This window comes from Squalius cephalus (genome assembly GCF_949319135.1).
Source record: "Squalius cephalus genome assembly, chromosome: 25".
NCBI classification, from domain to species: Eukaryota; Metazoa; Chordata; class Actinopteri; order Cypriniformes; family Leuciscidae; genus Squalius; species Squalius cephalus.
This window is the reverse complement of record NC_137146.1, coordinates 10,324,517-10,446,412: the sequence shown is the minus strand read 5'-3', so window position 1 is coordinate 10,446,412 and position 121,896 is coordinate 10,324,517. Positions and strand designations below refer to the sequence as shown.

Genomic DNA, 121,896 nt, shown 5'->3' with positions numbered 1-121,896 from the left:
AACTGTGACAACACGCCCCACTAGTGGTAAAAGTGTTTAATAAACGGTGTACATTTTTCCTGAGCAATTTGGAAATATATATTTTTTGTGCCAAATTTCTTCATATATTACCAAATATTCTCTGACATAACATGTGTGACAACAAGCCATGTCTGTTCTACTGTACATGCAGGAATAATGCAAGCACATAGATACTTTAAACCAGCAAATCTATATAAATTGTGAACAAGGACAGCTCATGGTGTGATACATGTTTTATTGTTATGTCAGTATCTCAGGGTTCGGCAACTTCAAAGCAGCGGATTCATGCACCTTTTCTCAAATTTCATTATGAAGTGCTGAATTTCAGTAGTAACCCATCACTCTCAGTATAAACGAAAATGTAATCATTCCAAATCCCAAGTCTTGTAATGATAGATAGATAGATAGACAGATAGATAGATAGATAGACAGACAGATAGATAGAAACTTACATCTTTCAAGAAATTGGTTCCTTATTGATCCCGAAGCAATCCAGTGCCTCAGAAGTTCTACACAACAGCATCATGATGCCATTGAGATGACCACCAAACATCAAAAATGAGCTCACATGCAAAGCTCACTAGCACCCTGAGTATACAAGATGGTAAACAGTGTGTTTTAAGCAACATATTCAGCAAGTACAGATATTTTTAGCCACTACTGTACAGTTGTGGGATGCTGAATTACGTTGGTTTGTGTTGCTGTTTTGTGGTTGCTTGGTTTTCTTGATCTGAATAGAGCTGTGTGCAATAATGTCACGTAATAAAACAATACAGAAAAAGTCCATGAAGAATTAAAAGCACTATGCTATTTAACACAATGGAATTGTGCACTTTTAATTCCCTTTTTAAGCTTTTACACAATAAATGACATTTATTTTTTCTGCATACGTCCCCATAACTTCTAACTGCCGACTAATAATACATTAATGCCAGTATAACAGTGTTATGATAGAATAATTTCACACTTTACATCTATTCAGATCCACTTTCAGACTACAAAGCTTGAATTGCAGAGAAGTCATGGATTTACACAATTTACTGCTTGCAAACCCCAGCCATTTAATACAGCACAATTATCAGACTCAGCACACAACTGCTCGGTTTGCCGGTCATTTATGCAACCCAAAATAAAACAAATTACACAATGGAGCTGCTACAGTTGTCACGGTGTATCACTCATCAATGCTACAGGTGTATAACAGGACTAAGACGACCACTAGGACTGCGCTAATACAGTTGCTTTGTCTGGTGATACTACGGTGAAATGGTGTGAAATATAATATCTACGAGGAGCAGGCAAAACTTTATTTTATGTGTGGGGAATCAACCGTCAGGGTGTCTTTTCATTGCTATTAACACATGGTTTGACATTCAGTCCTTATTCTCCTGTTCAAGAGGATATTCAGGCTCTCATGAAGATGCTGAGGCACAAAGGGCCGGTCTCATTTTTCAGCTCCGCTCCAGTACAACAGTTCAGTCCAGCCCCGTGCCTCAATAGTGTCTAAAACAGAAAAGACAACAATATGAGATGGTTAAAGGGATAGTTTACGAAACAATGAATATTCTGTTCCTCATTTGATCACCTTCATGCTCTTTAAACTCGCTTGACTTTTTTGAAGAATGAAAATGGCCAATTGAATGAGAATCTTTTTAATGAATCCATTGCTCAGGTTCACAAAACTAGTCTGAATGATTCAACTCATGAACGGATTATTTTGTGCTCCACAGAAGGAAGACATGACATGAGGTGAGTAAAGGATGGTAGAACTTCCATTTTTGGGTGAACTATTTCTTTAAGACACTACAGGCATAAACATACACTGGTCAATTTTGATCTATTTGGCTTATCATAACATTTTGTTTGAGACTAGTGCACAAAATCATCTAAAATACACATTTTAAGTGTTTATTTTATTACACTTTATCTATTTGTAGATTTCACTTACAATACATATCTTTATCGTTAAAAGCAGTTTTCTCAAAATGATTTTTTAGCACTTACATACACCAACTTTTATCTATATTCTGAATAGATAAAATTATGGTCATATGCCTGATTTTATACAACAATTTATTCCTAAAAAATTGGCTGTTGACGGTATTTTCAAACAATATCCAAAATTCCCTCTGTCAAATAGGTCAACAAAATGAAACAAGAATTTTAAACCTGGCTTTATACACTGTTCAGAATTATGCTCTGGAAATTAATACAAATTAGAGCATGTTTAATTAGATAATTCCTCATTTGCATATTTACATACATTTCTGAAAACTAGTAATGCAAAAAATGTTGGCAATCCTTAATGGAACCAATCAACTGGGAAATCATGCTGATATCTATTAGTTCATTTTTTTTATTAAAAACAAATTTATTTTTTTTAAAAAAGAAGAAAAATCTGTAGTTTTCAGCAATCACCTTTATATTAGATGTTGAGCTTGTCTGAGCTCGGTCTAAGACTCTGGAAAAGTGATGAGTCAATAGCAGCGCTACTGCAATCCTGGATCAGGTTCTTGTTGCAGTCACCAAAATCTGGAGCAGCAGACATTTTGGGATGCGAGACCTGCCCGGTCAGAACGAGGATGTCGCCCAAAGCCACAGAACTCATGCTGTTCTGTGAGATCTCGCTGACGGGGGAATCTCTGGACACAGGGCTGCAAGGAAACGTATTTTGGTTCGTTACAGGGACTGCCAATATTTTATCAATGTGGTAAGCAGGCTATAATCAGACCTATTTTCTCTGAAATAACACTTTGTTGAAGGCTAACCTGACATCCATGGACTGGACCCCATCAGAGAGATCATCCACCCCGCTGCTCTTTGCCTCCAGTGGCTGAAGGCATATGATTGGAGATTCAGATGTTGCCTTTGGTGGATTGTTAATCACTGTTGTGCAAGATTAAAGTAGTTTAATATACAATAAAAATGAAATAATAATAAATGCGTTATTTTACCAGAATACCGACATTATGTTTTTGTGGAAGAGGGTAAACACTAATTTCAGTTCTTAATTACACCACTTGATGGCACTCTTTCATTTTTGATATAAACAATATAGATTTTCCACATGCTGAGTCACTCAGCAACAAGAAACAGATTAATGAGTGTGTATGTTGCAGTGAATTACAAGGACTGATGCTTTTACACAGTGGAAAGGAAAGTTAAGTGTTGCTACGTGCCCACTGTAGATCTGTATAGTGATACGGGTCATATGATGAGTCAATACCTCTAGTTTCCAAGGGAGATGGTGAGATAGACTGGGGAACAGAAATGGGGGATGGGACTTCCATCTGCGCCTCTTCTTTCTGTCCATAACATGACATGCAGTTTTATTTGCTACAGTCAGTAAATCGATGTTATTTGATAATGCAATTGTTTGGCCTGCAGAGAATTAATTTACCTTTTCTCCATCTGGTTTTCTTGTCCTTTTCATAATCTCCTCAATACGCTGTCAAAAATCACAGATGCAAACTGAATTGGCTTGTCATATAGTAAATCAAAAATAACTTAAATAACATAAATAAATAAACAATTGTTATGTGAATTATTTTCACTGACCCAAAATAAGTAGTGGAAAAGATTATAAAGCACTATCCAGTATGAGCTGGTCAACATGAAATCAAAAGTGACTAATTTCTATACACTTTGAATATGCCTTTTGACATAGACATTTGTCAGATTACGAAACTCCAATGGGTTGCAAACACTTTCATTTTGACTACACATGCAGACCCGGATTCAACACTCTCTAAAGTTTGAATTAAGCTTTAATTAAGAAATAAATCTGTGCATAGAAAAGTAGCCCTTAGAGATTACCACTTCATAATTACTTACCACTAAACTTTTCTTCTCATAATGTACTTCACATTGCATAATCATTGTAATAGTGTTGTTATATTTTCCATTGATTTCTTGATTCTTAATGTAAATGGACAGAAAAGAGAAGAACCTTCTTCCTTTGCAGTCTTTCCTGCTCCTCCTGAATTTTCAGAAGCTCTCGCTCCTGCCTCTTCCGTTCGGCCTCTCTATGAACGCGCTGCACGGCTTCCTCCCTCTGCCAGACATTATGACACATCACCAACTATATCACATTCATCCCTACAGATATCCACAGCTACAGAAGACAGATTGGTGCTGCACGTGTTTGAGTAAGTGACTGGATGGGTGAGTATGCTAAATGTGTCTTGATGAGTCAGTTTTATTTCTGTGTACATTTTTTATAGAGTTTTTTTTATTTTTTATTAATATAATAATTTATAATAAAAATGCATGAAATAAAAATCTATTAAATTTATGTTATATCATATTATAAATATTATATTATAATTTGTTTTGTTTGTTCAAACAGTGAGGTTCAAAAGTCTGAGACCAGTGCAGAATATAAAATAGATTATTTTATTTTTCAATACATTTTAAATATATAATATCATATAATATAATATAATAAATTATTTCATTTAAAATATGAAAACTAAAAAATATATTATATGTATATATTTTATTATATATTATAAAAAAATATATAAAACATTATTATATTAAAGATGTATCTAATCAATTTTCATCAGCGGTCTCAGACTTTTGGACCCCACTGTTTGAAACAAACAAATAGTGAGTCATTGTTTTTTTTTAAATAATATAATATAATCCCTCTGACCTGTTTCTCCAGCTCATCCTGGAGATCCTTCCAACGTTGTTCCTTTTGGTGTCTGTCCTCCTGCTCTCTCTGGCAGCGCTCCTCCTCCTGTCTCTGTCTTTTCTCCTCCGCCTGTCGAGCTGCCTGCACCTGCCGCTGTCTCTCCTCTTCCTGCTGCCTCTGGAGCTCCTCAGCCCTGAGCCTGAGATTCATGGAGAAGATAAAATATAATACAGCCGCAAACACATTAATGTGACACACAGACCCTAGAGACACACAATATCTCTACCTCTCCTCTTCCAGTCGTTGCTTTTCTTCCTGCTCCTTCTGTACTCTGGCCAGGCGTCGTCTCTCTGCCAGCAGCCTGGAGGCCTCCTCTGCATCAGTGGTTCCTGCTTTCCCAGTGGGAGTCACTGGAGACTCTGAAACACAAGACAGGAGGCACTTAGTCCACGTCACGTGATTGAGATCCCATTAGAACAGCTTTTAAAGCAGAAGAAAGAAATACATATGGATTTGTAACTAGATGTGGGTGAGTAAATGATGACAGAGTGTGTGTTGTTTTGGCCAAATTAAAATATAAATATTAGAGGAAAAACATACACTTAAAAGACAAAAGTTATAAATGTTGTCTTGGAATCCCTGAACAAGATATTACCTGCATTGTGTCCAAATTCCTTGCTTGTAGATTTTGGGATTCTCTCTGCTTTGGAGGTCTTTCTCTCTAGAGTGCTGCTGCCTTTACTCTCCAGCATCCCTTTCTCTTCTCCTTCCCACCTCTTGCTCTCTAAACTTGGTGTGGTGGCTCTGTGCCTCATCGGGGAAGGGGGGTATTGACCCGGGGAGGCCGGGGACTGGATGCGGCTCTTACAGGACCTTGATCTGTATTACAAATGTAAAGGCAAAATATACACTCTGCCTACAGTCCTTAAATAAACAATGACAACAAGTAAATGATTTGATACAAAAAAACAAACCTTTTCGGTGTACTGGGATTCTTTTGGGTAGAAGAACTTCGGGTGGGTGTTGTTGGAGACTCAAGTTTTTTCATAGATGAGTCGGCTAAGGTTTGGGCGATGCTCTTTTCTGTTTTCTCAGTCTAAACACCCAAAACAGACACCAGAATTATATATTTGTCCAATTTACTGTTCTAACAAAGCCACAAAGATAATCTTAGTCTCTCAGCCAACCCAGAAAACCCTTAATATAAAAAAATGTAGATTTCAGTTTCATAATATTTGGTATCCTGCACTGAAAATCAACAACAATTTGTAGCATTTATTTTACTAGGAAGTTCATTTATAACTGTACTATTGTTCATGGTTAAATCATATACCTGTACATTAGCTAATTTATACTTGAAATAACATAAAATGCATTTTTATATGTACAGTATAAACTAGCATTAACATTAATAAATGCAGCAAAGGGATCGTTCACCCAAAAATGAAAATTCTACCCTTATGTTGATATAAAATGTTTGTGACTTTCTCTCTTCTCCAGAACATAAAAGGAGATATTTTGAGAAATGTTTCTCAAATATCTATGAGAAAGAAAGAAAGTCATAAAGGTTTGGAACAGGATGAAGGTTAGTAAATGATGACAGAATCTTCATTTTTGAGTAAACCATCCCTTTAACGAATTGTAAAGCGGAATAAATTTTACTAATAATAGTGACAATAGTATTCACCATTATCAATGACTTTTACCTTCTAGACATAATTAATGTATGATTTAAAAAATACATATTTCTGCCATGACAACTCTCTTAGTTAGAATGGTAATGAGTATAACAATGTTAATGCGTTTGGTCTTGGCAGAATAAACCAGTGTGATGCTAACTGCCGGTTGACCTAAAAAAGTGATGTCATACCCGCACCAGTATACAGGCAAGAATCTGAATGTTGATCAGTAAGCTCATTGGCTACTAATACAGTGGGAAACAATCAATTGTGCCTTATAGAGAATGATATAATTGCAAGCAGATTGGGTTAAGGACCTATGAGCCTGCGCCATCTAGAGTTTCATGACATAACTTTGTATTTATTTGATGTTTCATATATCTGCCAACATACCCCTTGCTGGACATTCACAGACCCCTAGTTGAAAAATCTATGGCTATAAATCCACGACCGGACCTGGACATGCACATATCTGAGTAGTGTAGTTGCTAGGAGACCAGCTCCTCTGTGGGCTGTGTCCCACTGTGCTTTGCACCAAATACATTTCTGAGCTATCTGACAAAATGTTGTTCACATCCATGCAGATCGGACCTGAGGGGTTTTCGGGGTTGTGGCTGCCCCTCTGGAGTCATTCAATGGTCCACAAAACGATGCGCTACCCTTCTTCCGCTCGGCTCTACTGGGTGAAGCCCTGTAAGGAGACCTGTGAGGGCTGGAGGAGGCTATTCGGGAACAAAGACAAGACACTGAGGGGCCAGAGGTCATAGGAAGACAAAGGATCAAATAGGGGCAGGGCAGAAATTGAAAACAATTAAAGAGTGAAGCTTAATGCAAAAAAACTTGCCTTTCTCTGTCATATTGGGCAAAGTACTAGATGAGGACGAGAGATGTCTGCTCAGGAGAGAGTCTGGGGACTCGGGCGGAATAATAAAATCTTGAACTGCAGTGAAACATATTATGAATAGTTCCAGGGAGAAAGAAAACAGGCACAAGCGATCAGACACAATGATAATTAATGATATTCAATCACAGTTAATTTTGAAGATAAATGCCAGAGGCTTTCTTTCTGATTAATAATTAGAGGCCATTTGGGTATGAATATTTACACTGATCAAAGACTTTCATGGAGAGCAGCAGGCTCATATTCGTATTAGGTACATTTCTGTACAGATTGGCAAAACTAGGATGTTTGCTAAGCTCGGATGCTGCATTTAAAATGAGCCAACAGATTAGACCCCCTACGCATTCTTTAGGGGGTGCAATGCAGCTCAAGGCGGATCCAGACTACACATCCTCTCCGGTGAATCCGGACCCCTTACTGGGCGGGGAAGAATATGATGGTCTCCATAGCTGATGCATGTAATCTCCATGGGACCTATGATTGGTTCTAAATCCAAACATGTTAATTTCCTCATTAATATAACATTTACATTCACCTTTAAAAAAAAGACACAGACAGAAAAAAAAAACTACTCCAAAATACAAAGGAGGTGCCTGACCATGCAAAACCTGATGATAGGGTGTTTCCAAGGCGCTGCAGCATAAATATAGCGTACAAATGCACGTTCACCGCAAAGAATATTATAATGGTTACAAGTAGACTTTTACATTTTATGAAGTCAACATCAGGGTGCTGTTATGTGGCTAAACCTCACTCGGACATGCCAGTTTGAATCCCGCTCGGAGCAGTGCGAGTAGAACCAGAAAGGTTACACTAAGATTTTTTTTTTTTTTCTGTGGATAACACTACTATATTTGAAATAAAACGAAAATGTTTCAACATGAAATCTTTTTACATGACATTATTATTTTCCAGATATTTATTTCATTTAATTTGGCTTTAGGACGATATAAATACTATATACAGTAGTATATAATATAAAACAGTGTGAAAGCCAATTGTTTATATGCTAATATAAAGTAGCATATTGCTATTTGGTTGATTTTTAGCATATTGCTATGCGGAAGTTGAGGGTTTTGAGTAGTTTTCAGCATACTGCTCTAGGGTGTTTTGAGTGGTTTCTTACTGGCGTGAATCCAAAGTGCCGACACACACTGTTATTCTCGTCCCTAGATACGCTCATATTCCTCATTCAAAGTCAAAGGGTTTTTTTTCACCCGTTTTATCATCTGCCAGGCAACAATTTTAAGTCGGATTATGTAGAAATTATGATTTAACACAAATATAATACAGAACAATAGCAATAGTTATGTTTGCCTTAGCAAGCACCAATAATAAAACTCACCACAGAAATAAACAAGAAAACAGAGCATCAAATACACCTATGGGGCAAGGCCAATACACACTACCGTTCAAAAGCTTGGTGTCAGTAACATCAGGAATGAAATTGATCAAAAATTACATTAAAGACAAATAAATGCTGTTCTTTAAATCATTCTATTCATCAAAGAACAAAAATGTATCATGGTTTCCACAAAGATGTTAAGCTTTTTTAAACATTGATTATAATAATAAATGCATTTCTGAAAGATCATGTGGCACTGGAGTAATGCTGCTGAAAATTCAGCCTTGCCAACACAGGAATAAATTATATTTTAAAATAGAAAAAAAGTGATTTTAAATAGTAATAATATTTTGCAATAATACTGTTTTTACTGTATTTTTGATCAAATAAATGCAGCCTTGGTGAGCATAAGAGACTTCTTACAAAAACATCAAATAATCTCACTGACCCCAAACTTTTAAACAGTAGTGTGGATCTTAGATCGCAAATAACTTACACCTATATAAAATCTCATGCACATGCAAACCTTCACAAATACAACATCTGAATCACTGTGACTCAAACTTCATGGAAGTGAACGGGCATGACACATAAAGCAGCATGAAGTCAGTACCGTTCCTGGATTTGCTGGCAGGAGGAGGAGCGGGGTCATTGGCTAAGGAGGCTGAAGCAGGAGGAGAGGGTGGGGCGATCTTAGGATCACCTGTGCGGCAGGTGATGCAAAGCAGAGAAAGCACAGGTGCATGAGCACGACAGAGTATTTCACAAGCTCACAGTGAATATTATGAGAAGTCATAACAGTGTGTCCCTGTGAAATACTGATATACCCAGTCAGCAGTTTCTCTCTGACGGGAAGCTGCATAATTTCCAGCGGCGCATTTTTTTATTTATTTTTTTATTTTTTTTAAAGTGATTTTGCTAATAAAGCAGGATGGTAATATGAACCACTGCCAGATGAAATAACCCAGAGCATGCATATAATGCAATGATATCAGGTTATCAAAGAGCCTAATGTTCTCCAAGGGCAACCAAACTCATTCTCAAACGTTTGCCCTTACCCACAAAGCAAATAAGGCGTTACATGCATGTTATGCAGATATATTATCAATCTGACTCAGGATCAGGTTAGAGCTCTGCTCTTGGACAGTATAAATAAATGATGTAGTTATGAATGCACCACAGATTCAGGGTGGTGCTTTCGTGTCTGTCTGTCTTAAAAGCAGCATTTTTTCCCTAGAGTTGATTTGATTTAGCCGAGCCTCAGGTCTACTGCTTAGGAGAGTTATAGGTTTGTGTAATTGAAACATTGGGGGGGGGAGGGAAGCATTGTTTGAAGTCAGAACGTGGCAGTGACAGAGCAAAACGCCCTTCAGCTGCGCAGTCTAATATGCCCCGTGCAGGCACAGTGACAGCACAGTTTATGGTATTTGTTCTCCAGCCAAAACAGCCCAAATTGACCCTTGCCCCCAGGCAGAGCTTTTGCACGGATGATTTATAATGCCTATGAGTCTCTGATCAGTCGCTGACAGCGCTAACCTTGAGGCAGAGTGTTTTTCTGCGACTGGGGCGACTCCTTGAGATCAGCAACAGCTCGATGCCTGTGTGACACTGCAGCTCCCTCATAAAACAGCTGCATCTGTCTGATTTCCGTCCCACAGCTCCCGTATCAGTCAATATCGCAGTCGGTTTTAAAACAAAAGGGCTGCAGTGCAGTTCCCACACCCTGTTTTCCTATCTCTCCATCTGAGAGGTCCCTCCACACCCTCGCAAATGCACACTCACCCTCGCAGGCTCCGGGAGGTCCGCCCCAGGTCCATCGTTTCGGCCTCTGATCCACCTGCAGGTTTCGCTCCAAGGAACGTCGCATCAGGGCCTCTAGTCGCTCCTGTTCGTTGCGTTCCAAAACAGGGAAGAAAAGAGACTCTCTGACCGAGCTGTCGCTACGGCGGCGTGAGGACGGGGATAAGGCTGGTTGCTCCATGGCGACCACCTCTCCTATCCGTCTCCGACTCTCTGTCCCTGTTTTTCCTTCCTGTATGTGTGCGAGCAAAACGACGAGGGCCTTGCCTTCTGTTTCTGCCTCTCTCTCCCTCACCCTCCCTTGCACTCAGCGACTCTCTCTTTGTATCTCTCTCCTCCCAGGTGACTGTGTGTCTAAGAGAGCGTATAGCCAGACGGAGGAGAGAACTGCCATGCATAACTCCACCCACACCCTCCCCCCTCAGCAGCTGACACACACAGACCGAGTATTATAATGACACAGGTTGCATCAGTGAAAATAAGGAAGCCTATTTGTATTTTCCTGAAATTCTCTCTCTGTCTACCCCATCTCTCTGCATTTCCTCTAACCTGAATAACCTTGTTTCTCCATCTGTTTTTCACATTATGATCGATTTTGCAAAAAATGGGCATAACCCTTCCCAAAACACTGAAATTTACATGTACAAAATTACACAATTAGCCTAAATAGCCTTCCAGATTCAGGGGAGTACAACACATTGTCAATATAATCATAACAGTGAAATAGCGTGGAGTAATTCATTCCGATTGATCAAATGAAATTCAAATACTTTTGTATAATCGTTAAACGATAGCCTCTTTGTTTATAATAAAGATGTAGCAGACTTTACAAAGGGATCCCTTGTGAAAAAGAAGTGTGCTTAATTGTATTGAATGTACACTTGTAGTGTAATTCAAGTACTGTACTTGCAAATAATATTTTAATATCTTTCTCAAAACAATTAAGAACACTTTTTAAATTTTTTTAATTTAAAGTACATGACATGTACATATACATGACATAGACTACAGGTTTCGATAGAAATTACATTAGTTTGGCAGTACACTTTAACAATATTTCTAATACATCAAAAATAATTATTAACAATGTTATACGCAAGTCAAAAAAGCACTATAAAGTTAAACTAACTGCATTTAATATAGTATTAAACTCCAATACATTTTCATTTAATTGTGATTAACAAGCAGAAAGTGCCTGAAAACATTACATTCAGTTTGCACTTAAGTATATTCTCTTAAAGTATACTATTTTTATAATAGGTACTCCTTTTAAAAGTATGCTAAAGTATACTTCTTTTTCACAATGGATGGTTCACTCAAAATTTAAATTCTGTCATCATTTACTCACACTCATGTCATCCCAATCCCCCATGTTGTTCTTTCTTTTGTGAACGTAAAAAAGTGAATTTTCTCAGAACATCCTGGTCGTTCTTTTCCATATAATGAAAGTGAATGGAGACTGGGACTCTGGGACAGGGTCATGCAGTCTGCATGACTTGTACACTTTATTCCAAGTTGTGTGAAGCCATATGATATAGCTTTGTGTGATGAACAGACCTAAATTATTCAGGTCATATTGCCTATACAAAAATGAAATGCCAACACTATTTGTCAGCAGACACCATTTTTCCTCAGACAAAGTTATCGTATGACTTCAGAAGAAATATAGTGCATGTATTGTATGGACCACGTTTATTGTAATTTTATAGTGCTTCTTTGTCATTTTGTAGCTTTACAGATCCTGTCCCTATTCACTTTCATTATAAGGAAAAGTGCAAGCAGGGTATTTGTCAAAGATCCACCTTTTGTGCTCCATAAAAGTACAGTAAGTCGCACAGAAAAGACATGAGGGTGAGTAAATAATGACCAAAAAGATTGTTCATTTTTTGGGGCGGTGAATTCGCAAATGGTAAAATAACCTAAAACCAAATGCAATCAACAAACTATAAAAACACACAAACAAGAAAAAGAAGCCATTACAACATATAACTTGATTTCATCATAAAGAGCCTCATAATCAGCAAGTGTAATAATGTACAATCATTAACGAAAAATAAATCCCTTTAGGGTGATGCAAACCCCTCTTACATTCTCCTCTAACATCTCATTTTTTATCATTTGATTAATCTGATGAAAAAGACTGCAAAAAAAAAAAAAAAATGATGAATGACTTTGAGTGTAAACAAAACTAGGTGGCGCCTCATGCTGCATATTGTGTGGACATAAAGAGGCCAAGCTACTGCTACAGATTTGATACCACTGCAGATACCGAGGAGTCAAAATTAATTTAAATCCAAAAGCTGGCCCAGTTCAGAGTCATCTGAGGTAAAACTAGATATTATAGTGCAGAATGCTAATATAGTGCTAGCATGCCAGAACACAGAAACAGCACCACACCCTGCATACAATGATGCACTGCCTAACTGCAGTCTCTGATAGTAGGCATCATAATGACACCATACAGTATTTTGCATCTGAGTTTCCTTTTAGCTTCTTCAAACACGTCCTTACTATGTCACACCACGTTTTTCTAGGGTAATTTGATTTGTACATGTCGGGAACAGTGAGGTAATTTGAGCACTCCAGCGAGAGTCACCAATCATTGCAGCATCTGACTGGGGGTGGCTAGTTTTCAATCAATATAAACAAAGACTTCACTCTCCTGCTAAGACAAAGCTCAATGTCACAAAAGGTGGGAACTCTAGGAGGTTAAATTCGACAAGAATAAAGACACAATTATGCACAGATAACAAAAACTATTCCCTTCATAAAATCTAATCAAAGCCCACTCAGCCCAGTAAAAATGTCAACCTTTATGGTATCACCATCACAAATATCAAATATCTTGAATCAAATGACTTGCTACACCTAAGAAAATGATATTTTGGCTCAGGCTAAAAGATGATGTGTGTAATTTTTGTGCCACCAGCTGATTTACTAAGATAATAATTGTATCCAAACAGATTTCCAAAATGCTTTCTAGATCTTCCATTAACCAAAATGGCAGTCCCACCCCCAAACTCACGCCATTGGTTGAGCGTGTGTTGTTGTCTTGTGATCAATGGTTTTTTTATGTTTATGAAAGAAGTCACTTATCCTCACCAAGACAATAAAATCAGTAACACTGTGCAATATTATTACAATTTAAAATAACTGTTTTGTATTTTAATACATTTTAAAATGAAATTTATTCCAGTGATGGCAAAGCTGAATTTTCAGCATCACTACTCCAGTCTTCAGTGTCACACGATCCCTCAGAAATCATTTTAATATGCTGATTTTGTGATCATATTAATTTTGAAAAACATTGAGCTGCTTAATATATTTGTGGAAATCGTGATTAAGAATTCTTTGATGAATAGAAAGTTCAAAAGGGCAGCATTTATTTGAAAAAGAAAACTTTCATTAATGTCACTACTGTCACGTTTGATCAATATAATGCATCCTTACTGAATACATGTATTAATTTCTTTTTAAAAATATCTTTACTGACTTCTTAATTTTGAACAGTAGTGAATATATTACTTATGTCATTCCCTTTCTGCTGCCTTTGATCCCACATACTGTGTGTTAAATATTATGTTTTAATAGCTACAAAATTACACACTCCACCTTTAAGATTAAACCAACTGAAAAAAAAATAAACGCATGCGTAATCATTTTTTTTATTTAAAAATCAAAACAAAAATAAAAGGATGCAGAGATAATATGCATGAAAAGCCTGTGCTAATGAGCAGATACCCCAAAGAGTGTAACCCCTGACCTTTTCCTCCTCTATGCGCTGCCTCCTTTTCTCTTCCACGGCCGAACGACGGTGCATCTCCTTTTGCCGCTGCTCTTCCAGTCGCCTCCCTCGCTCCACCACTGAGCGCTCATACTGCTGCTGCGCACGCTGTTCCTTCTCCCAGAGAGCTCGCTCCCGCACAGCTAAAGAAACGGTGGGGGTGGACACGGATAAGTCTATAGATTGCCCTGATACAGGAAAGGCCAAGCCTTTCCCAACTTGCTGACAATACTGATTCATTTTGCTAAGCACTTAGTGGCATTACAGAAGTCTTCCGCTACTCAAGAGCCATCAGATTCAGTGATGAATGGAGTAGTAGTCTATTGCCCTGAAATAACCCCCTCCTTTAATTTATCCACCAGATTGTCACAAAATCCATGTAGGAATTAAAAGTAGTTCTAAAGCAGGCAAGATGTTCTAGGCAATTCGGAAAGGAACATATACGTTCATGTTTCTTTGTTCATATCTGAATCTTAGTAGGACAGACTGTTTAATAAAAGACTTGCAGCTAACCTTGGCTTCTGTCTTTCTCCTCTCTTCTTTCTTTGGCCAGTCGAATTCTGTCCTTTTTCGAGCCTCCATCTTTGAGTGCGAAAAGACGTTAAATGTTAAAATTCACAAAAACAGTGAACACACCTTGTATAGAGTCTATTGAATCATGACCCAAGCCAAGGATGTAACCAAATATTCAAGCCCCCCTCAATATCTATGGTGGTTATGGCCCAGTTACAAGCACTAAAACAGTGGGCTGGCTTTAATTGTGTAATGGTATGCAGATATATGCAAAGACAAAATGCTCAAGGCGAACACAAACGTGATTTTTAGCTTAAAATCTTAAGCCCATTTCGTACAGCTGAGAAATTCTTGAAAAGACTATTATAATATCATTACAAGAATCCGAATTTAAACGTAGGAAGTACATAAACCCAACATCAAACACATTTATTCTGACCTGTCTATTAGACAAATAGATATAAATAGCTTATAGTGGAGACCACAGCTGGTTATCACAAGGGCTGTCGAGCAATTACACATACCGGTATGTGTTTTCTACAGCGGTGATATTGTATGTTGGTTTCAAATCACTTCTGGGCAGTTTTAAACCCATGCAATTAATATATTAATTAAAATTTTTATTGGCTAAAACAATGGTTGGATATTTTTGCTGTTTCATGATTGTTTTACTGTTTAAATTTAGCTGTAAAGCCTACCTGCCTATGGGGAGGGACCAACTTACCCCATGTAATGTGACAGCATGTCCTTCTATTGGGGCATGTTGTCACAAAAGATCAATGTGTTTTTAATGAACTGCATATTTTCTTCACTGGGTAAATCTTCAATTGATTTTTGCAGCCAAGACTTTAAGGTATGTGTAGAAACTGAAATTTAACCGATGCTGAAAAGTAGGCTATTTACTGGCGTAAACAGTGACAACTAGCCCTGGTTTTCCCTATGATATATAGACACTCACACACACACCCATATATTATATGTATGTATACATGTATGAATGCATGTATATATATATATTATATATACATATGCATACATTCATACATGTATACATACATGATTCACACACACACACACACACACACACACATACATACATGTGTGAGCTATGATTTCTCTCTCTCGGTGTATATATATATGGTTCGCAAAAACGTCTATTTGCTTTTCATAAGGGTGTCACTCTTCACCTGGACAGGTCAGTCTTTGGTTCCCCATCCTGCTCTCACCTCAGCAGTTTCCATGACAACAGCTCAAAATGCTCGCTTTCCCAGTAAACCGTTCCTCAATACTGTCATATCTGGGTGAGGCATATCATTTAAAGCATGACAATATAACATAACGTACCTGTCAGGTTTTCCAAAAGTGTGGCCATTACCGGTTTATCTTTTGGTGTATTCGACGATTAATATCCAGATGACATTCCGACCCCACACAATCAATTATCACTATTTAGTGGAAAAATCAAAACGCGACGGAAAACACAGTTCACCTCAAGTTTTATTCATCCGAACCTCATCACGGTCTTCGACCAGATATCACCAGTGAAGGCTGACAGAGCCACAAGAGCGCGAGGTTCTAATAAATTACAACACGCTCGACCAATCGCCGCGTGCCGAGCGCACGCGCGCGTAAGCAATGCGCCCAGGGACAACGCATTACGTCATAGTTTACATTGCGCTATATATGGAAAGCTCGGCAGCTGCGCACAAGGCAGACATTTCCCATTTATTTCCCCTAGAGACGTTTAATTTAATCTGCCTAGAAATATATACCTATTGCATACTTCATAGAACATCAAAAGCAAATTCAAGATGCCATTTAACCAACTAACAAAATGGCCATTGTCTTATAATTGACCAGTTACATTGTAAAGACTGCTCAAAATACGCAAATATATGCCTAGATTATGTCTGGAGTCTGGACTATGTATATATGCATCCAAAATGTGCACAATCAGATAAGTGTGGGGAAATAGGCTGGTTTGTAGAATTTTAGCAATGGACAATTTCAACCACAAGCCAAATACATTATTAAGAATATATATGCATGTGCATTAGGCTACCTTTTTTTTCCACACTGCAACACACGTGACAGGGCGAAAAACAAACAGTGACTAATATCACTGAAGCCTGTGGCTAGACATACACTTACTATAATTATACTGCCTATTTTATATCCACATCAAACACAAAATATACGCAACAATAAAGACAATATCGTGTATGGTCATTTTGTACATTTTACAAACACTGGAGGTAAAAAGGCTTAAAATACACATTTCTAGGATACTGAATGTTGTTGAATTTTATTTCAAAATCACAGGTTTTCTGATCAAAATCAACAGAGGACAAAAAGCAACCATTGTTAGCTCATCAAAACAATACACATAAAATAACAAATTATAACCAACAAGCTCAGTCAAAAAGGCCAGTTCTTGCAAGAACACAATCACTAAACTTTCATTATTCTTGTATTGATTAGCCTATTTGCATACAAAAATATTCGCTCATTCTGGTTACTTGCTTTGTGAGCTATCATTTTAGAAAGTAAAAAATGTTTCCATTTTCATCTTACAAATATTTCAGTTGCTGATGTTTATTGTAGTTTAGTATTATGCTGTAACTGAGTATCAACTGAAGTAATACAGAGCTTCAAAATAAGTTCCTTTCATAAATTCAGTTTCAGCAGCCCTGTAAAATTAGTATTATCATCATTTGAAGTAGACAAAAACACAAAAGAAAACTAGGATGGACTGAAACAATGCTAATCAGAGACAAGCTTTTTTTGAATAAATGCATTGTCCATCGCATCAATTTTGTGACCAGTAAATCTTAAGAGACTTCAAAAACATTCAAAAAAGGCAAGAGGCATTTTAGAGGTATCAGCTTTGCTCATAGGAGTTTCAATCACCTTTACAGAACATGTGAACATGTCTATTAGGATACAGACCGCAAGACCAAACATAAAATTGGTTATCTTTTTTATTGCGAATCCATAGATTCTGTACTTGTAACTAAATTCCACTTGATGTGAAATCAATATAAATACATTAAAAGATAACAAAATGGATTGAAAGTGAAAATGCAGTCATGTGTTTAGTAAGAGAAACCCAAAACTTGAGCCTCAGCGTACATAATGATGGAGGGGCAACTTCATGTGGGGGGGGGGGGGGGGGGGGGGACGGGGATGAGAATATCGTCGCTTCAGGCTGAAAAACATTCACTTCCCTGCTTCTTCCTCTTAGATCTGCAGAATAGATATATAGTATTGTCAGAACAAACACTAATGAACACAGATAAAAACTGATGTACTGACTACTTGCATAATTTCAATGAATCACTCAAAACATTCAGTTTTTAATTAATCTTCTTATGAATTCAAGACTGCTTCAGTACTTACATCATCAATGTCTTCATCATCATCACCAATATCATCAAACTGAATCTCATCATCATCACCAGGCCCGAAGGTATCAGTCTCGTTGATTTTGGCTGCAAGGCACCAAAAGTGAGAATTTAATGACATGACATTTAATACAGCACAGCAAAAAGATCAGCATATTGCAAGCCAAGAACCTCTTTTCATCAAGAACTGTCTAGTAGAGGTTACGTTTCTCCGAATGTACTCACCGTGTTCTGGAAGCTCTCCATAGGCTTTCAGACTCCGAGCTTCATCAGCATTATACTTCAAAATGACATCTGCTTTGTTATCCTGATAAGAGATTTCAGAATTGAAAGTGTCAGATATTCACTCCATAAAAAAACCTTGTATTAAAGAAATCTGTAGTTTCAAAAGCAGAATTAGTTTTATTTTTTAATTTAAAAGAGTAAAGCTTTTAAGTGATATTGGGAATTCATATCTTTCCTGGCAACAGTTATATATTTTATTTGCATTATATAGCTTACGTGTTATATTATTATAATATATAATTGTTAAATTAAGAAATATTTAACAAACCTGCTCCTGCCAGTCGCATAAACATAGCCTTTATGTTAAGACTGTGTCTTAAGTACAAGAAAAAAAAAATGAATGACTAACTTGTAAAACTAGTCTTAGCAATTTATGCAAACAGCCCCTGATAGCCCATTAATACAATGACTATAAACAATTATATCTATAGCTATATTTATTATATTAGTATAATCATATTAAATTAAAAAAAGAATATTTAAACAAACCTGGTAGTCTCTTAATCCAATGAGTATAATGTCTGACGTGTTAATCCACACCTAAATTTAAGAAACAAAAAGAATTAGACAATAAATGACAAGACAAATGTGTCTTTGGATTTCTTGTTAAAGAACAATATAAACATTTTAAGCAGATACATTTTCATTTCAGAACATTATTTTGTCCCATGCTTAAGTTTTCCAGCATGTATAAAAAAATCCATACACAACATTAGTTACATCAATTATTTAGTTTAATCAAACAATACTGACTGATTGGCCTAAACTTGATAATCAGTCGAGTCAAGCTCATTCACAAAGTGATGAAAACGCTGAATCTACATTTAGCCTGAAAAGTAAAGCGCACCTTTTTCCGGAGCTTTCCTCGGATGTGACAAAGCCGTTTGACTCCATCAAAACACATGGCCTCCAATCTCCCATTTCCCAACATCTTGATGACCTGAGCATATTCTAGAAGACAACAAATGATCAAACTAAAAGCATTTCAAGGAAAGGCAGAATGTTTATTAAATGAAAGAGTATTACAATACCTTGTCCATCCTCTTTAAACACCAGCTCCCTTTTCTCAGATTCATTCTCATTCTTACCACGCCGCCGATTTTTTCCTCCTTTACCTGGATACAGAGATATAAGATGAGATCAGATGACATTATACACATGGGACAAAGTCTTCTCATTAACACTACACTGCAAATGTTGCCTAATGACAGAGCAAAGTACATCCAGCATGGATGATTTTGATCTATTTTTCATTTCATGTTTATTTGTTGTGCAACTTAAGCATGTAGGAGCCCTCCTAGAAATATTAGTTTGATAATTATAAGTAACAATATTATGAGTCTTAACTGTAACACTAAATTTATCTGTGTTTACTGCGTAACGTTACAGCGGCCGAGAGCATCCCTCTCATTACCTGACAGAATATTTTATTTCGTTTTATGAGCTTAAAGGACCAAAAAATTATTTAAAAAAAATTTTTTTGGGGGGCAAAATGGAAAATCAAACTGACAATGAGCTGCTACATTGAATATCTCGCGCAACAGCTCACGTTAACGTTAAGTTACCTCGTTTGCTAAATTCAAGGCTAACATCTCTTACAATTGTCTTAAGAAACCACCTTACCTTTGTTTTTCGGCATATTCTTTCAATCACGTCGACGACTCTCGTATAATGTTTCGAAACGTCAGGAAATTATAACCATATGTCAAATAGTTTACTTCTCAAACATGCTATAGTGAGCTGTTCAGCGCCGCTAGTAGCGAGAAAAGCTGAGAATGACGCATGCGCAGATTGCTTGCTTCATTCAAGATTCAACAGCGCAAAACTTTATTCACATCACAACCGCAAACCCGATCAGGAGCTGAGCCCATTTGTTTTTATAGCAGTGGATTCAGTCTAATTTATTATGATCTTATCTGATCTGATATTGTAATATATGATAAATAATAATTATTATTTTTTATTAGGTCATTGGAACTCAAAGAGAAAAAGAAAAAATATATTTCGGGAAGGTTCCATCCTCCTATCCGATAGGGGGCGACAATTTCATCGTTAACGTCTGTAACATCTGAAGAAACCGCATTGAGGTTTGTTTTGAACATTTTTGCCTGTACTTCTTAAAGTAGGGTTATCTACTATGATCAAGAGATAGCAAGCAATCTAAATGCAAATATCATATTGTTTACATAGTCTAAACATTCCATATTAAAGCCTAAATCCAGTTAGATCGTAAACATTATGGTACATAAATGTGTGGTAGGTGGTTGTCCGAACCGATCGGAAACCATTATTCATTACATGTTACCCAAGGATCCGAAAAGACGCAGACTTTGGTTAAAGTTTATTAAAGACAGTAAAGCTGATGAGGAAAACGCGAGCCCTTCATGCCGGGTGTGTGGGGATCATTTCTCCGAGGAGAACTACTTCAAAATGGATCTGGGTTACACCACATGTATGATACTAAGCGTGGATGCTGTTCCTACAGTATATGCTGTTCATCGATCATCTGAGACGGAAAAGGAGATACGGGTAAGATGGCTAATTATTATTATTATTTTTTCAATTAGTTTTCATTCATAGGACATTTATATTTTAAGGTTGCACTTTATTTTAAGGTGTCATTGTTAGTGTAATTATATATATTATATATATATATATATATATATATATATATATAATTTAACAACATGTTCTTACTATAGGGATAAAGTAGGATTAGGATTTGGTTGTAGGGTTAGTTGCATGTAATTATGCATAATGTACTGTTATTACTATGGTAAGTACATGTAACATGTAACACGGACACTGTAAATTAAAGTGTTACCTATTTTAATGATATAGTTATTTAATGTACAATTTCATTTTAGATATAATATAGATATTAAATGTTTATATATATATATATATATATATATATATATATATATATATATATATACATACATACACGCATATATTATTATCGGTCAAAAGTTTGGAAACATTAGCCTACTGTCTTTAATGTTTTTGAAAAAAGTCTCTTATGCTCATCAAAGCCTGCATTTATTTGATAAAATACATAAAAAACAGCGATATTGTGAAATATTATTACAGTTTAAAATAATGGTTTTCTATTTTAATATAATACTAATTTATTTCTGTGAAGTGGAATTTTCAGCATTATTACTCCAGTCTTCAGTGTCACATGATCCTTCAGAAATTATTGTAATATGCTGATATATATATATATATATATACACACATTTATTTTTTATGTAATATACACATTAAATGTAATTACATATAATTCAACATCCATGTTTTATATAAAATTCTCTCTCTCTCTCTCTCTCTCTCTCTCTCTCTCTCTATATATATAGCCTATATATACTGTATATAAACAATTCTGTTTTGTAATCATGTACTGGATTCTGTTTTGGATCTGACAGGAAGCAGAAGATGAGAGTGTGGAAGATGAAACATGCAAAATCACAATTTCTGAGCCCATTTCACTTGCTTGTGTCAAAGAGGAGCCTCTCGAATATGAGCTGAGTGCCAACATGACGTCTGGACAAGAGCAGGATGAGTGTGTTAAATATGAGGAGAGTGAGCTGGCCGTCACAGAAGACTGTATTTCGCCCGTCATCTTTGAGAATAAAGAAGATCATGTCAAAAGAAAGTATATCAGCTGTTTAACTTGTGGCCAGAGGTTTCGTAGTAGACGCAACCTAATGAAGCATCAACGTGCTAATCACGGTAAGAAGAAAACCAAATCCGAAGTTAAAGAAAAGTTGTATGTGTGTTCAACTTGTGGGGAGAAGTTTAATGAAATGCGTCTCCTTTTGCGGCATCGAGTCATACACACTAGGGAGAATCCCGATGGGAGGTTTGGGTGTCAACAGTGTGGAAAAGGCTTTGCCCATCAGGCTTTTTTGAAAGCTCACCAGAAAGTTCACGAGGATGCCGAGTCGACCATGCCGTTCACCTGCCACTTATGTCCCAGACGGTTCGGCTACAAAGTTGCTCTCGTTGCTCACATGAAGCATCACTCATCCAAACTTACGTGCACCTGCCCCATCTGTGAAAAGACCTTTCAGTTCAGAGGTTCCCTCGTTCAGCACCTCAAATCCTCTCATGCTGGAGAAAAACTCTTGTGCAAGACCTGCGACAAGGGTTTTCTAAGAGTCAATGGCTACATCAAACACATGGACAAACACAATGTGATGACCCCGTACTACTGTGACATCTGCAAAATATATCTCTCACAGCGAGGCTACGCGGCACACATGCTCACACATGAGCAGAAGCCCGAAGAGTCTGCTGAGAACCAACCAAACAATTCAGAAGGAGGAATCGAGGAAGAGGTCATGATGGAGCCACTCAGCGAAGATGAGATGGAAGTTCTTGCTGAGAGTTCAATGGATCTGTCAACAGTGGAGGATGTGGAGTCTGGAATGGTTCTGGAGAAGGAACTTCCTCAAGATAACCATGAAGAGGAGAAGAAGAGCGAGGACAGCGCTGGCACACAATGAGATCTCAGTTTAAACAAGTTTTAAACTAGTACTGTATACATTTTGTTAAATTAAGTATAAACCCTTTAGTTTACCCGAGGCAAACTATTTTTTTTATTTCAATAGTCAGGATTATGATTAAATCTAAGAGCCTAATCCAATTAAAATGTTTCAATTTTAGTTACACTGTTAACTAAATATTGTAGGCAGATTTCTGTATTATGTCTCTGTGGTATTAGTTAATAATGTTTTGCTGCTATTAATGTTTAGACATTCTAAAAACATTTTATGTGCATATTCACATGTACTTTGTAAGATGCATTTTTATGAAATACTTTTGTCTTTCATTAAAGAAATTGATATGAAGAGATGCATTGGACAGATTTTCTAAATTTAAGTGATATAGTTATAGAAATTAATACTTTTATTCAATAAGGACATATTAAATGAATCAAAAGTGACAGTAAAGACATTTATAATGTTACAAAAGATTTCTATTTCACATATATGCTGCTCTTTTATGTATTTATCAAATAATTCTGAAAAACTGTATCATGGTTTTCACAAAAATATCAACATTGATAATAATATGAAATGTTTTTTAAGGAAACAGCATATTAGAATGATTTCTGAAAGAGCTTTGCCATTGCATGAATAAATTACATTTTTAAAATTCTAATTAATATTAATATTTTATTATTTTTGATCAAATAAATGGAGGCTTGGTGAGCAAGAATGACTTTTTTTTTCTTTAAATCAAAAGCAATCTTACAGACCCCAACATTTTGAATGGTATTGTATATATTTAACAATTTTAGTCACACACTCAAGCATGCAAAATTAATAATTAACAGATTTTTCTACATTATAAATTAGAAATGGTATTAAAAAAAATACTGTTTCCAGCAACACTGTCAGCCATGTAACTTTGAAGTTTGTATTCTTTGCATAAGGTCAATATGTGACTCTGATCCTCAAATGTGCTATGCAAAATTAGAGGTCAGAGTTCACCAAATCTGAATATTTTACACGCAGCACAAGACAAAAATCTTTTTCTTTGCTTGCACTTTGGCTCACCCACGTTCGCAAGTATTGTGTGACGAACCCTTTAATGTGGTTTCTAAAAAAAAAAATGAAAACAGTGCAAGAAACATTCACAGTCATATTAAAAAATGGCAAAATTTATTTTCTACATGTACAAAAGAAAGAACAGGATAGCAGCTTTTATGGACAGCAACATTTCTAGCTCTCTTCCAATACAGGAAAAATACAACTGAGATGAAAAGAAAATGTACATCTTATTTAAAATTGCTAAAAAAAAAAAAAAAAAAAAACACAAACCTGCAAGGAATTAGAAGTGGTTAAAAAAAAAAGTGGGGGTGGGGGACATAATCAGTCATGCTCATAAACATGACCACTTCCACAGAGCTACTAGCTAATATAGCATCTTGCCCATGCACATTTATAAAAATATGTCAAGGCTGTAAGTAGTCACTTAAAAAAAGTCACTACATATATCTCTGTACATCCCTACATACAAACAAATACACAGGTCAGCAGGTTTTAGGTGAGGTGATACAGCCGTATACATTTCCGTCCCAGCTTATTTAAATTTTTTTATAATGTATTGCGTTTCACCTGAGTTCTCTATTTGACATTCTGTGCCGTTTACATGTAGGCCTCCCACCGCATGTTTTGTGCTTTGGACCTCGTTCACATTAACACCAGCAGCCGTCACACAAACATTCAGACTCGACTTCCAGTCTTGTATGGGTCTGCCGAGAGGGTTTTGTCCTAGTGTGTTGTTAAAAGATGACAGGAGTACAAGGTTTGCTGGGATACACCATAGCAGTTATGGTTTGGTGAGGTTTAAATATGCTATATGGCGTTCCTGATGTAAAATAGTAGAGCAGAACAGGATACAATTTTAATAATCAGTGTCGAACTGAGAGGAACATTTCCCATACAACTGGAGCTTTTCGCAACTGTGTTCACGGTTTGGTGCAGGAATTTGTTGTCATCCTCCAAAATCCCAATCCTCCCTGAATACATTAACATCTTAGCCTTTTTTTTTTTTTTTTTTTTACAGTATGCTTATATTCATACATAATTAGCTCCTCAGAAATAGTCCACAGATTCTTCAACGGTTTGCGTTTGGAAGCAGAGGCATGATTGTACAGGACGAACTGTTTCTATTGGCCCTCGAAGTAACCAGTGAAGGAAGATTTTGAGTGTCCACCAGGGGTCCTCAGAATCTACACTTGATTCTAAAGGCCTCGACACAAGGTGGGCAGCAAGCAAGCCGAGTTCAGGCTGTGCTCAAACCAAGCTAGAGGTCACGGGGGTTGGAGGTGGAAGGTATTAGCTCATAAAGCAGTGGAGGTCAGTTTTTTCACTCCTCTGCGCTGAGCAAGAATAGAACAGCCCACGGGCTCCAGCACGGGAGGAACGCTCCTATTCAAGGCAGAGTATGTAGCAGCCATCGCCCCCTACAGGAGAAAAGATTTCACACAAAACTTGCTTAATTAAACTGTCCTGTCAAAGTGTCAGGTTGAAAATAATTTCCATAACATAACTAATATTTATGGTTTATATATATATTTAAAATATAATTTCTTTCTGTGATGAAAAGCTGAATTCTCAGCATCATTACTCCAGTCTTCAGTGTCACATGATCCTTCAGAAATCATTCTAATATGCTTATTTGATACTCAGTTATTATCAATGTTGAAAACCGTTGTGCTGCTTAATATTTTTTTGGAACCTGTGATACTTTTTTTTTTAAGTTAAAAAGAACAGCATTTATTCAAAATAGAAATATTTTCTAACAATATAAATCCTTATTTTTTTTATCATTTTTATCAATTTAACACATCCTTGCTGAATTCTTCAGCGGTTTGCGTTTGGAAGCAGAGGGGAATTTTTTTCCATTTCTTTCTTTAAAAAAAACAAAACTGTAGTGTATATTGTTACAAAAGATTTTATTTTAAATAAACGCTGCTCTTTTTTAAAAACTTTTTATTCATAAAAGAATCCTGAAAAAAGTATCACAGGTTATAAAAATATTAAGCAGCACAACATTGATAATAAATCAACATATTAGAATGATTTCTGAAGGATAGTGTGACACTGAAGACTGGAGTAATGGCTAATGAAAATTCAGCTTTACATCACAGAAATTAAATTTTAAAGCATATTAAAATTGAAAACCATTATTTTAAATTTGTGATAATATTTCACAATATTACAGTTTTTTCTGTATTTTTGATCAAATAAATGCAGGCTTGTTGAGCATAAGAGACTTCTTTCAAAAACATAAAAAATAGTAATGTTTTCAAACTTTTGACCGGTAGTGTATATTTTATAAACAGAATATCTAGCCGATTCAACAGCTAAAAAAAACCTTGGGAACCTTGTGAAGCATTTCAGGGGCAGAGTAAAATATTTATGTGAACACTTTTAGATATTTAGGTTTTATTCTAAAGCACAGCATGCAGACAGGACCAAACCTTAACCAGATGGGGGGCGTCGTGTCTGTTCAGCTGGTATTTGGGGAGCTGGTCTTTGTGAACGATCCAGGGATGTCTCGACACCTGTGCAGCTGTTAGTCTCTGATGAGGGTCTACATGCAACATCTTAGACACCAAGTCCTGTAGAGAACAACAACGAATGATTATTTTTGTCCTGTTTTGAAGAGTATATTCAGATGCTCTTCTCAGGTGGGCACCTTTGCCTCGAGTGAAACAGAGTTCCAGTATCCGCCAGTGAGAGAAAACTTCCCACTGCCGATCCGAGCCAGAATCTCCTCCGGCGTGTCCTCGGGGCCATTAGCAAATGGCGTAAATCTGAGAAAAAGCTTGGTGTCAATTGAATAGAAACACATTTTGAAAACTATAGTGCTAAGTTTAAATACTTACCCAGTTAACATTGTGTACAGAAGGACACCTAAACTCCAGATATCACAGGCAGCGTCATAACCCTGTTTCTTCAGCACCTGGGGACCAAAGTGATGTTCTCCGATCAAGAAACTCACATTTATTTGATCAAATATTGTGCCACCTGAAAAACGTACCTCTGGGGCCACGAAGTTGGCAGTATAACATGGCGTCATCAGCAGTCCGTTTTCCGCTCTGAGCTGCTTGGCAAAGCCGAAGTCGCAGATCCTGATGGACTCGGGATTCCCAGATTCATCAACATAAAGGATGTTACTGGGCTTTAGATCCCTGTGAACCACCTGAATAGGAAGTTTAAATTAGAACCAAGGAGCTCAAAATGTGCATATGATTTAGGCCCATTATTTTACAGAACAACAGTAAGATTACAATAATAACATGTATGGTTGTCTTAATTTCTTTGCGTTCATTTAAGAGGCTTTTATAAACGTGCCTTATAAAATAAAAACAATACTGGTTTGCATCTTGAGAAAACAATTGCACTGTAATTTTAAAATACATGAGTGCAAGTTGCTTTCAGTTAAATATCTTAAACATGCATTTTAGTTTGGGACTAGGCTTAAGCCTTGTCTGTAAAACCGGGCATATATTTATATAATTACAACACAAGCGTCACAGTTTGATGATCGCACTAAGCCGTATCACATTCTCACAATCATGCATTGTCAAAATTAATAAAAAAAGTTATCGGGCAATTGGCGAGTAACACCGTTTTAATGCCAGCCTTTACTCGCCATTGACCTGGCTAACATGCTCAGGGTGTCTGGCAGATGGCGGCGCGAGATCGTGCAGGGCTGTCAGAAGCAATCCGTGCATGACATTAATATATTAAAAAACGTAATATTTGAGTTGATTTAGTAATCGTTTAGTAATTGATTTCAATCATAAAATACAGTAATCACCTTCCCACCCCATGGAAATCCGTATAAATACAGAAAAATCACATCCCTGAATTAAATAATTTTTTTATAACTTTTGTAAAAATGAATATTATCATTTTATTTATTTATAATAATAATGATATACATATACAAAGTACACACACACACGTTGTGTTTTCATGTTTTACTTTCCATAGACAAAATTATTTTTGTACTGTAAAAACTGTTCCTTTACACTAACCCTACACCTAAACCTACCCATCACAGAAAACTTTCTGCATTTTTACATTTTCAAAAAACATCACTTAGAATGATTTATAAGCTGTTTTCCTCATGGGGACCAAAAAAAGTCCCCACAAGAATATCAGATATTGCCATCTTTGTGGGGAAATTTTTTAGTCCCCATGAGGAAAACAGCTCATTTTGTCTCCATAATGAAGTGCTTAATAGGTCACACACACACACACACACACGCACGCACGCACGCAATATGTTTAAAAAAATTTGGGTCAGAATGATCGTTTCAAAAATGTTGGGGTCAGAATGATTTTTTTTAAAGAAATTAATACTTTTATTCAACAAGGACACATTCAATTGATCAAAAGTGACTCTAAAAACATTTATAATGTTAAAAACTATTTCTATTTCAAATAAAGGTTGTTTATTTGAACTTTCTATTCAACAAAGAGTCCTTAAAAATGTATCCTGGTTTCCACAAAATTATTAAACAGCACAACTGTTTTCAACACTGATAATAATAAGAAATGTTCTTGAGCAGCCAATCAGCACATTAGCATGATTTCTGAAGGATCATGTGACACTGAAGACTGGAGTAATGATGCTGAAAATTCATTATATATATTTTTTCAAATATTATAATAGAAAACAATTACATTAAATTGTAATAATATTTCAGAATATTACTGCTTTTACTGTATTTTTGATCAAATAAATGCAGTATTGGTAAGCGTTCAGAGATATCTTTTTTTTTTAAATCGTACAGACCCTAAACCTTCTAACAGTAGTGTATATTACAGGCTTTTGCCTCTATTGCGGTCTGAATGTGCCCCTCTTGAGTATCTCTGCATTAAAGCCATTATAAACCAGTATGTGGTAAGACACCAAAGGCACGGTCTCACAAAGCTTCATTTGTTTCCCAAGATCACAATCTTAACGTACTTGAGCTGGGCTTTAAGTTTCAACATATTGAATTGCGGCACACATTTTACAGTTTGTTCTTTCCTATAGTTTGAGTGGTTTCATACCCCTTGAGTGTGCAGGTACTCCACAGTCTTTGTGATGGTGTACAACACAGCGCTGGCCTCCCGTTCTGAGAAGAACTTCTGTCTGAGGATCTTATCCAGCAATTCCCCTCCCTTTAGCAGTTCTGTCACCAGATACACTGAGCGGCCATCATCGTACACCTGCAAACAGACTCATATATTAGTTTATCTTGGATAATCTCTTCTATTTTATTACTACCTTCACTTTTTATTAAATGCTATTGCAATGTGTTCTGCATTACATAATATGATTAAGGATGAATTACAAAATTCATTTTGTGTTTGAAACAAATCAAGGAACACTCGAATCAGATGCATTTCTAATGTATGGAAACATACTGGAGACAATAATGGATAACCTGCTCTGAGTAATTTTCAGGAGAGACGGTAAGAGCAGGAACTCATTACACTTTTCCCTCATTCCGGAAATGTCAGAGCAGAATCAGGTAAACACATCAATGCTCTTTGAAAAGAACAAGACATTATCTTAATATAATTGCATTCGGCCAATAAGACAAAGCTCGGAGTCTGCCCCCGCAGACTATTGTTTTCCATCCTGATAGATGAAAATAAAAAGACTACATCCTTGTTTTTAAACACTCACGTCTTTCAAGGTGATTATATTTGGATGTTGTCCATAGCGTAACAGAATTTCCACCTCATCCGTTGGATCCCGTTTAGCTTTATTGATTATCTAAACATAAAATATATAGAGACATTAATCACAATGTCCAAAAAACACAGCATAAAAAGGGCCAGGCAGTATAAAATTGTCTTGGAAAAGGCCAGAAATGCTTTTAAAGAACAGTTTTAGTAGGGATGGGCTGAAATTAAAATTCTGTCCAATAAGCTCATAATTATTTAATTTATTATTAATTAATTAACAGAGAAATTCTACTAAATAATTCAATAATGTTTAAATGTCTAAATAATTAAAAAATAAAACAATAATAGCAACAAATGAATTTTGGCATTATAATCTACAGAATGAAAAATGGATATTCATTTTGAATTGTGATGAATATTACAAATCAAAACAGTGTTATTAAATTAGTAGTGTTTTTAAATATTAAAAATAACTTCTTAAATGCTTATTTAAAGTATAATTAAAAAAAAAAAAGTCTATATTTAAAAACGTTACTAATTTAATAACACTGTTAAATTGTCATATTTAGCAAATCTCAAAACCAAATATGAAATATCCCTTTTTCACTCTTCACATATTTAGTTTTTAGTATTTTATTTTTAATCTAAATGTAAGCATACGTATGGGAAATCAACATGCACAATTAAATATCCAATATTGACCAGTACCGGTTTATGTTGCTATCAATTTGCCAAGGTGTTCTGGGCGGTCTATTTGAGATTTACTGCCTTAATGAAAGTGTGTTGGTTTAATATATCTCTCTCCTCACCTTCACGGCATACTCCATGCCTGTGCTTTTCTGTATGCAGCGTCTGCAGATAGAATACGAGCCAACTCCGATATCCTCCTTCACCTCATATGCGTCATTAAACTGTGACACGTTTCGGTGAAGCTGCTACAGACAGAAAACAACCAGATGTAATGCTGACATAAAATATGACTCATAACTAGACATTAAACACAGTCATTACAGCATATACTATAAGGAAAGCAGCTTAATTTGGAGTAAAATGTGATCTCCATGAGGGTGTATACCTGAACTATAGAGCTCATACTGTTCTGCAGGGGTTGAGACTCTTCTTCTGAGCTGATGGCCACAAAACTAAAACCTCTGAAGAGTTGATTGGCATTGGCACTAGGGGGTACACCTGGTGAGTCTGAACAAAAACACAGCGGTTTTGATCTACTCATTAAATACACCATCAAATAATCCGACAGATTTCAAAAGGCCTAGAAGCATTTAATTAAATAGGTTTTTATGTATTTGTCTGAAAGGGGATTAAAGACGGACGGCAAACACAGTCTACCTGATCTAGGGTCAGACACAGTCGGTTATAAGCTGATGTACCTTTGGGAGTTTTTGCTGTAAATTCTGGGTCAAAGTAGAAAGTGTCGTCTGGTCTCCCAGAGGCTGGTTTGAAGGGCGGGTGAAGCTCTCTTCTAAATAGTTTCTTAGACAAACAAGTCATGAAAAAACCTTTAAAACCACCACGCATTGATAGAGTGTCACTTCTTCATTGTAAATGCATGTTCCTGTAAATACTTACATTCCAGTCAATGGTAGAATAAAACTGGTGTCTCTTTATCTCTTCAACTCCATCTGCACCAGCACCTGCACACAAGCATAGTCAAGTTCAAATCAAATATGCAGAACTCAATATACAGAAATGAACGTCTAGTCAGTCTAATACACTACTGTTCATAGTTTGGGGTCGGTAAGATTTTGAAAGACTTTTAAGGCAACTAAGTCTGGATATATTTGATCAAAAATACAGTAAAACAGTAATATTGTGAAATATTATTATAATTTGAAATAACTGTTTTCTATTTTAATATATTTTAAAATGTAATTTATTCCTGTGATGGCAAAGCTGTATTTTCAGCATCATTACTCCAGTTTTCAGTGTCACGTTTCTTCAAAAATCATTCTAATATGCTGATTTGCCGCTCAAGAAACATTTATTATTATCATCAATGTTGAAATCAGTTGTGCTTCTTAAAATTTATTGAGGAAACCGTGATACATTTTTTCATGATTCTTTGATGAATAGAAAGTCCAAAAGAACAGCACTGATTTGAAATATAAATTTTACTCTCACATTTGATCAAGTTAATGCATTATTGCTGAAGAATAGTATTAATTTCTTCAAAAAAAACCCCAAAAACTTTTGCACCATAGTGTAAAGGAGTGGTCTTACCTAATCTATTGGAAGGGTTTCGTTTGAAAAGACTCCTGAGGAGACTCTGAGCTTCTGAGCTCAGAAACTGAGGCATTCCCAGCTTCGCCCTACAAAAGGAGAGGTCAAAAGTCAAGATAGAGGTCAGAGAGTCAGCACATGCATGGAAGGTTCACATACAGTTTGATGCATAAAGAAAGGTCATCCTGATGGACGTTGATCATCCCTTTATGGTAAGTGCTGGTCATTGACCAATCAGATTGACATACTCTCATTTTAATGTTCTGTCAAAAAAAAAAAACCGAAAGTGTTTTTCTATATAGCTTTTACTTTGCAAGTCATGCAGTTAATTTAATTTACATGTTGGCCAGTTCTAAGTGGGCAATTTTTCTGACCACAATGTGCTGCAATGTGTATTAGACCTTGTGGTGATAAAGTCAAATTATGGTAAAATATCTGTCTACACAAGCCTAGAGGTCAACTTACAAAAAAGAGGACAAAGACAAAGTCAGACACTGTCGTATGCACTGATGTCACTTCCATAGCTAACACTTTGTGCATTCATATCAGTGGCAATTGTCTGTTCTTATCAGTCCTCAGCAGAAGCCTCAAATGAACACTGTAATTGACAAACCCTCATCTCGCCTTCACTCTGAAGGTCTGCAGTCATTCCACTAAAACCACATTACTAGTTTATCAAAGCCATCAAACTTTGATTATAATCATCCAGCGCACAGCAGTGCTAATGTGGCGCGCCTGAGCGTTATTCACCCCTCAGCGTGTGTTATGTGCGGTTCCATGTTTACTGATGGTTAAGTGGTTAGTCTTTAGGCTAAACAGCACTGTCAGCTAAACCAAGGGCTTATCCTCATCACTTCAGCACTTAGCATCCAGATGTTATTCAGACCAATTCCACTGGCTTTCCCACTCAGACTGGATGACTGTGTTTAGATTATAGTGTTCCACCGAGAAGGCGGAAGGATGAGGCCGTCACACACTCACTTTAGAATCATAGTCATGGTTTCCTTGCGGTCCTTGCCTTGGAAAGGCAGCGTTCCAGTCAGCATTTCAAACTGAGGATGGAGAGCAAAACAAGTTACTGATGGTTGAAGGTGCTGGAACACTATTCCAGATTGTTCCGGCCCAGTTTAAGAAGCGTTCAAGATTTAATTGATCATAATCGTAATTTAATAATTATATTTTAAAATAACTTATAACTTATGCATTTATAAAAAATAAAAATAAAAACTTTTAATGAGGAAACAAATGACTGAGATCAGCTTTAATGGGTATGTAGAGTATATAAAATGTACAATAGACAAAAATAAAAACAGGAAGTGACACTCCCTCACCATGAGTACACCGTAAGACCACCAGTCAGCACTATAAGTGTGTCCTCTTCGGTTCACCACCTCGGGAGCCATGTACTCTACCGTCCCGCAGAAAGAATATGCTTTATTTTCATGATCGATCGACTCCTTACTGAGTCCAAAATCTGAAGACACACACAAACACACTTATCAGTACAGGAACATCAGTGTTGTTATTGTTAACTAAAACTATTAAAATCGTAATAAAGCTGAAATAAAATAAAATATAAATATTATATGAAAAATTTTAAAATAGAAATGTTACTTTAACAAATACCTTAAATAAAAGAAGTTGGAGTATTAAAATGACTAAAACTCAAAGCTAAATAAAAAATTTTAAGACAAAATTAAAAAAGCACAAACTAACTGAATATATATATATATACATATATATATATATATATATATATATACATACATACATATATATATATATATATATATACATACATATATATATATATATATATACATACATATATATATATATATATATATACACATACATACATACATACATACATACATACATACATACATACATACATACATACATACATACATACATACATACATACATACATACATACATACATACATACATACATACATACATACATACACATACATATATATATACATACATATATATATATATATACATACATATATATATATATACATACATATATATATATATATATACATACATATATATATATATATATACATACATATATATATATATATATATATATATATATATATATATATATATATATATGTATGTATATATATATATATATATGTATATATATATATATATATGTATGTATGTATATATATATATATATATATATACATACATACATACATACATACATACATACATACATACATACATATATATATATATATATATATACATACATACATATATATATATATATATATATATACACACACATACATATACATATATATACACACACACACACACACACACACACATATACATATATATATATATATATATATATATATATATATATATATATGTGTGTGTGTGTGTGTATATATATATAAAAAACAGCTAAATATAAATATTTATAAATGCTATTTTAGTATATAAATCATACTAAATAGCACTGGGCCCAATCTCAGTTTCCAACAATCATTCCTCAAAATCGAATTTTCCCCATATTAGTTCTGTGCAGTTCACTTTCTCATTTAGTGTGGTTTAGATGGTCATAAACCTCTACAGAGTGAAGGTTAATGCGTATGTCTGTCCTCCCATGAGGCTGCAGTTTAACGGTATCAACACAAAGCCCTAAATGCTCAAGGTGGCGCCATGCTGATGCAGCCATTCCAGCAATCTGAAATTACCTACCTGTCAGCTTTATGTGGCCTTCCTCATCCAAGAGAATGCTGAAATTACACAGAATCACAGCGTTAAAAAGCCATTTAACAGAGCATGAACACACTCATACAAAGGGTCCCCTTACTTTCTATCGCCATTCCCACCCTGCGCCATAAGGACATATCTCTATGTGTCACGGCTACAAGACTACAACCATTATTTTTATAGCCTTGTTCTCTCCAGACATAAAAGTGATTTATGGATGACCTCAAAGACAGCATTGAGGTAGGATTAAAAAAAGGAGAGCAAGTGAAGATGTTTTGACTGACAAATAATGAAAAATAAAAGGACAAATGGAAGTATGGAAAGAAAAAATATACACTACTGTTCAAATGTTTCCCCTCTACAAAAAAGTCTCTTAAGCTCACCAAGGCTGCATTTATTGGAAAAAAATTCTGTAAAAATAGTCATATTGTGATAACTGTTTTCTATTTTAATATATTTCAAAATGTAAACCTGAATTTTTAGCAGCTTGTACTCCTGTATTCAGTGTCACACGATCCTTCAAATGCTGATTTGATGCTCAAAAAACATTTCTCACTACTATCAATCTTGCAAACAGTTGTGCTGCTTAATACTTTAGTGGAAACCCTGATACATTTTTTTTCCAGGATTCTCTGATGAATAGAAAGTTCAAAAGGACAGCATTTATTTGAAATAGGAATCTTTTGTAACATTATTAATGTCTTTACTGTCACATTGGATCAACTTAAAGAATCCTTTTAAAAACATATTTTTCCCCCACAAGAATTCTCTCCCTGAGAAGTGTAAAAGTCTAAACAATGATTAAATAAATACTTATTTTTCCATTTTTTGCACTTTTAAGAAGTCTGGTTTCTGTGTTTTAAAAACTTTAGAATGAAATAATAAATAATGACATTTTTTATCCATTTGGGTGAATTATTCTGTGTTTATTTGAGAACATTCAGTACTTCTCTGGTTTCAGATCTCTGTAGATGATGCCTAGACCATGCAGATGATCCAGAGCCAAAGCCAGTTCAGCCAGATAAAACTTCACATCCTCCTCTGTGAACATCACCTGAGGAAAAGAGAACAGATGCTTTAAGTGTCAATCAGACATTCTCTTCCTAAGTGTGCAGTCGTGGCGAAAATGGACTTGGCTACATATGAGACTGTGCTTGGGGTAACCATTCACTATTTACCTCCTTTGACAGTCGAGTAAAGAGATCGCCTCCTCTTAAAAAGTCCAGAATCAGATAGAGCTTTCCTTCGGTCTGGAATGCTGCGGGAAGAACACAAGAAGAGTGTGAGAAAGAGGGAATGGGTTCATGACTACCATTGATTGGCTGATGACCTGCACTTACCATAGTGTAGCTTTACAATAAAGGGATGATTAACCTCCACCAGGATGTCCCGCTCCATCTTAGTCCTGACGCGATCTCGTACTGAAAACACGCATAAATAACAACACTTTTGTTTACTTCTATTGAGTTCACTAACTACATTTTCTCTCTCCTCTAACAATGCCCCCCCCCCCCCCACCCAGAAATCTGGCACAGCAGAATTACGCAGATGGCACCGGATGACTAATTAAATAAAGGAGGGAGAAAAATGCAGTGCGAGAGACAAGCAAAGCTGAGAGCTGTAAGGGGAGGAGAGCATTTTACTCATGTGGATGTAGATGTGTTTATCATCTGGAGTGGCTGTTTTTTGCACGAACACCGATTTACATTTTTAAACAGCTACAACTGGGACTTAACCAACCAACACACTGGGATAAACAGAACTTAAACAGGTTATTGTGAAAAGAGTAATGCTTAGGAAGTTTTGTTAGATACTTAGGAATACTTAGGAAGTTAATGAGATTTTTGAACTGCCTTTAATATCTTGCTTTCACACCTGCAAGACTTCCTGTCGAGGGCAAAAACAATTAATTCATACTTACAGAACAGGATTATAGCCAACTGGAACTAAAAGCCTTCCTTCTTGTTTTATTGCCTTTGTTTCAAAGAGTGAAATTTGCCAGCTCATGCTTCATACTATTCATAGATGATATATGACCCATGTCGATATGTGACTATTCAGAGAGCATTGGATATGTTCAATAATAGAACTTAGAGAAGTTGAAGTGTAACAGAATTTGCTCTTTGTGTCAATATCAAATGTACCAATGTTAATGGATGATACCATAGATGTCTGGAGACCCTACACATTTACATTTTACTATGCAAAAAAATTGCAGAAAAATTACAACACAATCAGTTAATATTTCATTGGTTCTCTCTTGTTTTTGTGTGTTTCATTGCATTATCACAAATAAAACAATCGACTCCAAGCATAACTATGCAATATGCTTGTAAAATTCTTTACACATTTTTTATAATATTTGAATAAGGAGTGAATTTTCCTAGGCCGCACATCACTTTTGGCCACTACAGCATAGGCCCCGATCACCCACGGAAATGGCGGAGCACCTACGGAAAAACGCGAGATAGTCTCCATTCATTTTATCCATTAATAATAAAAAAAAAACTATTGAGAATCGAGAACCTCTCTGATTGGTGGATCTCACATCGGGTCCCGACGGATCGTAAATACACACAATTCTACTTAGCATTACAACATAACCTTGTGCTTTCTGTTTTTTGCATAAAGATAAATTGCATTTTACAAAATTAACTCCAAAGTCATCAGGTATGTCAGCGAGATAGCAACATTATGTCAGCATTGGCCACTGAAAAAACGCATTGGTCGACTTAATACCTTTTAGTGTGGCTTTTTTCAGCACTTTCATTGCGTATAGCTGTCCTGCATCTGGGCCTGTTGTTTTCTTCACCAAAAACACCTGCAACACAAAACCAAAATCAAGTCTTCATTAAAACAACAGTAAAAAACACAATTAGTTCTGTGCTGTACTGTGACACTGCAACCAAGGTGACCGTGACTAGTTCCACTTTTCCACTAGGCTTTTATCTGTGCTGATTATTTCTCAAAGCACAATACACACACACACCAAATACTAAAAATATACTCGTATAGGTGGGCGGTATGACCAAAATCTTGTATCACTGTATGAGTAATTTTAAATCACATAAACAATATGTACACAAAATAGTCACTTTCCCAAAAATGTTTTATTTATCACTTAATCGAATGACTTATTTACTTTAAAATTAAACAGATTGCATCTCATTTGAAAAAATGTTGTGCTATTTTTTGGAACGTGATGGATGCATACCAAAAGGTAAAATTATTCATTCATGTTTTTGTGAAAATTTTAAAGTGTGGGTTAACATGTATTAATTTAAACCATGCTTAAAATATAACACTCAACTTTCTCCGACATGTAACAAAGGGCTAACAGTTTTTTAATATTTACATACAATACTGAATTTATTAATATTCTGAATTAGCTTTTATTTTTATATTCTTAGTTGTATTATTTTTAAGTTAAGTTTTAGTCATTTTGTTATGTACTTTTTAAATTCATTTTTTATATTTCTATATAGCTTTTTATATATTTCTATTTAAATTTTAGTACTTAAACGGAAATTAGAAATGTTGCCTTGGCAACTAACTGAAACAAGTTATCGTTTTTTCATCTAAAATTTATATTTATATTTTATTTTATTTTACCCATGGTATAAATGGTATAACATAAGCTCCACCTGTTTATACATTTCTACCAACCTATATAATGTAAATAAAATCATACTTCAATTTGACATGACGTACCTTTCCAAAAGAGCCCTGTCCAAGCACCTTACGGAGCTCAAACTGCTGTGGGTCGGCCTTCTCCGAGCCCTCCTTGACAAGATGTGTGATGCTGATCTCTTTAACAGACACTTCTTCCTGGAGAAAAGATGACAACAAGACACAGAGAGAATCACGTCAGCGAGAAACATGAAAACTTTGACAATGCCAAAGTGCCATAGAAGGTACAAATAAAAATTCAGACGAGTAAGCCGGAGAAAAGTTGGTCACCAGCCAGACAGAAAACACTTCTAGTGAATTCACTCGAATCCAATAATAAACCTGGACATGCAGCATGAAGTTAATACACGGATGGAATAAGCGGGAATGTTTGCGAAGCGGTCGCAAACGCATCACTCTCACCCACGCCACGCACATCACAGCAGTGCCCCATGGTGTCCCACGTGTTCCCGAGCCCGACCTGGGGCTCGGCACCCTGCTCCATACTCGAGGGAGGAGGGGGTTGAGCCCCGTCAATCCCCCTGCAGCGTGCGCCTGCTGCTGGGCTTCTGATGCTCAGAGAGAGCAAGACCAAACTCAGTTGAAAGCTTGTGTGACGGACAGCTTCCCACACGGTTGCCATGACACCGCCCCCAATCCTCCTGCTTCATCACAGTACCGGTGGGCGTGGAGAAGGGTGACTAAAGACACAACGTTCAAGCTCTTCTTTCCTCACTCTCTTCCTCCCACTCTCTCTCTCTCTCTCTTTCCATCCATTTCTCTTTGTCTCCCCCTCTAAATCCATCTGCCTTCAATCTTCACATGGTGAGATGATGTCATCCTACGTTGGCGTACCAGCACAGTGTCTTTCATGAAAGTGATGAAAGTTTATGGGCACAGACGGCCCTCAATCACTTGATATACTGAGACCCAAACAATAACAAAACCTTCACTATGATGCATTTAGATACAGTAGTAGCTTAGACAACGTTCAACTAAAATTTTAAACACATCAAAGCTATATTTTGGGTGCTTGACTGTGCAAAACTCGCCATCAGGGTGCTGTGGGTGGGGCTATGTGGTTGCTAAGGTTGCTAAGCCCACCCACAAGTCTCTATCAAGATATTCTGGTCACTAGATACTACATTTTTTTAATCTGGTAGCTTAGAACCAGTGTTGTTACTGTTAACTAAAATATAATATATAAAACATAGCTGAAATAAAAAAAATAAAAAAATATTAGATGGAAAAACCTGAACTTAACTTAAACAACAAAGAATTAGAAACGTTGCTTTTTCAACTAACTGAAATAAGTTAGTTGAATAAATGAAGTACGTATTACTAAAACTTTAAGGGTGCTTTCACACTTGGTTCGATTGCCTGTTCCGAATCCTAGTTCGATTGCCCCCCCCATCCCCCTGCCCCCAATGGACTGTGTTCACATTATATTATTTGTATCCGAACCGCGGTACGCTTGCGTCATCAAGCTGCAATCGTGTTGCTTGGTAACCGCTACGAATGAAAATGTCAGCATTTTTATGTGTGTTTTCCAGTTGGAAAGGTTTCCAAGGTTTCAATTTGTTCTGATGACCAAAGTAAACCCTTTCCGCTCATCATGAAAGTGACGTGTGTGCGACTGACGACTGTCCTGTCGACCACATTATACGTCATCAATAGCGGTTCACTTCCGCGATTTGGTACGATTGCATTCATATCAGTAGCGAACCATACTGGAGTTCACATGAACCGTACCCCAGACCACCCTTTTTAAGCGGACTCGAGTACGGTTCGTGGGTGCACACCCGAGTTCGGAAGACAGTGTTCACATCATCCAAACAAACCGAACTCTGACGTCATTCAAACCCGGGTGCGCACCAAAAGTGCTAGTGTGAAAGCGACCTAAAACTAAAATGTAAAAGCTAAGACACATTTATACTGTTAGATAAAAACAGTAAAGCTGCGTCCGAAATCAAATACTTCCCAACTATATAGTATGCGAAAAACAGTACATCAAAAGAGTAGTATGTCAGAATACATAGTATTCCAGGCAAAAAGTCCCCGGATTACCTACTACTTCCGCCGAGATTCTGAAATGCGCATTTGATGGACACTTTACTATCCCATGAGGCCACAGGAGGAGATTTATGAATGGAGGTGAAGCGAGGTGATCTACATAATGAGTAATTTGATTGAACTTCCAAAAGTCATGACATTTTCACACAGAATGTGTTCAAAATTAACATTTACTGTTGCACACTACTGCATTCTCAATACGATTTTGGAAAAAAGGCTGAGCAGTATGCAGCATGTTTGTATTCCATTCCGAACACACCCTAAGATTTCCTACAATCCCTTGTGTAAAGTCTACTTCCACGAAGATCCCCAAATTCCCTCTTCCTCCCATCTCCAGTGTTATCACTAAAGCGCATGGAACCATAAATACCTCAGAGTCCCACGGAGAGCGATGTGGAAGCGAGGCCAGTGAATCCTCCATCCTGTTCCAGCCCAAATCACTCCGGCATCGTGTTAGCCTGGGATCCCTCAGAGCAGCCAGCATCCTGCCATGAGGCGCCGGATCTCCGTCCAGCCCTGACAGCGTTCCTAACCTTTCTGTTACTTCCTGAAGCCCTGTGGGCAAGTCTGTGGTATAATGGTGTAGCCGTCTTAGTCTAGTCCAGTCTGGAGAGTTTGTCTCTAGCATTTAAACCATGTGTTCCCCTGAAACAAGGTCTGTTTAGATAGTCAGACAAATAATTAAACCAGTTGCACTCCACTTCAGATGCCTTGGCAAGTTCTTGCTGAAAAGCATGGGAAAGGGTGGGAAGGAACTTGTAATCTTCCTTGGAAGCATCCAGAAGTCTACAAAGCATCAATGCCAGCTCCGTTTTCCTGATATATGGCAGAGAAAAATCATCGAACCAATCGATGGAGGAAAGGAAAAGCAAATGGAGGGAGGCAGGATCACCTGCACCATGTTAAGCACATACAAGCATCCAACCAGCAGCACCTCCCCGCCTCTCTCCTCGGCTCTCGCTGAGCAGAATTCACACCTCATCTCAATGTCGCCAAGAATGGAAACTGATACTTCAGAATGAGAATGAGTCGCTAACACTTTAGAGTCCAAATGAAAGTTGACAGAAATACAAAACGAGGCATTTAAAATCAGAGCCATGGGTACTACAAAGATCAAAGGTATTACGAAAAAGTGTTAAAGGCATGAGGCCTGAGTCCAGCATGCTTTAGAGTGTGTTTGTGTCCAGAGCTGTTGTCCAGTGTGTGTGTGTGTGGATTGTGGTGGAAGAGACTGTGATTCAGAGTACAGATGGTGACAATACAGGATGTTCATTAGTGTTAATTTCGTTTAACGAAATTTATGACGAAAAATGTTCGTTGACAACCTTTTTTTTTCAATGACCAAGATGAGACGATGACAAGGCGACACCAACGCCATTAAACGATAACTGTGATTATATAACTGTGATTATATCAACATGAAATATCATTGACGAAAAAAGACGAGACTAAAATGTAGTTAAAAAATAGAGTGATTTTGGTCAAGTTTTGTTTTCATCAAATCAAAGAGAAGACAAAACATTACAGACTGTTTTTAACAAGCCGCACACAACAGACCAAATATTGGTTTCTCAACTGGTTTCTTCATACAGATTTATTTACTTATTTCTTTACGCCACGTCAGCAACAGGGCTATTTTCATGGCGAAAACAGAATAAACAGCATAATTCATACAATTAACAAAAAACGATACAAGACATTTCAGGTTAATACAAGATAGAAATCCTAAAATACATTTAGGTGATACTTTTTTTAATACATATAATATCTCTGAATAGAACTGTTGTCTATTTACATTAAAAACATTGTAGTCCAGTAAAATGTTTAATAATCATTGTAGTTTGACATGGAAGGCATGATGGTGGTTCTTCACCTTTTAATAAATAACCACGTGTAAGTCTTGTATGACCTAAACGGCATTTAGTAAAAACAACTTGATCATACCTACAGTAGATTTGAAATGAGTAAAAAACATTCTTCTGATACTAGGACTTTATTCCTTTATTCCTTTATTTGTAGGAGTTTAGAGTTTAGCACTGCCCTAGCGACAAGCTGTTGTACCCTAAAGGTCAAATGTACGCACTTTTTATTATGTTTTGAAAAGAAATAAAAACATACAGAGTGGCTGGTGAATTTTGTATGTATAAAGATACATATAAAAATAAGATTCATTCATTTATATTTAATCTTTTTTTTTTATTTAAATATATATTTTGGCAATGAAATGGTTGCTAATAAAAAATGTTATACTCATTTGCAAGTATTGATAGTGTGCAGGAGTTCCTTGTTTTTTTTTTAAATATATATTTAGAATTTTTTAATTTTACAAAATGCCTACAAATTGTATCTAAGAGGAAAAACACCCTCAAACTCAGATCAAAACATTTAAAAAAAATAATACTATATAATTAAATACATCATCATAAAGTTTGTTTTGAGTGTCTGATACATGCCTTCCGGAGGTACACGTCAGCTCTGGGGCAAAACAGAAACCCGATCACTGTCCACAGTACGGTAGTAGTACTCACTGTTCTGCTGGGGAATCTTTCAGGCTGTCTCTGAAACAGCCTCCGTAGAGCCTTCAGCCTGCCTTGAAGCATGCAGATCACTGCCTCACCAAAAACAAGTGTCCAGGGCTTAGTGGCCGCCATACCGCTAGAGCCCTGCTTCTGCCTCTGGTCTGGAGGAACCCGGTCCAAGTGAGTGAGTATGTGTGCCAAGATATGCAAGAAGTTGTAAGGAGTGAGAGCCTGGATGATAATCACTGACTCACAGGGGGGAAAGCCCAGTCCTGAAGGAGGGAGTATTAAAGCCAAACTGGGAGATTCCCCTCTGCGAACCCACCAATCCCTCCGGTACACAGTCCAGGAGATCCCCACACACTTTCTCAGCTGACCATTCACACAGAGACACATACACACACGCTCTGCCTTGTTTCAGGATGTTGGGCTATAGCTGAGATTAGCAACACCTGTTGTAAAGTCCAGTGGTGCAATACAAGAACTGTCCCCTTCAAACAGAGACCATAGGTGTGCAGAACACACAGTGAACTTTCAATTAGCTCCACAAACACCTAAAAAAAAAACCACAGCTGGTTACAGAAGTAATCAATGTTGATATCTATTGTGGTTTATGGCCGTTTTAATAATACTAAGTATAATATATAATAATCACTGCGGTGTTTGATATATACACACAAACCATAGCAATATAAAACAGATATATAAACGTTCATATCTGTCCGGCCAAAAAAAATAAAAAGTCGCTGCTTGGATTTAAATAGGAAAATGCTTAGGAGTCTATGATTGGATCATTATTGCAGTAATTATTATGTTTTAGCATGTTAAAGAAAGAATGTAAAAGAATGGTTGGGAGGGAGCATGAAGAATCATTTTCACACATGAATAGGCACCACAGAGTCCAGACCTTAAAATCATTCAAAGTCTTTGGGATGTGCTGGAGGAGACTTTACAGAGTGCTGGACTTTTGCACCGTCAATACAAGATCTTGACCAAAAATTGACGCACATCTTGATGGAAATAAATGTTGTAATGTTATTTCCATCAAGAGATGCATCAACTTTTGGTCAAGATCTTGTGTGATTCATGTGTGAAAATGATTCTTCATGCTCCCTCCCAAACATTCTTTCACAATTTGAGCCTGATAAATCTTGACACTGTCATCATGGAATATGGTCATGATATGTCTTCCTACATGGTTGTTTAAGAAATGAAAAGCTATGCACTCCATCAAGTAGGGTTAGAAGAACTGTTGCCAAAACATATAACATGCTAGAACCATAATAATCACTGCAATAATGATCCAATCACAGACTCTTAAGTATTTGCCTATTTAAATCCAAACAACGACTTTTTTTTTTGGCCGGGCAGTGTATATATTTAGTTGAAAATGACAAGTAATGGTTTTGTATAGTGCCATCTTTTTCCAGCAAAAAGTGTTTATGAATTTGTGGAGTTACATTGTAATGAGTATTATCCATTGGCAAGTTTGGTACATTTTGGAACCAACAGAAAATTGACTAAATATTGTTTGAATAATCACCATGACTGACACAAAAAGTAAATTTCCTTTACACCATTGGTAACCAAAGAGGACATTACAGAGGGACAATACCAGCTTATGGGGATCTCCAAAGAGGAACATGCAATCCACTCAAACTCTATTTTCCACCTCTCCATGCTCGTACATCCTGTCAGCTGCACGTATGGAATTCTGGGAGTCAGTTTCACTAAAGCCGCTTGCGCAACACAATTAACAGCTCTGCTGGCCTGGCTTTGAGGACCTTGAAGTCAGAAAGGCAAACTCTATGCTCCATAAACAGGACGCCACACTCCCCATTTTCCACTCGGATGACACAAGCTCATCCAACAGCTCTGAAAAGAGTACATTATCATAGTACGAGAAGAGTTTCCTATTACGATAAGTCAGGTGCCAACAAACAGAAGCAGACCGTGGCAAACTCCGATTTGAACTGTGCTCTGGGTTTGGGTTTTGCGTGAGTGTGAGCACAATGGGTTATGCAACTCAACGGGAGGAGGTTTCTGACCTCAGAGAGCAGCTGTGAAATCTTTGAGGATCCAGTTTCTCTCATTGTACTTATGAATCTCAAGGTCAGACGTAGTGAATGACACAAGTGAGAGTTTGACGCTCCATTCTAGAACATGAGATAAAACATCTTAAAACTCAAAAGACGTCAGAGACAGGTGCACCGTGGGAACTCATAGTAGACTAATATATAAGATATAAAACATAAGGACCTAAATAAATCAAAACGTGACAGCCTAATGTTAATGTTAAATAAAAAACATATGCTTTATGCTGACATATTGAGCTGTGAAGCTCATGTGGGTGACAGAAGTTTGAATAAAACTTGCAACATTTCCTGATTCCTTTTGCCTTCATTAATTTCTCATTTTTCCACTATTTTTAATAAAAATGGCAAAAGCCTCTAAAATAAAAATAATTTTAAAAAGTTTCTAAAGTAAATAAAGATTAAACACAACATGCATTCATATATATTAATATTTAATAACATAATTCTGAAAAAGTATTTTCTTCTAGTGCATCAACAAATTCCTTCAATAACATATCCAATATCAATCTATATTCTTAAGAAAAATGAAGTGTGTGCATTTTTTAAGAGACAAAAAAAGATTTCTACATGAAGCAAATGGAATGGAGATGGAGCCATAATTTATTCATACATTTCCGAGAGGGGGACAGGAAGATCAATAGAGCTAATCAATTATAAGTGAGCTAGTGTCCTCGTCATGGTCCAACTCAAAGCTTTGGACCACAGCACTGAACATTCTGTAATATTTCAACTGACAGAAACACTTACGAGCTGAATGACTAATTCAAAAAGATGTCTGAAGATAACTAGGCTAAGGACCCACAAAAATCAAAGCATGTATTCTGGGTTTCTGCGGTTTTTAAAGGTCAGAGGTTTGAATTGAGTCATGACAAGTCAAAAACAAAAAAAAACTGATTATCTGGTTTCCAGGATCCTCTGGGTGGAACACCGACTGTGTTCAAACTGAGTAATATTATTTTAAATGTTTCCTTTGTGCTTTGTGTCCAACTCAGTCTCAACTTCCTGACAATTTCTGTGCTCCCTGTGAACTCGAAATGCACAGAGAAAACATAAAAGAGATAAAAAAGGACAAAAAGAAAGAAAGAAAAAAGAAATGAAGGCTCTGTCCTCCTAGATGAGACAGAGAATTCAAAATGTCAATCTGATTCATCTGATTTTGACAGATGTCAGAAAGAACAGACGCACAACACACAACAGACAGTCAACAACATTGAATGAAACATGTCAAAAACGCATCTGATTTCTGAAGGATCATGTGACACTGAAGACTGGAGTAATGGCTGCTAAAAATTCAGCTTTGCCATCACTGGAATAAATAATTTGAATATATATTCAAAAAGAAAACAGATATTTTAAATTGTAATAATATTTCACAATATTACTGTTTTTTTGCCCCAATCTTTTGAACAGTAGTGTATACTAATACATTTTTATTTGATACAACATTTAAAGTAGTGTTAGAAGTAATTAACTTTAAATTATATGTAAAGTCATATTTAATACTCATCAAATAAACTGTTTTAATGTATTATGGCTATACATATTAAATGTAATGTATCATTTAAATTAAACATTAATTCAATTCAATTTTCTTTAGATTTTAAGGTGAAATACAAGCTGGATGTGTTCTTGACAGGTTCCATTAAAGCCATATACACACTGTGCAACATACAAACACTCAAAACCATGTCTCAAACATAAACACACATGCCCTCCCTAGTGAAAAAAAAAGTATACTAAAATGTCTTTGAAATACTTTTTCTGTGCCAAGTATACTACAAATAAATTTACTTAATAAAAATACCCTGCAATTGTACTTTTGGTATACTAAACTGGTATACAACTACTTTACTTAATGCACTTTAATTGTGTGGAAGTAGTGCTGAGGTCCAACTAAAGATATACTTAAGTGTATTTGATTGTGCTAAAGTGGAACTATTTCAAGTATACTTTAGGTACACTTTAAATATCCTTCATTTTATGACTTATATTATACAGAATTAATACAAAATCTATATTAATATTGATATTAAAACACATTTTAGGTGTAATATTAAGAAATGTGCATTGTGCAATGAAATACTCCAAACAAAGTTTGCATATAATTTTATATCACATATATAAGTAGTGATATGTCAATAAATATGTTAATGGATTTGAAGTATACTTAGTATGAAATAAATGTGTTTTAAATAGAGGGTATAGGTTTTATTTACTAGGGCTGGTCTGAATAAAGTCATTGACAATGTCCCTATTAATGTTGCTTCTCTGGGGGCTTTTTCTGGAGCCAAGTCCACTAATTGCGAAGTTCAGACCATGCTGAACTCTCAGTCTCTAGGGCACAAAGCCATTGCTCATTAGAGAAAAATGCAACAAAAGAACACATGCACAGCAACACAAAATCCAAAATAGAATCCGAGAAAGTGTGGCCAATGCTTAAACAGAGCGAAACCGAGGGAGATTCCTAACTATTTAATGCCATATACTCCAAAAGCATTCTTCTGAAAAATGAATGCATCAGCCCTTGATGTGGTTCTTCCTGCTCAGAGCACCAATGAGCAAAGAATCCCCCACAAAGACTCAAACTACATTGTTCCATCTACACAATACATCCTTAGTACATCATCAGTTTCCTCCTTTCTGCCCTCTTCCCTTAAAGTCTCTCCCTTTAAAATAAGCTAACGCTTCATATCAGACCTGCTTAACCTTTAGAAAGCATATGTGAGCTGAATATTTGCACATGCTGCAATATTCGCAGAAATACTACAACTTTGACCTTAATCTCGCTAATGTTTCAAACTGACAATACCGAAGGGCTCCTACCCGCGTGTTTCTCGGTCTAATCCGCAGGGGGAACATTTTCAGCATGGTCCTGTCCGCATGTCAGTCCCTCCACGCTGTGGATGGATAAACCAGAACCCTTGTCCAGCGTGGCAGGAGCGGTCTCTTAGGCGGTCTGACTGTGGTGGGATCATACATGCATACAAAAGACAGGCAAAAGGAAACGCCTGCCCAGGAAGGGCCTAGAGCTGCAGGTCAGCACTGAGATTAGAGCATGTCCTGCCCTGGTTTCCTAGGCAACACCTGCACAGGAAGAGGCACATGTGTCCAAAGAGAGCATCAATAATATATCAGCCTTGAACATACATGCTCATACACTCAAGTGGGGCTGTATAAGAGTGTGTATACTCTATATATGCAAAAAGAGTCTCAGTTTCCTGTCGCTGGGTCTGGCTCACATCCTCCACAAGATCATGGCTAGGAAAGTCGCTAAAAATCATGTTTGGGAGAAAATTATGTGTGGTGCCCAAAAACAAAAAGATACTGTTAAAATGTGTGAGACATTGAATGAAAGTTGAATGATTTCTGAAGGATCATGTGACACTGAAGACTGGAGTAATGATGCTGAAAATTAAGCTTTGCCATCACAGGAATAAATTACATTTTAATTAGAGCTGTCAAACGATTAATCGCGATTAATCGTATCCAAAATAAAAGTTTGTTTTTACATAATACATGTGTGTGCACGGTGTATAATTATTTTCTATATATAAATACACACACATGCATGTATATATTTAAGAAATATTTGCATGTATATACTGTGTATATATATTTATATTATATATAATTTATATTATATATAAATATTTTATATATAAATAACACATTTTCTTAAATATATATATGCATGTGTGTGTATTTATATATAGAAAATAATTATACTCCGTACACAGACATAAATTATGTAAACAGACATAAATTATGTTTTATTTTGGATGCAATTAATCGCGATTAATCGTTTGACAGCCCTAATTTTAATATAATATATATATATATATATATACAAAAAAAGTATTTTAAATAGTAATAATATTTTAATATTTCTGTTTTTAATCAAATAAATTCAGCCTTGGTGAGCATAAGAGACTTCTTTTAATAATATTAAAACAGTAGTGTTATGAATGTGTCCAAAAAAGCAACAGCATAGTAATACATTACATATAAATATATGAATTTGGATTTTAGGGTGAAATATGAGCCTCATTTCCTGTCGCTGGGTCTGGTACACATCCTTCACAGTAAAATAATGCTTTGGATGGCCGTTGCTAAAATTCATGTCTGGGACAAAAAAAATATATGTGTGGGGCTCTTTTAAACACAAATGACAAAGAGTATTTAAAATGAGCGAGACATCTAAAGTAGCAGAATAAATAGCAGATCTGTTCCAGCTGAGATTGAGTCTACGTCAGATCATCCTGGGCTGAACCAGGTCACGTGGCGCCGGATCAAGTTCAAAGTTGTGTATTATTTTTTCATCTGCTTCACCCGACTTCCCGTGCTGAATGACAGAGCAGGAACCCTCCCGTCTGCTCCCCGTTCTTGGAAAGCTCTCAGGAAGTTAGACACCCTGACGAGGACATTACATCACCTTCAGATCCTGACCTCAGATGTAAAATCCTCCTCTCACGCGTGGAACCGCGCCAAGACTGCCTCCCAACACGCCTTCAGTTCAGATGTGGAAAAACATCATCCTCGTCTCCTTTTCTCAGAGGGAAATGTGACATCAACTCTACTGTTTCTCTGAGTTAGAGAATGATAAACAGCACAGAGTGCCTAACTGAAAGGTTTAGTGCTCCAAAGACAAAATAATGTAAGTACAGGGTACAAAATTTGAGTTTTTCCAAACCTGCCAATGGTGGCTGAATTACTGGCCAATAAACTACATTCTGCAATATTTGTATATACAAAAGTTTTATAATCAGTTATTATTATTATTACTGTATTTATTTTATGTAATATATATATATATATATATATATATATATATATATATATATATATACACACTCACCTAAAGGATTATTAGGAACACCTGTTCAATTTCTCATTAATGCAATTATCTAATCAACCAATCACATGGCAGTTGCTTCAATGCATTTAGGGGTGTGGTCCTGGTCAAGACAATCTCCTGAACTCCAAACTGAATGTCAGAATGGGAAAGAAAGGTGATTTAAGCAATTTTGAGCGTGGCATGGTTGTTGGTGCCAGACGGGCCGGTCTGAGTATTTCACAATCTGCTCAGTTACTGGGATTTTCATGCACAACCATTTCTAGGGTTTACAAAGAATGGTGTGAAAAGGGAAAAACATCCAGTATGCGGCAGTCCTGTGGGCGAAAATGCCTTGTTGATGCTAGAGGTCAGAGGAGAATGGGCCGACTGATTCAAGCTGATAGAAGAGCAACTTTGACTGAAATAACCACTCGTTACAACCGAGGTATGCAGCAAAGCATTTGTGAAGCCACAACACGCACAACCTTGAGGCGGATGGGCTACAACAGCAGAAGACCCCACCGGGTACCACTCATCTCCACTACAAATAGGAAAAAGAGGCTACAATTTGCACAAGCTCACCAAAATTGGACAGTTGAAGACTGGAAAAATGTTGCCTGGTCTGATGAGTCTCGATTTCTGTTGAGACATTCAGATGGTAGAGTCAGAATTTGGCGTAAACAGAATCAGAAAATGGATCCATCATGCCTTGTTACCACTGTGCAGGCTGGTGGTGGTGGTGTAATGGTGTGGGGGATGTTTTCTTGGCACACTTTAGGCCCCTTAGTGCCAATTGGGCATCGTTTAAATGCCACGGCCTACCTGAGCATTGTTTCTGACCATGTCCATCCCTTTATGACCACCATGTACCCATCCTCTGATGGCTACTTCCAGCAGGATAATGCACCATGTTACAAAGCTCGAATCATTTCAAATTGGTTTCTTGAACATGACAATAAGTTCACTGTACTAAAATGGCCCCCACAATCACCAGATCTCAACCCAATAGAGCATCTTTGGGATGTGGTGGAACGGGAGCTTCGTGCCCTGGATGTGCAACCCACAAATCTCCATCAACTGCAAGATGCTATCCTATCAATATGGGCCAACATTTCTAAAGAATGCTTTCAGCACCTTGTTGAATCAATGCCACGTAGAATTAAGGCAGTTCTGAAGGCGAAAGGGGGTCAAACACAGTATTAGTATGGTGTTCCTAATAATCCTTTAGGTGAGTGTATATATATACATACAATAAATACAGTAATAATAATAATAATAACTGATTAAAGAAATATTTATTTGATTTATACATATACTTGTTATATATAATGTCATATATATGTTATATACATTTATATATATAAATTTATTACGGTGATGGCAAAGCTGAATTTTCAGTGTCACATGATCCTTCAGAAATCATTCTAATATGCTGATTTGCTGCTCAAATAACATTTCTTATTTTATAGGGTTGTGCAGCTTCATATTTTTGTGGAAACTGGTAAGTTTTCAGGATTCTTTGATAAATAGAAAGTGCAAAAGATTTTATTTGAAATAGAAATATTTTGCAAAAATGTCTTTATTGTCACTTTTGTTCAATTTAATGCATATTTGCTGAATAGAAGAAAAAATACATATTTTTTAAATCTTACAGACCTAAAACTTTTGAACGGCCTTTATATTTCATAGCCTTACTTGCCTTTGACATGCCTAATGAACTTGTGTCCTTCATACAGCCCAATGGACAGCACTTACTCATCCTGACACAGCACAGACTGCACACTGCAGAAAATAGCAGCATTTTCTCAGCGATTCTATTCTGCTGCTTCTCAGACGTGTCCATCTTATCAAAACACTCACTGGAGTCATACACAATTATTGTCTTTGTGGCACTGGGCCACTGATGTATAGGAGATGGAGGGCGTTTTAACTGCAGAGTGAGTGCCGGTGAAGGAGACATTTGCACTGAAGCCAAGATTAATGGATCCCTCTTTCTAGATCTCAATAACATTTCAACAACCACCCCCCCTCCACAATCTCTCTAGTAAAACAGCTTCTCTTCCTCTGCCTTCAATTTCCTCTCTGGCTGCCACTTTACTTTCCTTGTTTTTTCACATTCCTCTGTTATGTGTTCATCTTGGCAGTGCAGACCAGGGCTTAATGATAAGAATGGCCCAATGGACCAAAGTCAATGTCAGAGAGTTTTAGGCCACTTGACAAAGCTATCATTGCCCGTCTGAAATAGTATGTGCATTCTAGCTATCTTACATTTGTTTGATTGCATCCATGTAATGCGATCTATATAGCGGGGTTAAAAAGACGTTTGCACAATATGCCATAATTTTTTTTACATCAGAGCTGTCCAACTATTACTGCAAAAAAATAGTATTATTACATGAGATCATTTCTTTTTACCTGATGCATACAGTGTTAGTGTTTATTTTATATATATAATATTATATAATATTATGTGTGTAAATGTTTGGGGTAAGATTTCAGCCTTTGAAACAAGTCTCAAAAATTCAGTAAAAACAGAAATATAGGGAAATATCATCAATTTTTACAATAACTTTTCTATTTTAATATATCTTTTAAATTAATGTATTCCTGTGATAGCAAAACTGAATTATCAGCAGCCATTACAATACATCTTCAGTGTCACATGATCCGAATGAAATAGAAATCGACATGAATCGAAACCTCAAAAGAACAGGATTAAATTACATTAGGAATCCTTCTTTGCAATAACTATTTTAAATGTCTTTACCGATCAATTTATTGTCTCCTACAGCATTATGAATTTCCTACAGCAATAAAAAGGAGCAATAATTGCTCCTACAGCAATAATTAAGTTTTGAACGGTAGTGTATATATATATATATATATATATATATATATATATATATATATATATATATATATATATATATATATATATATATATATATGATATTTTTCCCTTCACACATAAATATTTGTTGCTAAAAATGTATACGGTCAAGCAGCAAAGGTAGGGCAAATCATTGTTGGTGCCCCCTCATCATCACCTGAGATACAGAAGACCTTCCGGGTCCTGACCAAACCCCCTCCCCACTTGTAAGGTTCTGAGTCTGCCGTGATAATGAGAGCCTGTCCTTAAGGAATGAAGATGAATCAACTCTCCCACACTTATTCAGCCCGAAACAAAGAGCAGAGTTTAACACAGATTCCGAGGGTCTCGAATCTCTGCGCAGTCACACGCCACGTCTCTGACACACACCCACTCTTGCTCTCTCACACATACAAAGTGTCGTCACACCGCTTTTGTGTCCAGGTTATGTGGGACGTTAGAGGAAAGAGTGATCACAATGAGAGATCCACAGGAAACCTTTAGTGAGAATTAATGGCATTACCCAGCATAACCTCTGTGTGTGTGTGTGTGTGTGCGCGCATGTAACGCACATAGATCCACAGACCCGGTGAACAGGCAGAGAGGGCCATCACTCCCAGCACGCTCTATTGATCCTCAAGCATTAGAGGACTGTAAGTCACCAGCTGTGACCCATCACGATGCCGCTTTAATGGAGGATGGGGTGGGGAGGGATTGTGACTGAATCATCGCCTGGTCACGCCATCAGCATCATGTGCAAACGGGTCTTAATAGATCTGTCAGTAAACAGGACCGTGTTGTTAATCAATTCAAAGGGCATTACGGGTATTTTATACCAATTGCTGCAAGATCATATGGCCTATTACTGAAAATAGATGGACTGATTTCGGTGGGAAACAGGAAGAAACACAGCAATGGAATAAAATGTAAACCTGAAAAAAAAACAAAGGTTTACATAAATATCTTAATGTGAAAGTGTTTACTGTGTTTGTATACGGGTATATACAGTGCACTCAACGGACTCTCTAATGGGATCTAATTTGTCTTGAAAGAAAAAATACATTCTATATTTACATCAATAGTCAAATAAAAGTAAAAAAAAAAAGGTCTACTTTAAAAATGGTAAAAACGGTTAGCAGAGCTTGTGCGTTTACTGAAAATGCGACAAAACACATAAAACAACGTGTGCACGTCATGAGTATAAGCCTGGTCCAAATAATGTCCCATTTTCCACTCTTTGCTATCACTGTCAATAAAAGTTATATTTATTTTCTGAAGAATGTGTTCTGGGCAAGGCTGTAACCATGTAACATTAAAAAGTCAAGTAGTTTGCATGATTTGCCAAGTGAAATTGTATGTCCAGTCACCTTAAAAGGTTAGTTCTCCCAAAAATGAAAATTCTGTCAGTAATTACTCACCCTCATGTTGTTCCAACCCCGTAAGACCTTCGCTCATCTTCCGAACACAAATTAAGATATTTTTGATGAAATCTTCATAGGCTGCTAGGTAATCAATATCTGCCAGCCCAGAAAAGTTAGTAAAGACATCGTTAAAATGGCTCAATCATAAGTTTATCAAACGACGAGAATACTTTTTGTGCGCAAAAAAACCCTAAAATAACGACTTTATCTCTCAGATTTTGTATCAAAGATGAATGAAAGTCTTAAGGGTTTGGAAGGGTTTTTGTGTGAACTGCATGAGGTATCATTCAAGTCTGTTTAGTACAATATTCCAACTTTAACTACAAGCAATACTGTAATAGTGGTCCTTGCTAATAACTGAATCTGTAGCAAATTAAAATGCTCTCTGAGTCATTTTTAAGCTGAGGTTGTTATTTAACCACAGTCAGGCAAGTTCTGTGAATCAGGTGTGCAGGGCCATGCTGGAAGAGTGAGTCAGAGTAGATACAAGACAGCATGATGTCTCGGCACTCTCTCACACAAATGACTGCAGAAAGAGAGAGAGAGAGAGAGAGAGGTAAAAAAGAGGCAAGAGTGGGTGTCCGCAAAGCGAGAAAAAGTCAGTCCAGATGGCCAGAGAAGATTAAATACCATCTGCCAGAGAGATCTGGAGACATAGCCAAACATTAGCACAAACAAGCGACACACCACACACACCCCGCACATAGACATGAATGATGCTGGACACATACAGTACATCAGTGTCAGGGTCTGATCACGGCACCTGGGAAGACGACGGACAGTCATAGTTACCCAATATGGGGATAGTTGTAAAGACTGTGAGCGAACCTTTCAACTCATTTTGAATTATGGGAGAAAAAAATAATTATTGTCTCCTCTTCTCTGATGGAGTTGCATTGGTCGTACAAAACGTGTTGGTCATTTTTCACCAGCATTTCTGCAGTAGATTTTCTCTTGCATATACCTAGCGGTGGTGCAGTGGATGGATAAACATCTCAGCTTGCCACCAAAAAGTCTGAACTATGGAGACTCTTGAGTCATCATTACAGTGTGCACATGGTCACTCAAGGGAAATGTACTAGGTGTAAGCATTGGATTAAAAAAAACCTATTTAAAAAGTCTACTACTACTACTTTTCTTAATCACTTTGGAAGTGTGTCTGCTAAATGCTTTACATATTTAAATGAATCACTTTAACATGAGCTATATTTATTCACCAGGGGGAGCCAGTGAGCTGCTAATTGGATTGATTCACTGTTTTGCATCTGTGTTTTGGGAATGAATTTAAATATGATCCCGTTTATAAACTCTCAAATGGCTTCCAGATAAAGTTAAATGGCTGATTGCAAACTAAACATAACAAGCACATTTTCACTCCTTCCTTCCTGTTTTATTTGCCGTTCTGAGAAAGAGAGCTGCTTTAAGCCCATTTAACAGAGCACATGACTAATGCATTCACACACTCTCCAACTCATTAGCTCTCATTATGCTACTGAAATACTGTTTACCATCATACGCCCCATTAAACACAGGGATCGGAACATGTCCAGGTTGAACACACGTATGCAAAGACAAAAAACAACAACAACAACTACAGCAGTCTACTAAATACACAAAAAATAAATAAATACTTAGTGTTTCTATTTATGCGATGTTGTGGCTGGAACTACAACTCTCACTACAAATGTCAGGTACTGATTATGTTAAAAGAATTTAATGCGAACTGAATATCATTTTGCATGACCTTTATAGCCATACTGAAAGTGTTACGAATACAGTACGCTTGCAGAGAGACTCCGCCCACACGCTCTTCTGATTGGCTGTGTTTTTTGATTGATCGTGTCAAGTCTGGTGTAGACAAACAAATTGCTTGTCGTTGGAATCTTATCGCATCGAATCTGATTAGGACACGCTGTAATGTATGAAAAAGATATCATTTAAAATATGTAGAGAGGAAAAAAATTTATGTAAATTACTGTGACTGTGATGTGTTTTCATGACATTTTCCAATACAAGGCCAAACACAAGTGTGCAGACAAAAGGAGTGAAGAAAGAAACCGTGTGCATTTAACCTACTTCTATCACAACATTTGCAAAGGAGCAGCTTTCAGATACTCTATTCCTTTAAGTGCGTGCTTATGTGTGGGGACGTTCAGGGGGAAAAGCAAATACTCTAGAGAATGTTTTTGATGGACCAGCTTTCTTAGCAAACAAGATCCATAGGTCCATCTGCCCTGCATTTAAAAATCAATGATTCTCAGCACAAGCTAGGGAGGAAGACCGGAGGAGTGTTTTAGTGGGAGAGGAGACCTAAAAAGTCTTCGTCGTTTCCTGTATGAGGTCAGACTGCATGATGTCATAATGGACTCGTTACATGCGTGTTATGGAAACTCATTAATGGCCTCTGAGTGTAGGAAGAATCCTTCCTGAACTAGAACAACCGTTACGGCTTGAATAGAAACGCTCCCACAAACAAAAACAATGAGTACTTTGTTATCTAGGTTGGTATCTTTTCAGCTGGGACATAGGAATTCTGGGCCCAACACAATGAGTATGATACAGTACAGTACAGTGTGACTGTAAAACTGTGTCCATGTAACAAGCCGGATTTCCAGCTTCTCCAACATGCATACGGCAATCAAAGGTCTAATCGATGCTATTGCCTTCTATGGGGAACACATGATCAATAGCTATCATTAAGCACCAGCTCCCCTTACAGATACACATGTACATGGAGGGACATTTCAGTCCACCTTCATAGAAGAGCCACTTCTCTATGCTGCATCCTTGGAAAAAAAGCTCCTTGAGAAATGTCAAGTGCTACAAAACACTGAACAGCTAAAAAATAAGAAGATCAAAGCCCATGAGGGGACATGTCATAAAAAGATGAGAAGGACACGGATTAGAAAAGGTAGAAAGAGTTTGAGAAATAGGCAGCTTGAGAAGACTAAAAAGAGAGAGAGACATAAGAAGAAGGGGGAAGCATGACACTCACTTGACATGATAGATTTTCATCTTCTCCTGTCGAGTCTTCCAAGACATGATGGGGCTCCGTCTGTCATGTGAGAGAAATGTGAATATGGAAAATCAGTGTCTCACGAACCATTGCGAGTAGAAAATAAAATATGTATAATGTGTTAAAGGTCTGAACTGCACCGAACACAGTAGCGCATAGTCAGACCTTTCACTAACAGCATAATGCTTGGTCCACATTGCTGCTTATTCTGGCTAAGAACGGCCAACTTAGACAGGAAGAGACCACCTGACCAGCACAAAACATTCTGGATTTTTATGTGCCAGATAATACCATAATAAACAATCTTCATGAACTTTAGGTCAGATTTTCTGTTTGTCCAAAAGTAATAAGCTCTTATTAAATTATTTCATTTCATAAACCAAAACAGAATATATAGTTTGTGTGCCTCGGATAAATAAATAAATAAATAATTATATAATATATATATATATATAAAAATTTTTTTCCTATTATAGAATTTATCTTTTTTTTTTTACTATTTTCATGTTATGGTCAAAACCCAATAAACAGGCAATATTAATATGTTATACTATTTATTATTTTGTCTAAATAAATTAAAAATAAACCACTAAAATCAGTCTTTTTAAATGCTGAATTTAAAAGTGAACTTAGGCATCAAGTATGTTACATAACAGTGTTATTAAATTATCAGCGTTTTTAAAGATTAAATTTGAGTCAGTGTTAGATGACTATGAAAGCCTATTTCCGTAACATAAGAAATAAATCATGTTTTGGTAAATCATAATTATGAAATACTAATTAATATTTATGAAATTAAAAGTCAAAATGATGACATAAAAAGTTTAAATTATCACAAAGTCTGAATTATGATAAAAACGTCCTAATTATGATACAAGTCACTTTTTAACGTCATATTTTATGTCAATGTTTTATCTCATAATTCTGAAATTTTATGTCATAATTTGTTTTATCTCATAATTCTGACTTAGTATATCATAATTTCAACTTCTATGTTACAATTACGATATACTAAAGCATGATTGAAATGGGCTTCACGGCAATACTGATCGAAATGTAAAAATTGTTTAAATGAGCATAACAATGAAATATCCAATATCAACCGTTACTGATAAATCGCAAAATCTTTAATATCAGTCAATTACAAATGCACCATTAGTCACTAGTCACCATTAGTCACCATCATCATCCAGGTACCTGAAAATTATTTTGTTTCCCAACACTCCCGGATGTTGTGCTGCTGTCAGATATCTGATTGAGCCTTGTGAATTTCACAAGTGCTTTTCTTTTCGTGAAATATGAATCATGAGACAGTCATCGAACTGATTGTGGGCGGTCTGTAGGCAGTCCGTCTGAGGCTGAGACTACATTGAACAATCGCGGTGTGGATCAGTTTCTGAGAGCGATACAAAGCCTTGATTACTACAGCAGACACACACTTGTGCCAATATGAACGTCTGTTCCTCTGCACCAAATGATAGTGGAGGAACGTCTCGTTAGACTACATGCTGTCATTGACTGTTTAGGGTTAATTAGTCAGGGTGGCGCCTCAGACGGGCCGATCTGTCACGCGAGAGTGAAACTGAGGGATGGCTTGTGATCATCTGCTAGCTGGAAGGGAACAGTGTGTTACCTGCCACTCTTTTCTCTTTCTCTTTTACAATACCATCTCGGCAGCTTTACGGCAGACTTTATTACATGTGGATCAAATGGGTTGTAGCTGTAATTTCTGAACATTGTTGTGTCATTCCAGAGTAGATGACAGAGCAGGCTGGATTGAATATGAGTTTTTCCTAATAAACCTGCAGTAATTTGCATGCATGACTTCATGCAAACTCTTATCTTTTGCAAATCATCATAAAAAACAGTCAGGGGTATTGAATTCTCAGGAAATCTGCAAAAATGAAACGGAGAGTAAAAAAAAAGATAGTAAACAGTCATGGTAAAGCGATGAGGGTTTGTGACTACAGTACATAAATGTTTAAACTTTGTTATGGGTAAAGTAACCCTTGGAATCCTTCCAATGTATATTTAGCCACACAAATTCTGTCTAAAATTTATAAGATTTAAAATTTGTTCTCCAACATTTGATACATCACATTCTATTATATTCTAGGCCTATCTAGTAATGGGTTTAGACACTCACTGTAAAAAAAAAGAAAAGATAAATAAGTTATGACTACATATGTTGTTACATTGCTTTAACTCAAAATAAGTCAACTTTTATTTGTTATACAAGATTCAAATATTTTTTTAAAGTCAGTTTAATGTGATTTAAGTTAAAATGACTTAAATATCCAAGTTGATTGTACTTAAAAATGCAGATTAAAAGATAAAAAAGGATTAGTCTAAAAGATACAGTTTAAATGAATGATAGAAACTCATAGAACAAAGAAATGCCCCTAAAAATCAATTCCAAGGGGGAAATATTGCCCCTTAAAGGATTAGTTCACCCAAAAATGAAAATTATTTTATTAATTACTCACCCTCATGTCTTTAAAATAGTCCATGTGGTGAACTAACCCTTTAAAGGGACAGTTCCCCTTTTGCATTATCTGGAATGATCTTAAAAATGTCAAATAATTGTATGTTTTGTATCTGCCTCATCTCATGACTCAACGCATGATAACAACTATCAATGTTGGTTACATGATGTAACTAGTTACATGTAACAGAGTTAAATAATTTAATTACAAAATAAATGTAACTATAATCTGTTATTACTGAGAAAAAATGTGTAATTAAATTACAGTTACTTATGAAAATGTTAACGATTACAAAGGGGGTTACATCAGAATATTTTCTATAAAAAGCTAGGATATGTTGAATAATATTAATTTGTTGCTTTGCCTGTTTTTGATGTTCACGATTCACGGCCGTTTAGTAAAGCGATGCGATTCTGATACTTTTGATTGGTTCTCTTGTTTGAATTTGCAGCTCACCACGTCTGACAATTGCATCAATCCACATTTCTGCTGAAAGCTTTAGGCTACAACCTTTTAGAGAGTTGCCATCATGGCGGATGATAAAAATGCATTCTAGATCTGGAAATTTAAAAATAATTTATCCAGAAATTAGAATAGGTTGCAAATATAACAATTCAGTTATCAAACTATTAAAATGCTATCAACATCGAAGGTTTCAATGTTGAACCTGAGGAAGTATCCGCAAGTATGAAACTTAGCCTACAGTTAACTGTAAGCAGTCATTAAATAAAGTAGAAAAGGTATAGGCTACTCCTGCCTTCCACACCATGCTACTAATGTGTATTCTAGATGTATTTTAGCTCTGTATTGCTTGGTATTTATGAACACTTTGACAGAAAATATATACATTTTACTCTCCTTGAATAAGGTTGGTAACCATGCCAGATCTAACCATAATCTAAGCATAATAACCACACACAGAATAGGGCACAAGCTTATTTGATAACTGTTTTATTTCCTATTTGGGTTTATGTAAATGCTTTTTTTTTTTTTTTTTAAGATTAACTGTTTTTTTTCTTCGAGGTATTGTTTGATGTGAGTGTTTCATGTCATAGATATGCAAAGATTTGATTTCAAAAACAGTATCATTGCTATTAAACTATTTCTTGTTATGATTTTAAGTCAGTATTTAACCCCAGAAGGACCTCAAAGTAAAAAAGGTGCTAAAGTCTGGTTATGTGGTGGCTGTGCATTAAAATTAAAATATTTAAAATTATAATCTTAATTCAAGTGATGAAGGATTTTGAAAGTCTGACAGTAATCTACTACTGTAAAGTTAACCCTGCCTGGTTTAAATGTTTTGAAAATGATAGAGATGTGTTTATTTGATCTTCCCAACACTGCAACTAATACATATACACATACACACACAGGTTAACTAAACTGATTACATTTCTCAGTGATAAGGCAAAGATTCCCACAGATGAACCGATTCATCATCATCATCACTGCACCGGCATGAATCAGACATGGATTCATGAACATTACGTCGTCTCATTCATAAAACTTAAGTCTCTATTGACAAAACACGGTGAATAAGGTGAACTCATATGCTATGTACAAAGTAACTACAAGTCAAAAAATGAAAAAAATGCAAAGGGCCTTTGGCAAACGGATCGTTTAAAAAGCATTTCGCACAGACATTACACGGGTCATACTTTATAACCGCTAATCCTCCAACATCGGATAAAGATCTGGAACAGGTTGTACAACAACGGCACAGAGAAACGGCCTCAAAAAAAAAAAAAAAAAAAAAAAAAAAAAAAAAATTAGAGAAGTAATGCTTTTATAACTAACATGTCAGTGATATAAACCTTCATATGCGTTGGAGACTCACCTCACTCGCCGCACTGCCGATTGCCATCTTTCGCCAAGGGTCAACTAGTTGTGCCAGGGGCATCTTCACTTTTTGGAGGTTCCTTGTTTTACGAATCAGATTCAACAGAACAATTCTGAGCTACTTTGAAGAGATTATGCCTGTTTGCTTCCACGCTCTTGACACTGATAGAGAAAGCTGGGAATCCGTTACGTGCGTAACGTATCCAAAAGCGCCGCCACCTTTTCCTCCACTCACTTCTGTCAGTCAGTGCAGCGTTTCCATAGAAATAGAATGACCGTGCCCTGATCTCGAGCCAGTGCCCTCTCTCTCTCTCTCTCTCTTCGCTTTCCCGTTTGACAGAAAAAAACACGTTTACGCGCTATATTCACTTCCGCTTCTTCCAGTATGACTCATCGGATTGGTTGATGTGCTTGTCAATCAATGATAGAGAGGAGGGGCTAGATCTGTGCGGCTCATCGTAGACGAACAGGTGAGAGTGCAGTGCATTTGATGCCCCAACCTGTGATCCGAGTAAACACGAATTTTTATAATAAATACATTTATTTAATATCATTCTTTTACTGTATGGAAGGTAGTAAATGAGTACGGTCACTCAGAAATATGATCTGTAAATAGGATAATTACCTATTCAGACTCGAATTATGGACACAAAAAAGCTTTATTTCTTCTCTACATAAAGCCCAAATGAAAATAAGTTTATCATCAGTTTAAAAGTTATTTCTAATTTTTATTCCAATGGACAGTACATCTCTTTTGCTTATATTGAAATCCACTATGGACCCAATTTCTTTAATAAGTGTTGCTCATCAGTGTGATTCATCATCAGCCATCATAATCTTTTGATGACTCTGTAATGTACGTAAGAATGTACCTCCAATGAATTGGCATCTACTGTACCTTGTCAGTGATTTGACACTTTATTCTCGTAAGTGGGAGTGCGACACCTGCTGGGTGAGTCTATTATGATGACTTCTCATGCGTGATTCAGTGACTCAGGACTTTGCATCTATCTAGCGAGCAATCTGAATTAACAACTGACGCAAATATCAGTCAAATTATTACACATTTATTAATTCCATTCTTAGTTAAATATATAAACGAATTAACAGTCTACAAAACTAATTGCTAAGTAACAGCTGTTATGGAATGTATGAATATATGGATAACACAAGTTTCATCCATCTTTTTGTGCGTATAGGTTTAGGAACAGAGCTCCTGTACTATTAGGACTGAAGTGCTGAATCCTCAGCAGGTTCTTTAGCTCATGGATTTCAGCCTCGTCCAGGGGTTGGTGCCTCTGACCTCTAAGGGTGCATCATTGTAGAAGATGTGGTTGCATAAATCCTCCAATGGGGGTTCTGGATCAGAAGTAGCAAACTGAGCTGCTTCTTCTATCTCCTTACGAATCTCTGCATCAATGTCCTGTTGTGATTACAACAACATAATATGGTGATAGGGTGAGGTATTCCTCACATAGGGGTCACTCTTGTGATCCTCAGCAGTTAAAAAAGAGTGAAGACAATGGGCGCATCTCAATAAACTCCCTAGCTTCCTAGGTCGTGAACCAGTATACTGTGTACATGAATTCGGGCACTAGTAAGGAAAGGACAGTAAGGACCCTGGCTCACTACACATTGGGACATCGATGACTCTATTTCCAGTGACATGGCAACGTCCTCTTTGTACAACATCACTACTGTTATCACTTATTAATGAACAACTGCAGAAATTTTATATATATATATATATATATATATATATACACTCACCTAAAGGATTATTAGGAACACCATACTAATACTGTGTTTGTCTCAACAATGTCTCAACAGAAATCGAGACTCATCAGACCAGGCAACATTTTTCCAGTCTTCAACTGTCCAATTTTGGTGAGCTCGTGCAAATTGTAGCCTCTTTTTCCTATTTGTAGTGGAGATGAGTGGTACCCGGTGGGGTCTTCTGCTGTTGTAGCCCATCCGCCTCAAGGTTGTGCGTGTTGTGGCTTCACAAATGCTTTGCTGCATACCTCGGTTGTAACGAGTGGTTATTTCAGTCAAAGTTGCTCTTCTATCAGCTTGAATCAGTCGGCCCATTCTCCTCTGACCTCTAGCATCAACAAGGCATTTTCGCCCACAGGACTGCCGCATACTGGATGTTTTTCCCTTTTCACACCATTCTTTGTAAACCCTAGAAATGGTTGTGCGTGAAAATCCCAGTAACTGAGCAGATTGTGAAATACTCAGACCGGCCCGTCTGGCACCAACAACCATGCCACGCTCAAAATTGCTTAAATCACCTTTCTTTCCCATTCTGACATTCAGTTTGGAGTTCAGGAGATTGTCTTGACCAGGACCACACCCCCAAATGCATTGAAGCAACTGCCATGTGGTTGGTTGATTAGATAATTGCATTAATGAGAAATTGAACAGGTGTTCCTAATAATCCTTTAGGTGAGTGTATATTTTAGATCAGGGATGGGCAACTTCGGTCCTGGAGGGCCAATGTCCTACAGAGTTTAGGTTGAACCCTAATCAAACACACCTGAACAAGCTAATCAAGGTCCTCAGGATTACTAGAAAGTTACAGGCAGGTGATTTTTTCAGGGTTGGAGCTAAACTCTGTAGGACAGTGGCCCTCCAGGACCGAAGTTGCCCATCCCTGTTTTAGATATATGTGCAAAATTTCAGCCATAAATACTTTATAAATGTTAGCTAGATTATGTGCATTACCTGTCTGGTGATGTATGTTTATGCTGACATTTAATTAAATAAGGGTTTGTATTAAAAAAAAATATATTTTTTATTGCGTGTCATTATGTGTAGTGAGTTGGCTCATATGATTTATGTTTCTCGCTTTTGAAATTCCGTTAAGGAAACATAGTGAGCATCAATGCTCCCTGGTTTTCATAGTGCATTGTGGGAATTTTTAGGGCATGCACATTTCAGTGTTCAGCTCTTAAAATAGCCAATTCCCTGACCAGTGCCCTGACTAGTGAACTAGGGAGCTGATTGAGATGCACACAATAAGTGAATCAGTTTTTTAATGAAATGAATGTACTATATTTTTTGTTTCAATAATATTTATTCTTTAATATTTTATATTTAATGGTACAAAACAATATTCACATCTAAATTATACACCATTTATTTGTATATAAAATCAAATATTAGTAAAAAATATATAATTTCATATTGTTTTCAATTATTACAGTTTAAGTAAAAAAGTCAGATTGGTGCTATATAATTGGAGAAATAAAGAAAAGCATAATGCTGTTTATTCCCCAGTCGTTTATAAGAGTATTTTTAGACATAATTACTTAGGTTTTGCATTTGGAATTTGGATTTAGTCAGTATCAGAGACCCCATAAAATTGTTCTGTATTTTCTCATTTTTCGTATTTCCCATTCATTTCCTGTAATGTTTATTTTTTGACAGTACAGAATCAGAAGTCTTCTTTTTTGTGTGTTCATATAGCAAATGTCACAAAAGTCACAATGTTTGGCACCATTAGATTACATTTTTAAAAATTTTAAGGTCTGTTCATCTCTAGATAAAATAAAGAGTGCAATAGACAGACAAAAAAATGAATCATGTAAAAATGAAGTACCTTGATCTCCTCCACCCTAACCATGTTGCTACTAATCATGCGGTCCTTCAGCATAGAGATGGGGTCATTCTTACTGCGAACTTCCTGGATCTCTTCACGTGTGCGATAACTAAGGGCAGAAAAGCGCTGATTGAAGGTACAGCGAATGGTAAGCTCGCTGAAATGATGTGCAAACTAGCTAAAACTAAGGAAAGAATGTGATTATGGAGGTTAAAAGGTGAGGACATGGTTTTAAACACGACGAGGAAGGATGTGCGCCTGCCACGGGGGGAAAGGTTGAAGGTCAACCTCACCTGACCCCAGGATCGCTCATGCTGTGGCCATGGTAACGATATGTCTGGAGCTCCATTAGTATGGGACCCTATAGAGAGCACAGGCCAAACATTTGCCCACCAGTATCAACCTAGCCCTTGCTTAAATCTATAAGCCCTCCTTGACTTGTTAAAGGGATAGTTCACGTAAAAATTCAAATTAGCCCATGATTTACTCACCCTCAAGCCATCATAGGTGTCTATGACTTTCTTCTTTCAGACGAATACAATCAAAGTTATATTAATAAACACCCTGATGCTTCCGAGCTTCATAATGGCAGTGAATTGCAACCATCAGTATGAAGCTCAAAAAAGTGCATCCATCCATCATAAAAGAACTCTACACGGCTTCGGGGGGTTAATAAAGGCCTTCTGAAGACAAGCGATGAGTTTGTGTAAGAAATATATACATTATATACAACAAATCATGGGGTAATTTTCATTTTAAAGTGACCTACTCCTTTAAGTTAGTAAAATATGTAATTTTTTCTTTTACCTTTCCAGATCTGCAAAAATCTGCTGCAAACCTGGTTGCCTCTCTCACACCAAGAACATCCATACCATCCACCTGGAGAAAACAAAGAAAAGGGCTTGACTTGTGACCTTTTATGTACATCTGTAAAAAATTGCATTCACTGGTGAATATAATAACATGGTGAGGCATCAAGAAAAAAAACAAAAGACAGTCACCCTCAGGCCAGGAATGTAGTCTCCTCTCTTGTAATAGTCTGTACTGGCTGAGGCGCGTTCCACTGATGTCCCCATGCCATATTTATTATTCTCACAGATGAAAATGCAGGGGAGTTTCCACAAAGCTGCCATGTTAAATGACTCAAAGATCTGGCCCTGATAAGGGGACAAAACAGATAAAGCGTTATTTTGCAACAGCAGACTGCACACAAACCTGTGAGCGCATGTATGGAGGAAGTTGCTCTCACCTGATTAGCAGCTCCGTCCCCATACAGAGTAACACAAACCTCGTTTTTACCCTGATACTGGCATGCCAAGGCCACACCTGCCCCAAGAGGAACCTTCCAAAGAGAGATTTAGATTAAGAAATGCTTGATAATACTGTAGTAAGATATGATGCGTGCATCTCACCTGGGCACCAACAATACCATTCCCGCCATAGAAATTCTTGGCATACATGTGCATAGAGCCGCCCTTCCCTTTGGCAACACCACCCCTTCGGCCTGAAATAGATTGTGAACATGTTCAGATTCGGGCTGGTTATTACACATTTCTTGATTTGATTCCAATTCATAACCTCATTTGAGTCAGTTGGGTATTTTCCAGTTTCAGTCCATTTTACTTATGTAAGAAATCTTTCATTTAAAAACAGTTCGACTGCTATTTACACTATCAAAACACTACTTCAAAAGTTTGGAGTCAGTACGGTTCTTTAATGTTTTTGTAAGAAGTCTGTTATGCTCATTGCTCACCAAGGCTATATTTATTTGATAAAAAATTAAAGACAATAATATTGTGAAATTATTAACTGTTCTCATTGAATATGTCTTAAAATGTAATTTATTCCTGTGATGGCAAAGCTGTATTTTCAGCATCCATTACTCCGTTATTGTTGTACATACAGTATATATGCAGATAGCATTAAAAGCCCAGCAGGATTTCTATTTTAAAGGGACAGTTCATCCAGAAATGAAAACGTCTTTCTTCTGTTGAACTAAAAGTAAGATATTTTGAAGAATGTTGGTAAACAGATAGTTGAAGGTAGCCAATGACATCCATAGTAGGAAAAAAAATTAAAAAATACTATGGAGCCAAAATTCTTTTAAACATCTTCTTTTGTGTTCAGTAGAAACTCATACAGGTTTGGAACAACTTGAGGGTAAGTAAATGATGACATAATTTAAATTTTTGGGTGAACTATCCCTTTAATGCAGTTTTATGGAGGAAGTCCCCACCTGTGAGCTCTGCCATGATCTCTTTCACAGGCACACCTCTGGTGTAGGTGTAACCATGAGCCCTATATGCCGTGATCACATGATCCATGGGACTGATACCAGCCTCAATGCCTACAGCACAGGCTTCCTGACAGGTAACCAGAAGACAAATCATTTGACATTGACTGTGTTATGTGTGTAAACAGCTGTTATAAACTACAAGGTATTCAGTTTTGTATTACCTGGCCATCATACAAGTGACAGAAGCCTCGTATGATCTTTTGCTTGTAGAGCTGATCTGCCTTCAGCTCCATGCGTCTCATGGTCTGCATAGTGCGGTAGTACCTGAGTCCATCCTCTCTGGTGAGCACCGTCTGCACCGAAGGGCCTTCGTCCAAGCGATGAAGGTCACACCTCTGAAATGGAACCATGTTCTACTTTTTTCTTGAATGAACAAAGTTTTGTGTGCATGCTTTAAGCTAATAAGAGAACTTTACCTTGATGTCAAAGCTGGCCTGAGGTGTGAAGTCTGCAAAAGAACGTGCTGATACCACCACTCTGGAGCCCTGGAGAAGAGTGGAGTGCAGAGCAGTAATAAAACTTTGAAAAGCATTTTAAAACAGATATACTGGAAAAATGCATTCATCATGTGAGATATTGAAGGCCATTCAATACTGTGAAACATTAATGTACCTAAAATAAACACACTACTGTTCAAAAGTTTGAGGTCAGTAAGAGCTTTTTTTCAAAGAAATTAATATTTTTATTCAGCAAGGATGCATTAAATTGATCAAAAGTGTCAGTAAAGAATTTTACATTGTTAAAAAAAAATCAAATAAATGCTGTTCTTTCAGTACTTTTAATCATCAAAGATTCCTAAAAAATAATATATCACTGTTTCCACAAATATCTTAAGCAGCACAACTGTTTTCAACATTGATAATAGTAAGAAATGTTTCTTGTAGCCGCAAATCAGCATTTTAGGATGATTTCTGAAGGATCATGTGACACTGAGGACTGATGCTGAAAATTCAGCTTTGACATCACAGGAATAATGTACAATTTAAAATACAGTTATTTTAAATTGTAATCATATTTGATTATATTAGCCCACTATTTTAGTTGATCAAATAAATGCAGCCTTTGTGAGCATAAGACACCTCTTTCAAAAACATAAAAAATCTTGCAGAGCCTAACTGAACCCAAGCTTTTGAACAGTAGTGTTACAGTTGGTCAACAATATAATAACACATACATTCCACAATGTGTATATGTAGTCTTTGAAATTACTCAAGATTAAAAGTAAACAAAACGTTTTAGATCTGGCATGAATAATTAAATATAATCCAACTGATTGAAGACAAATACACTTTTTCTATCATTGATAACATAATGAACACTAATAGGGTGGTTGAGCTGGTGTTGCTGGATCACGTGGAGAAGTTAAGTCAGTGTAGAGTCCAAATCTTACCTCAGACACTGTCTGGGCACCCTATAAAACAATAAAAAAGATAGAAATCATGGGGTCAGCCCTATGTTCCCACGGCCCTATGTTCCCACGGCCCTATGTTCCCACATTTCTAAGAATTTTTTTTTTTTTTTTTTACGATTTGTCTAAACCCCAGTTACGGGTAGGTTTAGGGGTGAGGTCAGGAGTAGGCCATTTGTGGGAACATTGTCTAAACCCCAGTTACGGGTAGGTTTAGGGGTGGGGTCAGGGGTAGGCCATTTGTGGGAACATTGTCTAAACCCCAGTTACGGGTAGGTTTAGGGGTGGGGTCAGGGGTAGGCCATTTGTGGGAACATAGGGCTGTGGGAACATAGACATGCTCCCGAAATCATTAATGGGGCTAACTGCACTGTATACATTTTGTACATTACTGAACTAACTATATTATAAAGAAAGTATAAAGAAAATAATATAAATAGCTAAAAGACTATCAGGAAAAAGACCACAATATGGTACGTAATGATGTCCATGTTAGAACAAACATCAATTCTCATTTCAATATATTACAGTTGGACTGTACCACAGGCTCTGAATGGCTAAAACAAACTATTATGATAAGATAACAAACAATAGAGGGACCAGACCAGGGCAGACTCTGCCTTTTAATCAAATACAATCAGTTCAGTGTCCATTTCATTTACAGTAAGCATGAATTTGTATTTACTGAACACCAAGGTCGATGAGACTATAGAGATCTAGTTTAGCCTCTTGTAAATCTTTTAATGCCCCTAAGCTAAACAGAGCTTGAATCTGTCAATGCCTCTGTCTCTTTAATAGCAAACAGATAAGCAAACAGACACTTATGATACCTACATTTATTTTGGCACCGCCCTTGAATGCGTTTGCAATTACTGCCAGCATGTTCTGCATGCTCCAAACCCCAGGCTGAGTGAACAGGAGTGTTTCATGAGGATCAACACCACACAGTGAGCTGAAGCCAGAAACACACACACACACTCTCTCAGTATGGCTGAGGATTTGACTACACTCTGTTTCAAGAATTAAAGTTCAACTTAACTTTGCACAGCAACATCAACAATAAAGTTGAAAAATAATTGATAAAAATTTAAACAATAAATATTAATTTAATATAACGATAGTAAGTCATATTAAGCATATTTGTAATAATATGATGGACACAGCAAATCTTTGTGGGGTTCCCTAAGGCAAAACATTTTTAAAATTAAGGCTCATTTGTATGTTAGCTCAAAATCAAAGAATAATCAAATAATGTTAAATAGATATTTATTACAGATAGATAGATAGATAGATAGATAGATAGATAGATAGATAGATAGATAGATAGATAGATAGATAGATAGATAGATAGATAGATAGATAGATAGAAAGAAAAGCAACTCATTAGGTAAGCAAGAAAAATGAATAGTCTGGCAGAATGACTGAGTTACACTTTTATTTTGTAATTACTTGTGAGAAATTATTTATGACACATAAATTAAAAGATAGACTCCGTCTTCTTGATGAATGCAAATGTTCATGTAGTTACTAGGCCTATCTTTCTGATTGTTCTGAGTTATAAGCAGTAATAGGACTTTTATTTTGAAGACTTGTAAAGCTCGTCATTTACGGTCATGTTATTTTCGTGAAATAGAACAGTGTCACCAAGCGGTAAGGCAAGGAAAGGCAAGTTTATTTATATAGCACATTTCATACACAATGGCAATTCAAAGTGCTTTACATTGAAGAAATTAAAATAATAAAAAGAAATAAGAATAATTAAAACAGAAAAAAGAACAGTTATAGCAGAATGTTGTCTTTTCATGAGGATATTTCTATTTCTCAGTCTCACCCACCTCTGTTTGGTTATGCACCCTAGATATTAAAATGTATATAGGTGCTTTCTTAATTGTTGTGTAAAATGTTTGTAATGATTAAAATAATGAACAACATTTACAGAGTATAACTGCTTAAATTACAATTAAAAAGGTTTTTATATTATTATTTCTTACTCTAATTGTTTTATTTTTGCTTTAACATTTGTACAAAACATTATATTGTCATATATAGTTATCAATATATGAAGTCACGTATAAAATGAATAAAAGGTTTTTAATGTAGGCCATTTGGAATGTCTGCATAATATTAATAATTAAAAATGTGCATTTTTAAAAATTGTTATGTCCCATGGTCATTGAAATATAAAATGATATAACTTCCAAGCAGTTATAAAACTATATTTTAAGAGAAATTATCTGTTAGTTGAAGTGTTTGAACTGTATACATTTTTTCCTCTGTGTACAGATTTATTTTATTATTGGTATAATAAAATTACAAATAAGCTGGGAACATTAGGATAAACAGTAAAAAAAATACATTTTTACAAATATTAACACATTTCACAGCTTTCTTTTTTTCCCAAACATAATATTGTTTTTAGGTATTGTGAAACTTCTGCCTTTAAAATGAAAAACAAAGGCTTATTTCCCCCAAAATTTGTATATCCCTATGAAAAGACATGCCATAAGTAAAATAATAATTGTGTAAAATGTAAAGATCACTTTCATATAATATCACCCGCTGTAGTCTCAATTTTACCCAATAAAAGATGGGTAGTATTTTGTACAGTATGAAAAGCAGGCGCATGTCTCCTCTTTGACGTCAGCGGCGGAAGGTCAGCGCTCAAACGGAAGTGAGAGTCAGATCCCATCCGCCATTGTGGAGCAGAGCAGGGGTAATATTCTCTCCAGACGTTAACACAGTGTGTGAATGTTTCAGAATAACTAAAACACACCACACAGCCGCCAAGCTCCCCCAACCGTTTGACATTCGCCGTCACTGCCGCCCGAGAGGACCGCTGCCGACCGTTTGAGACCGGGCGAGGAGATCAACGCCTGAGGAATACGCTGTGATTATAGGGCAACCCGGAGAGAGGAAAAATAACGCGAACCCGCAGCGGTGGCAGGAGAGACCGTGGACAGTCATAACAGCGATCAGTTCGGGCTCCCGGAGGATGTCTGCGACAACTGTCGATCAGGTAACGTACGCGTTTCCATCTATAAAACTACATAAACATGATGGTGCTGCTCAGGTAACGTTAGTGGCTGTGTCTCAAACCATAGCGAGCTGCCTACCTAGACAGCATTTTTGGGTTTCATTGGCGCGCTTTGAGCGAATGAACGCTCCAAAACAAACGAACCCACAGGAAGGTACTTAATTCGGTAAAAAAAGAAAGAAAGAAAGCCAACATCAATCATTGTCAAGTCGTTTTTCCACAAACTGAGAGCCCTTGATATTTGATAGCTGTTCCTGCTAGGCCAAATTATTGTGTACATGTTGTTCCTGGTAAACTGGTGTTCATGGTGTTTTTTTTTTTTCTCTCTCTCTTTGTCACTGTCCGCACACCTTGAACCCAAAATCAGAGACCTAAAGGACAAGGAAACAAAGGTAAGTAATGCAAACACTCGTTTTCTTCAGGAATGTCCTTAAAATGAGCCTTTCACAAACTTTGTTTCTATTTTCTATGGAACAGAATATTATCCACAGTGTTACATCCTTTTCCTTTCAATGAAAGTGCTTGTGAATGTCATTCAGCCAAAGAAAGTCATATGATCATGTGGAAGATGAACTGTCCCTTTAAGGGTGTTTAGTTTACTGATGTGTTTCTCACTGTCTTGCTTGTGTGGATTTATAAATAGTCACTCCTTCTGTGAATCATATTTTATGTAGTAGATCAGTCTTAATGTTAATCTAGCTCTCTTTGTGATTCCGTAGTCCCGACAAGCAAGCAATTTACTGTATTTAATGTACTGTATTTAAGAGATTTTTAGATAATCATTTCAAAATTGAATTTACTTGTGTACAATTGCTGTCTCATTATTTCATATCAACGTCATGGTGTATTGAAGTCAAATTAACTGACACTCTGTCTTTTTTTTTAATATAATTTTGTTTAGTGCAAAACGGTTCGATGCATCAGAAGGATGCTGTAAACGATGATGACTTTGACAATTATCTGAGCAGCCAGACAAATCAGGTGAGTTTCTGTCATTATGCTGTCATATTAGTTATGACATTAGTTATTAGTCATATCTGCATTCTGAAAATATTATTAGTCAGTTTTTCCCTTCCTTTTCAGTGCTTCATTACATTAAACTACAGTTGATCTTTGTACAACTGTCTAAAATAAATCTGTAACAAATCCCTCACTTCTTTCATATTTTTTTATTTTTTGTTGATACCTATAAATTTATGTTAAGTTACAGTTCAAAAGTTTGGGGATGGGAAGATTTTTTTAAAAAGTGATTCTGAAAGAAGTCTCTTATGCTCACCAAGGCTGCATTTGTTTCAATAAAAATACAGTAAATATAGTATTATTGTAAAATATTATTACAATTCAAAGTTTTCTATTTTTATATATTTTATAATGTAATTTATTGCTGTCATGGAAAAGCTACATTTTCAGCATCATTACTCCAGTCTTCAGTGTCACATGATCCTCCAAAAACATTCTGATTTGTTGCTCAAGAAACATTTCTTATTATCTATTTTGAAATCAGTTGTACTACTACATTTTTTTGTGTGGAAACTGTGATGCATTGATTTTTTCAGGATTCTTTGAAGAATAGAAATTTCAAAAGAAAAGCATTTATTTGAAATATAAATCTGTTGTAACATTACAAATGCATTTACTGTCACTTTCGAAATAGTTGTGCCCTTGCTGAATAAAAGTATTTGTTTCTTTAAACAACAAAAACTTTAGAACGGTAGTGTGTTGTTTATCACACTTCTTTCACCTATTATGTTTTTGTCACATCTTTATTTAGCCATTTGTTCGTTACATAATCATTACTGACTTATCTTTAATTACACCCTACAGAGTAATAGCTACCCACAAATGTCTGATCCCTACATGCCCAGCTATTATGCTCCCTCTATCGGATTCCCTTACTCCTTGGGAGAGGCTGCATGGTCCACCGCAGGAGACCCGCCTATGCCGTACCTGACCACATATGGACAGATGAGCAATGGTGAGCATCACTTCATTCCTGACGGAGTCTTCAGCCAGCCTGGTGCTTTAGGGAACACGCCCCCTTTTCTCAGCCAACACGGATTTAACTTCTTTCCTGGAAATGCAGACTTTTCCACCTGGGGCACCAGTGGTTCTCAGGGACAGTCTACACAGAGCTCAGCGTACAGCAGCAGTTACGGATATCCCCCGAGCTCTTTGGGCCGGGCCATTGCTGATGGACAGGCTGGATTCGGCAGTGACACGCAACTTAGTAAAGTTCCAGGGCTCAGTAGTATCGATCAGGGAATGGCCGGGCTCAAGCTTGGCTCCGACATGTCGGCCGTTACGAAAACGGTCGGGTCTCCTTTAGGAGGGACACCGGGTATGAGTAGCATGGCTGCCAACAGCATGCCGCCTGTCAGCTCCTCCGCACCAAAACCCACATCTTGGGCGGCCATCGCGAGAAAACCCGCGAAACCACAGCCCAAGCTGAAGCCAAAGCCCAACATGGGTTTGGGAAGCGGCCCAACGATCCCCCCTCCGCCGATAAAGCATAACATGAACATTGGTACCTGGGAGGACAAAGGCTCCATCACCAAACCCCCTCTTGCGCAACAGATGCTTCCCCCTCAGCCGTTGGTGCAGCAGCAACTCATGGCCCAACCTCAACCCATGATGCAGAGTCCATTGCCTCCTCAACCCCAACACCAGCAGCTCCATCTACAATCTCCTCAGCACCCTCACCAGCTGCCTCCAGGTCCTCCCCACCCTCACCATCACTCGCAACCAGGTCCTCCACAGCCCCTGCACCCATCTCAGGTGCAGAATCCCCCACCCCAAAATCGCTGGGTGGCCCCTCGGAACCGAGGAACCACGTTTAACCAGAACTGCGGCATGGAGAACTTTGGCCTTGGGACGGGAGTCCCCATGAGCTCGTCACCTTCTTCCGGCGAGGTTCACCCCGTGCTGGAGAAGCTCAAAGCCCTCAACAATTACAACCCCAAAGACTTTGACTGGAACTTGAAAAACGGACGGGTCTTCATCATCAAGAGCTACTCTGAGGACGACATCCACCGCTCCATCAAGTACTCTATCTGGTGCAGCACAGAGCACGGAAACAAGCGCCTGGACGGCGCCTACCGCTCGCTCGGTGCCAAAGGTCCACTCTATCTGCTCTTTAGTGTCAATGGTAGCGGACACTTCTGCGGTGTGGCTGAGATGAAGTCCACCGTGGACTATAACGCCTATGCCGGCGTCTGGTCCCAGGATAAGTGGAAGGGCAAGTTTGAGGTAAAATGGATCTTTGTTAAGGACGTGCCCAATAACCAACTGAGGCACATTCGCTTAGAAAACAATGACAACAAGCCTGTCACCAACTCCAGGGACACTCAAGAAGTGCCCCTAGAGAAGGCAAAGCAAGTGCTTAAAATTATTGCAACTTTCAAGCATACCACCTCAATCTTTGACGATTTTGCACATTACGAAAAGCGGCAGGAGGAAGAGGAAGCAATGCGAAGGGTAAGCGCAGCTTTCTGCCACTCTTCACAATAGCAGAAGGCAAGCACTGCACCTTTAGATCTCGCAATCATTGTTATGTTTTAGTGCTGTCAGCATGTCCATCTATTTCCAAAGGTAGGTTTTTCATAGCAACTCCTATCTAAGCCAGATTAGTCTTTGTTTCTCTTTTTACTGCCTATTTCTGAAAAACCAGACAAAAACAGAACAGTCAGTCATAATTAGAAATGAAATGTCTGATCTGGTAACTCGGTACATAATTACTGGAGGTTATGTAATATGTTGTTTGTGTTTTATTGCTCAACATGGCTTGCTCATAACCCATTTCCCCTATATTTCAATTAACCAAACTGCTAAAGTCTCAGCGTATAGTATACTAGGTATTGTGAAATAAATGGTGTTAAAAAACAACAACTAAGAAGTCTCTGCCCATCTATTGAAAAAAAGGCTGGTGTCGAGCGGTGACGCCAATCAGTATCTCTGCTCAAACAGCAGGCAGATGTCCCATTAATAGATTGGACTTACATCATTTCCTGCCTAACCAACACAAATAATTGATGTCTGTGCCCATTACCTTGGCACCAGCTGCATTTTATCCTTGTATGTGAGTTATGAGTTACAGCATTTAGATCAGATTTCACACTATTTTGGGGGTTTATCAGGTCAGACCCTTAAGGATGAATGTCTTGCAATGGAGTCATTCAGTATAGAGCTTAAATTTGTTTGGAAGTTGTTGGAAAATGTTCGACAATAGGTTTAAAACCTACATGACTCATTGGCATGACTTTGTGCTACTGTGGTCATGTACTCACTTCAAAGTTTTGGGAGTGACTCCCAAACATGTGATGGCTGACTTGGTAATAACAATAGCAACATTTTACCATCACATGCCTGTAAAGAAAATAAATGAAAACCAGTAGTCTAACTTTTATTTTTAGGTATTTTGACCAAAGCTACCAGAAATGTTTGAATTGTCTGGCAATTGTTAATAAACTCCCACTGAACAGAGTTCTGTGATTTATGCATGTTAACCTGCTGCTTTTATTCCTGTAAATAACCAAATAGTGAACTGACTGAATTTAGCTGCTACATGCATATGGCCTGTATGCAGAACTGCAACTCTGTTGGCCTTATTACATCAGGATGTCAGTTGTATTCAGCTGATTGAGTATTTGTCACTTACACAATATATTGTGCATCTTTACGTAAGCCACTACAGGATTGTTAGTAAAGAACTTAAATGGAAAAATTGCAATCAAAATGGCTTAATCAAGGTGTCTTGCTGCACTTGGACTAATTTAGCTTCTTTTCGTGAGAGATTTATCAAAACCTCCTATTTAGTTTTTCTCCCAACCTAATTTTCTGTCTATTTCATTATCTTGCCAATCATGTTTAGATTGCCAAAGCCATAATAAAATCAACTATTTAAATTAAAACGGTCTCCAAGGCTTGTGGTTTAAATTGTGAAATCTAATGCATATATAGAGCTGTGTGATTTTTTTTTTTTTTGTTGATTTTTTTTATTATATTTTTTATTTATTATCATTAGAAATGTCAGCCGTTTATTAAATAAAGATTTTAAGTCATTAGCTCATCAATTTGACATCTGATCCACTCACCAACTGTTAAATTTTATTTCCCCAAACAAAGCATTGTGTTGTAAAAGTACCGTCTACAATATTATCAGTAGCTCCAGCGAAGAGGACTAAAGCCTTGTAGTGGCACGTCTTCATGTTGTTTGGAGAGACTAATGAGTCTAGCTGTATTCAGACATATTCAGCATGTATTCATAGTCTCCTGATTTAGCTAACATTCCCTCACATTCATTCATGTTCACTGGCAAAGCAGTGGTAAGCACATTGTTGTCGTCTTTTCTTTTTTTAAAAAAGCTTTTAAATGTTTTGTACCCTCTGCCTGTTTTTGCCCAGTAAGCAAAGTAAAAGTAAATTTAATTGGCTTATGCGTTGAAATATGTGTTAAGTTGTTTCTCAGCTCTTCAAGATAATAACATGAACATTTGATGTAATTTGCCTCCTTTATACTAACACCTATTGATGTGGTTGCAGCATCATTCAAAAGCAAGTTTTCAGTTACTTGATGACATTGTAGAAATACCCTATTCACAAGCATATTTGTCACCCATGATTAATTTATTCTTCAATAAAATGTCCAAAAGCGGTTACTAAGTAAGTGAGTAGTATTCAGCTGTTCATATAGCAGCCATCATGTGAGGTAACCACCCCGATATAGAATAAAATCTTTTTATATGACAGGTCTTCCAACTCCTGTGAACATTTACTTGCTTCTTTAAGAATTGCTTTAAAGGTGCAGTAAGCAATTTCTGAGAAACACTGTTAATATTTGAAATAGACACACAAAAGGAACACGCCTACTTTTATTATCAGCTGTGATTCAATAACAGAACAAACTGGTGTGATGTCATTTCGTACAAAATCAGGCTAAAACAAAGCTCATTTTGTGTTTGTTTCGGGAACGCTACCATTGGTTTTGTTTTGTTCGTTTCAAACTACCATTGGTCCGTGGTGATTAAGTAATAGGTAGGTGTTTGCTGAGGCTCCGCCTTCTTTGACATGGAAATCTTCTCTGGTTCATTTCTTCTATTCAGTCCGTCGAGGTCAGATGCAAGTAAAAACATGAACACACTTGAGAGCTGCTTTGTAGTTGAAATTGAAGTAGTTATTATAATTGAAAGAGACACTGATACTTTTTTTCATATTTAATACTGTAAAGCTGCTTGCTTTTAAACAATCTATTGTATAAAGTGCTGAACGCGAAAGTGCCGAATTGCAGAGCTTGTGCAAACATCCACATCGCTAGGATCAGATGCTTTTCTTAGCTGCTGTTTTCTCACCGCTGTCATTTTAGTTGTTTCTTTTATTATTGAGAGGAAAGCGCACAGCGCATATTCATTAATTTACATATTCATCTAAAAGCCACTCTCAGCAGTATATTGGTGCCTTTACTCACGTATTGAGCACAAACAAAGCAACCTCTGAAGTCCAAAGCTTCCGTTTTCAGGCCTTCCCACTCTCTAACGCCTTTCCAGCGCTGAAAATGATGTATGCCCCCTATCGCTGATTGGCTACAATGGTGTTTTGGTGCTTGGTGGATCGGTCCAATTGTTTTTTCTCCTATTTACACAGCCAGGATTATGTACAGACACAATCGTTTTGCACACACAAAGAACAGATATCTAGTAAATATTCACTAAATTGTTTGTTTGGGTGTTGATTTCAATTTTCAAAGCGTTTCAATCGCTTACTGCACTTTTAAGGGTGAAAAGTTTTACTCTGCAAGTCGGAGAGATCTAATCTACCAAACTGTTTGGAAACCACTGGCTGTGTCAGCAGTCCAGATTCTCTACTGTTTTACTGTTACATGCATCAATACAGCAAGCATTTGTTGGACCTGCTGCTTTAGTAAACTTACATTTTAGCTTTTAATCTTTGTCAGATTTCAAAATTAATTTCCATTTTCAAATTGTGCATAAATTGTTAGCATATAAAAGAGTTGATTTTTATTCATTTTGACAAAATATTATAATGCCAATTTAAATGAAAATAATTCTCAACTTGAATTTTAATATCAGTTCATTCCTACGGTTAATTGGATTGAATTGTGATCTCAAGAAGCATGAGCCAAATCACAACAAGCAGAAAAGATTCTAGAGCATCTTGCAGCGTTGAAAAGATTCTATTGACTTCCTGAGCAAGTGAAATACCATAAGTGTTTTTAAAGACACTTCCGTTTTATCATTGTGAGTTTACACAAACTGGCTTAGTAAAAGACAAAGATCTTCTTGATGGCTTCATGTTGCATTTAATCATCTAATTTTGTCTCTTCTCTTTTTGTATTTCTTTACAGGAGCGAAATAGAAATAAACAGTAGGTTTACAGAGATCTCCTTGGTAGAACATCAACACTAATGATGTAGTACCTTAAATATTGTGTAACCTCAGAGGAAGAACGATGTACGAACACCTAATCAAGACAGTGGACTTTTCTGAGTCAACTTCTGATGGATCTGCCCTTACGCTCAAGTCTCGCACGAAACGGATAGAAAATCACTCACGTAAACTGTATCTTAAAGCACTTTCAGACCTTCTAAAAAGCTTCTACCAGTACCCTTAACTGTCATCGGACATCTGTTTGGTATTAACTGACTAACCAGTGTAGCTGGCCCTGAGGATTTCAAATGTATTTGTAGGCTTATTGTTTAGTGTTTGTTTTTGTAAATCATTCAATTTTAGCACTCTACATTTGAGCACCCTCAGAGGAGACTAGAATTATGTATCCAAGGAAAGACAAATCTTTACTTGAATCTACGTGAAGCTGTAACAAACGTAATTGAGGCGCAGAAGCTTGCGTCCCACCTGACTGAATCTCAAGTCAGAATAATCACATCCGATATTATAGACTGACTCCACAGTAGCCCTCTCACCTTTGTGTATCAGCATCTATTTCTGTGTACCAAAAGATAATTTTGCAGCTTGGTGCAAAATGACACCAGCCAATGCACATGTTTTTTTTTTTGTTGTATTTTTGTTTGTTTATTTTTCTTGCAATCTTGTAATTCAAAAGTGCATTTGTCTTAGGAGAAACCTGCTCAAAAATGCCATAAGTTCCTCTGAAGTCCATCATCCTCAGACGTAACCAGGCCTGGTGTTCAGGATAGCCTCTTTAACGCTTTTTTTTTTTTTTTGGACTGATCAGGATTCTGATCTGCTGCTAATCAGGATTTAGTCCGAATTGCCGAAGCTCAGCGAGAATGTGACAGTTTTCTCCTATAGGTGACTCGCTAGCTAAAATAAACATTATACATGTTTAGCGAAGCCACGTTTTGAGTTTTTCATTTCAGAATGTGCTGTTTACTCCTTTAATTAACGGGCGCAAGATATCGTCCAAATTTGTATTGCATGAGAACTTTTGTTTTTTGCTGTTTGCAACTATATACTGAGCATTATTCAGAGGCCATGCAAATGAAACAATCTATTTAGGTCTTGAGTCTATTGATTGATTGAATGATAAAGTAATATTGTCGTTGTGGACTGACGTTACAGTCCGAATGTTTCCCCGCTGGGGTCCAGCTGCGCAGGCTGCCGGTGTCTTGAGATCACACTCCCACCATAAGACATGATCTTCTCAAACATCTGTGAGTAATGCAAAGTAATTACAGTCTCTGCCATTTCCTGTTTGTTCACTGGAAGCTGCCTTCTCCACAGGCCACTTTAGGCTGTTCTTGCTTCAGGATGATGTGGGTAAGAAGAACTGGTCCCAGTGATGAACCAGGCATCACATCTGGGTTCACGTTCTACTGTTGCGGGACGATGACACTGCTGCAAAGAGACACCTTCCGCGCCCCTCCTCTGTGTGCTTTGGTTTAAGGCCATGCTTGTATAGGTTACTGTAAATCAATGCTTCTTAATGATGCTGATGCTAACAGGTATGATGTGATTGATTAATCTGATTTGAAAAATAAATATAGATTTATGAAAACATTCTGAAAATTGTCTTGACTGCAGCAGGTTTGGTTTTATGTATCGCATGGCAGCACACCAGATCTAATCTTAAATGACAAACTAAACCTGAGTTATGATAACTCATTTCGGTTGAGGAAACTGATTGTCTCAATTCTTTTAAGTTTAGAAACCAACAGCAATGAGTAATGTGAATTTTATTTCTCTTGAGTTCGCTACAAGATTATTTCCTAATACAAAATTATAAACTCCATTAAAACACTTTGGCCTGGTTTCACAGACAGGGCTTAGATTAAGACAGGGTAATAATAAACTTTTAATAACGTACCTTAGAAAAAGAAAAAAGAAAACATTACTGGTTTGAGACGAAACAATGGCAGTGACATATTTTAAGATATGTCAATGTTGCGTTCAGTTAAAACAGCTCAAACGTGTATTTCAGTCTGGGACTTAGGCTTAAGCCTTCGTCTGTAAAACCGGGGTTTTGAGTTGCTGACTCGTCAGTAAAACATGAGCTCTGCTATATTTACTTACTAGCTAGCAGGCTATAGCGCACATGTGCTATATTAAAACATAATATAACGACATCGTAAAGAGCATTTACTACTGTTATTCAAAGCAGTATAAATATAAATCGACATAACCACAGGCTTTATACTCTTCAGCACAGGTAGCCTAATAACGCAGACATAGCATAAACCCTTTTAAATCCCGACATAACATGCACTAACATCTCTCCCAATATCAGTATTGTGCAAAAACATAAGGCTAACGTTTAATTTCAACATTTACTCTCCTTCCAGAGTTTTAGCAAAGCATGCTGGGAACTAGAAATATGCTGAAACTGATTCACCCTGAGTTCTGCTTCATATAATCTGTTATTGAGTTCACACAACTTTTTTTTGCAAATAACTTACAGTAATATTCGAGTGAAATTAATTTATTAAATTTAATACGGTTTTTTTTCGTGCCATCATTTAATTTTAGGGAATACCAAACTAATGTAAATGTGCTGTAATATTACTCTATCTCATACAGATTTCACACACAAGTCTGAATGCAACATTTTCACGTGGATTCGTTTGAGATGAAATGTAAACATTTGTAACAGGCTGATTATATTTTGCCTGGAGTTGTTGTTTAATAGAACATACATTAGGTGGCGCTATTGCCCGTTCCATTTCAGTTCTAGTGTCTGAACCGCTATTGTGCTATAATAGATATAATCAAATGTCTATGCCAGGGTCAGTAATTAACCAGGGATTTGAACCCCCCACCCCCCATTTAAATATTAATTGTAGTTATTTTTTAATAAACGGTATAGTGTTACAATGGTAGTTTAAAACAGTTAATGTTTTTTTTATTAATATAATAAAATATTCTAACTTAATTAAAATGCTTAAAAACACAATCAAGATGTAAACTGAAATAATTTTGTTGATGTAAATAATTTTGTTGATTTTTTTTAAAATATACATTTCTTAAAAGTTTTGGATAATTTTTTTATTAAAGACATTAATATATCTCCCAGTTTATGCTTCTTTATATTTATTTAGAGACTATTTATTTAACAAAATGCACTATAATTAAAGCCAGTGGTCCTAGATTCCCTTATTACAGCGATTTGCGAGGGTGACTAACATCATATCTCCTGGTTATCTTTTGCACACCTGTATGTTACATAAGAGCGATGCCAGTGAAAAGAAAATTACATTAAAAAGAATTCTGTTCCACTACCTGTAAAAGAGTCTATGTTCTTGGTGTTTCGGGAAGGGAGAGAGAGAGAGAATGTGCGGCTACATGAACACAATGACAAGCCCTTATGTCATTTAGGTGAAACGACAGAGCTCTCTCTCATCTCTCGCCCAGAGCCCCTTCATCTTTAATCAGGCAATTACAACATGAACATAGCACTTGTTGTCCAATCTGCACCTTGGGTAAAGTCAATTAATGGTGGCTTGCCAAGAGAATCCCTTTGCGTGACAGGGGAAATTTCTTTTTGTGTGGTGCTGCTGTATAAAAAGTTGTAATTACTAAGATGAAGGCTTTGAATTAAGACTTTACCATGTTCACCGCATATGTATCAGTACACCCATCTGGCTAGAACTGCTAAATGCTTTCTTTTACTTTTTTTTTTTTTTTAGGTGAGTTTGTACAACACAGTGCTATTAATAACCTTTGCTTCACTCCCTCTAATTGCCAGTTTGGCTCACAGGCATGAACAGAACAAAGGCTGAATATGCAAATGATGGTTTTTATTTCAGCCTTTGTGCTAGCTTGGGGTTTCCTGGCCCTTGTTTTTGAGAAGTCGGAGCAGATCACAGCAGGCCTCTAGAACTAAACATACATCTCAGATTAATCACAGCAAATCAATAGACCTGCAGAACTGTGCTATGTACGTGTGAAGCTGTTTTTATAACAACCACTGTGAAAATGTAAATGCACCTCTAGAACAGTTTGTATCATATTATGGGCATTTTTTTATAGAGTGCATCTTGATCTTAGCTTTGCAAATGATTGCCAGTGAACTTTCAAAGAGCGCTCAACTTTTAGTTTCACTCCTTTGCATAGGATTTCCAACATGCAGATTCTGATTAAAGTATGTTTAACACATTTAAACAGCCGTAACGTGCATCGGCTCATCTTTGGCCGTGAAACAATGAGTGGTACTGCAACATACTTAATTGTATCATGTGGTGTAATTGTATCATGCATCCTAAAGGGTAAAGCTGCAGTCAAGACTTTAGTATTTTATCAAGATGGACAAACTGAGTGAGAGATTTTAATCTTTTTTTTATCAGAAGAAGCTGATTCATTCTGATGCAGTTTGAATGGTGTTCTGTTATTCTACAGATGTTCCTTTCGAATGCTCAGCATAGCCAATTAGGAAGAGATGAGAGCCACAGCCAAAGGCCTTTGATTCTGCTCTCTTTGAAGCAACTGTCGTATTTAACTGCAGAGAAATGGCTGTGAGCAAGGTTACGCTGAAGCTTTATAAAGATGGGTGCCTGTTGAAAAATTATTTTACTTATGCGTCTGATACGGCTTTGCAAAAAAACAAATAACGATGTTCAGAGTGGTCTAAAAAGCATTTCATTTGAATCCATGGAGAACTCTCTCCACAGGCAATGCCGTTTTCTGGGATAGAATTTTGGTAACACTTTATTTTACTGTGTTCTTGTTACATGTTACATGTAGTTAGTTACTGTAGTATTAACTATAAATTATGCATAATTACATGCAACTAACCCCAAACCAAAACCTAACCCTATAGTAAGTACACATAGTTCATTATTATTACACAGTAACACTGACACCTTAAAATAAAGGGTTACAGTTTATTTTAAGGTGTCTTTGTTACACTGTAATTATACATTCAAGTAGTAAGTAATATTTACATGTACTTACAATAGGGTTAGTTTGGTTTGGTTTAGGGTTAGTTGCATGTAATTATGCATAATTTATAGCTATTACTATAGTAACTATGTGTAACGTGTAACAAGGATGCTGTAAAATAAAGTGTTACCAAATAAAGTGTAACCAATTTTTTTTTCTTTTATTCTAATAGTTCTTATATAAATAAAAATAATATATACAAATATAAGATAAGAGTTGGTTTAATTATTTGATAAGAAGTCTCTTATGCTAAAGGCTGCATTTATTTGAACGAAAATACAGAAAAACAGTAATATTGTGAAATATTACATTTTAAAATAACTTTCTATTTTAATATATTTAATATATTTCATGATAAGAAATCCTGATTTGGCGCTCAAGAAACATTTCTTATTATCGATGTTAAAATAGTTAAAATAGTGTCTTAGTATTGCGTAGAATATTTTTAACATATAAACAGGATTCTTTACAGTTTTAAATCTTTTTACATTATAAATATGTACTGTCAATTTAATGCATCCTTGCCGAAGAAAAGTAGGCTATTATTTTCTTTAAAAAAAAATGGGTAACACTTTTTGTCCTTGTGTCATATGTTAGCCTACATGTATTGTAATAACAGTAAATAATCATCCTGAAATTTAGAAAGAAAGAAAAATCTTCCTCACAAAAGCAGACACTCGGAGGGGCTTGAACCTTCTTTCCTCTGACTTCCCCTCTAAGACCTAATGGAGATTAAAGGCCATTAAAGGCTCTTTGCTGCATGTGCAGTTTCTATTGATCCCATCGACTCAGCTTGTTTTAGCCAATGATCCGATTACAACTGTTGTCACCCCTCCCCTGGCCCTCTTCCTTCTGTCCCCTGCTAAAGTTCTCTGTTGTGCCATAGAACCATATGCTGACATGTGCATTTCCTAAAGCTCCATACCTAGACCGAGGCAGGCCAAAGTAGGCCGGACTGCAGCTGTGCCAAACTAGATTATGACAGGTCTGGGTTACAAGGTCCAGCAATCAGACAGCCTTGATTGCTGAGGATGTGAGAACGGCCCAGACGAAGTGAAGTTCGACAGGACTGCTGGATCGAAAGACCAGCCCGAGGGGCAGCGCTTTCAAATCGTTGCAGTTATTAATATCGACATAACTTCTCATTAATCTGTTTGGATTTTAATTTACACAGTGTCCCACGGGTATCAGAGTTCTCTATGATTCTCTGCCTCTTTCTAAATCTGAATGATGACAAAATAGCCATTATAGCAAAAACTACAAATGCAGCTGTGGTTTCACGACCAGAACAGGCATATTCTCACAGTAACAACTTCATATTGCAGTAAATTGATGAGATACTGTATATGCAACACAATCAATAATTCTAATAACAAGCATTTTATAGTGTTGGGCATTAAACCATCAGATACAAAAAGTCACAATATAAAGAATACTTTAATTAAAAAAAGAACTGCCCTACAATGAGATCATTTAAAAAACACTGTCAGAAATAGGGGTACAGTAGGAGTCCATTTCTGTCCCCCAAGGTACAATCTACACTAATAGGGCTTATTATTGGACCTCAAGGTACATATATACCTTTTTGAGGGTGAAAAAGCATTAAAAGGTACATATATGTACCGTTTCTTTTAAAGGTTAAGGTACAATATTGTAGGTACAATTATGTACTTTATTTTCTGAGAGTGAAAGCTGTATTTTGCTCATTTAAAAACAATGTGGGGTTTTGAATGAATGAGCTCAATTAGGCTGACAGTATCGAATCTGAATGAGTAAATTTAGACTAAACACAACAAAAACAACCTAATTTACCTAATTGAGTCAAAAAGTACATCATACAAGTTGAATCATTTTTGTAAATCTGTTCATTTAAATTAATCGTAAATTTTTCATTAGAATCTGTCATGTGTTTTGATTCATGTTTGTATTTCAGTTCTAGTGTAACTGTCAGTCTGTTAATTAGTTCAGTTCTCCTCAGTTCTCTCTCTGTTTGTCACTATGGTTTCTAATTGATTGTTAGTTCTGTTCAGGTGTGACTTGTTAATTAGCTCCTCAGTTTTCTATCTATTTTTGTCCTGTTTAGTTATCTGTTGTCACTGCGTATTAGCTTGGTTGTTTTGTTCTTGCAAAGAGTCTGTGTTCTTGAAAATAAACCTTACACTGCTGCAACTAGGACTGTTCAGGATGAACCGATTCATTGGAATGAATTGGACATAGATATGAGAAAGAAGACCGTTCAGGACAAAAACGATTCACTAGAATGAACTGGAAATGGACATTTTTAACTAGATATGAGAGGGAGGACAGTTCAGGATTAACCGATTCACTGAAATGTATTGGACATTCTTCTGAGAGAGAGGACATGGACATTCTTAACTAGATATGAGAGAGAAGACCGTTCAGGATGAACCGATTCACTATAATGAATCAGACATTCTAAACCATATATGAAAGAGAAGACCGTTCAGGATGGATCAATTCTCTAAGGAATCAGACATTCAAAACTCTATATAAGTGTGGCAAAAATAAAACGGGTTAAGTTACATGCCAAAGTTTAATACTTGGGGTTATGGGTTTGTTGAAATCCCTAACCTTAGCAGCCAAGCACCACTAAAATACTCCATCTTAATAGTTAACGTAACCTAATGTGTGCATGTTTCCTATCCAGTCATCAGGGGTAGAATTACAGACTGCTCTCTGTCTGGACCTGAACGTTGGATCTCATTCTAGCAGTCTCTATAGTGCTCATAAGCCTTTCTGAGGAAAAGCGTGACAGAACTGGGTCTTATCCCACAGAGTGGATGGTGCTGGTTATTACCGCACTCTGTCTCTCCCATCCTTTTGGTTTTTGTACTCTAATCTGTCACATAACACATGATTGACAGATCCAGGACAAACAAACAACGTGCCAAATAAACCCAAAAGATTGAGGAAAAAAAACCTCATAAAGTTCTCAGAACTTAAGTACAGCAGAATTTTTTGTTAAGTTCCAAGGTCCTCGACAGTGGTAGAAAAAGAGAATTTACCACAGAGGGTCCCTTCCCAAGTCTCACCACAATAGGATTTATTTCATTTATCAGAAACAGAGGCTCAATGATGCTTAGAAAATGTTAAAAATGAAGGTCAGAGCCACGGTGTTGCGTTTAGCATGCATGCTCTTGATATGGGAAACTATTTAGCGTTTCAAATTCAGATTCCTCTTAACGATTCCATAGACATAAAATAATGACAAATCTCATAATGTGCATCTTCAACTACACGTTGTCTTATGAACAACCACTCAGTGATACAAAATGCAAAAGCATTTTTGTAGGCTGTAACATCGGTAGATGAAAGCACGCGAAAAATCGTTAACGAAAATAATCATAATGTAGGCTACATTTAGATATTAAAGTCTGCATGAAACGGAAGTTGCCAAGTTCCCTCCTATTGTGACGTATGTCCAAGTAAAATGGCTGGTCGAATGTAGGGCGGGACTTGATTTTGTCCATCGGGAACTGATTGGATTGGTGGATGTTTGTGGTTAGTTATTGCTGTGATGTTAATGTTGTGCAGATAAGTCATTTATAATAAATACTGCAATAATCCATGAAAAATAAGAATTGTCCATTTTGAATTCATGATGACTTTAAGTAAATTAAACAGGCATATACACTCACCTAAAGGATTATTAGGAACACCTGTTCAATTTCTCATTAATGCAATTATCAAATCAACCAATCACATGGCAGTTGCTTCAATGCATTTAGGGGTGTGGTCCTGGTCAAGACAATCTCCTGAACTCCAAACTGAATGTCAGAATGGGAAAGAAAGGTGATTTAAGCAATTTTGAGCGTGGCATGGTTGTAGGTGCCAGACGGGCCGGTCTGAGTATTTCACAATCTGCTCAGTTACTGGGATTTTCACGCACAACCATTTCTAGGGTTTACAAAGAATGGTGTGAAAAGGGAAAAACATCCAGTATGCGGCAGTCCTGTGGGCGAAAATGCCTTGTTGATGCTAGAGGTCAGAGGAGAATGGGCCGACTGATTCAAGCTGATAGAAGAGCAACTTTGACTGAAATAACCACTCGTTACAACCGAGGTATGCAGCAAAGCATTTGTGAAGCCACAACACGCACAACCTTGAGGCGGATGGGCTACAACAGCAGAAGACCCCACCGGGTACCACTCATCTCCACTACAAATAGGAAAAAGAGGCTACAATTTGCACGAGCTCACCAAAATTGGACAGTTGAAGACTGGAAAAATGTTGCCTGGTCTGATGAGTCTCGATTTCTGTTGAGACATTCAGATGGTAGAGTCAGATTTTGGCGTAAACAGAATGAGAACATGGATCCATCATGCCTTGTTACCACTGTGCAGGCTGGTGGTGGTGGTGTAATGGTGTGGGGGATGTTTTCTTGGCACACTTTAGGCCCCTTAGTGCCAATTGGGCATCGTTTAAATGCCACGGCCTACCTGCATTGTTTCTGACCATGTCCATCCCTTTATGACCACCATGTACCCATCCTCTAATGGCTACTTCCAGCAGGATAATGCACCATGTCACAACAATACTATTGATCAGCATTACCAAACGTGGACGTTTTACACTAGAAACAAACACTGATGTACTATTTTATTTAATACTGTGAAGCTGCTTTGATACAATCTGCATTGTGAAAAGCGCTATATAAATAAAGTTGACTTGACTTGACTTGACAAAGCTCGAATCATTTCAAATTGGTTTCTTGAACATGACAATGAGTTCACTGTACTAAAATGGCCCCCACAGTCACCAGATCTCAACCCAATAGAGCATCTTCGGGATGTGGTGGAACGGGAGCTTCGTGCCCTGGATGTGCATCCCACAAATCTCCATCAACTGCAAGATGCTATCCTATCAATATGGGCCAACATTTCTAAAGAATGCTTTCAGCACCTTGTTGAATCAATGCCACGTAGAATTAAGGCAGTTCTGAAGGCGAAAGGGGGTCAAACACAGTATTAGTATGGTGTTCCTAATAATCCTTTAGGTGAGTGTATATACTGAATATATTCCGCAAAGCCATTTGGGACAGTTTATGTCTATGTGTAAATTAGTTTAACCACTACAATTGATCTCATCACTGTGCTAACTAAAATTGTATCTTGCACGAATGAATGACAGTCTATCATAAATATATAGATAAAGAGCTTATCAGTATGTGAATGTGTGTTGTGAGCAGATGGTCACAAAGACAAAGAAAGTCATAACAAGAGAAGGAAAGAAGCAGTTCTGTCCTGAATACTAACACGTGTGTAAAAGCCACAGCCTGAAGCGTTATATAACCATCTTTTCCAAATTGCGGAGCATGTGGAGTTTTTTTAGCACTGAAAAAGTGCATTTCACTTTCTTTTGTCAAAAACAAGCTAGTACACAGAGGGGTGTGGTTGTTTTATTTTGTATTGGATGAACTCTGTGCCACGGAGGCACTCAGCACTGCAATTACATCACAGAGGAGGGCAGCCGGCACAGCACTCATAAATATTCATGCCAGGGCTGGAGGTAGAATGGACACCTTTGATTCGCCGGGATCTGAGCTTCCCGATGCATGACGGGCGGCTGCAGACACAGAGTGCATATAATGGCTTTCTGCTTCAGGACGGGACCCGTGTTTATCCTCCGATCGGGAAGGATCAAAGAGCTACACACACACACCGCTAGCAAGCAGAAAGTGATGCAAGTGATGGGGATGAGGAGGTGGAGGGTTGTATGAAAAGAGAGGGGGAGGGGGGTGTTACTGGCATGTAATGAGCAAAGTAAATGCAAGATGTGTAGCTAAGTTGAGTATGTATTTAATGATGATATGCTGCACGGTTTTATTAGCTTACCTGCTGCTAAATTGAACTAAATTAAATGGCTACAAGGTTCCAAAAATGGGGTTTTGCAACAATGCTCTAATTGAACCTTTCAGTGAACAGTTCTTAAACTTTTATTTTTTTTGTTGCTTAATTTAAAGTACATTTTAAAAACGTAAAGGTTTTTCCACTATACACCTTTTGCGCAATGAAAAGGAATGTTAAAGGTTCTCCATGGAACCACAGACGCCAATAAAGAACCCTTATTTTCGAGAGTGCCAATGTGAATCAAGGCCTTTTTAATTCATTGCTTTGGTGGAATCATTCTTAACGTGGAAAATGAATGTGTTTGTATTATCTTTCTAATTATTCTAACTTAAACACTGACAAATCAGAATTTGTCAATTTGTTTCCATGGTGCTCAGAATTTGCAATTCAAATGAATATTGACAGATGAGTGTGAGTTTATTCCTCCCTCTGCAGTTGTGGTGGAAGTGCTGGATCTTGACCAACAGAGGTCCTCCTTGCTTTGAAGCCGGTTTCTGAGGACCGTTTCTGCTCTCCAATAAGCACTCGAGGCCAGCTGTGATGCACCGGCTCAATCACTAGAGGTTTATCCTGGATTTCGAGGCAACACTATTGTCTGTTATAGCACTGAGACTGGTATATCCTCTTTACTAGAGAATTTACAAATACAAATCTGCCATTTTAATCCAGTAAAGCACAGTTCTAGTTCAGTAAATCAAGTCAGACAACGTTTTAATACTGTTTAACCAAAATGTCGTTTCATCCAGACCCATTGCAGTTGATCAAATTGCATCGTGTGTGTGAGCAGATGAAGGGACGCATCAGAAGCAGAACCACATAGTGTGTGTGTTTCATTAGTGATTCGTCTTGTCCTAATTACTGTAAAATGAACAAGACTCCATCTGGCTCCAATAACACTTAATAGCAAATGTTTAATCTAATCAAAATATGCAGCGTGAGAGAGGGACATGTTTTAACAGACTGCTCGTTTCATATTTTCACACAAGATTTGATGTACTTCATGACCACATCTGCTTTTTGGCTCATTAATAAGGGTAATTTTTTTTTTATCATGGAAGGACCCTTTGAGATACAGCTTAGAAACAAATGACTAAATGAAATCTTTCAAAAAATAATAAGACTGGAACAGTATTATCATGAAAGAAATTGGGCAAAAGGACCATTTGTTTTAATATTATCTTATTAAAATTACTTCTAGACAACAATTAGATCAAATTAAAAGCAATTTAAGACTTTTGCTTCTCACATTTTTCTCCTGAAAATGACCCCAGTAGTCTCACACGCATCTCTCCTATAGACTTTGAAATCTCAACAATGTCTCAGTCTGTGCTCACATTTGACATGATAATAATTTGCAGTCAGAAGTTTAAACTCGAACATTTCTCGTCAAATTCTGTGCTGTGCTATTCAGAAACATCTCTGAGTCAAAGTTGATATTTCACTGAAGCATAACTGAGAGCTTCATTAAGTCTCCAAAGCTCCAAACAATAAAACTGTCCTCTAGGAATGCATTCTTCACTAATGCCCAATATTTAATTCTCTACTATTGCCCAAAGCCATTCAAAAGATTTTGGATCACCAATGTGGGAATACAACTATTAATATCCAAGGAGCTACCCTCATATTTACATGCACACTCTCTCAGCTTGTTGTGGAAGCACTATTCGCTTAGTCTTGATTTATAGCCACGGCAAGAGAGTCAGAGAGTGAGTGTTTACAGAAGCCATATCGATCCAGCAACAGGAAGATTCTGCACGGCTGTGGTTTCACAGCTTCCTGTGCGCTGCCCACTGGAACATAGATCACGCTCTGTGGACTGAGCTTCTGCCTGGTCCATTGATCCCAGCCTCGTATTCAATTCATTCATCAGCAATTCAAGTATTAAAACCAGCCGTCTTAAATTACCAACACAGTCCAAGCTCTTTATATAGAGTGCTTGAATCAAAAGGCAGACCCTCAAGGGCCTTAAATAAAACTAAAAAGGACACATATTACATAAACATTTGAGAGCTTTGCTGGATGGATAAACAGTTAGTGATGTTTGTACATCTGTGTGATATTTTAGGGGAGAATACGAATATGTGAGTTTCTACAGTACAATAATTCAACCCAAAATGAAAATTATGTCATAATTTACTCACACTCATGTTGTTTCAAATCTGTATGATCTTCTTTTGTGGAACACAAGATTAGCAGAATGTCCGAGCTCCTCTCTTCAATATAGTTAATGAAAGAGCTCTTCTGAAATCACATGATAGCTTTGTGTAAATATCACTAAAATGTCTTCATGTACTAAAATCCTTGCTTGACGGTCACCATTCACTTTCATGTGTGGATTTGACAACATGATAACAGTATTTTGATTTTGGGGTGTTCCTATAATACAAAAAACATCCTACTTTATAACCAGTGATTATGTTTTTACATGCTTAAATATTTAAGCATAAAGGAAGTCAGAAAAAAAATACAACCAGTAATTGCAGCTGTTATCAGCTCATAGTCATTAACTATCAATCAAGAGAAATAAAATCATTGACCAAATCTCCTCTGGACCATATAATACACACATACATGCCTTAACAGCACATGAACACACAAAACAAATACTACCATTTACATATTGTCAGCAGCCATCTGCTGTAAATGATGGGCAATTAACTCAGTGGCTTTGTTCCTCTCACTGTTTGGTTGACATGTATGGACATTTTTCAGAGAATATATGAGGGTGAGATAACAAGCAAGATGGAATGATGGAGAGATATGGGAGAGAAAATGATGTGAGATGCAACGGGGTCCAAAAGTCTGAGGCCACATATCTGTCAGTCTATAAACCTGGAAATAAACAGAAAGTTTTCGGGAAGATGTAAACAAATAAATATTATGGCATAAAATACAGTCTGCAGTGTGTGTGACTACAATACTTACAGTAAATATAGATATAGCTAAAAAATTATTATCCCAAATATGAGTTGAATCTGAATCCTCAAATGTAAAATCTATTCATAAATAAAATAAATACAATTTTTTTTTTCTAAAATGAAAAAGTATTTATAATTAAGCAGTACCACACAATCAAGAGTGCTGTTTGCCAACAAAAAGTAGAATGAATCTTTGTGCAACATACGTTAGATGCACTCCTGAAACAATCAATGTTTTAAAACGAGTCAGTTGAGTAAATGATTCAAAGACTCATTAGCATACTTTACTCACTTTAAATTCAATGACTCGCTCATAAAAACAGTTGTTTATTTCATTCCTGAATGAATCAGTGTTTGTGAACGAATCGGTTGGTTGAAAGATACAATGACTCGCTCATTAAGACGTCATTTGTTTTGTTTAATGAAAGTGTTTCGAACAAAAAAGTTCGTACTCATGAGTTCACGCTCATTCGGAAGACGGTCGCTTGTTTCGTTCCTGATTAAATCAGTGTTTTGAGCAAATTTTTAGTTCACGCACTTAAAACTTTTCGCCACCTACTGGTGTAATGATGTAACCTGCAGATGGAGTCACTGAAAAATCCCCACCACTAATGCTGTATGATTAGCTTCTCACATTCACAGTGGGATAATCAGCAAAGGTAGAGTGTGTGTGTGAGAGAGAGAGAGAGAGAGAGAGAGAGAGAGAGAGAGAGAGAGAGAGAGAGAGAGAGAGAGAGAGAGTGAGAGACGGTAAGCATGACAGTCTAGACTCTATATTTTTCTAAGCATGCTGGAGGTGTTTCCTGCAAGTTTTATGTGGTAATTATACAGTGTAGATGTCTCTCCCCGAGGCAAAGGTGAGAGGAACTCACTAGATTAACCGTCTTCATAGAGGTGCCCTCTCTGATTCACCACACAGCCTGTTTGCTGTCTAATAACACACTCTGTGACATGGATTGGCGAGAGGAGATCTGCCATATAAAAAGAGGTCACATCTACGGAAAGGCTGATGGAGGAAATTACCTGCCCAGTGATGCTGAAGAATCATAGATGGCCCATTAATCTATATATAATATCTGCTTTACTGCTGCTGCTGATGATTATTCAGACCATGCCACTGCTAATAGATACACAGACATGATCATGTAAGAGATGCTGCTGCTGCATGAATAGACAAAGATATACATAAAACCCGTAGCAGATCTAGGCAGGTGGAGCTGGGGGAGGGGGAGGGTTTCAGATGAACTCTGATAGCACGGATTATCTTACATCTAACAATGAACCAGGCTATTTAAATGTTGAGCAAGCAACCTCATTGGCCAATCAGGCCAATCAGCTTGTGCAACACTGCAGGTTTTCTTGTGTGTGTGTGTTTGTGTGTAATAAGTTGCGGGTTAGCAGTCAGCATGAATGTGTGCCACAGTCTTAGCTCCCGCTGTGAGGGCCACACAGAAAGAAACAAACATTGTAATACGACAGCCCAAACAAACAAACAGCATTTTTTGTGGTAATAGCTGTGATTAAGAGATAAGGGAAGTTAGAGAGAGATAAAGGCCACCCCCAGCGCTGACCTTCAGAAATGGCACAGCTCTTTCAGTCAGCTGCCGTTCACACACTCCAAGCATGCAGAGTCAGGTTTAAGCAAGAGAGCTGCTCTCATTCTGTCTGCGACTTGCGGTTCATGCAGAAACAAACATCTAACATCTCGATGCATGTAATTGGTCAGAAATTGATCACAAATTTTTTATTTCTAAATTACAATGAAATTACAAATTTGCAACCATGTGCTGGTGCCTAATTTTTATTTTATGTAGAAAATAAATACTTTTTCTATACTGGTAATGTTATTATCAAACCTCTAATTTTGTACTTTTCAAATTTTTTACTCTAACATTCTGAAGAATTTCTATTATTTCCAGTGAACCAGTCTCTTCACATTTCATCTAACTGAGGAGCAAAACTAATACTTACAAAAAATAACATTTATCTTGTCACAATGATTTCTGTTATTTTTACTTGATTTTATGAATATTATGAGCCTCAGTTTTCTGCAGTTATTCAAAGTGGTCAAAAACATGCAATGAATTCAGGTTGAATCTGCATGTTGTAACTATAGCACAGAACACTATATCCCAAAATGCAATGTGATTAACTTGGCCTTCCATTTGTAAAGAATAATCCAGAGGAAATATTAGCCATCATCACATTTTTCTCTATAACATTTTGACACAAACTGGATTAAAAAAATAACATAACTATTTTTCCAGGATGCTAACTGAATGTACGTACTCCAAAGAACTTTTTTTTTTTTTAAACATTTAATCAACTTGCTCTTCCTTTAAAACAAAAATCCTTTTCCATTTTTGTCACTTAAGATGCACAGATTATTGGATAATGTTAATCAATCATCAAACAATTTTTTTTTTCCATTCTAGCATACACTACCATTCAAAATACATTTTAAAAAACATTTTAAAAACAGTAATATTTTAAAATATTATTACAATCTAAAATATCTGTGATCGTAAAGCTGAATTTTCAGTAGCAATTACTCCGTGATATCAGTGTCACATGATCCATCAGAAATCATTCTAATATGCTGTTTTGGTTTAAGAAACATTTCTTATTATTATCAATGATGAAAGCAGTTTTGCTGCTTAAAATTGTTCTTGAAACCATGTTTCAGGATTCTTTGATAAATATAAAGTTCAAAAGAACAGCATTTTGATCAATTGAATGCATCCTTGCTGAATAAGACCATTCATTTTTCTTAAAGCTGCAGTCCGTAGTTTTTCCTATATGTCGCCATCTCTGTTTGAAATCTGCAATTGCAGTTATTCATGGATTTATCAACTTTACGTGGGTTGTGTCTCGGAACGGCACAGCGCGGATGAATCCAATGTTTTGAGGAGAATGTGCGGCTGTCAGTCACCGCGCCGGTGTGGATACTGTCATTCGGAATCACAGATTCTACTTTTTGGAAGTATGACCAACATAAGAATTTTCACCGGAAAATGTCATCTCAACAAGTAAGTAACATCCGCTTTTGTTCTGACCAACTAAGGGGAAAAAAGCATTAAATTGCGCTGATTAAATCTAACAATCGCTTATCATATCACGGCAAACTGTGCAAATTATACTTAGTTCTCAAATTGTTAATGTTAACAACATCAGCATTGCGTGACTACATTTAATGTTTATTAGGGCTACCTGTAGTTCAGTTTCCATTTCTGTGCAGTCTAATTTCTAATTGTCATACCAACAAATTAATGTTCCTTAGAACTGGTTCTTACCTGTCCAGCAGAAAAAAAGCCGTCTCTGCGTCCGTTTTTGAACCCCTTCAAAAGCCCTTCCGATATTTATCCTTGTTTTCGCATGGGCCCGTTTGCAGTCTCTTTTTTTCTGTAGCCACTCCGAAGTCTTTTACATTTTACAACGGGTGAATCTCCAGTTGTCACTTGTGATTGTCGTTTGAATCTTTCTGGATCCACCATCAAATTGATAAGTTTAATTATATCAAGTGCTGTAAGAAAAGGCTATAAATCTCCACCTCCAACATCCTCACTCGCAATATAGCCTACTAGCCGAGACTCCTTCTTTATGTGTACAGATGACGTAATGACGCAAAAACATGCATGAATTTCCCACGGAAATCCACCAGTACCACTGGAATTAGAAACATTATTACAAGCTTACCGTTCTGAATCGAGCTAAGGCAAGCAGGTCGTTTTGAACACTGGCTGGTCATGTACTTGCTCAAAAATGTATTTTGGATAATTTTTAACCCAAGAAAGTTACGGACTGCAGCTTAAAAAAAAAAAAAAAATAATTCCAGAGGGATAAATCAATTTGCCTGTTTTTCTGTTTCAATTGTCAATTCTGTTTCACTTAGAAATATGCGAAATTACGAAAATAATACGGGCTGCAAACAACCATTCATGTTGACAAAAAATAACGCATATACTATTTGAAACATAATACCTATTTTTCCCCAAACTATTTTTAAAAGTATGCACTGCAGTGCACTCTTATTCCAGAGTCATTCCAACACAGCCAATGTCTTGAGTCAGATGTGATATAAATCTCCCTCTATAAGCCTTGATTGTGGATTGTGAATTTTTGAAGCAGCAATTGCTCCTGTGATTATACTCAAATCAATAGGCTTCCCATGCCAGCACCATTGATCCGCCCAGTCATGTGTGCTCACCACATCTGGAGGAAGCAGGCTGGATTGTTTCAGCATTGCAGCATATATCGGAGATGCACAAAGGATTCCACCTCCCTCAGCCAGTGGACAGATTACAGCAGGACTCAGAAACGCCCATGTATGTCAGAAACAAATTCCACCTGCCATCGATTTGTGATAGCAGTGCTAACAAGTCATGTTGCAATCACGTGAGATGTGGTGATGGTATGTGTCCAAATTAATATGTAATGTCAGGAGTCTGGCAGTTTGATTGACAGCTCAAGATATGTGGATATGAATGCAAGAGGTGGGTTGCTCTTTCAGCTGAGAACAAAACCTGGAGAGAGAAAAAAATGGATCGATTCATTAGCCAAGAGTCAGAGTTCCTGAGAGACAGCAATCTCAAGTGAGTTCTATCGATTTTCTTTTTCAATTATGTAGCGAAAGGTAAATCACAGTCTGTGGCGTTTAAAATGAACAGTATAAACATAAACAAAAAGAGTGTGTGAACCTAAAATTACACAAGCAACTACCAGACAGCTACAGTATATTACACTCTTTGCAGGCCTGTTATCGACTCAAAGACAGGCTTGTGTGCGTTTGTGTGAATCGTTTGTGTCTAAATATTGGCCTGGGTCTGTCTGTATGTTTGATTTCAAAAGGACGCTTAAAAACCAGGACTGTAAAATGAAAGTGTACGATTAATTATGCAAAAAATACAAGGCTTAACATAATTTAACTTCAACTTTAAAGTCTATTCTTTTAAGTTTATAGGCGTCACCATGGAGAAATTCCAAACAATATCAAGCCTCCCCTCTGGGTCACATTGTTCCTCAAAAGAATTTGGTACGGTCTTACTAATGCATTCATTTAGTTTGACTTGAGCATGGTAATAATGGAAAATAGCCTGCCACAAATATCACTGAAGCATCAGCATTATTGTGGCAACATTAGAGTGAAAAGAATTGCTCTAAAATGAAGCACTTCATTATGAATTAAACTGATTTTAATGCTTTTAATGCCAGTGTTCTAATGGGTTCATTTGTGTGTCAGAATGTGTGGGTGGATTCAATAAACAGGTACAGAAAAATGAAAGGAAAATAGGCTGAGTGTTTATGAAATGCTAATAAGAATTAAATGAGGACTTCTAGTAATTTTGATAATGATAATAGGTAACACTCAGCCTTTCATTTTTCCCTTTACGACTCAAAACAAACAAAGCATTTGATTAGAAGAACCAGTGATTGTTGTTAGTCTGAATTCAAATGATGTGTATTTTAGGACTGGGATGATTTTTTTGGGGGGTCAGAATTTAGAGATTTGCTGGATGCATGTCCTTCTGGTACCGGGTGATGGCGCTGTTTTATCTAACCTGACTAGACTAGGATTTCCCACACACTGCTTCAATACAGGAACAAAAACACTTATTGCACCACAATGTATATGTCAACAACACACACACACACACACACACATATATATTTACCTAAACATTTTGAGCACACTATTGCAGTTCAAAAATCATCAGCCCGATGAAATACTGTATGTCTTGTGTAGAATGTCTTGCTCGCCCTCATTTTTCCCCAAAGACAGAGTCCTAGCCTTCCACGTGATAACGCCACGCTCAGTTAACTCCTGCAACCAACACTGTAGCCTTCATGCTGGATGGATCCCCGCAGAGGCCTTGGCCCCAACGATCCACAGGAGCCCTGTGCCGAATACAGTGACAGCGCGGCGCATGCCTCATTTCCAAGGTCGCGAGGAGGACAGTGCAGAATGGGCGACATACGACCACTTTTTCCCTGACACAAGACAGAAATGGATGAAAAGAGGAGAACAAATAAAGGTGGAGAAGGTTGGAGAGGGATAGTGAGAGAGGAAAATGCTTTGCAAACATGTAGCCAGAAAGGAAAGAGCACTACTGGGGAAGCCCAGAAATAGATGGGCTAATGTTTCAGTGCAGTGGCCTGACCCCTGCATCTCAAGTAAAATGAATGAAAGCAGAAAGAGGAGAATAACAGTGTCTCTGCTGCTGTGTCACATCAATACACTCATGTCTGGGGAGGAGGAAGGGAGAGACAGGGTTTCTAAAATGAACCTAGATAGTATGGTACAGTATATGATATTTAGTGAATAAATATTTAACATTTACACATTTATGAGAATTTGGCTTTAAATCGTATGCGAGGAGAGTAAGGCTGTGTTTCAAATGCAAACAGGAATATTTGTCTGTGCATCTGTGGATTTCAGCACCTGCTGGTGGACAGCTCCCTCCCCCTTACTAGTGTTATTATAGGCACATCTCTCTCATACACACACACACACACACACACACACACACACACACACACACACACACACACACACACAGTAAAACTCTATCAACATAACAGATGCAAATTTGTTAATGTAGTGAAAATGGCATGTGTGTGTGTGTGTGTGTGTGTGTGTGTGTGTGTTCGCTAGTTGCTTTGATGGATAACGATGTGTATTTCTCCCAGGTTCGGACATCTGTCCACACAGCTGCTGTAGCTCTTCTACTGTACTCCATTATCAAAGTTTAATAGTGTTTGTCAAATCTCTCTCAATTTAATTTTAAAAGCCAACTCATTTAAAGACACTACATCAACCTTTAAATGACGATAAAATGTCAGAGTAATATGTCTTAATACATGACTCTCTGTAATTCTTGATTCTGATTGGTCAGTCGCAGCACTCTGATATTTGCAAAGGCAAAGTTGTATATTGGTTCGCTCATCTGGGTAACTGAAATCTAAACTACATTTATGTTTCTTGTATCATTCGTTTAATTTCATACAATATACAATTCAATAAAGATCTTGTCTTGTTGCTAGACAATGAACTTGTAATAGACTATTTTTAATAGACTAAGATAATATAAAGGTAAAAATATAAAATAATTTCAGCTTAAATAAATTTTACTTCATGTTTACGCATATTATGTGTATTAAAAGATCACTTACAGTACATGCTACAGAAGCAACATGAAAATAATTAAAGGTACGCTATGCAACTTTTGGCCCTCTAGCGGTTAAAAACATGCATTTTGCGGAGGAACATTGTTTTGGTTGTGCTTTGGCTCTGCGTGACTATGGAAAAATAAGGTTATCCTACTGCTCATAAAACATTCACTACAAGGCTTAAGAGATATAACCAGTTAGCAACATAGAGCTGGCCCAGATCCGGGCCACATCATGTGGATTCCACGCGAACCAAATGTGGGCCGGATCTGGGCCAACACAATGTTGCGGTCTGTAATGGAAAGGATCTCAAGCTGACTAGCTGAAGATGTTACTGTAGCTACACCCATTAATAGACACAGTACTTCCTTGAAAATAAATTCCAGCACAGCGCTACAACAACCACAATGAAATGACCCTTCACAATAATGCTTCACAATGCACTCTGTTAAAGAGCTACATATCTATGATATCTATGAATCGAGCTACGATTATTTTATATCTGTAAAATAAATAGCTTGCCTTACACACCTGCTGAGTAATAAAGAGAAGCCATCTCTGTGTCATTTTTTCTCCATCTCCGAAAAGCCAAGCCAATGTTGATTCATGTTTTATTATGAGCTCTGTCCTGTTCTCTTTTTGCCAACAGACTCTCCTCTGTTACATATTTTTTAACGAGTGATTCCCTGGAAGTTTGAGATTTAAGGCCAAAGTATACTTCACTTTTAACGCATAGGCTAGGGTCAGGATACAGTGCGCGAGACGCAAATTTCGTCGCAGATTGCACATGCGCATTATTATTATTTTTTGGTAGTAATTCGTTTATTCACAAGGTGGCAACTGTGATCTGTGGGCGTCGATTCACAAGGTATTTGATGAAAAACTGCATAAACAGAAAAGACCGGAACGCATTGACAATGGAGGCCTACATAGACGAGAGATTGTGCGAAGAGGTTAGAAAGTACCCTATTTGAACAACTATAGCATGAAAGAATACAAAGATATTTACATGGGTTGTAACTCGTGGCGAGAGACTGCTCAAACTGCGCATGCGTCGAACGCCTGTGTACGTGTACGAGTCAAAAGAAGTGTACTTTGCAAGGCTGTGCGTTCGCGTAAAAAAAGTCTGCGTGCTCCTTGACAACCTTTCTCGCTCGTTGTGACAACTAACAAATGCCACACCATACAGGCGTCAAACAAGCCGGAGCAACTTTTCTTTATTTATGGATATGACGAGACATGCACGGGTGAGTGACGTGTGTACGCAATTTCCTGCGAAATCCCGCATTGGCTTACCACGGTGATTCAGGGTAAGACAAAACACGTTTTAGAGGAAGGATTAATGATGTATTGACACATTATTTAAATTCGGTTAATTCGGTTTAAACAAAAAAAAAAGTTGGTGTAGCAAAAATGTCAAAAGCTATGACATAATTCCTTGATGTATGATTAAGACAACCCCAAAAAGAAACAGGCCTTGACGGCTCCTTTTATAAGTGCATGATCCTGAATGGATTCTATCTAATCCGTTTAGAGCTATCAGGGTGTCTCTCTGAAATGAAGTGATCTCCTATTGCTGCAGTAGAGAGATATCCAGGCATAAAAGATGGTTATCCTGCATGGTTTATGACTGGCATCTTCCTTTGGTGGGCCTTTGGAGACCACTTCTACAAATAACACTCACATAAATTATGATATAAATAATAAAACAAGCACTAAATAAATAAACAAATAGGCTACAAAAAAAGAGATTATCACTTAGATCTATAAAATGCATCAACAGAGACAGAAACTTTTACAAACCTTCGCTAATTTCATTATTTCTTGCTAAGCTAGGTGCACTGTAAAACTTTTCACTGTAAATTTACAGTAAAATACTGGCAGCTGGGTTGCCAGCCACATACTGTATTTTTACAGAACTAGTACTGTAAACAGCATTTACAGTATTGTACTGTAAAACGTTGTACTGTAAATTTACAGTAAAATACTGGCAGCTGGGTTTCCAGCCACATACTGTATTTTTACAGAACTAGTACTGTAGACAGCATTTACAGTATTGTACTGTAAAACATTGTACTGTAAATTTACAGTAAAATACTGGCAGCTGGGTTGCCAGCCACATACTGTATTTTTACAGCACTAGTACAGTAAACAGCATTTACAGTACTCCACTGTAATTACCAAATACACCACATACTTTTACAATATTAAACTTGTCTACAGCAATAAATTGTATAGTAGTCACACTAGGAAAAAGAAAACAACATTTTCTGGGTTTTAAAACATTTATTTTGGTTAAAAGCAAAGATCAGAAAATTGCCTTCTGTGAACATGTTGGCTGAATTTTTTTTAAACATAAAATGCAATTTTAACACTTAACAACAAACAGGTAACACTTAGCACTTAATTAAAGGGATAGTTCACCCAAAAAATTAAATTAGCTCAAATTTACTCACCCTCAAGTCATCCTAGGTCTATATGACATTCTTCTTTCAGACGAATACAATCGGAGATATATTAAAAAATGTCCTGGCTCTTCCAAGCTTTATAATGGCAGTGAATTGCTGTTTCTGTTTTGAAGTCCATACAAGTGCAAACGAAATCCCATTCAAAGTCTTCAAGTTTTCGCAGAAGTGAGGACACCTGTAGGCTTACAGTGTTCTTTTTTTGCACAACTTGGCCAGTTTTGTTTGAAGTTACTTGTCCTTTCTTTGTTTTTGATCCACGTTCAGGATTGATGTCAGGAAATCGTCTAAAAGGCAGAAAAGAAAGGAAAAAAAACAATGAAATATTATGGACTGAGTTTATATATTTTGACAGAGAGAGACAGCACAAAAGATGTGTAAATAAAAAACAGATATCGGTTTTAACGACTAATCTGTTTGGATAAAACTGAACAACATAAAAAAAAATGCAATGTTGGATGTTGTGATCAATAACTGATATTTTTTCTGCCCTGGTTAAAATACATCAACTCAATGTGTCTGTTTACATGCGCACTGTCAACTAACTAAACTTTTGGAAGTGGGGTTGCCAGATTTAAAGTTTTATTCTACAACTTTTAATATCATCCCCTCATCAGGTCCCATCAGAGTATCAGTGGAAAGACAGCCATAGACTCTGTTTATATAGAGCACACATTGCCAGAATCCAGCCCAAACCTTTGTGACAGAAATAATTTAACTTTAATTGCAAGCCTTGCAATGTTTATTGCATACATGACTACATGATAATGTTAAACATGACATTTACCAGACTAAAATGCATGTTTGCACCCAAAAATGAAAATTCTGTCATTATTGCTCACCCTTAAGACTTTCGTTCGTCTTTGGAACACAAATTAAGATATTTTTGATGAAATCTGGGAGGTTTCTGTCCCTCCATTGACATCAATGTCATTGCAACTCTCAAAGCCCAGAAAGGTGGTAAAAACATTGGTAAATAGAACATATAACTACAGTGGTTCAACCTTAATATTATGAAGTGACGAGAATACTTTTTGTGCGCAAAATAACCCCAAAATAACCTCTTCTCTTACATGTCATTCTCCTACACTGTTTTGTGAGGATGAGTAGGCCGGAGTGTATTAAAGGGTAACTCTCGCCAAAATGCAACCTAGGGTCTTTTTGTTAATCTACCAGAGGCAAACTTTCATTTAAAAGCATAATTAGGATGGAAACGCCACTTAAGTTTGACCGTATTTTCGTTTTCGGTCTAATTGCCTTTTGAATGGGAGTGCTTGGACTATGATAGCATTAAAAATCGCTATTTTTTAAAACACTAAGGAGGCTCGACACAACATGAAACTGTGCTCTAAGTATCACCAGGGGCTCTACACATGAACTCCAGAGCATTGAGAACATTGTTTGTGTACACAGAGTTTACCAAAAATAAAGATTTTGAACAACTCACGGAAGCTGTGTCCGCCTGCATTTTGACAGTCAAAAATAGTCGATCTAATAACTTTATTCTAGAGCTGCTGTAAAGCCAAAACAATCTATGTTACTGTAATTTCCTATTATCACTGTTAAGCTGCTTTGAAACAATCTATATTGTTAAAAGCGCTATATAAATGAAGGTGACTTGACACTGTTTACACTACGTCAACAGCGTAGGAGAATGACGTGAAAGAGTAGAGATTGTTGAATAATGTCGTTATTTTTTTTAATTTTTTTGTGCACAAAACAGGTTGCACCACTGTAGTTGCATGGATTATTTAAACAATGTTTTTACTACCTTTCTGGGCCTTGAAAATTGCAAAGACATTTCTGTCTATGGCTGGTTCAGAAACCTCTCAGATTTCATCAAAAATATCTTCATTTGTGTTCTGAAGATTAACAAAGGTCTTACAGGTTTGGAACAACATGAGGGTGAGTAATTAATGATAGAATTTACACTAATCCTTCAACTGAAAACAACTTGCACAGACATATCTTAAATATGTGACTGCCACTGTTTTGTCTCAAGATGCACACCAGTAATGTTTTTTTTTTTTATTAGACATTTTTATAAAAGCTGCTTAAATACCCTAATTTTATTAAGGCCTAGACCTGTCTTAAAGGGTTAGTTCACCCAAAAATGAAAATGATGTCATTAATGACTCACCCTCATGTCACTCCAAACCCGTAAGACCTCTGAACTCTTCTGAAGACATCTTAAGATATTTTAGATTTATTCCGAGAGCTTTCTGTCCCTCCATTGTAAGTCAATGGACGTGTCACTGTTCACGTCCATAAAGGTAATAAAGACATCATCAAAGTAGTCCATGTGACATCAGTGGGTTATTTAGAATGTTTTGAAGCATCGAATATACATTTTGGTCCAAAATGAACAAAAACTACGACTTTATTCAACATTGTATTCTCTTCCGGTCTGTTTTCCATCCGCATTCACGAGTCCATATTGACGCACCAGATAACACGTCAGCAGCGTCAATGTGGACTCGTGAACGCGGATGGAAAACAGACCGGAAGAGAATACAATGTTGAATAAAGTCGTAGTTTTTGTTCATTTTGGACCAAAATGTATATATTCACTTACAATGGAGGGACAGAAATCCTCTCGGAATAAATTTAAAATATCTTAAGATGTCTTCAGAAGAGAAACGGAGGTCTTACGGGTTTGGAGTGACATGAGGGTGAGTCATTAATGACATAATTTTCATTTTTGGGTGAACTAATTAAGCTAAGCCCAGTATGGAAACCAGGGCCATATTGTTCATACCAGTAGTCAGTCAGCTTAATAAATACTGTCAAGACAAGTCACAATTCAGTCTAATATTTATATGAATGGCAAATATGCTAATGACTAACCTCTGAACAAACTCAAGGTGCTGCCTCTTCCTGTACTGCAAGCTGAAGTTATAGGAGGAGGCAAACAGCGCTGCCAGGCCAGCGATGAAGTTAGGCTGTGATCCTTTCCACACACACCTTGACCTTCCAAACGTAATGTCCAGCACTGGTTGCTTAGAGATTGACCTGTAATTGAAAAAAAATACAAATAAAATGAATTAATAAATAATATTAATAATTAAAATAACTATTGTGGGTTCCACTGTGGTTCGATGTAGTTGTCTATCTATTCATAGTTCTATAAATTAAAATTTTCACCTAAAAATTAAAATTGATTAGGGTTAGAAGAACACTAAAACGCACTGCCATATTATTTTGCTTGTTTTAAGCATAAACTCACTAAATTTTTACTTATTCTTTCAGAAAACAAGACACTTTTTACTTGTCAATTAAATGCTTCTTCATGTAAGAATTTTAGATATCTGGACTGGAAACAAGAAAAAAACACTAATTAAGAAAAACATATTTTGCAGTGGAGTGAGTAAATGATGGCTTTTCATTTTAGGTTTAAACTTAAACCTTTAATGTTTACATACCAGGAAATAAGGCGTGGACTCACTGGCAAATGTAGATTGCTGGACATCAGCGTTGCAAATTCCTGAAACAATTTTTAAAAAGGACAGCACAACCATGATCAACAGAACCAAAACATAAAACATATATTACAGATTAATGAGATTTGTTGAATATCATCTACTTATCTGCTTGAAGGATAACACCGTCTAACTTCTCTTTGAATTGTTAGGCAATTTGTAGGAACATATGGCATGGCAATCAGGAATACTACATTTGAAAACAGCATTAACATGGATTTTTTTATGCTAGCAAAATTGAAAATTCTGACAACGATTCAAAAGCACGATCACAGAACTGACAGCATTTGATAGCATTTTTTATTTTATTTTACCACATAGACTATAACTGTAACACTACTTAAAAGCACTTACATTAGCACTGGACCGTCATCAGATTACAAAGCCTGAAACGCAAAATATATATCAAAAGCAGGTCATGCAAATAACATGGTATATGTTGCCTATTATGTGAAACATCGAAGTTAACGTTAACTTACTTGGTAAACAGGTGGAACAGAGTGAATTGTTTGCGCGGCCGCGGTAGAAAACCGCGATCGCAAAATCAAACCAAATAAGCATTTGTGAAAACAATGTAGAAATGCGAACGCAAAAAAACAAAATATATTGGCTTACCGTATCACTCAGTTGAACAATTTTCCATCTTCTCAAACTCTAAATCCCACTAATCGTCACAGGCGCAGGTTATTCAGATGACAAATTCTTCCATCCGTCTTCATGTAACATTAATGTCGCCCATTTTCTGCTGCGTCACAGACAACTAATGTTTCAAACACGAACCGAAGCTCACAAAAGCTTAAAAATTGCTCACAGATTCGCAGACACTGTTTATCTTGTTAACAGGAATGATTATTCTGTTCAGTTGAATCCCGCTGACAAATCAAGTTTGCCTGTAGTAGCTACATGTCGGCTCGCGTCACATTTGAACTGAATTGAGCGCGAAAGAAATCAATCCCACAATGCAGTGCTTTTACAGTATGATACTGTATTACGAATTTATCGGGTTGAAAACAGAAATGTGCTGTATATTTACAGCTGTTCTGTAAAATATACAGCCTAATACTGTATTATGGAAATACAGTACAATTCTGTAGGAAATTCGCTGTAAATTTACAGTAAAGTTTTACAGTGTGAGGTCAATTCATCCTTAATGAGAATCTCACACATTTGCAACTTTCTCTGCTGAATACAACTTATTTTAACAAGACCACAGGCAGAATGAAGATGCAGCAAAAATAAAATGCAATAAAAATGCAGAAAATGTTTAGCTTTGTGTTTTCATTTTTTAGGTCTATATATATATATATCCCCCAATTATGAGCAGAAACTGCAAACTATTTGGTGATGGCAAAGCATTTTGAAAATAAGATCGTCTTTTCTATAAAACGCATAGAAAGCAATACATCTTCCCCAGAAGAGCAGTTAATTGGCACCAAACAGTTCTTCCAGTATTCTTGTTTGTAATGGAAATGCAAAAACTTCCTTTCCTGTGTTGGTAATTTAATTCAGATAGGACAAGTCAAATCCAAAGTAATGTCACCTGAGGACATTTATGAAAAGATGTGGTAATGAAAGAGGTTAGCTTTGTTCCTCCAACAGTATAAGCCAATATTCAAATGCTGCCCGTATACATTAAAATGCTCTCTTCACCCTGAAACAGTGAAATGCCCTTGAAGGACACACTTTAAAGTCAGCTGAAATTCCGCTCTAATCCAGCCTTTTTAAAACACAATTGTAACATTCTCTTGTACATCAAAACATAATAATTAAAATCTGCCGGAAGGTAAAACTTAATGAATCAAAAATAAAGGACAAGTAGGTTTCCATAGAAACATGTATAATTATGATAATTAGGCAGCCATGAATGTTGAATTTATCTGAATTAGGTAAATATGCAGACAAACACAGATAAAGAAGAACAATCCTCTTTGACGTTTTCAGTGTACACTTGAAGCTTCACCTGTTTATGGAATCTGTCTGATAGACACAAGCTCTTCTGCTTTCAGCCATTATAAGAACAAAGGACCCTAGAATTATCATAGCCTACTCTAATTTTTCTCTCATGAATATTCATGCAACCATGTCATTATACTGCCATAAATCTTTTTTTTCTCAGTAAAAGTCTACAGTTCTGACCTCTCCAAATCATAAACGCTCCCAATCACGAGTAATACATTATTCAGGACCTACACTGATTGTCTAAACAACATCATCTAAAAAAAAAAAAGAAAGGAAAAAAAGGCAATTTAATGAAAAAGTTTTTTTTGTATCAACATGATGAATGAGTACACAGCACAACTTTGTTTCTTCATGCATGACGAATGATAACAAATTTTGTTAAATTGGGATGTATATATATATCCAATTTTTTTAAAAAAAATCATATATATATATTTTGATTAATCGATTCTAACATAAAAGTTTGTTTATATAATATATATGTATGTGTATATATATATATATATATATATATATATATATTAGTTATATATTAGTTAGTTATACTGTACACACACACACACACACTCACTAGCTATATGCGTTGCAGTTCTTGTTAATATTAATAAATTGGTTTGAATTAAAGATATAAAGATACTATTTGGGTTGTCATTTGATGTCTAATATAAAATCTGGGTCCTGAAGTAAATTGACAACCAATTCTTTAAGTGAAAAAGCAATATCTTTCCTGTTGTCAATTTAAACAGTTTGGGGCTGATCCTTTAAATTCATGAAACAGTGGTCTGAGCCACCTGTGAAAAGTTTAGGAGCTTGTCGTTAAAACAAAAATCAAGTTAGCATTACTTTGACACACTCATCTCTGATTAATAAAAGAATACTTCCCATATTGTAATCAGTGAAACAAGCATTTTCTTTAAAGCTGCTTTAAAACTACATTGTGAGAAGCGCTACAAATAAACTTGAATTGAATTGAAATCTAAACCTAACTGTCCATTTTCTTTCCATTTGTCCAGAAAAGTTCCCACAATATTAATATTCTATTTACTTCCAAGGATACCACATGAAAATGATGTAAAATGGTTCGCAAGTAATAATTCAAATTGTAAAAATTGTTTGGCGTAAAAAGAATGGTGTTTCTACAATTTCTTTTCTCTTACAAAGGCGGACTCTGCAAAATGTCTGGGTTTATTTTTCTTCTATGGTTATTTCTGGCACTAATCAAAGGTTATTTTAAGCCAACACTCTGAAGTACTGATCAATACTCTATTCACATAAAATGTGAAAAGAGACACTCAAAAGGACCAATTTCACCAGCCAATGGGAAAAACAAAATGGTTTTGTGACTATTGGAAAATTGACTTACACAATTGACAGCCACCAGGCGATTTTAAATTCAGGAGGGCTTGAAAAACAAGATAATCCATTAACATTAATGGCAACAGATTCAAATACAAATACAAGGATATAATGAAATTGCAAATCATCATATCATGTTGTTATGATAACCAGCTTTTCCTATTGTGCAAAGTGTCGTTATCAGGCTAATATTCCACTCCAGCTTCTTTAAGGAGTATATGTAGATATCTGTGGTTAATTGAAAGCTATTATCATAATGCACCACACCTTGTGTTATTCATATTCAAATAGTCTAATTTGAACTGAGTACATCGTACACCCCCCTGAGTGATTGCAAATTGAAGCAGGAACAGGGGGATCACTGCTTTAAATTACAGCTGTGATGACACAGGGGTCCATCTCACATACGTTCCCATTGTTCAATTTGCAAATGAATGTGTTGAGTATTTAAGATTTAAATTTAGATAAGGAGATTGTTTCAGTTCAAACAAATAGGCACTGCATTTGTTAAGTTTTCCAGAGAACATTTGACATATACAATAAAAATAAAAACACAGGTTTCACGTCATGAAATGCAATTGATCCTCAATTCGCAATTGTAGTCAAATTGGCAGATGTGATCAATCTAATGAACACATGTGGCTTTTTTGACCAGGTTCCACTTGATGTGTCTGATTAGCTCGGTTCTTCAGGCTAATTTCTTTCAGAATGATGACTTTTTTTAAAACTTTTGAGGCACTTCACCACAACTCCAAGTGATTTCACCTGTTCCTCAAGTGTCGCTGAAATACAAACCACTGCTTTTCTTTTTTTTTCTTTGTATAATTATATCTTAACCTATGGGCCTTCGTACTGCTGTGCATGGGACGGATGTTTGGAAGGAAGAAAACAGAAAAACATCAAAAGAACCCAGCCTTAAGTCACATATGATGGTCTATAAATGCAAGTCTGTTGAATTATTGTTATTATTATTTTTTCTTAATTTTTTTCTTCCAATTTCTTAACCTCCAATTTCTCAGAAAAGTACATCACTAAATATCACTAAAAGTAATTAGGGAATATTTTAGTATAAAGAAACTATTATTAGAAACACAATTATGTTTTGCATCACACAGCTGCATCATCTATTCAAAATGTTTTGACATCATGCAATAAATGTAACTTTGACATGAAATTGTTTTCGTAATCAGTAATTTTTATTGCGTAAAATAGCCTATTTAAACATCATAAAATCAGATACATCATAATAGAGATATTACTGTAATTTTTAAAATCCAATAAGCATTTTTTTTCTTGCTTTAAGCATTAATCTGACACAATTTATAGTTTACAAACAATTTGGCAATGCGATGTATGAAACAAACTTAATTAAGGATAAATTGTCCAAAAACAATTCTTAATATTTTAAACTATTTTGATTCTCAAGTAAATGTATCTTGGATTCAAAAAGTACTGATATTTTACTGAGCAACGAGACAAACATACTAGTTAAGTATGTGTAAGTACATAAGTAAGTACTAGATTTTGCTGTGTTTTGTCTTATAAACGTAAATGGGTCAGGATCAGTTTAAAAAAAAAAAAATCTAAAAACTGTATATAAATATTATAACCTATCAGATAAAATAAACCAAACTAATGCATGCACTGTAGTAGTCACTCTCTTAATCATTAATGTTCATACTGAGCTTCTTGTCCACATGCATCAAAAGATTGATTGTGACAACAGCTGAATATGTAGAAGAAGCTGTTTTGTGCCTGCAAAGGCAGGGCGAATGATCTTGTCTTTGCTTGGAATAGAGCGAGCAGCAAAGCACAGAGAACTTCAAACAGTAAACGTGAGAACATCAAATGTCAAGGGATTATGGCTCTGCGAAACCGAGAGAGAGAGAGAGAGAGAGAGGGAGAGAGAGGGAGAGAGAGAGGACGACGAGCAGAACAACAGAGGAAATATCAGCCTCTACATGATGCCAAACTATCGACTGAAATTCAGGTGCTGCCTTGTATTGCTTCTGGGATTTCACCCTCATTCAAATCCACATTCCCTCAAATATAAAACAAAAGTGGTCAACATCAAATATTTAAATAAAAGAGGTCTGTATCTGTTAAAATCAATGATAGCATAAATTGCTTAAAATTGTATTTAAAAAATATATAGCCTACAAGCAGGGGCAAGTTGTCACGAGGGTCTCTCTTACATGTAAACAGTTGTACACAAATGGAGTGAGGTTCAATTTGTCCATTTGATCTCTGACTAGCCCACTATACCTTCCCAGAGGGCATCTACTGCTCTGCCCAGAGATATTATCACAACTTAACTCCACAAACACACACACTCACAAACAGGTATGCTAGGCTAGTTAAGCATGTGAGAATTCATTGTGCGTGTTTGTAGTCTTCTGCTCTGGACTGATTTCTGTATGAAATGCCAGTTTTTTTAGGTTAAAGATGGAGTGATAAGGCACAACAGTGCTAGTTTTAATCTGAACTGAATCCCCACTGTGATCAACATGATAAACTGTGTTTACTGAGGAGTGATGTTGAGCCTCTTGTATTTGCTGTCATATAAGCTCTGTGAGCTTCCTCTGTGTCTACAAGTGACTAATTTAGAATGCTCTATTTAGGCAGAAAGGAACAGACCACAAATAACGAGCAATTTCAATAGCTTGATATAGCACGTTGCTAAGCTAACAGTGATACTCTAATAGGCCTAAGCCCAAATAGCATTACTAACCTTTTCACACTTCCATGGGAGCACAAAATAAAGGCCAGTGTTTACTGTAACTAAAATGAACACATAAAAATGTTGTTTTGATGTTAATTATTGTGGAAATGGGTCAACACAGTCTGTTTTTTTCTTCACCTTGTCCGCCATTTTGTTGTTGTTGTTTTTTCCACAGAGACAGTTGCAATGCATTTTAGGATTGCCTTCTCCAGGAAGATGCTGCCTTGTTATTTGTCTAAAATGCTGCCTATATCTCATTTAGTTTTGGAACAGTGCAATAGACTATCTTTTCATTTCAGTTAACAACATAGTTAACAATTTATACCTAATCTCTAGTTCAACTTGATAAATAGTAGGCCTACACTACCAAGAAATTAATACTTTATTCAGAAAGGATACAGTAAATTGATCAAAAATCACAGTAAAAATATTTATAATGTTACAAAAGATTTCATTTTCAAATGAATGCTGTTCTTTTGAATTTTCTATTCATCAAAGAATCCTGAAAAAATGCTAAACTATTTGCAACACTGATAACATTTAGAAATGTTTCTTTAGCAGCAAATCAGCATATTAGAATGACATGTGACACTGAAGACTGGATAATGATGCTGAAAATTCAGCTTTACCATCACCGGAAATGAATTACAACAGTTATTTTATTTCATAACATCACTGTTTTACTGTATTTTTGATCAAATAAATGCAGCCTTGATGAGCATAAGATACTTATTTCAAAAACATAAAAATATCTTATTGGCCCCAAACTTGTTTTGAACAGTAGTATAGCCTATAGTTTTTTAGGAGTTGCATGCATTAGATCTGCTGCATTGCCGTCCATGCGTCTCGCCTCCGCTCTTTCTCTCTCTTCACCAAGCTCTTCTCCCTCCATTACAAATTCTCGGCGCTGTGCGGGAAAATGGCCGCCCTGCCTTTGCTGATGTCATAGGGAATCAAGGCGACGGGGGGTCAGAGCTCTGGGCTCCGTAATGCAGATTAAGATTAAATCCGCGTGGGCGCGGTCGCTGGCAGGCCGGCTCTTCGTTATTAATAGTGTGTTTTAATCAGGCACTGTCCCAGGGCTCTGGATCCTGCAGGACCTCCGGCATCTGTCGGCTCCATAGAGATGTGCAGTGGAAATGAGAACACCGTCCTGAGGGAGAAAAAGAAACGACTGCGGCCCGACACTCTGCACTGTATCTAATCTCCCAGCACTCCTAAAATACACCGTTTACTTTTTGTTTGGTATATTATTGTTATTTGAATGTAAATGCATGGGTTATGGTTTATCAGAGCTGAACGGAAGTATCACAGCTCTCTCTCTCTCTCTCTCTCTCTCTCTCTCCCAATCTGTGACAGGCTGGAGAAGGAGGTGAATGAATTATTAAACTGACTATGAAGTGTTGGGACATTTTCACATTCGCTGTAATGCATGTTGTCCCATTGAGCCCTGGAGATAAACAGTCACCCGGGCTGGCTTGACAAAAATCGACTGTGACTTCCACCTCCCCAGTCAAAACCGGTTTTAGCCTGATTGCAGACACTGCTGCAGCTGGCAATTTCTAGAATAATCTGCAGCTAAGGCTCAGCCCCACCCCCCACCAATCCAGAGGCCCCACCCCCACTACCCCTTCTGCATCCTTTACACCCCCCACATCTCCCCCTCTTTCTCTTTTGGCATCAATATTATAGACCGGAGCATGCCTCTTTCTGCTGAATCAAAGCTCTCCTGACCACTGCTGACAGAACATGCAAATGAATGGTGACACAGGGGGAGAGCGCACACTTCACAGAATTGTTGCATTGTTTTGCAATTTCGAAAAGATTTCATACATTCACCTAGAATTCGATGTGGACAGGAGAAGTAACGCATCACATAAAAAGCAATAATTATTTTAATATGAGTGAAGTTTTCGTAAAAATTCCAGTTAGGTTTATGGAAGTTAAAATAATTTTGAACCAACCAATACACATGTGCATGGTATATCTGTAATTTACAATTCACATAAAAAAATAATACATAAGAAAAATAATAATAAACGAAAAATCAAATAAATTATTTCAATAAATAAATATAAAATAAAGGCTAGATGGATGGATATATGGATGGATGGATGGATGGATGGAGTGAGGGACGGAGAGATTGATAGATTGATGGATGGAGTGACGAATGGAGAGATAGATCGGAAGGAGCAAACTCATGCGGCACTTTCCTTCGGTTTCTATGCATTTTTTGTAGGCTTAGCATAGCAATGGATCAATATTCAGTGCTGATAAAATCCTGGCCTCTTTAATAGATCCTGTGTGTTGGTCACATCCGACCATGTGTGTGAGGATGGCCAACACATTCCGACCATGTGTGTGAGGACGACCAACACATTCCGACCATGTGTGTGAGGACGACCAACACATTCTGAACGTGTGTGAGGACGACCAACACATTCCGACCATGTGTGTGAGGACGACCAACACATTCTGAACGTGTGTGAGGACGACCAACACATTCCGACCATGTGTGTGAGGACGACCAACACATTCTGAACGTGTGTGAGGACGACCAACACATTCCGACCATGTGTGTGAGGACGGCGAACACATTCCGACCATGTGTGTGAGGACGACCAACATATTCCGACCATGTGTGTGAGGACGACCAACACATTCTGAACGTGTGTGTGAGGACGACCAACACGTTCCGACCATGTGTGTGAGGACGACCAACACGTTCCGACCATGTGTGTGAGGACGACCAACACATTCCGACCATGTGTGTGAGGACGACCAACACGTTCCGACCATGTGTGAGGAAGACCAATACATTCCGACCGTGTGTGAGGACGACCAACACATTCTGACTGTGTGTGAGGACGACCAACACATTCTGATCATATGTGTGAGGACGGCCAAAACATTCCAAACATGTGTGTGAGGACGGCTAAAACATTCCGAACATGTGTGTGAGGACGGACAACACATTCCGACCATGTGTGTGAGGACAGAATACATTCCGACCATGTGTGTGAGGACGACCAACACATTCCGACCATGTATGTGACGACCAACACATTCTGACCATATGTGTGTGAGGACGACCAACACATTCCGACCATGTGTGTGAGGACGACCAACACATTCCGACCATATGTGTGTGAGGACGACCAACACATTCCGACCATGTGTGTGAGGACAGGCAAAACATTCCGAACATGTGTGTGAGGACGGACAACACATTCCGACCATGTGTGTGAGGACAGAATACATTCCGACCATGTGTGTGAGGACGACCAACACATTCCGACCATGTATGTGACGACCAACACATTCCGACCATATGTGTGTGAGGACGACCAACACATTCCGACCATGTGTGTGAGGACGACCAACACATTCTGACCATGTGTGTGAGGACGACCAACACATTCTATGTGTGTGAGGAAGGCCAAAACATTCCGAACGTGTGTGAGGACGATCAACACGTTCCGACCATGTGTGAGGAAGACCAATACATTCCGACCGTGTGTGAGGACGACCAACACATTCTGACTGTGTGTGAGGACGACCAACACATTCTGACCATATGTGTGAGGACGGCCAAAACATTCCGAACATATGTGTGAGGACGGCTAAAACATTCCAAACGTGCGTGAGGACGGATAAAACATTCCGAACGTGTGTGAAGACAGACAAAACATTCCGAACATGTGTGTGAGGACGGACAACACATTCCGACCATGTGTGTGAGGACAGAATACATTTCGAACATGTGTGTGAGGACGGCTAAAACATTCCGAACGTCTGTGAGGACGGACAAAACATTCCGAACGTGTGTGAGGACAGACAAAACATTCCGAACATGTGTGTGAGGACGGACAACACATTCCGACCATGTGTGTGAGGACAGAATACATTCCGACCATGTGTGTGAGGACAGAATACATTCCGACCATGTGTGTGAGGACGACCAACACATTCCAACCATGTGTGTGACGACCAACACATTCCGACCATGTGTGTGAGGACGACCAACACATTCTGGACCAACACATTCCGACTATGTGTGTGAGGACGACCAACACATTCTAACCATGTGTGTGAGGACGACCAACACATTCTGACCATGTGTGTGAGGACGACCAAACCATTCCGACCATGTGTGTGAGGACGGTGAGGACGGCCAACACATTCCGACCATGTGTTTGAGGATGACCAACACATTCTGACCATGTGTGTGAGGACGACACACATGACCTGGGATTGATGAGGAAACCTTCATTATACTTAATTTTATAGCCATGCCATTCTTGTTATCTTATGGCTTTGTGTTTCGTTTATTTCCTTCCAGGGTTAGGGGATTGTAAGAATTCAATTTCAAGGAACAATAGACTTCCGCGAGATGCTGTTTATGCCTCTGTAAAAAAGTAAAATAGTTATTTTGCTGTAAATAAAAAAGAAAGGCTATTGCCGGTCTGCATGGGTGAATTTGACACATACATTATGCAGTTTACATTTCGGTTCACATTATAACAGATGCAATTTTCGTTTAGCACAAAGAGAAAGATGGCAGAAGAAAAACTAACAATACGCTTTCTAATTAAATGGAACCTCTTTAGGGAAATGAGGGAACGTAGTGTTAACAACCTTATGCCTGCGCTAATCACCGTGGGTTATGCATGCGACTAATTATGAACTTGTTATGAGGGCCTCTGCTCATGCCACACGAGAGGGAGCATAACGAGAAGATTTCACATCCAACTGATGTCTTCATATTCTTTTAATCCCGCTATTTATCAAACCGAGGTGCTTGTTGTGGATTAAACAGCTTTGTTTGTCATCAGCGCTCAGCGAGGAAAGTCACATCACGCAAATGAACGTGTAATGCGCAAACTAATGCATTAAGCTTAACGTGGGCCCTGCTGCAAAGTCACGGTTGTGATGGGAAGGAGTCAAAGAACATCCTTGGAGAAGGAGAGCAGCTTTCCAGGTTACAATCATATGAAAAAATCAAGTGAAAAATGTATAAACATAGTTTAATATAACTGCAATGCAGCAAGGACACAAAACAAAAACAAAGTGTCTAACACATCTTATCCGTGCTATGCTGCAAAAATAGTAAGGTAAAGTCGTAAAGCTGCATCTTTAATACATTAGCATCTTGGAGGTTCTTGGTTGTTGGAGGGAAAAGTGTTAAATCCTTTCCTCACATATATTCTCTTAAAGGCTGGAAGGTAAATTTATCATTACACTGAGGTGATCACATCTTTATGAGTCAGACTCAATAATATGAAAATGTAATAATACCTAGCAGCAAGCAGCATGGTGTAGTTACGCTGCATGAGAGATTGTGTGAATGTGTTTGGGTGTAAGAGCCAAAAAGAAAGTGAATACAAGTGAGTTGTTCAAAGATTACTTTTTACTTTTTCTTTTGCACGTTCCTGGTTTTTATTTTGAACGGACGATGTTAACCAAATGCTAAATAGCTATTTAAAAATCCTGGCAAATCCTGGCCTTCACTTTGCTTGTTGAATATTCCGTTTCAGTGTAAAATATGTAGCATTATGGAAGTAAAATAAAGACGAATTTCGTATTAGATATAGAAGAACCAGGATGAATGTAGAGGAGAAAAAGGAGAACAAGTGCACATACTGTACAATAGACACATTTTCTGAGCAAATTATGAGCAAAAATATTAATTATAGGGGCAAAGGACCTTATTTAAACATTGATAGCTGCTCTAAAATTCGGTTGGCTTATTATCAGTGGACTTTTTTGTCAGTTAAACTAAACCCATGTTGATTAAGTATTATTTTACTTCTTTTCATTAAAGGTTGTGCAATTATAGAAATTCTGTTCATTTGCAGATAGTAGAGAGGAATAAAAATGGCCTGATTTGTATTTAAAATGGAAAAAGTGTTAAAAAGCATTGCCCTATTGACTCTATTTTCATTCTCTCCATTCATACGCCACTTTGTTCTTATATTTCTTAGATCTTATCCACCTATCTATTTAAGCTTTCATGTTTCTAATTATTGATGTCGTCTTTATTTAAGGCATCTTTTATTCCACTATATTCAAATCTTTTCCTGTGGCTTTACTGAGCTGTAAAGGAAAATTCTTCTACAGAGCACAAAAAATTATACTTTAAAGAATGTTTCATCTGTTTTTGCGCACAATGAATCTCAGTGGGGTCCAAACGAACAATGGACCCAGTGACTTTGTATATATATATATATATATATATATATATATATATATATATATATATATATATAAATCATTTTTGTGCTTTGCAGAAGAAAGAAACACATACAGGTTTGGAACAACATGAAAGTGAATAAATGAAGACAGAATTTTCATATGTGGATGAACTATCTCTTTAAAGACATTGACATGTGGTAAGATTCATTTGCACTGGCAGTAACTGCTATCCATGCACTAAACTGGATTAGAATAATTACAAATATAATGCATTGTCTTAATCCCTAAAGTCCTTCTACTCAGTTAATGGCCAAAACAAAAAAATCATCTCAATTCCACCATCTGCATGAATGATGCATGATGGGAGTCTGTGGGTTTGTGGCCTTTGGCTTTAATTAAGAATGCACTGTTGGCCTGATGCACACGTGCCAGACACGTTCCCTCCACTCAATCGGGCGAAATCTCACAACTCTGAGGCTTAAGATGTTAGTGGCCTGTGGGTGTCAAAGCTAATGCCCGTGATGTTTACAAATTGGCTGGAGAATTAATGAAGACTCAGTTAGTCAATTGGTTCTTTGTAGGGTCTGCTGGAAGCAGGACAGGCGTGTTTGGTTTACTTTTAGGCACTTGTCCCAGTAATTGGCGACAGCCTGACAGGACCATTCTTGCGGCGTGGAGCCGTGTATAATACTGGGGTCTGCCTTTCTGCCATTCAATGGCGTTGCAGTAGTGGATGCCATGACTCATAGAGCAAATTCACTCACTCACTCACTCCAGAGTCACAGTACAGTTGGCTTGTAACACTTTTTTTTTTTTTGGACCTCCACTGATTTAATTCATCAGCAGAATTCCTAAACTGTTGTACTGAGTGTACTGAAAGTTACTGGCATCAGCTTAGAAGCAAGACATGTTCTAAAATCACATAATTTTCCATAGTCCACAACTGATTTAAAATTATATATAATATATGTATATTATATTAAATAAAAAATTTGATCAAATAAACAGTCTTTTATAATAATAATATATTTATGAGAATATTCTGAAAATTATTCATAAAATAATATAGTATTTTAATGTATGATATATTTACACACACACACATACAAACTTGTTTTTATATCTTACACTTTCCATAGACGTAATGATTTTTATACTGTACGAACTGTATATTCTATCCCCTTACACTAACCCTACCCCTAAACCTACCCGTCACAGCAAACTTTGCATTTTTACATTTTCAAAAAACATCACTTAATATGATTTATAAGCTGTTTTCCTCATGGAGACCTAAAAATGTCCCCACATGGTCAAGGATTTCAGATATTGCCATCTTTGTAGGGACATTTTGTCCCCATAATGTAGGGATTACCAGGCCACACACACACATACAGTACACATATATGTATGTATGTGTGTATATATATCCAGAGAGGCTGGTTGAGAAACCAAAATGACAAATTCTTTAACAAACATACATTCAACATGTACACAGTAGCTCTAAATCAACTCCATTAGTAGGCTGCACACATAGCTGAATATCACGTCCCACAGGAAGAAGGCAGAAAGATCGCACACCAAGAGAGATTGGCCCATTTCAGATTTCACGGATGGCCTCACAGGACACACTTCATGTTCAAACCCTGTGAGTCACACCTTATCAAAATTACACCTAAATGGTTGTATTACCTTGATACATCCTTAACATGTGAAAACTCAAAGATCTATGATTCAAAAACGTACATTTTCGAGGTATATTGTAAAAAAAAAAAAAAAAAAAACGGTTTTCCAATCTAAAGAAACATGTACAAGGGATCTAAAATGCCTCTCCATGTCTGCTGTCTATAATTACTTCCCGTCTCAATAGCCTGCCTTAGATCACCGAACCAACCTCACTCCCAAGGTCTCCATCCTTCAGTTTCCAATCACCATGCTATATATGTGTGAGGGTGAAATATCATGTCCTTAGTTAGACGTATAAGAGCAGGCATGTCTTTCTGCTATATAAAGGACGAAACCTTCAACGGAAAACTCCCGAAGCAGACCAGACAATCGCCCTGTAGGCATATGCTATACATAACAGCAGCTATTGCGCACTAAGGTGCATAGATGGATTGCAGCTAATCTGACTGAGTGCTGGCACATGCGAAAACAACACCTGCTGCTCCACAGCGGATGCATGCATGTCTCTGCGTGCAAACGCTCCGGCCTAATGCAATTAAAGCCCCAGCACGCAATAAGCGAAAATTGCATTATGGCATTTCTTACATTTAATCTAAAGAGCATGAAAATGAAATGGAGTCAACTCCAAGGAAATAATGAGGCTGTATCGGAATCCAATCAAGGTAAGTGTGGCAACAGCTGACACGGACAAACCCAACCAGGACCCGATCAATCCGTTCTTCACCACGCCGTCCTACTGTGGAGTATTTGAAGAGGATGTAATTAATGAAAGACATTGGTCTGTGTCATTAAAATCTGGTCGGATGATGTTCATCTTTGCCTTGTTAGATATTTACGCTCGACTGGAAAAGGGAAATGAATGAGAGGCTGCGAGAGAAATGAACCACTGCAGTGACTTCTCTGAGGCCTTTGATAAATAATTTACATCCCTGCTGCTCGTCCCATGGCCCTTAGACTCTTTGCAAAACCACACCAGCTGATCTCACACATACACACACACTTCACAAGACCATTGGACTTATTTGGAGACCTCTTTAACGAAAAATAATTTCATTATTAAGCGATGAATCATCACTGTAAGTGAACTGCTATGGTCTGAAAGCATTTGGGCTTATTAAATAGCAGCATTATTTATAAAAGCATTTGCAACTCCTAAAGCTCTACATAATGCATGCAAAAGAAACTATTAATAAGACTATGAAACTATCCCATAAACTATTAAGATCATACCAATTATTACGCCTAAAATAGTCTTCATCTTAAAAGCAGATGTACAGTTTTGTACAAAGTTTGGGGTGTCAGGTTTTTAGAGGGATGAGGCGAGGACTCAAACACAGAGATCAAGGGGTAACACCATTTACACAACGCGTTTTATGCGTTTTGGCTGTTTGTTTTTTTTAAAGGTACCTTGGTTCGCAATTTCATTTGATGAATATGGTTAAAATGTCAGTACTATATATAAATTAGGTCTATTTACTGGCAATCTATTTGCATGTGCAACTGTTGAGATTAGCCTTCATTACTGCAGGTAAAACTATTGACAATATACAATATTATAATCTGTGAATATATTGCAATCATGATGACTCCTTTCCCATGGCCTCATTATGGATTATTGTCCAGGACTCTGTGACTTCCAAGGGGGCTGCAGAATAACAAAAATGATTTGAATAAATTGTACAATGGGGGACCCTTAGAGTCATAGCAGCTCCACTGTTCTATATTATTACATAGAGACAGCATGCATTATGAGTGTGTGTTATGTTTGTGCCTGTAAGTGTGATATTTAGTTGCATAGAAAATAGGCAGGTAGGCGGCATGCCTTGACTCCTGTTCAAGAGAAGTTGCATGAGCATGAGTCTCATTTCTCTTCAAATGGACCACATGCACAACAAAACGCATGCAAAATATTTTCTCATAATCACTCTCTAATGACACTGACTAATGTCCTTACCGTAGCTGATTTGTTTCCTGCTTT

At 37.0% G+C, this 121,896-nt stretch overlaps 6 protein-coding genes and 1 long non-coding RNA gene across 19 annotated transcripts; 2 read left to right on the top strand and 5 right to left on the bottom strand.

The window, feature by feature from the left end:
• Nucleotides 1-238: 238 nt before the first annotated feature.
• map7d2b (MAP7 domain containing 2b) lies at nt 239-16,325 on the bottom strand. Of its 3 annotated transcripts, none has more exons than XM_079863895.1 (17): nt 16,027-16,325; nt 14,683-14,751; nt 14,149-14,312; nt 10,368-10,470; nt 9,199-9,288; nt 7,184-7,279; nt 6,931-7,061; nt 5,635-5,756; nt 5,316-5,539; nt 4,947-5,079; nt 4,679-4,859; nt 3,971-4,075; nt 3,422-3,469; nt 3,248-3,326; nt 2,790-2,907; nt 2,440-2,675; nt 241-1,524 (listed from the first exon to the last, which is right to left on the bottom strand). In XM_079863895.1, the coding sequence occupies exons 1-16, from the start codon at nt 16,052-16,054 to the stop codon at nt 2,447-2,449; spliced, it is 1,920 nt and encodes a 639-aa protein (XP_079720021.1). In that variant the 5' UTR covers nt 16,055-16,325; the 3' UTR covers nt 241-1,524; nt 2,440-2,446. The 3 variants fall into 3 exon arrangements, with proteins under 3 accessions (XP_079720023.1, XP_079720021.1, XP_079720022.1); XM_079863896.1 differs by lacking the exon at nt 16,027-16,325 and adding an exon at nt 15,870-15,913; XM_079863897.1 differs by lacking the exon at nt 9,199-9,288 and having other exon boundaries at nt 239-1,524; nt 16,027-16,282.
• Nucleotides 16,326-16,907: 582 nt separating this feature from the next.
• Nucleotides 16,908-20,192, bottom strand: eif1axb (eukaryotic translation initiation factor 1A X-linked b). The gene is made up of 7 exons (XM_079863340.1): nt 19,995-20,192; nt 19,403-19,486; nt 19,219-19,322; nt 18,861-18,911; nt 18,312-18,393; nt 18,082-18,173; nt 16,908-17,928 (listed from the first exon to the last, which is right to left on the bottom strand). Exons 1-7 carry the CDS (start codon nt 20,008-20,010, stop codon nt 17,923-17,925), a joined length of 435 nt encoding a protein of 144 aa, XP_079719466.1. The 5' UTR covers nt 20,011-20,192; the 3' UTR covers nt 16,908-17,922.
• Nucleotides 20,193-20,437: 245 nt separating this feature from the next.
• On the top strand, nt 20,438-23,230 carry LOC307153820 (uncharacterized protein). Of its 2 annotated transcripts, none has more exons than XM_079863552.1 (2): nt 20,438-20,900; nt 21,800-23,230. In XM_079863552.1, the coding sequence occupies exons 1-2, from the start codon at nt 20,610-20,612 to the stop codon at nt 22,880-22,882; spliced, it is 1,374 nt and encodes a 457-aa protein (XP_079719678.1). In that variant the 5' UTR covers nt 20,438-20,609; the 3' UTR covers nt 22,883-23,230. The 2 variants fall into 2 exon arrangements, with proteins under 2 accessions (XP_079719678.1, XP_079719677.1); XM_079863551.1 differs by having other exon boundaries at nt 20,448-20,900; nt 21,815-23,224.
• A 1,310-nt stretch (nt 23,231-24,540) lies between these two features.
• Nucleotides 24,541-61,777, bottom strand: rps6ka3b (ribosomal protein S6 kinase, polypeptide 3b). Of its 8 annotated transcripts, none has more exons than XM_079863547.1 (22): nt 61,397-61,777; nt 57,053-57,112; nt 38,288-38,404; nt 37,316-37,397; nt 35,917-35,997; nt 35,755-35,834; nt 35,524-35,630; nt 34,562-34,599; nt 33,154-33,296; nt 32,804-32,874; nt 31,823-31,911; nt 31,172-31,236; nt 30,973-31,075; nt 30,660-30,781; nt 30,394-30,519; nt 29,583-29,672; nt 28,961-29,119; nt 26,934-27,095; nt 26,779-26,855; nt 26,589-26,706; nt 26,371-26,511; nt 24,541-25,350 (listed from the first exon to the last, which is right to left on the bottom strand). In XM_079863547.1, the coding sequence occupies exons 1-22, from the start codon at nt 61,457-61,459 to the stop codon at nt 25,228-25,230; spliced, it is 2,217 nt and encodes a 738-aa protein (XP_079719673.1). In that variant the 5' UTR covers nt 61,460-61,777; the 3' UTR covers nt 24,541-25,227. The 8 variants fall into 8 exon arrangements, with proteins under 8 accessions (XP_079719673.1, XP_079719674.1, XP_079719675.1 ...); XM_079863548.1 differs by having other exon boundaries at nt 30,394-30,516; nt 61,397-61,776; XM_079863549.1 differs by lacking the exons at nt 57,053-57,112; nt 61,397-61,777 and adding an exon at nt 47,757-47,897.
• A 263-nt stretch (nt 61,778-62,040) lies between these two features.
• pdha1b (pyruvate dehydrogenase E1 subunit alpha 1b) lies at nt 62,041-69,689 on the bottom strand. 2 transcript variants are annotated; one of them, XM_079862543.1, is made up of 12 exons: nt 69,541-69,689; nt 68,689-68,709; nt 67,715-67,783; nt 67,460-67,633; nt 67,239-67,365; nt 66,415-66,506; nt 66,252-66,344; nt 66,004-66,159; nt 65,810-65,881; nt 65,296-65,363; nt 65,003-65,111; nt 62,041-62,821 (listed from the first exon to the last, which is right to left on the bottom strand). In XM_079862543.1, the coding sequence occupies exons 1-12, from the start codon at nt 69,595-69,597 to the stop codon at nt 62,657-62,659; spliced, it is 1,203 nt and encodes a 400-aa protein (XP_079718669.1). In that variant the 5' UTR covers nt 69,598-69,689; the 3' UTR covers nt 62,041-62,656. The 2 variants fall into 2 exon arrangements, with proteins under 2 accessions (XP_079718669.1, XP_079718670.1); XM_079862544.1 differs by lacking the exon at nt 68,689-68,709 and having other exon boundaries at nt 62,445-62,821; nt 69,541-69,676.
• Nucleotides 69,690-71,330: 1,641 nt separating this feature from the next.
• Nucleotides 71,331-81,035, top strand: ythdf3 (YTH N6-methyladenosine RNA binding protein F3). Of its 2 annotated transcripts, XM_079862540.1 has the most exons (5): nt 71,331-71,722; nt 72,108-72,132; nt 72,642-72,721; nt 73,565-75,214; nt 79,097-81,035. In XM_079862540.1, the coding sequence occupies exons 1-5, from the start codon at nt 71,699-71,701 to the stop codon at nt 79,118-79,120; spliced, it is 1,803 nt and encodes a 600-aa protein (XP_079718666.1). In that variant the 5' UTR covers nt 71,331-71,698; the 3' UTR covers nt 79,121-81,035. The 2 variants fall into 2 exon arrangements, with proteins under 2 accessions (XP_079718666.1, XP_079718665.1); XM_079862539.1 differs by lacking the exon at nt 79,097-81,035 and having other exon boundaries at nt 73,565-76,095.
• Nucleotides 81,036-102,329: 21,294 nt separating this feature from the next.
• Nucleotides 102,330-107,019, bottom strand: LOC307153249. Its single transcript, XR_013820129.1, has 5 exons — nt 106,619-107,019; nt 106,358-106,389; nt 105,947-106,193; nt 105,372-105,536; nt 102,330-102,811 (listed from the first exon to the last, which is right to left on the bottom strand). It is a non-coding gene; the product is annotated as an uncharacterized lncRNA (long non-coding RNA).
• Between the last annotated feature and the right edge of the window lie 14,877 nt (nt 107,020-121,896).

What these genes read in the sequence shown, in the direction of transcription:
- map7d2b (XM_079863895.1), bottom strand. Translation starts at nt 16,054, where the DNA reads ATGGCCACACTTTTGGAAAACCTGACAG. An exon ending in ACTTTTGGAAAACCTGACAG is followed by an intron (nt 14,752 to 16,026) that starts GTACGTTATGTT and finishes TCGCACTCAAAG; the next exon opens with ATGGAGGCTCGAAAAAGGAC. An exon ending in AGCGCATAGAGGAGGAAAAG is followed by an intron (nt 10,471 to 14,148) that starts GTCAGGGGTTAC and finishes CGCAACGAACAG; the next exon opens with GAGCGACTAGAGGCCCTGAT.
- eif1axb (XM_079863340.1), bottom strand. An exon ending in TTGGATTAAGAGACTACCAG is followed by an intron (nt 18,394 to 18,860) that starts GTTTGTTTAAAT and finishes ATCTCTTATCAG; the next exon opens with GATAACAAAGCAGATGTCAT. An exon ending in TGGAGAGCTTCCAGAACACG is followed by an intron (nt 18,174 to 18,311) that starts GTGAGTACATTC and finishes GGTGCCTTGCAG; the next exon opens with CCAAAATCAACGAGACTGAT.
- LOC307153820 (XM_079863552.1), top strand. Translation starts at nt 20,610, where the DNA reads ATGGTACATAAATGTGTGGTAGGTGGTTGTCCGAACCGATCGGAAACC. An exon ending in AGACGGAAAAGGAGATACGG is followed by an intron (nt 20,901 to 21,799) that starts GTAAGATGGCTA and finishes TGGATCTGACAG; the next exon opens with GAAGCAGAAGATGAGAGTGT.
- rps6ka3b (XM_079863546.1), bottom strand. Translation starts at nt 38,888, where the DNA reads ATGGCAACCGTGTGGGAAGCTGTCCGTCACACAAGCTTTCAACTGAGT. An exon ending in AGGCCACATAAAGCTGACAG is followed by an intron (nt 33,297 to 34,561) that starts GTAGGTAATTTC and finishes GTGTGTCTTCAG; the next exon opens with ATTTTGGACTCAGTAAGGAG. An exon ending in ATTCTACCATTGACTGGAAT is followed by an intron (nt 31,076 to 31,171) that starts GTAAGTATTTAC and finishes TGTTTGTCTAAG; the next exon opens with AAACTATTTAGAAGAGAGCT.
- pdha1b (XM_079862543.1), bottom strand. Translation starts at nt 69,597, where the DNA reads ATGCAGAACATGCTGGCAGTAATTGCAAACGCATTCAAGGGCGGTGCC. An exon ending in AGGCCAGCTTTGACATCAAG is followed by an intron (nt 67,634 to 67,714) that starts GTAAAGTTCTCT and finishes GTTCCATTTCAG; the next exon opens with AGGTGTGACCTTCATCGCTT. An exon ending in ATTTTTGCAGATCTGGAAAG is followed by an intron (nt 65,364 to 65,809) that starts GTAAAAGAAAAA and finishes TGCTCTCTATAG; the next exon opens with GGTCCCATACTAATGGAGCT.
- ythdf3 (XM_079862539.1), top strand. Translation starts at nt 71,699, where the DNA reads ATGTCTGCGACAACTGTCGATCAG. An exon ending in CTGCGACAACTGTCGATCAG is followed by an intron (nt 71,723 to 72,107) that starts GTAACGTACGCG and finishes ACCCAAAATCAG; the next exon opens with AGACCTAAAGGACAAGGAAA. An exon ending in TGAGCAGCCAGACAAATCAG is followed by an intron (nt 72,722 to 73,564) that starts GTGAGTTTCTGT and finishes TACACCCTACAG; the next exon opens with AGTAATAGCTACCCACAAAT.